This window comes from Anoplopoma fimbria, chromosome 6 (genome assembly GCF_027596085.1).
Source record: "Anoplopoma fimbria isolate UVic2021 breed Golden Eagle Sablefish chromosome 6, Afim_UVic_2022, whole genome shotgun sequence".
Lineage (NCBI taxonomy): Eukaryota > Metazoa > Chordata > Actinopteri > Perciformes > Anoplopomatidae > Anoplopoma > Anoplopoma fimbria.
Genome location: NC_072454.1, coordinates 13066594 through 13209846, shown reverse-complemented (window position 1 = coordinate 13209846; position 143253 = coordinate 13066594). Strand labels below are relative to the sequence as shown.

At 40.5% G+C, this 143253-nt stretch overlaps 9 protein-coding genes and 1 pseudogene across 15 annotated transcripts; 6 read left to right on the top strand and 4 right to left on the bottom strand.

The window, feature by feature from the left end:
• The first annotated feature begins 7469 nt into the window (after nucleotides 1–7469).
• On the top strand, nucleotides 7470–26766 carry stox1 (storkhead box 1). The gene is made up of 4 exons (XM_054600335.1): nucleotides 7470–8080; nucleotides 22219–22371; nucleotides 23072–25766; nucleotides 26438–26766. Exons 1-4 carry the CDS (start codon nucleotides 7750–7752, stop codon nucleotides 26589–26591), a joined length of 3333 nt encoding a protein of 1110 aa, XP_054456310.1. The 5' UTR covers nucleotides 7470–7749; the 3' UTR covers nucleotides 26592–26766.
• Nucleotides 26767–28674: 1908 nt separating this feature from the next.
• si:ch211-198a12.6 (uncharacterized protein LOC563253 homolog) lies at nucleotides 28675–34888 on the bottom strand. 3 transcript variants are annotated; one of them, XM_054600040.1, is made up of 2 exons: nucleotides 34602–34888; nucleotides 28675–32271 (listed from the first exon to the last, which is right to left on the bottom strand). In XM_054600040.1, exon 2 carries the CDS (start codon nucleotides 32145–32147, stop codon nucleotides 30480–30482), a length of 1668 nt encoding a protein of 555 aa, XP_054456015.1. In that variant the 5' UTR covers nucleotides 32148–32271; nucleotides 34602–34888; the 3' UTR covers nucleotides 28675–30479. The 3 variants fall into 3 exon arrangements, with proteins under 3 accessions (XP_054456015.1, XP_054456014.1, XP_054456016.1); XM_054600039.1 differs by having other exon boundaries at nucleotides 34611–34888; XM_054600041.1 differs by lacking the exon at nucleotides 34602–34888 and adding an exon at nucleotides 33466–33979.
• Nucleotides 34889–36943: 2055 nt separating this feature from the next.
• Nucleotides 36944–40252, top strand: LOC129092687 (E3 ubiquitin-protein ligase TRIM16-like). Its single transcript, XM_054600705.1, has 7 exons — nucleotides 36944–37342; nucleotides 37699–37794; nucleotides 37917–38150; nucleotides 38244–38403; nucleotides 38534–38713; nucleotides 39276–39412; nucleotides 39872–40252. Exons 1-7 carry the CDS (start codon nucleotides 36944–36946, stop codon nucleotides 40250–40252), a joined length of 1587 nt encoding a protein of 528 aa, XP_054456680.1.
• A 1228-nt stretch (nucleotides 40253–41480) lies between these two features.
• zgc:154058 (Transmembrane protein 150A-like) lies at nucleotides 41481–63194 on the top strand. Its single transcript, XM_054600023.1, has 8 exons — nucleotides 41481–41722; nucleotides 42417–42666; nucleotides 47301–47348; nucleotides 48072–48158; nucleotides 49296–49363; nucleotides 53992–54119; nucleotides 58551–58728; nucleotides 59342–63194. The coding sequence occupies exons 2-8, from the start codon at nucleotides 42602–42604 to the stop codon at nucleotides 59599–59601; spliced, it is 834 nt and encodes a 277-aa protein (XP_054455998.1). The 5' UTR covers nucleotides 41481–41722; nucleotides 42417–42601; the 3' UTR covers nucleotides 59602–63194.
• Nucleotides 63195–64880: 1686 nt separating this feature from the next.
• Nucleotides 64881–74880, bottom strand: mat1a (methionine adenosyltransferase I, alpha). 2 transcript variants are annotated; one of them, XM_054600073.1, is made up of 10 exons: nucleotides 74624–74880; nucleotides 72276–72353; nucleotides 71758–71880; nucleotides 70520–70632; nucleotides 69506–69649; nucleotides 68776–68901; nucleotides 68596–68688; nucleotides 68315–68497; nucleotides 68077–68210; nucleotides 64881–66884 (listed from the first exon to the last, which is right to left on the bottom strand). In XM_054600073.1, exons 1-10 carry the CDS (start codon nucleotides 74688–74690, stop codon nucleotides 66782–66784), a joined length of 1164 nt encoding a protein of 387 aa, XP_054456048.1. In that variant the 5' UTR covers nucleotides 74691–74880; the 3' UTR covers nucleotides 64881–66781. The 2 variants fall into 2 exon arrangements, with proteins under 2 accessions (XP_054456048.1, XP_054456049.1); XM_054600074.1 differs by lacking the exon at nucleotides 64881–66884 and having other exon boundaries at nucleotides 68073–68210.
• An 8445-nt stretch (nucleotides 74881–83325) lies between these two features.
• Nucleotides 83326–85409, top strand: LOC129092582 (peroxiredoxin-like 2A; annotated as a pseudogene).
• A 452-nt stretch (nucleotides 85410–85861) lies between these two features.
• On the top strand, nucleotides 85862–91905 carry LOC129092263 (peroxiredoxin-like 2A). Of its 4 annotated transcripts, none has more exons than XM_054600139.1 (7): nucleotides 85885–85902; nucleotides 87905–88153; nucleotides 89176–89361; nucleotides 89845–89936; nucleotides 90064–90204; nucleotides 90837–91001; nucleotides 91077–91905. In XM_054600139.1, the coding sequence occupies exons 2-7, from the start codon at nucleotides 87958–87960 to the stop codon at nucleotides 91170–91172; spliced, it is 876 nt and encodes a 291-aa protein (XP_054456114.1). In that variant the 5' UTR covers nucleotides 85885–85902; nucleotides 87905–87957; the 3' UTR covers nucleotides 91173–91905. The 4 variants fall into 4 exon arrangements, with proteins under 4 accessions (XP_054456116.1, XP_054456114.1, XP_054456115.1 ...); XM_054600138.1 differs by lacking the exon at nucleotides 85885–85902 and adding an exon at nucleotides 87367–87416; XM_054600141.1 differs by lacking the exon at nucleotides 87905–88153 and having other exon boundaries at nucleotides 85862–85902.
• A 364-nt stretch (nucleotides 91906–92269) lies between these two features.
• On the bottom strand, nucleotides 92270–101832 carry sfxn3 (sideroflexin 3). The gene is made up of 11 exons (XM_054599888.1): nucleotides 101742–101832; nucleotides 99412–99584; nucleotides 98965–99135; nucleotides 97319–97417; nucleotides 96740–96815; nucleotides 96567–96652; nucleotides 96334–96461; nucleotides 96110–96159; nucleotides 95864–95913; nucleotides 95721–95768; nucleotides 92270–95614 (listed from the first exon to the last, which is right to left on the bottom strand). Exons 2-11 carry the CDS (start codon nucleotides 99573–99575, stop codon nucleotides 95518–95520), a joined length of 969 nt encoding a protein of 322 aa, XP_054455863.1. The 5' UTR covers nucleotides 99576–99584; nucleotides 101742–101832; the 3' UTR covers nucleotides 92270–95517.
• A 2778-nt stretch (nucleotides 101833–104610) lies between these two features.
• LOC129092664 (PDZ domain-containing protein 7-like) lies at nucleotides 104611–118607 on the top strand. The gene is made up of 15 exons (XM_054600679.1): nucleotides 104611–104803; nucleotides 105461–105598; nucleotides 105728–105902; nucleotides 106363–106539; nucleotides 107087–107234; nucleotides 108849–108909; nucleotides 109620–110144; nucleotides 111615–111770; nucleotides 112162–112334; nucleotides 113187–113278; nucleotides 113383–113474; nucleotides 113655–113723; nucleotides 114754–115410; nucleotides 115732–115832; nucleotides 118431–118607. Exons 1-15 carry the CDS (start codon nucleotides 104611–104613, stop codon nucleotides 118605–118607), a joined length of 2934 nt encoding a protein of 977 aa, XP_054456654.1.
• Nucleotides 118608–119687: 1080 nt separating this feature from the next.
• Nucleotides 119688–137104, bottom strand: LOC129092160 (leucine zipper putative tumor suppressor 2 homolog). The gene is made up of 8 exons (XM_054599982.1): nucleotides 136816–137104; nucleotides 126784–127437; nucleotides 124931–125593; nucleotides 124669–124791; nucleotides 124328–124474; nucleotides 123528–124043; nucleotides 122981–123085; nucleotides 119688–122832 (listed from the first exon to the last, which is right to left on the bottom strand). Exons 2-8 carry the CDS (start codon nucleotides 127402–127404, stop codon nucleotides 122650–122652), a joined length of 2358 nt encoding a protein of 785 aa, XP_054455957.1. The 5' UTR covers nucleotides 127405–127437; nucleotides 136816–137104; the 3' UTR covers nucleotides 119688–122649.
• Between the last annotated feature and the right edge of the window lie 6149 nt (nucleotides 137105–143253).

Sequence of the window (143253 nt, the reverse complement as noted above, 5' to 3'; positions counted from 1 at the left end):
CGGTGGGGCTTTTCAGAGCTTGTCAGGAGTCCCATTTTGTAAGCTCTTTGCATTGTTTCTGGACATCCTGCCTGTGATGGTGACACAGTAAGACACAAATGCAGATCTCAGCCCAGACAAAATAATGTATTTCAAATGCATGTTAGTGTTTTTGCGCCAAAAACGGCAGCTTTTAACCTCAGAATCTAAAGTGACTGAACCCTGACCGTGTCCTTTATCGTCACAGCGGCACCAAAGCTCTGTCTTTCTTTCACCTCAGGAGCTGTACAAGATTTACTCTTTGCTCTTTTAATAGTCTGACTGTATTGTGCAGCATAGAGTTGAATTTCCCGGGCGATGAACTGCGGTAGAGATAAGTCATTCAGATGACAAATGACCCAGCTTACCTCACACATCCTGTGGGGTAAATAACTTTATTCTCACTATTTGCACATCTCTTGACTTTTGCCAGAAATCTTTCTGACCACCAAAGTCAAACAAACAAGTCAACCGCCCTCTTACGAGCTGTTTGATATTTTAGGTAACTGATACATGAGAGGCTCTATTGAGCATTTGCTTTTCTCCCCAGCAGGCTGCACGGGCCCCAGTTAGAGTAGAGAGAGAGGGGGGCCCCTGTTCAGCTGGAGCTGCAGGAACTCGGCTTCCTCGGGAGCGGCGCAGCAAAGTGGTGTAGTTGTTGCGGAAACGATCCCCCTCTCAAAGGCCTTTCCCTGGGAATACTGGGTTACAGTGTGAGAAACTTCCACGGTTGTTTGTGACAGCGTGTCTCTGGGGCGTCTGCCGGCGGGAAAGCAGGAACACCTCAGCTCTGTGCGGTGTGGACCGCCGCCCCAAGACCAATAAGACCAGCACAGCATTCCCAGTAAACTGCTACTGTCTACTCCTCAAGTGCAGTGTAAAAATGAACGATAGCTCACTTAGATGGCTACAAAATCAGGTGGCCCTTTAATGCAACTTTACACCGCTTCACATCAATTTGAAGCAAGTTTCATATTTCACCAGTTAACAATAGTAACACAAAGCGCAGCATTCATCCGGCCTTAGCATCTGCACTTTGGGGGAAAAGCAGATCGTCCATAATTGCCAGTGCATGCTGCCCTGAAGGAAAGTATGTCACTCAATAAGATAATCATACAGCGGGAACCCAAGACTTCCAGTGCCAGCTTCCTATTTGGAAAAACTAACATTGCCATTGTAAAATTTGAAAAGCATCTATGGAGCAACACTGTGTGTGTGTGTGTGTGTGTGTGTGTGTGTGTGTGTGTGTGTGTGTGTGTGTGTGTGTGTGTGTGTGTGTGTGTGTGTGTGTGTGTGTGTGTGTGTCTGTGTGTGTGTCTGGTAAACACAGGAAACATTTCCATGCAGGCCAGCTGGTAGGATAACTACCAGTCGGAGGAAAGGCTGCAGGTGTGCATGGTCAGCAGGCCAAGAACTCAAACCAATTTAAATATCAGTAACAAATGTGAAAAAACATATTTTTCTTTATTCCTCTGATCTCTTATATTAATGTTAATTTATCTCGTGACAACATGGTCTGATCTGGTGTTACTTGGCCTGATCCTATCCTAAAATAAGAGGATTATTTGCACCAAAATAATCTCTAAAAAAAGTAGATAATTTGTCTAGTGAACATGTTAACACCTACATATACAGCATGTTATATGAGTGTGTCGAACAGCCACTTTCAAATAATACTTAGTGTTCTCCTTATTTCAACAAATCCCACTAAACTAACAATGAACTGATCCCAACTCACTCATATTATTTGTGTAGTCATGAATTCAGATGAGTTAGCCTGGTCGCTAAATATTTTGTGCTGTTGATTCATAATGGACCGAACTAATGATTAAAAGAGATATTTTGTTTTCAAGTTAATAATTGGCAACAGAAATCAGCTATAAAAAAAAAAAAAAAAGAAAGATTTACACCCGGTTCTAAATAGAAATATTAGCTCTAGTATTGATGGCTTTTGTCACCTGGGTGCTAATAGCATCTGCTTTTATCATTTTGCCACTTGGTGGCACAAAAACATTTGATAAAGTGCTATATTCATTCTCTTTTTAGCTCTGATTTTGGTCTCCATCAACTCCTCTGAAAAATATTTTGCACTTTAAATATCATACATGTTCTTAGTATTGTAAGCAAGTTACTGTCCGTCTGTCTTTGACATACCTCGTTCCTTCCTCCTCTGCTTCCTGAACAACTTCCTCTCTCAAATCTCTAAAGCAGGCCAGGAAGTCACCATGAAGCATTTCCTGCATACTTTACTTTGCCTTGAAGCAGGGGTCACTGAGAACAGTGGTGGCATGCTCTTCCTCCCAGCAGTGTCCTCTGTGTGTTCCTGCATGTTCGTAAATCTCTGTATGATAATAAGAGCATGTGTTACTTCATGTATCCTTCATGGTTCAATAATATAAGGTTTCTTTTTTTCCTCCTCTAATGAAGCTCATATGCTCCACACGTCTTTGATGTTACATTACCAGGGAGGGGTTCAGGCTGTGCTTCTTCAGTTCAAAGCTCTGGCCATTTAGATCCTGGTTTAATATAGTTATAGTGCCGGCCTGGATGTTAATTTGGTGACAGGTGATACATCACAGACCGGAGTAAGCCTTGATGTTGGTGAAGTCTGCCAATCAGCTGATGGCGTCTGATTTAAGCTGCATTTAGAGAAAAGATACGAAGTAACTGGTGAACATAAACAGAGAGCAAAACAATGTTGTTTTATACAGGTACAAAACTAACATTTATTTCAGGAAAAAGACAAATATCTTATACTGATGTTCCTCATTACGTTCATATCAGTCAGTGGTGAAGTTGTCCTTAAAAGTAAACATAAATTATCGATTTGTATTTTTCTTAATTTTAAAATTCTAAAATATTACAAAGTGATGAGATTGTAATTAGTTTGTTCATAAAATGTAAGAAAATAGTGAAAAATGTCCATCACAATTTACCAAATCCAAGGTGACGCATGCTAGCATGATGAACTAGGATAGCGAACATGTTAAACATTACCTGCAAAGAAAATATATATATATATTTTTAAGGGTAAAAACAACGTCTCCTTTTCCTGTTTTTTAACCATTATACCTGCTTTAATCTGCATTTTAACATTGTCACTGCTGACCTTAGCGCAAAGCCATAGAAGGTTGAGATAGATAGAGATAGAAGGTTGATAAACCAACCTTCTATCTCTGTATTATTTAGTCTGTGCACCCACCACTCAACGAAGTGAGAAATCTATCACAAGGAACACAGAAAGCTTCTTGTTAACAAAAAGAGAGTGTTATTGCTTTACGGAGGTCAGTGTTTGATGAGAGTCGGTTGCACCTGTGAACTCAGCCATGTGTACATGGATTGTGAACAAACTGGAATAAAGAGGAGACTAAACCAACCGACCCTCCTTTTCTCTCACACAACCTCAAAGTGCAGCTGTAGACATCTCACACACAGCTGTGATCTTCAGCATGTCCACAGGCTCTATTGTGTGTGTGTGTGTGTGTGTGTGTGTGTGTGTGTGTGTGTGTGTGTGTGTGTGTGTGTGTGTGTGTGTGTGTGTGTGTGTGTGTGTGTGTGTGTGTGGTTCATAAGGATGTGGGTGTAAACCATCACTCACCACCGTAACACACTACACAGCGCTCAAAGTAACTTTAAATCTCTTTCTTTTCTATTTTTCTCTTTGGTTAAAAATGTCTTCTACTCGGAGTATAAAAGCAAACCTAGTAAGTGTAAGTGCTTTGCTGGATTCCCTCTCCGTCCTAGACTTATTAAAACAACATGACCCAATTATAAACCAGACTTAAGTAATCATGTTTTATGGCAAAACCACTATCATTATGTTTGTCTGGCTCCCCACTGACTCTGAAGTGAGTCTCTCCTGCAGGTTTCACTTAAGACGTGAATTGATTTGTGCTCTGAAGCGCTGGAGCATGCATTACTGTCTTGGATGTCAATACTGCAGAGAGTGAACACAAACCAGCCCGGTCTTCCTTTGATGTCGGCGGCGATGGCAGAGTGCTGAAATAATGAAACTTTAATAACAGAGTACCAGGACAGACGCCGGGACATGTTCACTCAGACATAAAGCTTAGAAAAAACTCTGTCATGGATAAAAAAAGATCTTAACAAGCAGGGTTGATGATTGAATTATATTCAGGATCCAAGTATTATACATTTATTTCAGCTTCCTTGACTTAGTTTCACCTGTATGTTTTTTTAAGAGTCTATCCTCTGCATCTAAAAGGAATATTTCCATATTTTGAGAGTTGTGCTTATTTATTTATTAACTCACCTTGTTACTTTGTCTTAAAAAGCTCTTGTATATCTCATTCTTGTATAGTTTGTGTATTGTTTCTTATGCTAGTTGTATATACCTCTTATTTGATTAAGGCTATTCTTATTTTCCATTTTACCTATTTCTGTTTTCATGCTGCTGTCACACCTGAATTTCCCGTCTTGGGACACATACAAATGTATCTCATGTTTTTGCTCTCTTGCAGAGAGTTAAATAAGATTACTACTCTCATGACTGCGTTGAACTTTTACTAACTAACGGGTTTCTTGTTTGTTTCATCTAGAAAAACCAGGCTATCTGTTCCCGTCTGCTTCCAATGTTTATGCTAAGCTAAGCTAATTGCATCCCAGCTCTCTCTCCAGTTAACACAGAGACATGATAAAGGTATTGATCTTTTCATCCCCTCAACTCTCTTTAATGTCCTATTCCATACAAAACTGTAGTAAATATGTAAGGCTACAGCAAGCCATCAGTAAACTTAGCTTAGCATAAAGACTGCAAACAGGGGGAAACAGCGAGCCTGGTTAGCATATAATCTGCTGAGCATGTTTCTTCTTTTTGGATGTACAGATTAAACAAACAAGATGTCATGTATTAGTGATATTTAATAATGGATGTATTAAGGGACTAAGCAAAGCAAATATGTGTTGCATGTCAAGATTAAGACACATATCAATCAAAGCTTTGTAGCCTCGTTTCTCTTAAATGTTTAAACCCTATTGTCCTTTCTGGAAAACCGTTTTGTCAGGTTACTGAACAAACGGCCTACACCTGATCCTCTGATGACCTCTGGCCTCCACCATATAAGGCAGCACTGACCCTCTCTGTTATGACTCAGATTTTTATTTCCTCAGTGCCATCTTAACCCTACCAAAGGTGTGATACACCCTCTAAAACACATATAAGACTTATAAAAATGAAGGTTTGATTGTTTCAGAAGTTATAGCGTATCCCTACTGGCTCATGTGCGGGAATTCTGCTGAGGTTTGTGGATGATTTGGATCATATTTATTCTTGGCATGGAGGTAAGAGGAAGCCTTCTGGGGCTGTTCCAGTCAGAAAATGTCCTGAGGGCCAAGATCCTATGACAGGACCAGATGTTTTAGTTTGCATGTAGAAACTCAAACTTTAGGTTGAGGATTGTGGTTCATTAAAATTATCATATTCAAATATACATTGCGATCACGTCAAGGTCGCTGGCCCTTCAGAGACACCTGATACTACTTTGAAATTGCTTCATGCTCAGCAAGAGGGAGATATATGTATGCTAATTGAAAAATCAGGGGCCGGAGTGCAGGATTTCATATAATTATGCTAACTTGGTGAACTTTGCTTCTTGATAATCAGTCCCACCAGCAGACTAAACATTTGGAAGAAAGAGCCCCTCAGATTTGAAATGTGGGACGGGCCGGTGGGTCAAGTCTCATTGTCCAGGTTCACATTAAACAAAGTGTGTGCCAACATTTTTATCTCGAGGAAGTAAACGGTATCAAACAATGAGAGCATTTCTGAGAACTTCCATCTAATGCAAACAATGCGTTTGTATGTATTTACCACACATTCCGCAATCACTGTATTTTTAGGGAAAGAAATCTGCAAAACAAAGCAAAGTTTAAAGCTTTTATTGTGTCCTATGGGTTTAAGGTGCAGACTATATCATCACAACGTTCACCGCTTGAGTCCGGCTGGGGACTTTTCTTGCATCCCCCATCTCTCTCCACTCATTTCCTGTCAGCTCTCTTTATACTGTCAACTCACCAGTAAAATAAAATGCTCATAAACAGAAACCATCTCTCGTCCATGAGATGGTTCTGTTTTGAAATGACTTCATGTTTTTTATTGTCTGCACTGTTCCATTAAATTGAAATATCGATTCGTACACATTTACCCCAAATCTAGTCTGACAGCTTTAGTATGTTTGGAAACTTTGGGATCACCCCTAGAACTGAAATAAAGTCCTGTGGGTTTGAAAAAAAACAACATGTTGGCTGAACAACATGCGTCTGTAACGATTGTGAAACTGACAATGTTTAAATTTTTTTATCAAAAGCTTTAAAAATCATAAGCCACAAAGAATTTCTACAATCTTTTATCCCACACAGAATCTTTTCTCTATCGCCCTCAAACTACACTCGACTCTGTTCCCCCCCCGGGACGGACTGCACATAAGTCATCCTGTGTAGGCTGAGGTGATGTATTCTTTTCACGTACAGAGGAAGCTCAATATCCTGTTGCTGCACGGGCTTTAATACCACACTGAGGCAGACTGGCCCCCGGCCTCTCAGGGGCCTGAGTGCTCCTGAAACTAAAGCCACAGGCTCTCAGAGAGACTGTGATATATGAGGTGTCTGTGTCTGTGCTTCAGACTCTGCCTGGTACAGTGTCAGTAAAAGCGGGGACTAATGGGGTCCCTCTTTTGAGAGCACAGGGGGGGACTGGTTCTCATTTAAGTGGAAATATGCTCCTGAAGATCAAGAACTTTTATTGAACATTGTTTTCTCTTAAGTCATTGTTGTGAAATGCAATATATCAATTTACTTGTATCCAAAGTAATACATCTTTCTCAAGAGATCCCTTTTTAGAACACAACAAAATTGGCTCTGGCGTCTGTTAGATGATTGATGGATGGCAGCAACTCCCCACGAGGAGCGTAGTGAAGGAAATAAACAAATTAAATGAATTCAATCAAAATCACTCAACAAAAGCTTCTTTCTACTCTTGATGGCATCTTAGTCAGCCAGGGTCTCTTTTGATGGTGATTTATGTATATACATTTTTTTGTCGAGGAAGTATTTTACAAGCCCTCCATGTTTCTGGTCCTAATTTAGACCTTTCCTCTCTTTATGGACAAGATTTGTTGCCGACTTGAAGGCGACTTTCATGTATACTTTTCTCATTAAATTATATTTTTTTAGAAACATCACTTTTAGTTTGGTGAGATTTGTATGGCAAATCATGATAGCTAAGAAAAAATAGGGTGAAAGAAAAAAGCAAAAAAGCAAAAAAAAAAATAAAAAAAAATAAGGACATTCAAGATCAAAACAGCACCTGTCCGGCACGTTCCTGCGTAACAGACGCAACACACACACACACACACACACACACACACACACACACACACACACACACACACACACACACACACACCACACACACACACACACACACCGGTGAGCAGTGGGAGGTCTGGTCTACCTGTGTGACCCTACAGCAGGCTGATAGGCGCTCCTCCTCTCCGCCACCGTCACTGGTTTCCCTGGAAGCCGAGAGAAACCAGTCGGACGTCCACTGCGCCTCCGGTTCACTCCGCTGCAGGATTTCAGACGCTCACTGGAGGAATGCGTGGCAAAACACGGCGTTTATTTGGATTTTGAAATAGAAGAACTCTCTTTTAACGAGTGCATTGTCATTTCTAGCATGATAGCTTCCCCGTGGAGCCGATAAAGGCGTTAGAAATGTCTCACCAGCAGCGGCTCGTCCAGCTCTCCGCCGCTTCGCTCGCAGTAGTCTTCGGCCCGGACGAGGAGAGTTTACGCGCCGGCGGAGGGAAACTCAATGACAATACTACGAGTGGACAGGAGGTCTTCGCGGACTTTAAGGCGCAAAATTTGCGCAGTTCTTGGAATAAGAGACTCGTTAAGGCCATAGCTGAAGTGTACTTTCAGGGATGGATGGAAAACTTGGTGCTTTTCATTCACGGGAATGCGAACAACTTGGAGGTGCTGAGAGAAGCGTGGATGCGCAGAGCTCTGAGGTCACCAAAGGGATTTACCATTAAAGCTGTCGGTATGTAGCATCACTCCTATCAATGAGCTCTCACCAATGATACTGTAATATGAAGCAAACACTGAGGGTAATATAACTGTCCTTAAAGTTACCACAAACTATCCTGTGACAGAATGAAGCGGGTGGCACAGCCAGTGTATGCAAACAGCAGCATTACAGGTGGAAATAAAAACACCAAGGTGAACAGCTACCTCAGTCATGCAGGAGCATAATGTGTTTTTTCTTTTAGGGTACACTGTAGAGTCACACAGCCAGCAGCAGTTGTTTACCACACAGAGAGAAATGTGTGAAAGCCATAAACTTTGAACAACATGGAGCTGGCAGGGCTTAACACCTTTCCTCCCTTTCTCTGGATTTTCAGGCCTTTTTTTTTTTTTAAAGAGATTTCAAACTGGTCTTTAAACTCTGTTCAGTCTGATGTCAAAAGAATAAACCCAAAAGCTGTCCTGTTCATGATATCAACACTAGTTACATTTTAGTGTATCTCTAGCTCAAGGTTTGGACAGTTATGATGTTGATGTTATTTTGTCTCTTGTTTCTTGGATGTTGCAATCTGCAGAGGCATAAGACTCCCTCTCAAAACGAGGAATTATACCTTTTTTCCCCACATATTTACATTGCTGGCATAGCCTACATGATTTATCTCTATTCTTCTCATGCAAAACTCCTTGTGTGCTTAATATGAAAGACCACACGTTGCTGCCATGAGCAGTTAAAAACATTTTCAACAGCACAGGTGTTTATTACCTGAGAGATGATATTCTTTAAATCTCTCATCTCTCTCTCAATGGTCTGGTGGGTTTGAGAGGATTGAGCCATTAATCAGCCTCCCATTGTTGTCGACACAGTGATATATTTACCAACGCTTGTTAACAAAGCTCTATATACCATATAATTACTTTTAATTGCCCCCCTTCTTTGGCTCACCTCCTCGGATGTATTTTAAAGCAGCATATAGCTGCACAGAAACAGTGAATGGAAACCTTTAATGCAGCCTCATGCAGCATGAGCTCATAGGGCTGTAAATGCTTGACAGCACCGGCTGCTGGAGAAAATGACAACCCTGCGTAAGTTTTACAACTAATGACAGTATTTTTAAGGGGTGCACCAGGTTATTCGCATTTTTTCTTTATTGAGAAGGAAGATGCTGAACTCTGGGTTGCAGCAAATAAAGTAGCACAAAGCAACGCCTTCCACTCCAACAATAGTGTTAGAGGGAGGTTTTCCAAATGTTGGGAAGATAGTTGAGCAGGTTCCTTTGGGTTTTTGAAACATGGTGCCAACAGTAAAACCCATTGGCTCCCCATTTGGTCCAGCTGTGTTTGCCTCTGTTTCAGGGTCTCTCTTTCCAATAATGTATATCTGTGTTTGAGTATTCCTTTGTCTGGATGTCGCTGTCTACCTGCTGACTTTGTGTCAATCCGTCTGCTCTGCCAGATTGAGCAGTACACGGACACGTAAAGGGAGGAATGTGATGTGAAGGGGAGGAACAGACCACACAAGGGGAGACCCGGGAGGGCGTGAAACGGCAGAGGAGGGGGGGAGGTAGAGGCCGACATGCCATCCTACTGTGAGACAGTTTCACAAACAAACACCATGTGAGCCAAAGGCGATGCTGAGCTTATTGCTATGCACAGCGTCAGCACAAAGCTGCAAACAGACATGCATGAGCTCACAGTCAGATGCAAAGCGGACGTCGATACCTCAACAGAATCCTCGTGTTTGAGCTTCACACCAGGAACTTGTAAGCAAACACGTCTGTGTGTGGAGATGTTACCTCCTTCTCCTCCCTAACAAACCCATCGCCTCACACCGCAGCAATTTGTATGGAAATCAGTGCTGGCCGGCTGTCAGAGTGTGCTTTACGATCTTCTCCCTGAGAATTGGTCAGCAGTGAATCACTTTGCGACTGGCTGCCGACCACCGCTGCTTCTATGTTACCCGGGATTAATGTTCCCTCGTTTCATGGTCAGTGAGGGACTGTGGAAGTCAGAGTTCCTAGATTGATATCAGACATTGACTTGAGGCCTTGACATTGTCCTGATATAAATATGTCAGGTAGAAAACAGAAATGTCATGAGTTATGGGCTACATTGAATTTCTAACAGCCCTATTTCCTTTCCCAGGTCAGAGCAAGGTTGAGACGTGACTTTACTGACGTGAGAAGGTTTTTTAAAGGGAAGTCAAAGAGCTAGTTTAGAATAAGTTTAGCTAAAATGATCCAGATGTAGTCTAAGTTGGTTTTAAATAGAGAGACAAAGATGTAACGCAAAGCTTCCAGGCAACAGACACAATAAACTTTGATTAATTTGAGCTGCTTCCTCATTGGTCCTGTCTGGTTATCAGTGCTAATAGCCTGAGTGAAGACAGATTGTTCTGTGGGCAGACCGGCCACCTCCGGGCCTCTGCTGAGGGGAGAATATGCAGAAAAAGGAGGTGTTCGGGAGTAGGGGAGGGTTGATGGAGGGATGGGGATGGTGGTGAGGTTAGGCCGAGGTAAACAGACAGGGTGAGGAGTTAGTATGAACAGGCTTCGCTTCCTTGTGGGAAAGGGCCCCACTGGTACTGGTGTTGACCTCTCCGCCTCATCTCATGTGCGTGTTTCTCATTCTTTACTTTAAATTATCTCTTCATCCATTTTGTTCCTTTGAACAGCTGTTGACAGAATAACACCAGCGTTCCACCACAGAGTAATTTCACAATTCAACAACACAGTAGCCTGAATGTTGTGTTTGAGTGTACATGATCTTTCTTTAATCATGACATGTGGTATACTGCAGGAAACATGCAATATGACAAGGAAAATGGGATAAAATTGTGTGAAAATGGGATAAAATTGTGTGATGGTGTTTTGCCTTAATAAATGTACCTAAATTAAGCTTATCACCACGGTTTTATCCATGGACACAATACATTAAATCCAGCTCACTCGCTCCTTTTTTACTGCATGTACAGAATAAAACCACCCATAGAAATCAACATACAATGTCTAGATGCCACATTAATCAGAATGATTGACAAGTAATTCAGTTCTGTCAAATGGATTCAATTTACTACAGCTTTGTTTTACTAAACTTATCCACTTGAAATGATTTACATGTTGCAGTAATCAGCATATATTTCCTTAAAGGAATCGTTCTATGTTCTGGGAATTGTCAAGAGTTAAAATATTTATACCAATCTCATGTCTAAGTGTTAACTAAGGAGCTGAGATGATAAGCTGGTTTAGCATAAAGACTGGAGGCAGGGAGAATCCAGCAAGATGAAACATGGTAATTAGTTAAATTTAGCAGTGCTGGTTGATGTATTCTTTTAGCTTTGTCAAGAGCCATGAAGGCTAGCTGTCCAGTCTTTATGTTAAGCTAAATTAATTGCCTGTTGGCTCTAACTCCATGAGAGCGATATTGATCTTCTTATCTATTTAAACCATTCCTTTAATCAGATTAAACTGAAGTCTTACTGTGTGTGAAAATGCACAAATCATCAGTCTTTAAAAAAACTATCCGGACTCTCCCGTTGAAACCAGAGGCTTCATAATGACTGTTAGCTGGTTCTGCATTATTTAGTCCCGCTATTGTCTCAGCAGATGAGCTGAAACATTTATATGTAGTCAGCCAGTGGTGTAATGAGGTGTCCTGTGTCCTCGCTACATAAAGCTCCGTAAATTGCCGTCGTCCTCTCTGAACATGGACTTGAATGAATCCTCAAGACAGGCCTCTCCCTTTCGCCATTTCTTTGTCCATTGTAGAACATACTGTAGGTCTTCCTCTGTGTATTTTAGCAGAACCAAGGCATGAATATGCTTCACTTTTTCAGCAAGTTTTCTTTTTAAATGGTATGTTTCATTTAACCCACCATACCACAAGGTGGTGAAGCATTCCTGAAATGCTTCATTTACTCTTGAGATCATTTCCTGAGTTCGACGGCTTGAGAGCCTCGTTTCTGCTCTTTACTTCTCAGTTGAAAGTGTTTTTATTTTCACACAGGGGGGTGTCTTCTTTCATGAGGGTATTTTGTCAAAGTCTGAAAGCGCTTTACTAATGGTCATAACTCTTCCAGATGTTACCGTATTAACCATGACACCCCCTTACCAGCTTTAAATGGCCCACCCTGTCCTAACCAAGCAGCAGAGGTCAAAGGTTACAACCTCCTCGCTAACAAGCCACCTTGAGGTCAGCCGGCTTCAGAGGGTTTGTTCGAAGGCAAACAAACATCAATACAGTATCCAGGTGTTCTTCACTCACTGGTCCGTTCAGCTTCTGTTAGTGGTTTCAGTGGTTCTAAACCTTTTTTTGTTTGACTTGCCATTTTTCAATATAACTGAATATAATTGAACACTGTTGATTATATAAAAGTTTATATTGGTAATTTTTTTTATTTCATACTGAATTGAATCGTAAATGTTTAGGTTGCCTTTGGTAAAGTTAGCGTACTACCAATACCAGAGTGGCAAAAGCGGGTATTTTTTCAATATGTTTAACTATTTTAATAGTTTATTAATGACTTTTATTGAACTATTTCCACTCTTTATTCATTATTTATTTTTAATATTGTCCGTCATGTATTATGTACGTTTAGCGAATGTAACTTTGAACTTCTCTGCTCACTTGCCAACTGTTTTCATGCACCTTTCGTACTGGTACTTAAAACAATTACTGAGGAATGGCATACCATTTGTAATACCATTTGGCTGTTTATTTTCCGATCCATTCAAAATCATTTAATGAAGTAAAACATTTTCTATACTTTAGTTGAGATGGTTGAACTTTCCTTGTACCCCCCCCTGAATGAGTGCCCGCTGGGGTACATTACCACCTTTGCTGCTCTCCATAATAATAATAATAATAATGGTTAAAGATATTCACTCTCCAGCTCCCTCGACACTAATAGTATGACATTAAGCTGTTTCACAAAATATATGGTGCTGTTTTTCAGGCTATATTATGACAGGGGCTGGTTCAATCTTTTTCCCGGAACAACAGAGATGACATTTTTCTTGGAAACCATAAACTCAATCTGCTACTATACCCAACACACTGTTGAGGCTCTTATGTCTTGTTGTTGTTGGTTGGTAGATCAAAGAACATCTCATTTCATTTATACTAAATAAACAGTTGACTGGAGACTGGATTAATTAAATTGTCACATGAAAGGTTTTGACTTGATGTAATGGAAAGAATAGCAGCCTCTGTGCCTTTGTTGAAGTTTTAGATTGCTTTTCAAATTCATTGTTGCTATAAGTTAATTAGGCTGCAGTGTTATATTACAAGAATCCCTTGTATTATCTTTTACTGTGCAAGTGCCAAGAGTATGTCCCTGCATTAGTCTAGAAAGTCTTTCTATTTCCTGCACTTGTAATAGATGGTTTAGTAAACGGTTCAGATATGAGGAAACCTTGACCTTTGTTCTCAGACGTCCACGTTGCCCACACATGTGTGAGACGATGCGTGTGCTTGCATGCCTCTCAGCACATCATTTGTTAGCTACATCCTCTCCCATCGAGCAGGAAGCTCACCCCGGTGCGATTCAGGCATATCGGCCTCTTTATCGACCCAGATTTTGGGCTCACCCGAGCGGTGGTGTGGAGCGTTGCCAACAACAACAGTTGAGGAGTTCCTCTGTATCCCTCAGCTTATACACCGTGTCAGCGGCCGCTTTAGTTTCCCTCGTGGGATTTATCATTAATTCACTCTCTGGTCAGAGAAATGGGTCGACACAGACGTACGGCAATATTGCATTAAATTTGGTATTACTATTACTCCTCAGTTTCCTGACACAATGTTTTCTTTGCTTCATTTAGCAGTGATAAATTCAATGGTATGCTAACATAGGGTCTGTGATAGCAAAGTGCTGTGCTATTGTATTTCAGGAGTGAAAGAAACTTTCAACGAGTTGTGTGCTGACCAGTTGCAGGGCATTAAAAAGCGATGGATCATATGGCAGACACTGGACGGGGGCTCTGCTCCAAATACTGGGATAACAAACACAGGAATCTGCTGCACCTTGAGCTCAGTTAAATAAGAGGAAATGGGTTTCATCTGCAACCAATGACTGCCTTCACTCTTGATTCTAACGGGTGTGGAACCGCTGGAAACCCTCTTAGATTGTGTGTGTGTATATTGATGTTTTTGTGGCAGGGTGTCATTGGGGAAAAGCCACATGGATGTTTCTGTGCTTAGTGTAGAGTGAAATACTTGAGCACAGTTTAGTTTTTATCATAACTAAACAGTGCAAGAGTGTGAAATATGCGTACTGTGCAGGTGTTAAAAGTGACTGCAGTGCAGGGAACCAGAGGTGGCATAATATTGAACCTTTGCGAGCAACTTGTGTAAACACATAAGAAAAAGACTAAAAACAGGTACATTTTTTCAAAACCATTATCAGACAGCAAGATAGTTGAAACCGGCAACACATGACTGAATCAGAGCCAAAAACTCAACATCAGGGAATCATTGACTGAATCATCACAGAACAACATTGTGTTGGTGTTTAGGTATTTTGGAGATGGGTAGATAGTTATTGATAGGACTTTTATTCCCTCCTTTGGGCAGTGGGAGAACATGGAAAAATATTATTTTAACAATGTACTTATCTGTCTATTTACATATGGTACGTAAAACATTTTTTTACTTTGAAGGCAATTCAGTCTTTTCTCTTGCCTTGAATAAAACATTATGCATGCACTGGATCGTTTATCTGTTTATCAACCATAGAATTATCATAAATTATGTGATTTAATGTCAGTTCACCGACCCAGCCATACATTCCTTCAATCTGTCACATTTAGCAGAAAAGCTTATACAGTGAATTTTTTCCTAAACAAAAGCCCTTATTTGGACTCTCATTAATTTTTAGTAGGGTCATTTTCATAAAACCAAGGTCAAAACGGTTTTAAGACAGTGTGGTCATGGTCCAATATCATCAGTAGTAAATAAAGATAGGTATGCATTTTGGCAAAAAAGACTGCATTAATCAATAACTAATCAGGATTAGGATCACCCATAATAATGGATTAAGTTTTGAAAGAGGGAACAACCAGAATACCAGGAGCACCGGGCAGCCAAAAGATTCCAACTAATATTAATATTTAGCTTTTGAGCTAAAATTCAAATTTTAATGAAATTCATTCAAAGCTTCTTCACAGTGACAGGCTTTCAGACTAAAAAAATCTATGTTTTTGTTCAACAACAAAAAACACTGAAAAATCTATTTAATGATAATTAAATGTATTCTATCGCTCTGACTGAACTCTTCAGAGTCTTAAAATGTAACCCTTGCTATGTCATGCAATGTAGTTTTTATACAAGGCACTAAAAGTCAGGATATCACAACCTCTGTGGAAATATTTTGGACAATTTTTTTCTTTTTTATCTTTCTGCAAGTCCCATTAATGCAATAGCATTAATGTCTGGAGTATCCCTCAAACTGAACGTCTGGATTAAGATGAAGTGTTAGGCTCAGCCTCAAACTCATTAGATGTGGGCTGGAGTTTGTGACAAATCTGGCATGAGTGGCTGCAGATGACTTTGATATAGTTTCTATACAGAAATGTGAAAAACATGGACATTAAAGAACAAAGGAAAGGTGATGTGGTCCACATTTGAAGGGATTGGACTCTCAAGTCTTCTGGCAGAAACGGCATTGGCAGACTTCGGGGTAATGTTCATGTTCAAGTAAGCAGACGAGAGCCAGAAATGTCGGTCGGTGACCCATCAAGTCTGAAGAGGTATGACGTAAAAAGATGGGAAAATAAAGCGCTGTGCTTTAAATCCTGTCTCCTGGCACTACAATTTGTTGGCATCATGTTACACAGAGTACTTTGGGCTGTGCTTTTAAATACAGGCCTGTTCGTGGTCTTCTGTTTAACACCTGCTCAGGTGTATTTCCTATTTCACAAGAACGTGAGAACCGGGTCTTGTGCACACTAGTACCAGGTCATTTAATTGTTATGGCATGAGCTGCTATTCAAATTGTTCTTACTGTGGATCAGATGGTAAGAACATTATTCAATGACATTACAGCTGCAGGGATTTTCATCCAAGATCTGCGGTGACCAAATATGAGAGAGTTAATGTTTAAAGCTCTCTGAATGTAGGTTTGAGAAGCTTAGTCACAGCCTGGTTTATTCCGTCTTGCCAACATACGCTAAATGTCAAAGGGTAGGTTTGGCAGAGTGAGTCCCAAGGCTCTGGCTGGATTATAGAGACCCATATTACGCTCCTGCTGCTGGTTCTTCCTTTTCTTTGTCTTTGTATTGCATGTGGCAGGTCGCTGCCACAGTAAAGGTTTCTATGGCGATGTGAGTCAACACAAAGCCTGTCTGTGTTTCTCCTCATTGCTTGACGTTTTAGCTCATGAATCCTCTTTAGTTATGGGGTTTTGGCTTTTCATCCTATCTGTTTCTCTGCATTAAAATTACCACGGTTAACTTCAGATGTAGCTTTAAAAAGTTAGTGTTCAGATACTGAAAATTAGGCCTTAATTAAATTAAATAATGCAAAAGGTTCACTAGATTGTAGTTATCTGAGTTAATGTGCCAACAAAGACATTTTCACAAACACTGATTGCAAAGAGGGCACACCACAAATTTTTCCTTTTTCCTCTTACTTCAATGCTTAACTTAATATTTAAACACAAGTACTCTGAACTGTCAGTGTGTCAGATTAAATATTTACCTAATGCCTGCAAGTCTGGGCAGAAATGCTGGTTTTATTGTTGCGAATCAATCAATAAAGCTGTAAAATTATCAGTGGCTCAGTCTTTCTATTTTACTGGTTATTGATGTGATTTAAGTGGGACTGTGCCAGACGTGTTCACAACATTTATAGGAAGTTATGTCCAGTAATTAAATGGAACCAAAGATGTTTATTTGAAACATTTTGATATCATGTTGATGGTCATAAAAAGTGTTTCTAAAGTGCCTTCGGAGCGTAAGGACAGGAAAGGCGGTGTTACGAGACTGGGCTAGGTTTGGTTGTTGGGACATTCGGGCTGTGATTGCTCTCTGAAGGGATCTTTTCACTCCGTTTATTGGGCCATTTAACTGCAACGCCCACATCTGTGTCTGCTATGGGAGTGAAAGACACAACCTCGTAAAGCACGTTTAAAAAGTGTGATGCGCACACACACATTTAGAGGGTGGGGCCGCGGAGGCCTGTTAGACCACGAAACCTGAAACAAAGCAAAGTGGTCGTGGGACTAGGAGGCAGTCACGACATAAATTACAGTTGGCATCTCTTCCCATTACTCTAGATCTGACTGTATGAATGTTTGACATTGTCTCACCAGAGACTTAACTGTAAAATCACTGAAGCGCGTTCCTCACAAGGTCTCAGTCGATGGGAGACGGGGGGGGATTTTGCAGTTTGGGCAGGCCTCAAGTTCATGTTGAATGCCATGCAGTGTGTCCTTAATGAGGGAGAGAGAAGATTAGCCTGTTTGCTCACTGGGGCTTTAAGATTAGACGATACCAGGATGAGATAAGATGCTGTGAGTGTGTGTTGTCGGAAAGCCCATGGAGTTAGATTTTACATGTGATGGCATGAAGTTGAAAGGTCAAGGATGAGATTCATTCACAAGTTGTGCTACCTTCTTTCTTGCTTTTGCTTCTGGTCTCCCATCAAGGCCTGAATATAGTTTAAATCCAGTCTGTAACAATATGTAGATGCCTTGAATGATCTTCCCACTCAGAGCAGCAGGGTTCAGCTCATGGAAGGTCTACAGTATGTTCTGAAGGGCGTGTAAGTACTTTATTCCAAGAGACTGGAGGTAATGCAATCACACATGAAATGGGACTCACGTGGCCGGCTAACAACGGAGCCATGTAAACACATGTGGCGATGATCAGTGACAGCAGCCAAAGGGATCTCAGTGGGGATCGAAGAGAGAAGGTCTCTGTCAATAATCTCCACAATCTGACTACTACTTCAGGCATTTTTCATTTTGATCACGCAATCAGCAATTTATTCTCACAAGTTTATGACATTGGAAGAAATACATGTTTTTCACTCTAAATGGAGCAGAAAGCATAGTGTGGGGTTTTTGTCACTTTATTTCAATATAAATGTGAATTCTATTAGAGAATAATTTCAGAACGTTGCATTTCTCTCTTTTATTCAAGAGGGACTTTGCTTCTCTCTAAAGAGGGGGAGTTGCAATATTGTTTGTATATTGGGGTAAAGGTGCATGTTTTCCTGGTCCCCTCTAGAGCCACATATGACATTATACAACTGTTTTCAGAGGTTGAGTAGGACTAACCATTATAAGTGAACAGACTGTGACATGTTAAATTGGTGGAATGTATCTTTTTAAGTGGTTAAATTGAACTGCTGCCCATTGAAAGTTGGTTTAGAACAAGTCCTGTTTGACTCCAGAGCTTCCCTCCCTCTTCCCTGTTGCACGGGGTTTGGTTGCCATGGCACCCAGCAGGGTATTCATGCTGTGTATGACAATGAGTGCAATGTCGGTGGCCCGGTCTTAGATTACAGCAACACAGAGGTCTGATCCCCCCGGAGAGAAGATAGTAACAACGGTGAACGGTCACGCCTGCTAATGTTAGACTCAATAAACACAAATTATCTGCCGGACCCATCCTTGAATTACACAAATAAACTGCTCTAGGTATATATTTTTCCTTTTGTCTCACACTTACATTGTCTGTCTCACTTTTCTGTTCTCAGTGCTGCTATCGGACCATAATTAATTGAAGGGCATGTGAGAAACATGCTGTTGCTTTAACATATTTCAGGTTTTAACTCCATTTAGCGTATAAATCATGTTAGCAGGTGTCCGACAGGATATCCTGCTCTGGACCAGGACATAGTCAGAGAGGATAACACTCTGTTTACCAAAACTGCATCTGTGCAAGGATATCTAGGTAGTCACTTTAAAGAGGTAGTGATTACTTAATTGATTCCTTGTGATTAATTATCTACCCTTCCTCTGACCCTATCATGTCTGTGCTGACCTTTTGACTGTTGACAGTGGTTATAAGCGGTTGCTATGTGGACAGCCTGCCAGACATTCCTATAGGAAGTTAACAACAATGAATAGCTAAGTCAGCAGCACTAATTCACTGCCCAGGGAGACTGCTATTGAGATATCCGCTCTGAGGTTTAGTCAGATTAACGTCTTCTGTCGGAGCCGGGGTATACCAGATGGCTTTTTTTTTTTTTACCGTCCCAGCGTGAGCCATAGGATCAGTTTTACTAAGAAAGACCCCTGTCTGTGAGACTTATTAGCCTTAAGTGAGCTCACTGTGCCGATAATTGTTTTTTTACTGACTTTGCTTGACAAAGTCCTGACTGAGAATAAGACTTTTTCTACTTAAGTAAAACACTGATGGAGTAGCAGCTTCATTAATAAATTTCCATTCCCTCAAAAAAAAGCCAATTGGATTTTTGATTATTGCAGAATATAAGCTTTGTGGCAAACAAACGTTTATATAACCTATACGTTTTGTTCAGAAAGATAATCTTCACAAATGAACACCACTTTTATGATTGTGAAGTGAAAATGCAATCGGCAGAAGTAAAAAGCTAACGTTTGGCTATTAACAAACTACACCTGGGTTGCATGACGAGTCGGTGTGATGACGTTTAGTAGTCTAATTTAGCCACTTGATAACAACCGTATATTTTAAGGCAGGCAAAAGCTTCCAAATTCATGAGAGGGGTATTTACTGTCTTATTTTATATGGTAAAACAAAATGTTAAAATCCCATAAACTTGTTTAACTACAGACCTTATTTCTGGCATTTTACCAAAAACCCAGCCAAAAAAAACATTGACTTTGAGACAAGGGAAGCCCAAGTGCAAAACTAATTTCTGGGTTTTGGGACTCATTCCTGCATCACTTTATTGGGACTTTTATTTAATTGTGCGGGTAAGAATTCCAGTATATCTGCCCCTCCTCTCCTCTAATTAGTTTTATTGTGATTGTCTGTTGCATGTCAAAGGCTCAGCTTGGCCTGCAATAACTGACAACTGACTGTTGAAAACAAATAAGTGATTTAAGTTTATTACAACTACAATCTTTTATCCAGCTAAAATAATTAGTCTGTCTTTTTTTATGCAGCTCTAATTGGGCTACTTCTTGTGAGTCAAATCTGGAAACACTGTTTGTGCCACACCAAAAAAATGGTGTATGTGTTTGGTATGTATGTGTTCTGTCATGCTTCACCATGGCAGATATTTGATCAGTTGTTTGTTTCCATTGCCTTGGACGTAAGTGGTTCAAGTGTGAGGGTTGTAAATGTTTAGTTTACATCAAGTGTGAGCTTGGCACTGTTTTCGTTGAATACCCTGGGGTTGATGGGAGAATTCCTCGCAGTCACATGCGCCACATGTTTAAGCTAAATTAAATGTATACACAAAGTGCTGTTGTCAGCACAACTGGAAACTTGCACGGGGAAAACAAAAACAAGTTAGAGCCCCAACTGGCTATATAGTGGAGTTCAAGTTACGTGTGTGTTGCATTATTTGACTCGTGCTTGCACTTAAGTTGAATTAGATACTCTTGATGGTAAATAAAATACAGCACTTGAGCACTTTTTGTCACATCTCCCCTTCTTTGAACCCATTATGCTCTTTACATTAATCTGGTGTAGCTGATTAACCAAAACCAATTTTCCAGTCCCGTGGGTAAGGTTATGTCCATGCCCTTGTGTCGGCTCCTCATATGAAGGGAGTTTGTGTTAAGCCAACACAGATGCTAATCATTCATCAGCAGAGGGATCTGGTTTGTTTTGGTGCTTTCATTGAGCTCACTTCTCATTAGTAAACATTACTCTTTGTGTTCTGTATGTAATGTGTTTTTGTAGAGAATTAGTCAAAAAGGCAGACATGTTTGACTGTATTTTGAATCATAATAAACTTTGTAAAAGAAATAACTGTTTCTTAAAGGTTACATTTTCTCATTTCTCTTTTACATTATCGCTCAGGGGTTCGTAATGCGTTCCTTCGGCTCCCACTGTAGATGCTCACCAATGAAAACCCTCATTCACATTCTTATCCAACCATAACATCAACCATATCTAATCTAAGTTAAGTTAAACACAAACATTTAGACTAAAACTAACCACCTAAAGGCTTATATCCAACAATAAACTTTTCTAATGTTATGCCTAAACACAACTTTGAAGGTTTTGCAGGCCAGAGCCTCTGCTCATAAACCAGATGGGATCCAAGGTTTTGCATCAACACCTTTTTATTGGAAGTTTGGCTTATTTTATTTCAGTGATGTAGTTTGAACAGAATAGGTCAGTTTTCCCTTGTAGGATAAGGAACTCTGTTAAATAATGTTTCTCTGAACATAATAAGTACTATAACTGATGATTAGAAACTTTCAAGGTAACCAATTATTTAGATGCAACTGTTTTTAAAGTCCATGTTCAGTTTTGGTGTCCTATCCATCAATACTACTATCTTAACCCTCCTGCTCTCTTCATTTCAGGCTTTGCACACACAAAAAACATTTTCTCAAAGTAACTTAACCACTGCATGTTGTTTCGATTACGTTTCTCCATGTGTGAAACTCTGCTGATTGTTTTTGATACTGAAATAAAAAGTTTCTAAAATGTCTGGTTGTCTTTAAAAGCAGCTTAGTTTTATGATTTGAAAGCCTTGTGGCTTTAATGGGCTCCCACAGTTTGCAGTTCAATATACAGAATGATTCATTTTATTTTTTTATAGCTATAAGACAAATGTTTCAGAGACTGCCCGAGTCATTTTTCCTAGTCTCTCTTACTTTCAGTAACATGTTTGTTTAAGGGCACCTTCTAGACGTGTAGGGCCGTATGATACGGGGGGCAGGATATCTGATCTGCCCAGCAGGCAGACCTGTGGTCATTTCTGTGGGAGTAATGGAATTCCGTGGTCTGTCCCACTCCTGATGGAATTTCAAAAGCAGTCAGGCATGGTTCATATAACGCATAAATAGACCACATCGGTCATGATTTAGAAGGTGGTTAGGAGAGGAATGTCAACTTCAGTGCTTTGAGTTGTTTTCACTGGCAGCATAAGTCAGAGAAACCTCTCAAACCCAGGTGTGTTTGTGTATGTTTACTGCAGTAGAACCACCTGTTTCACTCAATAATCTGCTGATGTGTGTGTGTGTGTGTGTGTGTGTGTGTTTTTCAGGTGATCTGTCCCCGGTGCAGATGTCCCCTGTCCCCCAGTCCCAGTTCATTCCCTTGGCAGAGGTGTTGTGCTCAGTCATCTCAGATATGAACTCCTCTCAAATCACCGTCAACCAGGAAGCACTTATCAATTACATGAGCAAAGCCCACCCAGGTAACCCATAAAATATAGCCTTAGCTTGCTTGTTAAAGGGATGGTTAGTCATTTTGGTAGTTGCGCTGTCAGGATATTTGCTCTTATAACTGTCTGTTAGCTATCGCCATCTGCTGGTTAGCTTAGCATAGCAAAAAACTTCCAACATCGCAGCTTTCAGTTACTCTTCGCTTGTGTCCTAAGCCATATCTCAACAGTTCAACACCAAAGCTATCTTGTTTCTTTCAATCTGCACAAAAACCAAAGTCTAAAAACAATAAGCCGCCATTTTACGAGGGGTTATATGCTCAACCAGTCCTGCACATAACCCTTTGTCAAACTGCATCTTCTCCATTTTTACACCTCGGTTTTTGCTTGTAATAAACAAGCAATCAAGATATATTGTGTTTATTCGTGGTTTTAGAGGTGCTCTTTGGATTTTGTCACTATAGGACAGAGCTATGTTAGCTGTTTCCCCATTACCAGTCTTTGTCTTAAGCTAGGCTAAATAGCTCCCGGCTGTAGCTTCATATTTAATGGAAAGACATGAGAGTGGAATTAATCTTTTTTATCTAACTCTCCGACAGAAAGTGAATTAACATATTTTCCAAAATGCCAAACTTTTGCTTAACCGAATTATTAGATCATTTTAAAGCTAGACACAATTTGTCCCTTTGCTTGTCTTCTGTCCTTAACGCTCTTTTCTCTTTATATGTCTCAGGGATAACCATCCCCACTCAGGAAATCCTCTACAATGCTCTTGGAAATCTGATCAAGGAGCGCAAAATTTACCATACAGGCGAGGGCTACTTCATCGTCACGCCTCAGACCTATTTCATCACCAACCCCATGGTCCGAGAGAAGAGCTGGTGGACTTCTAATTCAGCAGACGACCCTCCCTCACCTCCTCCCATTACTTACCTATTGAGCAACGATGCTTGTGTTGAAAGCACTCAGACGCAGCCAGTGGCGCACTGCAAGTCTTGCAGCTGCTTCAGCCCTCTGCAAACATCCACTAACATCGCCTCCACTGCTGTAACAGCCACCCTCCCTCCCTCCACTGTCCCAGACCAGCATTCTGTCTCTTTCTCCGTAAGTGAATGTACAGGCAAGAGCTTAAAGTGGCCCCGACCGTTAGATCACAAACCCACCGTGCAGCATCAGTCCACCTCCACAGCTGCAGATTGTCATGCAAGTGAGATCAGCAAAACTACAGCCACTACCAACGCCACTGGCCGCAAAGAAAAGGACAACAAACCGGGGAGGAAGTTTGGTCTCAGTTTGTTCCGAAGGAACGGGGGTAAAAAGGAGAAACCGAAGAAGGAGTACACATCCTTTTCTGCCCAGTTTCCTCCAGAGGAGTGGCCAGTAAGAGACGAGGAGGACCTGAACAACTTACCCCGTGACCTGGAGCATGCCATCATCAAACGCATCAACCCTGAACTGACTGTGGACAACTTGACACGTCACACGGTCTTAATGAAGAAGCTGGAGGAGAGAAGGGACAGAGGGGTGGACCGAGTGTTGGACAGGGGTCTGGATAAAGACGATAAGGGAGTAGACAAGGGAATGTCTACTGAGATCCTCGCAAAATCCAGGCATCACCACTCCTCTAAGGCAGCGAAAAGATCTGCTCAGAAGGCCTCTCGCAGCAAAAGGAGGGCCCATTCCTCCAGAGAGAAGCAGAAGGAAAAGGAGAGGGTTAAGAGTAAGGCTCCCATATGTGCGGATGATTATCCAGAGGGGGAGGATTTGATCCCTTCTCGGCTCAGAGTGGAAATCCCTGTTGATGAACAAGATCAAGTGGAAGAAGGTGGAGCTGTTGAGGGGAAATCTCTTTATAAGAAACGCATTGAAAACCCTTTCCAGACTCATCCAATCAAAGAAGCTGAGCCCATTATTCCCGCCATTGTCAACAAAGAGCATAAAAGGCGAGAGGTGAAAGAGGGTAAGGTTTCGGGACCGGGGAGGAAGGATAGGACATCTCACCGCTCCAAATCCTGGGACCCCCATCGGGCCAAAGTGATCGCGGCAGATGGAGAGCTGGCAGGGAAAGCCCCTACATCTGAGGAAAGGTACAACTGTGTCCATGAGAGGGACCCCACTGCTGATCATTCGCTCCAAGCAGACATTAAGATCAACAGAGAGCTGCCCCTGGACTACAGCTCAGCCTACCCACAGAGCAGTACGCTTCGGATAGACGACAAGGTCCGACATCAGAGGGAGGGAAACATTAAGGTGAGCTGGGAGAGAGAAGGCCAAAATGGGCATTTTCATGAGGCAGAATACAACGATGTACCAGACTACAGCCAATCTACAGACAACAGCCTCTCTAATATCCAACAATACTCCAATACTAATGCCATTCTCCCTACCCATTCCTATGAGACTGTCACAAACCACTCTTATGAACCATCTCTGCCCTGGCCCAAGCCCTCTTTACAGCGGAAACACTCCCTAAGACATTCCAACCCACAAAGGGATGATACTCAGAGACCAGAGCTCTCTTCACACCAGCAGGCCTGTGAAACTTTAGCCACCCAGGAACAACGGGAGATAAGACCCGTCACTATCAGTAATAGAGAGCAAAGGACCGTGAGCCAGGGAGATAGGCCAGAACTGATAGCTGACAGCCTTCCCTCAATAACGGACACTGACGGCTTTATAGAAGACGACTACAGGCTCTATCAGAGAGCGGAGATGCAGGTGGATGAGGATGCCTGCAGCTCCTTGTGTCTGAATGAGGAGGAGATCATTGATGCTGCAAATGTGCACCGTAAAGGTGTGGTGGACTACCATGGCCAACAGTTGGGTTACCATGACCATGAATCTGATTTACAATATCAGGGGCCACGCCGTCACTATTATAATTCCATCTTTCACCAATCACAAGCTGCTTTGATTAAGGATTCAAGGGAGAGCACTTTCACAGATCTCATTCCCCCGGCAACCCAGAGGGAAGCTTCCCTCAGCCCCACCAGACCTGGAGAGACCAGCTGGAGACTCCATCATAGCCGTCAGAGAACCAGATCGCCAGAGGCCCGAAGTGAATCCAGCCCCGGAAGAGGCACATTGATCCAGGGGGAGAGACGCCACGAGGTCAACCTTGATGTGGATTGTACCGAACCATCTGAGGTTGCAGACAGTAGCATCTTTGACTACTGCCAGACCAGTGAGATAGATTCAGACACAGAGACCGTCCGTAAATCCGCCGACGAGGGCGAGGGCGAATCTGCTCACTGGGCAGCTGGGGTGGAGGCGGTTCGGGCGGATGAGCTTGCTGAGATGGGCGTTCCTCAGACCCACAGGGCCGTTCTGAGCATGCCCAGTGGAGCCAGAGGGGCAGTGATTGGGGAAGCGAAGGAAATGGGAGAGAACCAGAGCATCACAGGGGACAGTGGTATAGACTCTCCTCGGTGAGTGGCTCTCTTTAAAGTTGTTCACATCAGCTGCAATAAGATACTGTGATATTGTGTTTCCATTTCATTGTAGCTTACTTCAAGACCAGGGTTATATTTTCAAAGGCATTGAACCTCCTGAAAGGTAGACAGCTAAGAAAAACTGAGACTGATGAAAAGGTTTTATGAAGAGAAAAAAGGTCCTAATCCTGCAGCCCAGATCCACATTCTCTTCGGGCCAGTGTTTCTGACCATTTTTCACACCTTAAGCTCTGGTCTTATCTCTCCGACTGTGAGCCAATACCAGACTCCACTACGACCCCGCTACATTCTTGAAGAACTTTAGAGACAGGCAAAATAAACACTGTACTGAGGTGAGTTAACCTCTGGGTTACGTGTCTGTGATTGGCCTTACTCACATTTTGTGTTTTTTCCTTTAAAGTGAGCTGAACAAACACCTTGTGACCAATTACAGCATCCAGTATTTGGACAGGAGGGAGTCATTTTGATAATTATGTGTAATTGCTGTGCAGCACTTAAATTCTCGTGTTATAATCAAAGAGGACATTGAACTCGCTGTGCACCCCGATATGTGTGTGGACAGATGGGTGTATGATCACGTCAACTTATTCAAATAACTTATTTATAAAAGATATCAACCTCATGCCCCTTTTTTCCCCCCCCTACAGGACCCGTGTCAGTCTGGCCTCCAGTAACACCGTTATTCTGGAGGGTCTCAAGAGAAGAGGCTTTTTACAAAACCTGGAGAAACTGCATTCAAAGAGCAGCGCCATCCGGCCGCAGAGCTCACTGCTACAGCTAACTCCTGTGATGAACGTGTAGCGGGCTGATGAAGCTCTGAGTGGCAGCTGACAGATCTCTTCAGGTAGCTCAGCGTGAAAAGCTCAAATCCTTGAGCTGGACTCCCCAGTTCTATGCGGCTGCAAGGTCAGAAACATATCCAATAAGGAAGGTTCGCACTTTGTTGACTACCTTCACATCTTGATACTTATTAAAACAGGGGTCTGTGTACAGATGTACAGATGTACAGTATATATATATAAATTTATATTTCTTTTTGTATATAATTTGAAAGATAATACACTGATTCATCCATTCAAGGACTTCCTTGTGTATGTGTCGTTAAATGTATGTTGTATTTACAGCCTTTTTTTGTGATGTAAATGTACAGTTTACCTTTTCCACATGCCTCATTAGTTAAAATGTTCATAGCAGCAATAGCGTCTCCTAGATTTTCCTTTTTTCTCTTGTCATATAGCAATTATCACAAATAAAATTGTATATGTCAACTAAGGTTCTGTTTTGTGTCGTATTATTGCTCCCCATAAAACATTCAATACCAACAGAAGAAAAATTGAAGATTATACAGGGCCATGAGAGCTCAATGCACTGCGAATTAAGAAAACAGGTGGAAATAGACTCACCTATTTGACAAAACATGTGCAGTATTTAGAAAAAGCGCTAAAGGAAGCTCACAACACAAGTGAAACTGTTTCCACGATGGCTTATGAAGTCACTAAGTCAGTTAACTTAACCTTGTTAGTCTTTTGCTTTTTACAAGAACATTTGAATGCCTTGCAATTTTGTCAAATTGGTGAAGATGTTCTTTCCAATTTCATGTTTTCTTCATTTGGAGTGCTTTTAGCCCTAAGGGCCACCGTAGATTTATTATCAGAATGCAATATTGTTGTTGAAAGAGTCAATAGCATTTAAATGCAGTGTTGTTTTCCCCATCCATCTAAAGATGCACTTTATGGTTCCCTCTGTAGATAAATATGATTGTAATTCAAACCAGATTTCTTTTTAATTTTAGAGGGTATGATCGATGATTACCTGCCAAAGATCTTCCTTTGTTGCCAGTTTTTGGTACATTTTGTAATAAGCAAAACAAAATAAGTTCAATGACATCTTAAGAGGTTCAAATGAGACAGTAAAGTATGGTTTACATGTTGTGCAACCTTGTCCTTTGCAAGTCACTTCCTCATTTAAAGTGTTGATTCTAAAAATAAATATTTTTTCATGCTCATCCAAATTTTGACTCACCAAATATGTCTTAACTTAGTTAAATCATATCACTGAATACAACTGCAGTTTCTTTAAAATAAATATATTTGCAAAGTTAACCATGTTCAGTAACTGTGTGTAGAATAACTACTATCATCAATTTAATATATCTGTTGTTGGGAGAACCCTGGACATTTGCATCAGTTTAAAGAAATCATGTTTAAGTGCTATATAGTGTACATATCAGTGACATAAACCAGACATCGCTCTACACCCAGAGGGGCTGAGAAGCTCTTATTTCTGAAGGTTACAGCGACGGTGAATCCCAACCTTGCGTCTACCTCAACAGGCATCTGAAGTCTGACCTCCAGCTGTGAAAGAATGTTAAAACAAGTGTAGTACGTGAGTGTGGTAAAGTGGGTAGTTTCCTGACATTACTTAGATGTTTTTTTAGTCCACAGGCCTTTCCCAAAAGCTTTCCCCACGTAGATCAAATTACACCTTTAATATGGCTGCTCCGATCAGCATTAGTGAAATTCCTGTTTGAGACTTAAGGAAGAATAAGAGTCCTATAAAATGTGATTTAAAACACTCAAGTGCATTAGTGACTGCCCAACATCTGGAATTTCCCCATTGAATTGAAGTAACTGGTGTTGGTCTTTCAAAACATTTGAGATGGTAGAGTGACACCATGTGGATACATTTAGGAAGTGCACAGATTAAATAATTATTTCATTGCTCAGTTGGTAAAAAATGACTTACTGGTAGAAAGAAAACTAGCTTTCATTTAGTGTCACCATTATTCACCTGCCATGTGCAATAACTTACTTATTTAGCCGTGAGGTTGAATGCTTTTCCCATTTCAAACCTGTACACCATTGATCAAACGCCACAAGAGAGTCAAACAACCTTTATTTATCCATATATGTGCCACTCAGAAATTGGGAAGAGGTGTTACAGGATTTGCCCTTAAGAGAAGCCTATATGGATCATTTACAATTTTTCTCTCTACAATGAGGCCATAGACAAAAAATGAAGGGGAAAAAATAAAGACAATATGGTCGTAACAGTGTAAACACATTGTAATAATATACATAAAAGCAAAGAAGCAATACGTATCAGTGACAAATTAAAATGTAGGGTAAGTTAGTATGAATAAGAACAAAAGACTCCTGAAAACCCTGAAACCTTTTCTCAAATAACAGCTCGGCATACATTTCTACATAGCATGCAATAAGGCACCTATCTAACACAAGGAAGAGACCTATGCTACAGTTTGAAGCACAATTGTTAACAAAAAGGAAAAGAAAAATATTGCTCACTGTAATGTTCACTCCCATAAAAACTGTATATCTCTCAATCCCTTTCATATAACCCAAGCCATATCTAAAAAAATACATCAGTTTGTAAAAGATATTTTACACAGAACAGTAAATAGAGCGCAATCCATTGGAATTCGGAAAAGTCTTTTAAGCCTTGTAAAAGTGAGATTTTCTCGTATAGTCTTTCAGTATACACAAAGGTCATTTTTTAGGTCAGAATTGTGAAGTTTGCAGAACATGAGTAAGAGTCACCTATACTCTGTAAGTAATTGAATTAGTCTTCAAAGATATAAACAAAGTGTGATGTTGGATTTCATGTACATTTGGTGCAAGGGGTACAGAGGAAACTGCACAGTAAATAATTAGGACACAGGTCATGTTGTAATATGCTACCCAGTAGGTTTTTATTTTCTATTATGCATTTCCTAATGGCTAAATTGCATGTCGTAATATAATCAGGGTGTCAGCCAGTATTGCTCTCTGTACAGTCGATGCAGCAGTGTTGCTAACCCATCGTAGACATACAAGAAAACAACCTTATAAATATACAAGATGGCTCATGTCTGATGGAGCCCAAATTCAAGAACAAGCTGCATGAGAACACCTGCAACATGTTTATCTCCAACACTTAAAACAAATTAAAGTCATAAAAGGAAAAAAAAAGGTGGAGACGAAGTGGATCTTACTATCAAAAATGTAATCTTTTGGAACAGCACACTAGTCACCTATACATATATATAAAAGAAAATCAATAATTATTTACATTGGATTTTTGATGTTTGCTTCACATGGGTTATGTGGGTGAAAAAGAAATGATTTAAATTTAGACAAGTTCTTGTTCATGAATTGTGTTGGTAGCCTTGGATAAAGCTGCAGCTGAAAAGCGCACGTGCCCACCTGAAGGTACATAAACTCAATTCTTCTATCAAAAAGACTAACCAGGGAGCGAAGCATTTTTTCCCTAAGTAACAATTTTTAGATCACCAAATCACATTTTTTTTTTTTATTTATTAAAAGTGTTCCAAAGAGGTTCTGGAGCAAGTGAAGCTCAATCACAAACAAGAATAGAAGCTCCTTCACAATCTATCATCATAGCCTCTTTATATTGAGCACCAAGTCCCAGATTCAGCTCTGAATTATAGGTTACACGGTCCATCCTCCTTTGAAGACTTGTGTTACTGTCCATTTTTTTCCTCAACTGCTCCACTTTAACGTGGCAATGTGCTGACCTGACCACAGTTGTCTATAGAAGTTGGCCTGATGTTTCCTGTGATGTGGTGATGTCAATGAAGGGACCATTGTTAGAACAGAAACAGGGGGGGGGGAGCAGTGGTGGTTTTTTTCCGCTTGCGTGGGACAGCATGTGAGGGCGGGAAAAGGGGGCTCACTGGTCTACATGGATCCTATGATGTCTGGAGAGGGATGATGAATGGTTAAAGCCTTTTCCACACTGGGAGCACCTGTATGGTTTTTCAACAGACAGGATGCGCTGTTTTGGGAAGGCGTTGTTGGGGAATCCCTTCCCTGCGGGGATGGGGCTGTACGACTGCGGTGGTGGCTGCGGTGGTTGTGGCTGCTGCTGCTGTTGTTGTTGTTGTTGTTTATTCTCCAAATGGACTCTCTGATGCCGAGCAAGGGAGGAGGAGTGATTGAATCTTTTTCCACAGTGAGCGCAGGTGTAACTCTTTCCCTCCGAGTGGACTCTTTGGTGCCGGGACAGGGAAGAGGAATGATTGAAGCCCTTATCACAGTGGTGGCACATGTAGGGCTTGTCTCCCTGCTGGTGCACCCTCTGCTTTGGAGGAGTGCCGTAGGACAAGGTCTTCCCAGGCTGAGGTGGAGAAAACACTGGATTCTGCAGATGGGTCTTGTGGTGGCGCGAGAGAGAAGAGGAGTGATTGAAGCCCTTGTTGCAATGTCTGCAGGTGTAGGGCTTCCCTCCGGCATGGACTTGCTGATGCTTCTTCAGATGGCGTTTGCGGACAAAACTCTTCCTGCACATGTTGCATTTGTACGGCTTCTCACCCGAGTGGATCCTCTGGTGCTCTCTCAGAGTGGCAGCAGCCGCAAAACACTTTCCACATTGTGCACATCGATGGGGTTTGTCTCCGAGCACGACTGCAGCGTGGGTCTTCTGGTGCTGCTTCAGGTTTGAAGTTGTGGCGAAGCCTTTGCCACACTGGCCACATGTATATGGCTTCTCACGTGCGTGAACTTCCTGGTGCTTTTTCAGATGCCTTCTGCGGACAAAGCTCTTCCTACACTGGGTGCACTTGTAAGGCTTGTCCTCTGAATGCATCTTCATGTGTTCTCTCAGGGTGATCGCAGCAGCAAAGCTCTTGCCGCACTCTGAGCATCTATGGGGCTTGTCTGGCAAATGGATCATCTGATGAGACTTGAGGCTGAAGGCATCAATAACATCTTTGCCCATAATCTCAACTCCAGGGGGGACGTAGGGCTTTTCTTTCATGTGAATCTTCATGTGCTGTTTGAGGCTGGCCTCCACAGCGAAGCTCTCACCACAGTGGACACAGATGTAAGGGTTGAGGTCCTTATGGATCTCAAAGTGTTGGTGAAGATCGGCTATGCTGCCAAAAATCTCCCCACACTCGTTGCACTGCAGGCCATGGGCTTCATGTATGATTACACCATTCTCAGACTCCACTGTCAACTCCCCACCATGGTCAGACTCCACTTTCACCACATGCTCGCTTTCTGCCTTGAGCAGCACCTCTCCCAGCAGAGTCTCACCTCCCGACGTCTTGATTTCGGCCCCTGTGAAACAGTGCATCTCACCGTGCTCAACCTTAATGTAGTCATGGTCTGTCTCGGCTACAATTGCATCCACACAGGCTACAGCTCCGAGGTCTGCCCCCAGTCCCTGGATCTTTAAGTCTGAGCCGTGGATCTCCAGTTCTAATCCACGCTTTTCTTCAGTCATGATCTCCGTTTCTGCTCCATAGTGAAGGTCGACATGGCTGTGGGCTATGACACACTCCGACCCAAGCGTGTCAAGGCCGGGTGTGTCACATTCAGTCTCTGACTCGGCCATGAGAACACACTCCAGCCCCACGACCTCCGTTTTCTTGCCGGGCGGGGACACACAAAAAAGAATCGGGGAGATATAGATCTTTGTTTTGGACGAGCCGCGTTGGTGCTCTAGTCAGTAAGCAGACCTGCAAAGGAGGGAGATAAAGAAAAAAAATTACTACATTGCCTTCATTAACTGGGCCAGTTATGTCTTTACCCATCACAGTCTCCCACTGGTCTTATTTGCATTATAGTGACATCATCCAGTCATTTGTTACTAATAATACATAAAATATGCATGTTGATAAGAACCCAACAATGTTGCATCTACACACTTTTATGAGAAAAATCCACATCAAGTATCATGGCTGTTATATTGTTTTTCTGATACCAAGCAAAAATATAAAGAAAAAGAAAAAAATCGTGATGTTTTTGGTAAAATTGAGACTTCAAATTAAAGTGTTATTGAATTTGACCCAATTGTGACTGAAAGATATCAGGTTTACATTAACTATCCTCCAATGATTACATACAAAGTGAAATAAAGACAATTTTGCTTGTATGCAAAGAAAGTTTGCCATCAACTCCCCTGGAAACGGAGCCGTACCTGTCCAGGACAGACATGCCCTACACCTCCACAAAAACAAAATAGCACTTGGTTGGTGGCAACAACAAAGCAAGGGTAGGTGGTGTGTTGGGTTAACACAACAGGGGACCACAAGTGTGACAAAGGGAAAAGCCATAAATATTAGATGGGTACTCTAATAGTGGTTTATCCATTTGATCAAAAACTTTTATTACATTATGCTAAGAACTTAATTTAGTCAAATGCATGCATAAACTCATGCATGCATTTTGCACGAGGGCAAATCATTGGAAATCTTAATATATAACATTCATTTGCAAGCTAAGTGATATCAGTTTGCTAGCCAAGTAAGTGCTAAAAACAAGCTTCCCTTCTTGCTAACAAGTTGATAAAACCAAAGTGCACCACATCACCATTGAGCTCCCAGTTCTGACTTAATCCTCAACACAAACCAGACCGGCCTGCACGTGTCGTTACATCCCACAGTATTCAATGCTAAACTATGAAACAAAACTAAAACATGTAGGGGCTTTTAAACAGCTTTGTTATTAAACACCGCTGCCTGCTAGCCTCCAATAACAGCTACAAATAGCCTCCATAGCCGCTAGTTAGCTGGCTATGGTGGAGGGGCGACTGGTTAACGACAAAACAGCATTGTGTTAGCTGCTAATGTGTCCCCAGTTTAGCTCGCTAACTAGCTTCATAGCAAAAGCAACATAGCATCAACTGCAGAGAAGAGCAGCCAAATACTTACATTAAAATATTAATCGAGATGCATAGATGTGTGCCTTTTATGACACAACTGCACAGGCGGAACTTCTCCCCGTGTGAGCATTAACAGGCCATCTTGTTGTGTGCCACACCAGCACTCCCAGCTAGCCAAGATGACATGCTCGCCTAAGATGGCTGCCGCTAGCTAGCTAGTTAGCATAGTTAGCTTCCGCCCTTCATAACATACTGAATTAAGAGCTGCACGCGTTAGCCACAACACTACGGCAACAGTAAACATCGAGACAGTGGGGTTGGGTTGTGTAGTTGTTTAATATATAGTGGGATCGAGTAAGGAGGCTGTGAGCTAATGGTAAGTATGTTAGCACGCTAACACCGTAAATCCAAGCAGGAGTCGGCTAGCTGAAACAAAGATGGCTAACGGAGCGGGCGGTGAGCGCTGCGCGGAAAAGCCCGGGAAAGGACGCAGTTTACCCACACAATAATCCGTGCCACACGCAAACCACCACCCCAGAATGATATTTAAAACAGCTACAAATACAGGTGACTAGGCTGCAGAGTGGGTGTGGGATAAAACCCTTAAAAACCCTCTCCAGCTCCCCGGCACACACCACACTCTCTCTCGGCTCCAATGGCGGCCTTGGCTGCGTTAGCGCGCTGGCTACATAGCCGTTCTCCAGAGCTAACGAGCCAGCTAGCGGCTAAACGCTGCTCCCCGGTCCGCTGCGAGTGTCAGCCTGCAGACGGGTGGACGTCGGAGCGGAAGCTTCGCCTTCACCGACCATGTTGAGAGGGGGGGGACTTCAGACACAAACTAGGGCCGACTCTATAAACACAAGTCTCCAAATAACCTGCAGAGGACTCACGAGATGAAGTAGTCTTCTGATACCTCACAGAACAAACTGTATCAACCTAAAGCGAGGCCTGTATTTTTCCATTACAAAGTTGGGTACTATCATAACCGGAGACACAAAACAAACAACCCACACGGTGACTACCATCCTGATTAAAGCACATTATAATCTGTCAAACAGAGCATCCTCCCTGGCTTTACACTGATTATATTCACGATCAGAGTTGGTTGCATTGAAACGAGGAATAATCGCCACGAGTATGGATCATACTGATCATAAATGTATAAGTACTTGCATGCACACCCACCGTACGTACTTTTTCCTTTTGATTGCTGAAGAGAGAGAGAGAAAAAGAGAGAATCGTTGAGATGCTTCAAACTCTGGGTGAGAAGGGCTTTTTTTTTTTTTTTTTTTTTTTTTTTTTTTTTTTTTTTTGCAAGCTGTTGTGAGGCTCGTCAAACTGCTGTGTGCGTCTTCCTCTCTCTGCCTGTGTGTGTTGCTGGCGCCACAGCTCATCTGGCGCCAACGTTGGACGACCGACGCACTTTAGCTAAAGCTGCTATTGTCATTTCAAAAGAGCAGGGAGACCACTATCACCCCCTACAGCCTCGGAGACGGAACAGGAGCTCACACAGAAACATGCATGCTCTTTTTTCTGTTACATGCAGCACTTGGTTCACTGGTGGAAGGAGTACCTATTAGTACCCAATGCCACAAAGCAGAAATACTCTGGTATAGTTAAAAGTCCTGCACTCAAAATTGTAAAAGTTTGAGCATCAACACACACTAAAAGTAAAAGTAGTCTTTATGCAGACACCTATTTGATTTTTTTTTGGACTTCTCATTACAAGTAAAACAAAGCAATACCACAAAGCAGAGATACTCTGTTATAAGTAAAAGTCCTGCACTCAAAATTGTACCAAAGTAAAAGTTTGAGCAACAACACACACTAAAAGTAAAAGTAGTCTTTATGCAGAATGGCTCATTTCAGAATAATGTATATCAATGTGTACATTACCAAAATGTTGAACCTTTTATTATTGCATCAGGTACATGATAGAAGAAGTACTACCCTGAGCCTTCCACTTAGCACTTATCGTTTTCGTATTAGTTTGTTGCACTTATTGTATTCGTATTAGTTTGTTTCTGCACTGTACTTTTGCTCTGGTTTATGCTCTTAGATGCTTGTTTAAGAAAGGAGATGCACTTATGACTTCTGGTGACTAGTAGTTCTCTTGAATACCTATGTTGAATACACTTCCTGTAAGTCACTTTGGATATAAGCGTCTGCTAAATGACTGTAATGTAATATAATGTAATGATATCACTTTGAAACAAAGCAGTGTATTTTGCTGACAATACCTCTTTGATTTTTCTTTGGAATTTGAACACAGTGATTTTACAACTTTCTTCTACCACAGGGCTACTACTGTTAATGTAGACCATTTTTCTAAACCATTTAAATTTATATTTGTGTTTTCATTTAGCTGACCTGTAGAAACACTTGAGACAAAGTAAGGTAGTCATTCACAAATAATAATTTATAATTTCCACAATGATAGGATCTAAACAGCCTAATGTGTTGGGAAAATATAAAATGCAAACTACGGCAAGATATAGGTTTATAAGACCAAGAGCCAAGAAAGGTGAGGCCACTGGCACAAACAAAGAAATGTAAAACATCTTTAAAGATGGACGTGTAGAAGTGATCAGGGGTGCCACCATTCGCACACAGAAGATCCACCAATATATAGATATATTTTTTGATTGATGAAGTGCTCTCTCATGTTTTTTATGGTACACTGATTAACAAGAACATTAATAAAAGTCACTTCTAATAAAAAAGTTTGACAGCCCCTGCTTTAGATGCTTCAAAGTTCTTTATAGAGGCTTCACGGAGAGGTTTATATATCATGTAGTAATTAATTAGTCCCACAAGATGATGCTGTTCACACAATGCCATTGTTTTGGTGAATGCCTTGTTAGTAAGTGCAGAACATATTTACATATCAATGGCAGAAATCTAAAGAGAGACATAACACAAATGTGATCTTTAAACACACAAAACCAAGTGAAGGTCATTCCTTAACAGTTTAGATAAAATCAGAGGGAGCTGATCCTTTTTTTGTAGGTAACAGCAGGTTAAATCAACACTAAAAATAATGTTGCACTCTGTGAAGGTTGTTTGCTATCCTTATCTGCAAATAAATCTGCAAATAAATACAAATAAAAGCGTATAGTTTTAAGTTTGACATTTAATTATGAAGTACTGTACATCAATAAAGGCTCCTTTTTGAATTTGGTGGTTTCAGCTTTTCCTCTCCTTTGTTTCAACTCTGTTTGTTTAAGGCAGCACCTTTGTAGCAACACCCATTCCCTGTCTATTAAATGCCCAACCAGGAATACTGGTTTTGCAGTATTCCATAGCTAACATTCTGTCACAAAGAGCCTCAGTCACACAGTTTCACTGCAGCTGTTAACTTCGGAAACAATTTTTTCTCTGTGGATACCTCGTCCTGCTCGGTTTTTGGAGTCTTTTCTTCAGCTGTTGATCTCAAAAGATTTTCTTAAGAGGTTAACAAGTTGCTCCTGAGCTAAGTCACTTGTGGATTTTAATTTTATTCTCATATCTGCTGGACATTTAAGAAAATGTCCCACTCCAGCACGCTGGATTTAGACAGATACAGCAGCATGGAGAAATCTCGACGCTCTAACAGTCGTAGCCAGACCAGGTCCCCGGCCAAGAACGGGGAAGTGCTGTGCGACTTCTGCACAACGAGGAAGCAGAAGGCAGAGAAGTCCTGCTTGGTGTGCCTGGCATCTTACTGCGAGACCCATGTCCAGACTCACTATGACTACCCTGCCCTGATGAAGCACAAGCTGGTCAAAGCCACAGGTCAGATGAGGGAGAAGATCTGTGCCCAGCATGACAAGTTGCTGGAGGCTTATTGTCGCTCCGATGAGACACTTGTGTGTGTTTTGTGCATGATGGATGAACACAAACACCATGACATCGTCCCGGCAGGAACTGAGAGGACTGAGAAACAAGTGAGTGCTGAAAACAATTTGTTAATATACAGTACCAGCCAAAAGTTTGGACACACCTTCTCATTCAACTACTTTGAAGAATCTAAAATATAAAACATATTCTGGTTTGTTGAGCATTTGTTTGTTTACCACATAATTCCATATGTGTTCCTTCATAGTTTGGATGTCTTCAATATTAATCTACAATGTAGAAAAAAATAAAGAAAAAAAAATAAAGAAAAACCATTGAATGAGAAGATGTGTCCAAACTTTTGACTGGTACTGTATACTTTTGGTGAAGATACTCAATGAATGATTTGAAAGGCTATTTATCGCACAAAGCTGACATAAACACTTTAATGCCATTACCTCTACAGAAACAACTTGGTACCACACTGTACAAATCTCAACATAGGATTGACCAGAGAGTTAAAAAATGGCAGGATCTCCGACAAGCTGTTGAATCAGTTAAAGTGAGTATAAAATTGTCACAACAAAGCAAGACTTTATGGTTTTCTGGTTTCAAAAATAACAGCTTTTCCTCCATATTTGAACAAACTCACTCCTTCTCCATTTTTTTAATGTCTCTCGTCAGCACTCGGCTCAAACTGCCATGGAGGAGAACGAGCGCATCTTCTCTGAGCTTCTGCTTTCCATCGAGAGGAAGTACAATGAAATCAAGGAGATGATCCGCTCCCACGAGAAGACCACCGTGACACGGGCCGATATAGTGCTGAACCGCTTGGAGGAAGAGATCACTCTGCTGAGGAAGAAGCACACTGACCTGGAGAAGCTCTCACACACCGATGATCACATACACTTTCTGCATGTGAGTTTGTACTGAACTGAGGACCTTGTTTTATTTAAGAAAACAGTAGTAGCAATGTTTAGGCTCATCTCTATCTTCCACCCTTTTTACCAGAGCTGGCAGTCTCTGTCAGGCCCCTCAGGATACGAAGACCTCAACAACATTAGTGTTGCTCCCAATTACTCCTTTGATGCCACCAAGAGAGCCATCGCTTCATTGAAATTACAAGTAGAAGAAGTCACCAAGATGGAAATGAGCAAAGTCTCAGGAACAGGTGCACAAATTTGTCTCTCTTGATCTTGAATAGCACCGTCACCTCTCTGCAGTTCTATTCAGGAGGCGTTGTTGTTGTTTTGGTCTGCTGTTGAAGCTTATGCTGTGTTTTTTTATCTGCATCTTCATAGTGAAGGATGTCTACATCACACAAGAAACTGAGACAAGGAGAGAATCCATTTTGAGGGACGAACCAAGGACAAGAGTAGAACCGAAGACAAGAGAAGAGCCGAGGACAAGAGTAGAACCGAAGACAAGAGAAGAGCCGAAGACAAGAGAAGAACCGAAGACAAGAGAGGATTTCCTGAAATGTGAGTTATTGGGTTACTTTTTATAGAGAAGGATTCATTTAACATTTAATGAAACTGTTTGCACCAACATGACGAAGCTACTTGACAGTCATATCAAACCACACTCAGATTCCAGGGTTCCTAAGAAGGTTGTCAGTTGACAGTCATGGTGACAAATAGCAGGAAAGTGTCCATCCCTAACAAAAGCATGATCACACCATGAGGTGAAACAACTGAACAGAGTGTTACGGAAGGTATGCTACTTGCAAAACTGGTTTGGTGAAATGTAAGAAACCAAACTTACAGTATCACTTAAACAAACACAGGCGTTCCTTAGCAACACTCCACCTGTGGAAAGTATTTTAACAAGCTGTTACATGAGAGTTATTAATCAAAAGTTTTAAATGCCATAACTTTGTCGTTGCTAAACATATTAGTGTCCCAAGTATTTAGTTACTGTAGGTGATTTATGTGCTACACGATGCAAAACACAAGAATAAAAAAATGTGACACTACAGTCTTGTAGAAACAACAAGACGGAGAGCGGAGAGGATTAATAATGACTTTGTCCTGTATTGTGAAGACTCCAGCCAGTTGATTCTGGATGTCAATAGTATCCATCGCAACCTTCACCTCTCCGAGGGGAACCGAACAGCTACAATGAAGAATGAGCCAAAGAACTACCCCGACCACCCCGATCGATTCGACCACTGGCAGCAGGTGAGCATTACTGCCCCGCAGGATGTCATTTTGTGTGTGAAAAAAAGAGGGGGGGTTAATATGTTTTGACGCCAAAAGGATGAAGAAGATGGGGGCATACAAAATCCTGAATATAGAGTCAAGGAGACTTTACTTTCCAGGACATTGAAGCTCCGGAAGCTGTTCAAGTTTTTATTATTCGCGAAAATTACTTTTCAAGTATTTTCCTTTTTAAAATTAGTTTTTTCCCTCTCTCTTGTGAAAACTTTTAACATGTCCTTTTTAAACTTTTTGAACATTGCTATCCAAATTAAACTTTAACTATTTTTGAAGTTAGTTTTATGATAAAAGTGCTGTCCATTGTGTACTTGCAGTGAGTGATGTGTAAGTACAAAGTGAGTAAACTCTGATTTTACCAGCAGTTATAAACAATGCACACGTTTTGTCTTCTATTCTCTAATTTCATCCATTCCATTGCAGGTGTTGTGCAGGGAGAGCGTGACTGGTCGCTGTTACTGGGAGGTGGACTGGAGGGGAACAGAGATAGACATGGCCGTTACCTACAGAGGAATCCGCCGTAAAGGAAACAGCAATGATTGCAGCCTGGGCTGGAACGACAAGTCCTGGAGTCTGTTCTGCTCTGACTCCAAATTCTCCTTTGTGCACAATAATAAGAGCAAGGAAATTGCAGTTCCAATCTCATCTCGTGTCGGCATCTACCTGGATTATGCAGCAGGAACACTTGCATTTTATAGTGTTTCTGATGGCATGCAGCTTCTGTACAGAGTCCAGACTATGTTCACACAGCCTCTCTACCCAGCATTCAGTGTGTGGGGCTTTGGCACGACTATAAAGTTGTAGGAGAGTTGCTATAGTGCTAGTTATTAGCATCACATTAACACAATATTCTCAATATTGTTGTAAACATTTGTAACAGGATGTTTGATGAATTCCTTTTGTTCCACAGTAATATTTTTAATTATGTATGAATTATATGATTTTTTTTTGATGATTGTTGTCAAGGGGCCATCGAGGCAAAAAAAATGTGTCACTTGTAAGTAGGAAAAATATGCAGTAATTGATTATGATGATAGTTTCACAATGCCTGATACATTTTCTCTAATATGTTAAAGCATGCTATACTGATACATAATACATTTAAATAAAGTTGAAAGTTTTACTGATTTGTCTGGCACTGTTGATATGGAGCTGGAGTTGCTTTTTTCCCCCACAGAAATGTCAGTCTCTTAGCTATCTTGGCTCTATTTATTCAGAAATAACCTTCCACTTCCTGGGATCCAAAGAGGGGGAAAACCTGAAACCCCCCCAAAAAATGGATATTCCATATGCCACTGCTCTAAGATTAAAGTGACAAATCTAATAGACTTGTTCAAAGCCTGAAAGTCAACAGGAGATCAAACAATATTCAGGGTTTATCTGATCAATAATTGGACATAAGGTCCACACCATCCGGTCCTTATTAGGGGGTCCAGGTATAAAGCGACATTAACAAATTAAAGCTGCAGGGGGCGGCAGAACACATATTGCTGAAGGGATAACACACACAAACAAACAAACACACATTTAGGATAAACATTCAGATTGTGTTATCCTTTCTTTACACACGTGGTTTCATATTACAGTACAGATGTGCTTGGTTATTGTCTGAGACGACCATGAACAACTGGGAGAACAAAGACAGAAAACAGAAGTTGTTGTTCTTGAATAACCATGATAAAGCCTACAACAAGGAACTCAATGAGGAAATGAGACACGTTCCTCCTTCAGATGAATTGCGTTGCTAGGAGACAGCTGGGTTCTCAGTGGCCCAACTTTGACACGTTCAAAATGTCATCTGTGAAATGTTCTGTCAGCAACACACTTATTTAACTTTTCTTGAACTGCTTAATTTTTACTGTAAAAAGATGAAACACAATGTAATTAAACTTTTTTTTTGTTGCGTCTCGTGTCGTTTATTTGACCCCGCCCACTCGGTCTATCACCATACACAAATGCAACGTACACTCCCCACTATAGGGTTTTTTTTTTTTTTTTAGGGGGCGGAGCCAAACACAGCTGGATTGTCTCGTGGCGGAGATGCATCGAGTTCTAATGAGCGTGAGAGCGAGCCTCCCCCTCTCCAATTCAAAGCGAAAACAGGCCGACGGGATTCCAGTGGTTCGGGAAAAACAAGACTGGATACAAACATAAAGACTCCTCCGTGTGCCGAGAGTCCGGTGTGGGATAGTTTTGGGCTACCAGATGTGTGGAGGACCGGTCAACGTACTCAAAGTTACCCCAAAAACTTGCTCGCTAACACGGAGGCAAAAGGTGAGTAACATCTAATGCCCGTGGTTGTGGCTAGCTTCAGAAGGTGAGCAGCTGTTAGCATGTGCCACGAGCCTTCAAAACACTATCTGGTAACACAAATCTGAGTAAAACTACCTGTTTGAATAAGTTATTATAAAGGCAAGTTATTAGCCCTATTAAAGCAACCAGTTAAACAAAGTTAAAGTTGCATTAAAAAAAACATTTGTTCAAAGTTAAAATAACATTAATTGCCAGCTAAGGTCCATTCAGTCCACTAGAACAGTGGTTCTCAAATGGGGGTACATGGACTTAATATATTTAAAATTAGCATCCATTCAAAAAATCCTTTAAAAATAGTTATTTAATAAATATTCAATAAAATATAAGTGTGGCTTGGGGGTACTTGGCTGAAAAAATATTTCACTGAAAAAAGGTTGAGAACCACTGTACTAGAACACCAAAATCATGGGAAATAAACTACAAAATCAACTCTTTGCAAAAGTAGTATGTATGAATTGATGTTGTAGCCTATTGGATTGCATTACAGCAGGTTGTTTGTAACGTTACACCTTCTATGTATACTTATCATCACACAAACACTGACTACAAAGTTTTAGAGCTTAGATTACTTAAACTGTTTGTGCTTGATGATGATTGATCTCTGATGGATGAGCCTGACCTAACTCACTCCCCCCCACCTCCTCTCATCCACCAGCTAAAAGGACACATCAGTCCTTGCCAGTGTCCCATCTACTTATCCTCCATCTTCATGAAAATGAATCAGTTGGTGCCAATGCAGATGTCAGTCACACGCAGTTAAATGTTAGTACTACTCGAGCAGGTATTGCTCGGCTGGCCGAAGAGGAAAAAGAAGAAAGTGGCTGCTCAAGGTGTTGGAAGATGTCTCTCTGGATGATACTGCCTGTCAGCCTCCCAGTCCTGACTATCACTGGGATATGGGTTGTGTAAGTATGACATTTCTTTGGCAGTAAAAAGACTGTAAAATCCACGTGATAAGGTCAAAATCAAACACCACCAAGTACTTCTTCAAGTGATCTGTGACTGAAATGGGTTGTAAAATTGTCTGCTGCTTGTTCCCCAGTGCAAGTTTCTTTTTACATCAATGAAGATGCGTAGCTTATGATGTAAGAGCAGATATGGTGTTGCAAAAGTAATTCTCCCAGCCAATACAGTAACTGTCTTTCTAAAGTGAAAGATACATTATTTTCCATTGAAAACACATACTTTTTTGCATTTAACTGTCACTTTATTTGTTTCAAATGCGACCAGGCACAAAGAAAACTCCTTATCCCCAGCAGAGTTTTTACATTTTGCATGGACAAACAATAGCAATTTTAAATTCCATGTCGACATAACGATCCATGTGCAGTACTGTAACAATAAAGAAAGTTTGACCCATTAGGGTACACCATATGAACCATTACTGCTTAATAGAACCATAAAAACGGATTTCGCACACACTTGTTTTGCCTAAATAGCCGTTGACTAATTTGTTTTCATTTGGAATACAATGAAAAATGGATGTACGTATTTTTGCATCTATATCTTATTATTAGATGTCACAGTGTTCATAGAAGGAAAAAAAATTACGATATTTTGCAAATGGTCCTTCACATAGAATACACATAGTGATAACCAGGCCATATTCTTACAAATTTAAAATCTGTTCTGTCGACAATCCCTTTGATACCCGAGCCTTTGTTGCCTCCAGGAGAGCAACACTGCATATTTACCCTGAATTCCTCGGAGCCATGGCGATTGCATGAGGATTAACTCTCTCCGGGAAGGATACGTGGTTATCACCCCTCTTTTAAAAGAGAGATGTGCAGGTTCACAGTATGTCTTAATTATCTGCAGTATGTTATCTGAGCAGATGTACCGGAGAGAAAAGAGTAATTACCTCCTGGTTATGTTTGGGCTGACAGCTCTCTTCTCTGCTCTGTTATTACTGAGGGAGGAGGAATGCTAACCCCAAGGGGAGATAAATAGACAGACAGATGGCCCGATTCCAGATTGTTGTAGTCTACATCTGTGATCAGTAGCGCGGGGAGCCCGCTGTCTAATCGGATGCCCAAACTGAGACTATGCACACCAATTAGTGTTTGTCAACATGGCTGCTTCACACACCGATCAGGAATAAGTGTTCAGTTGTGCAGGGATTTGCAGAAAAGTTGGACATTTTTAGCTTTTAATGTTGCTTCAGACCTATATTGTGTTGGAGAATGTGCAGGTGAAAATTTGTGCCAATTTTGCACATTTCTCTCTTGCTTTGACATTTGTATCTAAGGTAGAAATTTGATCTGAGTTAAGATGCCAAATGCAGCTGACTCTCAGTCCCTTTAAACAGGTTTCCTTCCTGTTACCTTGACAAGGGCGCCTTGTTTCTAAGAGCAGTCAAGGGTCTTTTTCCAGACTCGTGGAATGTCAAAGGATGTGACATGTTGCGTAACTCCCTCTTTCACTGTGGGGCAGTGGGTGGGAGTAAGGTAAATATTGGAAGGTGAAATAGAGAGCGTAAGCAGAACTTTCACACAGCATCTGGTGGCCATGCTGCACAGTGTACGAAAGGTCTGTGTGGAGGCAAAGGGAGGCAAAGGGTTTTTTTTTAGCATATATTTTGCTTACAGTTTTTTTATACTGTACATTGTAGACACTACAGTAACCATCCAGTGAAGCAAATGGATGCAAGCCTAAACTGCTAAATCCATTCATAGTCTATGCATCACACCCTTTCCTGTGGCTTCTTCTAGGTTATTTTTGCACAGGTTTTGTGAATTCGCACAGGTCATACCAGATCCTTGTGTCAAAGTCCTTGTTTAATCCTAAATACAAAAACATGGTCTGTTCCACCTCTATATTGCTCACAGGCATGCAATTATAGTTTACAACCACTGCTGAGCTTTGATAGACGTCTAATTATGTAAACAAACCTGTTATTACTTAGAGCACAGAATGCACTAGTTTAGTTTCACATACAGCTAAAAAAGACCTCTTTATTTAGAAATGTCCCAGAGCTGCACTGCTGCTATTTTAGATATGGAGGCTGACTAAATATTAAAAAATGGGCCTCAGAGTTGTAGGAAAAAATTTCACAACTTCAGCTGGCTACAGTTTATTTTCCTATATTTTGTCTAATGATGTCCCTTGGTTATTCTCTACAGTTGTTATAAGCTTTTATTTTGTTTTTGTCCAGCTGGTATCATTGTATTGGCGCTCTGGCAGCTTTTTACCTGACGGCCATATTCCACTCACCCCAGTGGGTTTCCTCACTGCATTATGCAAGAGCAGTGCTCTTTACATGACTGCCATCTGGTTTATATGACTTTCACATGGTGATTCACATACCAGAATGGCAAACAATTACCAGTCAACCAAAAGTCTACTGCAGTCAGTCAATCGACATGCATTTTACCAGTCACATGTAGCATTTGGCAAGAAACCAATTGCAAAAATAGTGACATCTTACTTGACTCCACTTTTGAAGCATGATTAGCCACAAATAGGCCCCCCAGATTATTTTCTAACAGCATTAGGGCTCTTGGTTTGGCATAAAATCTATCAGAACAACATGACGAGATTGACTGTCATATTAATGATTATTTGATTTTGGGGTAGATCCCTGGTAGTGTACAATACAATGCAGGCAGATGACATTTTATGGTTCCGCAAAGTAGAATATTAAGCATAAACCATGACTGATGGCAAGCATCTATGCATTTGATGGATGAGAAAATGTGCATTTTCAGTGGACCTGACTGGTTCAGTGGATGTTGTTTGAGCTAGCATTTTGATCCGACCTTCAACCAGGGGTGAATGTGTGTCTGGAACTGTGCTGCTTTGGTATGAAACAGTTAACGCATATCTGTAATATTTATCGGAATATTATTATATTATTATTATTATTATTGACAGTGACTTCCTGCCCTGATTTTTTTCAGTTGGTATGAATTACACAAATATAATATAACTGTAACTATACAACTGTGTTATACTGTATGTGTATCACACTGACGTCTACGTTCTTTTGAAGCGCAAAACCTTGAACTTTAATTGGATATTAAGCTTTTAATTTGGACCGATTTTGGTGTTATGTCGTGCTTCAAATACATATTTTCATGAATCATTTATTTGTGCATTGTCACGTGTGTCTGTGCTTGTAAGTGTTGTTGTCTTTATTATGTGAGTAGGATACCATTGGCCCTGGAAACATTCATTATTGATACTTAACCTCCCGCTGAACTACGACTGCTTTCCCAAAGACCGATGCTCTCTGTGTCTGTTTCTGTGTCTTTGTCTGACTTCCTCCTTCCATCTTTTTTCTTGCAGTTAAAAAATGATGACTTTGATCAGTCTTTATTGCTTGTGTGAACAACGAGGGGGAAACATGAGAGTGTCTTTACCCTACAGTGTTCCTCTTTGCCCCCCCCCCCCCCCCGAGATGTCCAACCAGAAATAATGCTAAAAACTAGCATTCATACTTGTATATCTTGTTCTTCTCTTCACAATTTTAAAGCACAGTGTGGCATATTTCATTCCCTGAGACTAATATCAACCTTGCACTTTATACTGATCAGTGCAACCAGCCTTTTCATATGCAGAGACTTACAGTTTTACAGCTGCTGTTGCATATGTCTTGGACATGTATGAACAGATGAGACACAACTGAACTGTACATGTTTCTAGTGGGGAAATAATCAAAAGCCTGATACTAAAGGCACAAAGCAGCAATATCTAAATGTGAGCCATTGGCTGGTATTTCATCTGGCCCTTCAGTGCAACCCCAATATCATTTATTTGCTGGAAATGGCCCATTGGTTGAGAATTCTACATGTTTCTGTACAGGTTATAATCATGGTCCCAACTTCTGTGATTATTGGAACCTTATTTAATATTTTATTTATTGTTACTGAAAAGTTGACACTGTCTCAGATATACACAAATGTTTTGAATATATATTTGTCCAGCTCAAGTTTTATTGTAATTGATGACTGACCCAAATTTGTGACGCCTTGAACTTCCATTTATATTCAGAGCTAAAATGTTTTATTCAGTTGTGTACTGTGGAGCATGTTGACTTCATCTCTGTGGATGAAGCTGGTCAGTGACCTGACCAAATAAACACTGCTGTTGGATTGTTTGACTGACACAAGCCAGTCTTTTCTGTCCTGAGTATTAAGGTGATAAGAAACACTCAAATGTCAGGTCACCTGATCCTACAGGTTGAACAAACAGGTACAACTCAGTGGTAGGTCAGACTGGCAGGATATGAACACATGACATTTTGGTAGTAAAAAGATAGTCCAGTTGTAGATGGCCAACTCAAAACATAGTTAACTGCACCACACTGATACTATGCCCTCTTGCTGTCTCTGTCTGTCTCTGTTGTGTGGCACCTCGGGGGTCACAGATTTATTTGGATTTTGCATTGGCTATGTTAGTCGCTTGAATTTTGTAAATTTAAAAATCAGTTATTATTCTGAATAATTAATCATGAAGTCTTTTTGAATGACACTGTAATCATAAAATCACATATACCATGATTGTTTTGTTTTGGCTTATCATTCTTTCTCTCTTTTAGGTACGCCATGGCCCTGTACAATCAACACGTCTGCCCTGTTGATAACTGGTATGTTTCTTAATCTATCCTGCATTTTTCCCTTTTAATACCTCTGTTGATTCCTACACACTCACAAAATCTGCACTTGCATTGCGGTCTGATGATATGTCATTGTCTTTCCCAGTCTTTTTCTCTATGGAATGCAATTAGCTCTGTTGTTACATTAAGTAACACAAATGTTCAAAAGAACCTAAATCCACTCACACGAACCGAACAATACACTGCTGTGCATTAACATGGATATAAACTGCAATTTTAAAATTCATCATTGTTCTTAAATCATGCCCCGTCAGTGAGTAAACGACTATTCCTCTGGACCCTTGGTTGTTTCGGACAAGCAGAGGTTAACGTCTACCAGCAGAGCTACTATTTGATGACATAGTGGTTTTCTGACATTTTGACTTTGCAACCCTAAAGACAAAAGAAAGCCTGTTTGTGACCTGGCAAAAATGCACTCAAGCATAACAATGATACATTATGTTAAAGACTGAAAAAGTCCAATGTATTCCAAATTAATTCTTTTTTTCCAGACATTCTGAGAATACATGTGATAATAATAATCAGAAATATGTCGGTGTTTTGGGGTTTTGTACTAAATTTGGGCAATTGGTGATTTCCCAGCAGGATTGAAGTTGTACCGATTTTGACAACATAGAAAAAAATTGATTTTGCTCCACATGTGTGTCTTTTAAAAGTCACTTAACTTTTGTTTGTGTGTGTTTCATGTTCCAGGTTGTACAACCAGTCATGTGAAGAGGATCTATATTTGCAGAGTGGGCCAACCTTGTGCTGCACACTAGAAAATGTACCTCTCATCAGGTCAGTGAGAGACTTCCACCCTAAACCCAACCCTACCTCTCCTTTCTGTCTCTTTGTGTCTAGTTGTGTCTGTCTGGTGATTAAAAACAGGAACACTGCCCCATTGTTTTACATGGCCCCTGTCGGCACATTGTTGATAAAAAGCGAGTGAGCTTGAAGGAGACGGTCCTCCAGAGAGTGTGTGTGCGTGAGTGTGTGTGCATTCTGAAAATAACTTGGGGCTGAAATATCCTGCCTGCCACCGTGGCAGTTCAGAGGCAGAGCATGGGTCTGCACTTTACCATGTAAACACACACAGAGAGAGGCGTCGGCTTACATTTGGGAGGAAATCAAGACACTCCCGCTCTTTTGTTAAGCTTTTTCTCCCACTGAGCACTGAGCATCAAAGGGCAGTTTCATATTGTTATTCCTGGGGTTTGTATGAAAAATCTGAAGACAAATTTTAGGAAATGAAAATAAATCACTGCTTGTGTTTTTCTTTTATGTAAATGCAATGAGAATGATTATGTAACCACAAATATTAAGTCGCCCTCAAACTATATGTGCAACTTCAACAGAGAAACAGAAATGTCTGAATGTTGCAAAAGTAATATTTACTAATAAAGTGCTGTGGAGAAGCACATTTTTACTGTTATATTACTATATATATCATATGCCATTGAAGTCTATGAGTAATTGATTTAAATCAAACTATGTCAAATGAAAACTAAAATCTAACAAAATGTAGTTATTTAAAAGTAATCTGCTAATTTACACATTTTTGTCAATGTTCTGAAGAGAGTGTGTGAGAGTGTGTGTGTGTGTGTGTGTCTGCAGTCAGCTGAGACGGCTTTGGCTTTGTCGGCAGCAGGAGCTCAGGCACAGACATCTTGTGTTGACTGTCTCCTGCCTTCCTCTCCTACAAACATTTCCCATTCCTAGAGAAGAGTGAGCAGTGGGTGAAAAGTCAAAGTCTTGATGATGGGATGTTAGGAAACGTGGCTCACCCCCCACTTCCTTACTGAATGAGCAGAAACTCATCTCTAACAACATGCTGTATTGCTTAACGTGGGAGGGGAATTAGTGGAACTGTTGCTGTGTTGTGAGCGTAGGTTGATTCACAGTATTTATCTGATTTATGTCTTCTCTTTCTTGCAGTAAATGTGGGACTCTTCCCCCTGAGAGCTGCTTCTTCAGCCTTATCTGCAGCACAGGCTCATTCATGGGTAAGGCATCATGTGTACAGGAACAACAGACACACACACACACACACACACACACACTGTCGCAATTTTGATTTCTGCTATGTCACCATCTTACTTTCTTTCTTAGCACTTCAACTAACAATTATTTCCATTTTCCATAAATCTGCTGATTATTTTCTCCCTTGATCATTTTGTCTAAAAAATATGTAAGAAAAACAGCAATTATTTGTTGTTTTTTCTTTGGAAGAAAATATATTAATATTTGCTGATAAATCTTCTCAGTATCAACCAGTAGTTTTAGTTCTTTATCATTTTTTAACTAATGTTATAAAATGAATGTGTTAATTGAATACATAAGCATAGGATTTCTGAATTAAAAAATGAAGTCACTTTTAATATCTTTCATAAGGTATCAATTATAACAAGACTTGCCTCTCAAACTACATAAGTAGGAGCTATTAGTTTCATTTGTAGTTGGTACTAAATGTAGTTGTTTTGAACAACTCTCTTGCTTATATTAAAACTTAAGAGAAGTGTTAGTTTTGTTGTCCTTAGAAAAATGCTGGTCCCTTGCAAAACCTACAACCACACCGTCCAAGAGCCAGTGAAAACCTTGCATGTGGTCATTTTGAATAAAAGGGGAGATAGAATTGATCCACAAGCTTTGCTTCAAAATGTTTTCGTATAGAATTATACACAAATGTTCAAGCACACGGTGAGTGTGTATTTTCATAGGCACAAGGAAAACACGCATGATATAAAAAAGAGGGGAATGAGCTCCCATGTGCTGCTCACTATGTTTTTTGTGAGTCTACACGTGCTGGTCCCTGCATTAACTGTTGGGTCTGACTGCTCTGATCTAGTTAATGTTTACCAGCTGTGGCTTAGACATGTTCTTGTGTGTGTGCGTGTGCAGGGGAGAGGTCCCTTTGCCTTGTTTGTCTTCTCATAAGGAGTCTCCAGGCCTCTAGCAGCTTTTTAAGGCCTGCAGTCTCTCTTTCTGATTGGTTGATTCCGAGAAGGAGGCAGGGAAAAGTCCATGATGGGACAATGATCCTTGTAGATTTAAAATAAGCGGTTTGCTGTGTCTTGTTGACATCCAAATTACAGCTCTGGTCTTTGCCTGTGGCAAGAATGGGGCAGCCTTTCTATGTGTTTGTGTGTATTTTATGAATATGGAGTCAGACTACTACTATACTGTCATTGAGAAATCCTCGTAGGGACCAGACTGTTGCAGCTCAGTGTGAAAGTGTCTTCAGGCGGCAGTGAAAGTCGAGTATCTGAGCAGCACTGTTAGCCAACCATGACCCCTGAACCACAGTAGGTCAGTCTGTCGACCTTGCGTACATATAAGTATTTGTCCAAGAGAAAGATATGTCGGCTAACCACCGCACTGTGATTGTACATTTAAGTATACACAATGGCAGACAAATCAATTCAGAAAAAGTTATGTGGCAACCAAACAATGTAGCTGTCAAACAATGTTGCATAGTTATTTATTACTAATCCAACAAAAGACAAATCTGCCATTCGCTAATATCAGCCAATATATCGTCCTGGCTCAGTGTAGCTCTAAACTGAAATACATAACTCAAGTACAAGTACACATGATAGACATCAAACTGCATTGGTTGTTTATATAAAGAAATCCAATCTGATCTTTGCTTGCAAAACACTATAGATTGCAACACATCCTGTAAAATTGCACACGTTCCTCATCCAACAGTTTTCTGAAAGTAAAAGCAGGTAACATCACAGTAACCTGTTTTTAACTGCATTTCTTAGTTTAATCTTCCTGCATTGTATATTAGTACATATGCCTAAATAGTGGTTTAAGTTTATTTCATGGCAACTGGAAAATGAAATAACACTATGTTGAGATTTGAATCAAACTGCAATCACACCTGGGTGAAAATATATTTGACCACCACTGCAGGTGGTTTGAGTGCTTTAATCTTCTTCTTCAATTGCTGCATCCTTGTCTGTTTATTTTTTTCTTTTTCACTCTCCAACCTATGATCATGGCGCATTTTAATACCTGTAGTAAAGGAAGTTATTATGGCTCTCCAAAAGTAGGTTAAGTAGATAAGGCATGTAGCTAAACAACGGGCCATTGTAAATAGTCAGTGCTTAGCTTCTTAGCCTACTGATTTATATCTTACTTTGTGCCTGCTACAGTTGGCTCAGGGGTTCACGCCTATCGGGGATAACATGGACTCAATGAACTGTATATTGCCTCGTAATTGTACTTCTCGTTTCTATCCCAGTTCCCACCTCACTGCCAGTGTACACACAAAATGTTTCAAAGACAAAGCTTGTATTCTTTCTCAGCATACCTCCTGTGGGAGAGAATGCAGCCGGGTGTTTGGGTTGAAAAGTATCTCCTTGTGGGGACAGAAGGGTTTATTTAACCGTGAGGTGTGGTGTGGCTGATGGGACTTTTTGTGGGAAAATACAGTGTTCGCTCACGTCTACGTGTGAATGCAAAAAAGCAAGTCTGTGCTTGTGACTGCAGGATTGTACGTCCGTTACAGTTCGTCCATGTTGTTGCAAGGTAACTTCCATCGATGAGCAACATTGGTGTGTATGCACCTGTGTGTTTGAACCAGGACTCTGGTATAAGGTCCGACTGTCACAGTGTGGAAGGTGGGACACTGGCATTATGTAAACTTATTCCTATTGATGAGCTGTCAGGCAGCAGCTTCTCCAGTCAGTTTGAAGCCAGGTGGAGGTCAGCTATGCTGCTTACTCATCAGACATGTAACCTTTATGTTGTAGGAACCTGTGACCCGTCAGCATGACATGCATCCTCAAAGAAATATGCCCTAAAACAGCACAAACAGATGTGCCTTTAGAGTGCACAACATAAAAGCTAACTCATGGAGATAAATGGTGAAAATGTTGCTACATGTCTTTAACCTTGAGGCCTAGCTTACATCATGTCAGTGTCACTGCTAAATGCCAGCAAGTTCAGTGCTCTTTTGTAATGATGAAAAAGTCATTTTATTGAAATAGGGAAAATCCACAGCCAGCCAGTCTGCTGCAGGGAGACCGAGAAGCCATAATCTAAAGTAATAGGATGTCTTTCTTTTCCTGACGGTGTGTTTTCCCATTTTAAAAAAAGGAGCAGGGGAAAATAAAGACAAGTTGTTTCCGAGCCTGCAGACACTGCTGTTTGTTTTTCCATGGTTGTAACTGAAATCACTTTGCCAAGAAGATTTTAGTGATGAGGGAACATAGAGAAACAAAAATGAGCACATTCAGTTTGGGCTTGAGGATCTGAACAAAAGTAATATTGATATGCATATTTATAACATGACATAAGTATAGCTAATACATTAGCTTCAGAGGGATGTACTGTATACACTACTTATGTTGCATTGCTTATCTGCATGTTACAATGTTTGTATGGTCCCTGTTAAATTTTGGGTTGTCATTTTAAAAATCTTGATCAACTGCCAAATGTAAGTGATTTATTAACATGCTATGTTTTGTGAAATATCCACATAATTGAGCAAATTGTACTCGGATCACAATTAATCCTACTTTCCAAAAACCCATGCTAAAATATAATCTAGCAGCAAAATAAAAGACTAATGTTTTTCACAGTAAGATGTATTATAATCAAGTTTACGTAATACTAATAATATAAAATATACTCGGTGCACTTTTTTTGCACTCATAAACTTTAACATTTTGTACTAATAGGAAATTACTCAAAACATCTTAACATTTAACCATGTGACAGAAGTGTCCACATTGAGACACTGGCTCAGAGCCAGACAGGCCACAGCAGATCCAAACCCGACTAGTGGAGACAAAGCCTGACATTGTTAAATTCTGCGCTGATGTTTTTCTTTCCTCTCTCCGTGGCCACGGTTTCCATTTTTATTCTCTTTTGGCAGCACAGACTGTCTTAAAGCCTCTCTAAAGTCTCTTACGCAGATGGTGACAGATTTAAGACAACAGTTTAGTCTATGAGACAATGTATGTGCTTCAGGTCAAGACATGAGGGGCTCCTTGTCCCCTCTAATTCTCTCAGTCTCCTCTTTTCCACTCACCCCCTGTGCTTGGCTTTCACCAAGCCCAGTCAGCCATCGCCAAGCACCAGCAGTGAGGAGCTAACAAAGAGAAACCAAGCGGGGGTCAGCTCCGCGGTGCACCAACAATACCCCTAGTCACAGCCCATTAGCACATCAGCAGTCATCTGTCCCATATACTGTACTTCGTTTCCCTTGGCCTTTGACTCTAATGCAAGACTTAGACCAACCCCCACCCATTTAGCGTTCTCACTTTCCCGCCATTTCCTGTGTCTCATATTCCCACTTGTGAGGCAGAGAAATTCAACTTTGTGGGATTTTTAATCACCTTACAAGGAAGTCTTGTGTGTGTTTTGGCTAAGTGAGGTGTGTGAGCATTTGAATTAAATTGCAGCCAGGCACTGTGAAATAATAAAGTACAATTCCAACAGTGTGCATGGTACTTTTCCAGAATAAGTGTTGTTCTACCTTTTCTTCCTTTAATGCAGCATTTTACTGTTGAATTTTTTTGCAGTGATTTTAGTGTGTTACTGATCTGCTGAACAATCATAATAACACACTCTTCTTCTCTGTCTCTTTGTGTGTCTTTATGTCTCTCTCGTGCCTTAGTTACGGTGATTGTGCTGCTCCGCTATGCCCATGTCATTGAGAAACACCAAAATTGTGTTCTCAACACGGCGAGTCTCTCCACAGGCTGGATCTGTGCTGCTGGACTCATCATGGTGGGCAACTTTCAGGTACGGTGATCAAGTTTACTAGTTTTTTTTTTTTTTTTAAATAAGTAAAAGTATCCCGAGTGACGGTTTGCGTGTGCTGGATGCATATGAGGGAATGAGAGATCCTGGACTGTCACTATATCTGTTTAATTGTCTACGCTATTTATTATATTATTGAGTTTTGCAGCGTTGGTCAACAAAAACAAGACATACAATGACATCAACTTGGGTTCAAGAATATTTCTTATTCACAGTTTTCTGATGTTTTATTGAGCAAACAATGGTGAATATAAATCATGAATATAATCTGCAGCATTATTGATGGTGAAAGTAACCAGTAGTTGCAGCCCAACACAGAACTGCATGTCATTGAAATGTCTCAATGTTTCTCAATGACGTTCATCACTGTGTTCATGACTTTTCTCGTTTTTGCGTAAATCTTCCCTTTATGCCTTCAGAGACACAATCCTGTACTGCTCTGTCTGGTAGTTAAAGTAAGGAAACCTCATCTAAATTCCTTCCCTGTAGATATTTGTACTTTGGAAAAAAAAATTCTTCAAGTTTAAATATTTGGATCCCTGGCTGGATGCCTAGTGTGTGTTTTTCTTTTTTGGGGAGTTTGGGAGGGTGGGTTTGGTTTGTGATGAAAAGGCTGGATACATCTCTGAAATGTTTGTTACCATTCTGGTTTTGTCCTTCAACTTTTAAAAGATTGTTAAACAGTTGACAGGAAATAATGGGAGCGAGACAAGGAGGGAAAAAACACGTGACTAAATTGGTATGCACCTCTTTCCTTCTGACCACCAATAGCAAATTCAGTTTTTTTATAATAATTCTAAAATATAAGCAGTGGTAAAAGCTTCTACTTTTTATGAAAACATGTTTCATTTTGAAGACGACACATGTTTCCTTGACTGTAAGCGTTGTCATTTCAAAGCTTTCAGTTCCATTGGATAAATTAGATTATTTGAAGTTAAAAACACATGGCCCTAGTTCCTCTCCCCTTTTAATAGTCTTGCTTTTATTTGCTTATGATCCATTAGTTTATTTTTGTCATTGTCCTATTTGATTACCATGTTGTCTGTTGTTGAAACATGAGGAAGAGGATGAGTCTTTACTGCAGGTGACATGACATCTTAGTTTAACTATTCATGTCTGAAGTTCACTGTGTGTGATGAGGTCGATGAAGAAGAATCGTCTTACAGGAGTTTGTCGAAAAGGGGTGCCTGGCAGTTTGTCTGAGAATACTCAAAGGTCGTCTTCACCTTCTTCCCGCTTCTCATTCGAGGCATCTGTTCTGCAGAGCTGGGAGGAATTATACGGGAAGAGCCGAGGGGGATGTGAGTCATCAAGTCTGGCCATGCATGGAGAGGAGCTGGGCCGACAGGGTGTGTGTAGCAGAGGGCCAGTCTATAACCAATCACAGGCCTGAACGTAGACGCTCGGTCACGGACATTGCATCTCTTATAGTCTGGGACATTCCAGTGGGATGGAAATAGAGATGTCATTGATGGTGGATAAACTGTTAAAGCCACATGACAGAATATTGTGCCGGCAAAACGAAGCACAAAATGAACACAACATCCACACGCAAACACCACAAACAATTTGGATTCAGAGGAAAAAACAACAGCCAAAAATCTGGTGTAACCCAACATATCAAAGAGGGTGAAAGCACCAGTTACACAACACACATGGCAACATACTGAGCGATGTAGATGGCTTCAGTTTGTAGCTGTGTGTTCAGTGAGGTTTTGGCAGTGCAGCTGTGGTGTGGCTACTGGCGCCTTTCCTGTCAGGTGGTCTGATGGTTTGGGCCAAGAATCACATAAATAGATGATGGAAAAGTACATCGCTGCCACACAGAGGTCTGGAAGTGTGACATGGCTAACTAGAAACCTGCTTTTAGGAGAGAGTCTGGACTTCTAATCCTGCATGCTCCCTTACAGATGATGCCCGCTGTCAGCGTGGCCTTGTATACTTGTTGATGCTGTTCAACTGCATCCAAAGGGAGTCCTGCCAGTTTCTTTCTGTTGACTTTTATGTTGGGTGGGGATGAATGGTATGTATGATAAAGATGAAGCCACAGCTGAGCTGGTTAGCTTAGTTTGGCTCAAAGACTGAATGCAGGGGGAAACGGTTATAGATAATGGGATCGTCCTTCCATCATCTCTTAAAGTCCTTAGTTGAAACGTCATCTTGTCTGTTCAATCCATACAAAAAACAAAGTGTAAAAACAACTGTGGTTGTGTTGTTTTTTTCTAATATTATGATTGTGATATGATAATGGGTGTTTTGTCTCAGAGAAGAGCTGAAAGTAGGAAAAGGTTATTAAATTGATGTATTCTGTATGACAGAAGAAAAAAGTTGACCGAGGCACTTCAGAAAAAAATTGGATTAAAAAACCAAAAGCTCCTAAACTATTGTGGAAATTCTTTCCCTTCTTTGCATAACACTGCATATTTTAAAATGATAAATGATTGGACAAATTGAGTCCTGTGCAATGTTTCTATTTAGAGGCCTTTTAAGTATTCATGGGAAACAGTTGTAAGCATGTGTAACACGGGCAGGATGATAACTCGGGTGATTATTAATGTTTATGGGGTTTTTTTCCCCCATAAGTAAATAAAGAAAAGAGTAAATAAAACTGACTTTGGCAGAAGGTGTGTTTTAAACGGTTGCAAGTGAATACAAGTTCACGTAATTTCATTTGTTTCTGTTTCCAGAAAGTGAAAGTTTAAGCTGTGTGTCAGTTGGTTTGTTACCACATCCTCACAACCGCTATGACCCTGCACTCTTTCCGTATCGAAGTGTAGCCACAATGAGGACTTCTCCCATATGGCTCCTCTGTTTCTTCATTGTTTCTCACTGCTTCTGCTGCCACCTTTCAGTCCACCTCACTGCTCTCACCATCCATCAGTTTTTCCATTATCCTTACCTTTTGTCTCTAACCCACATTGTTGCAACAGCAACTGTATAAAGTGTGAAAACATACTTAAAGTAGAACAGCAAAGGTTTACTTAACACATCATTAAGCCATCAGGTAATGGCTGCAATTACTGATAGAATCCAGGTAACCAGGCGTCACACAAGCAGAACACACAACTGTGGAGTGTATGGATTATTTCCATTACTGATTAATCTGCCAGTCTTTAGTCTATATAATATCTGAATCACAATTTCCTGAAGCCAAAGGTGACATTTTAAGATTGCCTGTTTTAATCCGAACATCATTCAAAAACTCAAAGACAGTTACTTACCCATCACATCAGACAAAGACGAGCAACATCACATTGTCACAATGGAAAAGCTGGATCTGGGTATGTTTAAAACATCAGTTGGAATAAGAAGGTACCAGGAGAACAAGACATATGGTTGTTGTTTGCACAAGTGTGTGTGTGTGTGTGTGTTTTTCCATTACTAAGTATAGTGAGAAACAGATTGGCATAACTACAACACTCAGACCCCCACAGTGCCAGTTTGATGCAGGAGAAGAAATAGGATTTTGTAACAGCCACTTCACTATCAAATGTACTAAAATACTAAAATAGAACACTGCTTTTTGATCAAAAAATTTGAAAAATGTGTGAGGCCTTGCTGTGATTTATCTCCCGTCTTCACTCCCAGCTCTGGAGATTGTCACAGACAGATCTAAGAAAAGAATGTTATTGCTGCGTGTGCTTTTTCATATTGAATTGTCTGGAAGTCTTATAATGTCACGTTATGGATTAGCCTACTGCACAAGAATGTTCAGCATGTACTAGCAGGTTCAATGGACAAATGGCTTCAAAGCCAGAACTACATAACTTCTAGGCTATTGCTCTATTGATCCCTAAGAGCTACGTGGAGCAGAGGAACATTGTTATTGCAAACAAAAGGCTTAAACCATTCGGCACCAGCCAAGGAAAGCAGTTCTCTGTCATCGACCTAAATGAGTCCAGTCCTTGGAGATGTGTTTCTGGCTTTGGTTAATGCTCCATTGAATCTCTTATCTGTTCTGATCAGAACATCTGAAGTGTGTGTTTGTGTGTGTATGAATCCTGCAGTGGGAGCTATAGTCACATGCTCCTGAGCAGCTCTTTTGTGTATTGTTTCTTATTGTTCTTGTGACCAGCAGGGATAAGGAGGCGTTCTGTGGTGTTGCTTGCTGCTGTCGTTTACTTCCCATCACCCTCTCGTTTTTTCACTTATTTTTCTTGGCGCTTTACTAAAAGAAGTTTTTAGAGGCTTCGACAAAGTATTACACAACAATGAATAATCAGACCCAACAGCTTGGCGCAGAAGCTGTCTGATGTTCCCCCCTTTTGATTGTTCACACATGGTGTTTTTTCTTTCTCCAATAGCGTCAGCTGCTAAACTGCCAATTGTGTGTATTCTCTTTATCTTTACCTTTTTAATGTACCATCTGTTTCTCCCCACCCTCTCCTTCTGTATCCCTTCTTTACATGACAGGTGGATAATTCCAAAGTTCTCCACTATGTCGGAGCAGGCATCGCCTTCCCCACCAGTATGCTGTTTGTGTGCCTGCAGTCAGCACTGACTTACCGACTCTCCAAGACCCAGGGGGAGTACAACGTGGCCCACCTCCGGCTCTGCATGACCCTGCTGGCCTTCGTAGCCTTGGTGCTCAGTATCCTATTCAGCCACTAACAGATGTCAGCCTTCGAGGCTGGCAAGTGCTTTAGAATACAGCATAGTGCTGCCAGCCAGAATAAGGACAGAGACGTCTCCTTCACATTATATCACAATTGCAGATCCCTCCAGTATTCAATGTCAAATCCTGTCTTTCATCTTATGGGCAATATTTTACAGCTATACATTCAAAGATGTATAGTGGACACGGTAGATGACATGTCAGTCAATGCAGTGAGAACTAAACCACTTAGAAATCTGCTTATAGGCTTTCCTGCTTAACATTAAAATTGCAAACAGTTAACCTGGTTCTATCTGAAGGTAATTCTACCTGCACCTCCTAATCTCACAAATGCAGGATTTTCTCCTTTTTGAAGCAGCGCTTTTCATGTCTGAGCACAAACCTTCTTCTTTTCATAATCGAAACATATTCAGTTTCTTATTTTGAGTATTGCATTGAGTTGATATTTTAAATTTTGCAGTACATGTAAGAGCAGTCAAAGAGAGTTTATACTGAGGTGAATCTTATCAATGTAAGGCTGTCTACAGATGGACAGCTGCTGCATACTGAGCACACACTGCTTTGCTGTTATCCTTAACCATGCTTTCAGGTGGTGTGTTTTTCTGTCAAGAGAGCTTCGCCCTCCAACACGCATCAGCCATCTTCGAATGGGTGTTCTGCGTCGTCATCATGCTGTTTTATGGGACATTTGCCTTTGAGTTTGGCGGCATGTCATCGGATACCATGGTGGTGCTGGCTAGAGGGTGCCTAGGACCTGCTGGGAGAGAGCACAAGGTGGACTCACTGGGAGGGCCCATGCCACACTCACAGCCGCATCCACACCAACCTGAAAACATGTCCATGCTCTAGACTGCTGGCTCATCTTGGCTACACAGTTGGCTTGTTTAGTCCTTTCAGACTCTAGTTGTCAAAAGAGTTTATCATTTCCATCCACATTCGTCTGAAGCTTGGAAACGAACCAGGCCGGTGCAGTCGACGCTCATGGCAGAGTGGATTCTACGATTTCAACCTTGGGTGTAGACCTGCTGCCACAGTGGAGAGTTAAGCTATTGTGCTCACATCAGAGCTCAGTGTCTCTAAAGAACCTTGTATGTATTTTGCACATTGCACAAGTGTGAAACCAAATTTTTTTTTATCCCAACTCAGTCCTGTGACCAGCAGAGGAGTACTTTGTCAATCAGATCAAGAAATGTACTGCCCCCCTGAGATCCTGTAACGTGTCTTAATAAGTGGCCTTGGACCATTTCCCCTTGAGGTGACTGCCATGATGCTTTCAATATATGTAAAGAGGTCAAGGCTGCTGGACGGCCACGCTGACAGTATTAAGACAGAGAAAAGCAGAGAGAGAGAGAGAGAGAGGGAGAGACATGATGAGTGCTACAGTGGGAGTGAGGTCATGCTTATTTTCTCACAGGAGAATGGATGAATGCAATAAATTGAAAGAAAAGGTGTCAATTTCAGAGTATATAAATGTTTAAGTCAATCCTGGAGATGGAACAGGGCAGCGCTCTGCATTTTGTAATCATTCAAACCTGCTTTTAAGCATTCTTTTTTTCTATTAACAAATCAAATAATGAATGAAAAATAATTCTTCATAGTACTGAACCCCTGAGAATGATCACTCTACTCTACATGGATAGTAGCTGCTTTTAGCAGATTTTAGTTATTCAGCCTGCATATTCAGTCAAGCGGACTGTAAGCTACTTTCTAGCTAAAGTTAAGAGTGGATTGGTGACAATTTGGCAAGCTGGAGACAGATATTTTTTTTTTCTCAGGAGTTGGTTAACCAAGGCTAAAAGGAAAGTGAATATTGGACTCATATTTATCAGGTGACCATGAGGATAATAATGTTGCTCTGTGTCTGCTGGATGTGCATGTAGGCATAGACCTGTGCCCCAAACAATTTATGTCAGTTTGGGTTTTTGGTAAAGAAATTGCTTAATGCAGCGATTTAACAAAAAACAAAATCACACTATAAACTTTTTGGGGATAAGAAACTCCACATATTAAATTCTAAAAAAAATTTTTGTAAGTATCCATAGGACCCACACCTAGCACACCTTGTCTTTTTGTTGCTTTGGGTGGTGTGCCACATCATTATTTGAACTGCATACAGAACAAACCATAGACCTGGTGCCTCATTAAGTCCCACCTTTTATGACTTGTTGTCTTTCTACTTGGAAAAATACACTAGATTGACCTTAAACCTCAAAAATGATTCAACTTCCTCTCTGGAGAGTTCTACCAAAGGATATGAAAGAGAGATGATGGTGTCCAGAGGCCAAATGCTTACCAGCTAATTCAAGCCAGAGCACTGGGGTTTATTGAGTTTAGTGATGAGGCATCACACGTGTTTTCAGGTCCTATGGACGCAGATCTGCATCTCATTACTCCCCAACAAGGAGGAGCAGATCATGTTGTCATTGCTTTGCCGCCTTACTCTATCTTTGAACTCTCCATAGTTAGATTTTCTTTTTTTCATCATGTCTAACTGATGTAGCGGGACAAAGGGAAAAGGAAGGATTTGTTATGTAAGACATAACTGAGTTGCACTGTTCTGCCGATGTGTTACAGGAAAAAGCAGGATACACCAAATATCAGTTTGCCTGTGGCATCGGTGCTAAAAGACACGAGGCCTCTTTCCTGACATTTTCCCCTGAGTTTTGCTGTGGTAATGATAATGATTAATGAAAGCATTAAGATGGAGACGTAGGATGAATCCCAGCGTCAGTGACTGCTAATAGTGGAGGAGCAGGGACAGAAGGTTGCATGCACACCTGTGAGTGCCAGGAATACCAAAGCGGAAATTTGTCACTACCATTTTGTTTACATTGTCTTTGGGGAAAAAAAAAAAAAAAAAAAAAAAATGCTCCCTGATCATATCTACACTGACTTGCTGTCTTATCAGTGTCGTTTTTATTTTACTTTAACCTCATTGTTTTTTGTTCTCTGTGCTTTTGTAGACCTTTCCTAACATTCTGTGCTGTGTTGTATACAGAGTTGTGCCAGAATTACTGTTTGTATTTTTTGGTAATGTTCAACATCTCGGTGTAATATTACCACACTCTGAGCTCTCTGTGGGGGGAAAAAACTGAGCAAGAAGAGGGTTAACAGTCATGTACGTGTTAATACAGTGGAAACATCACTCCCTCTTACCACAACTGGCCACATGCTGGGTTTTACGATCAGTTACAGAAGACTGAAGTGGAGTAGCTTGTGCTCACGGCTCTGTGGAATGAGCTGAATGGTCGAAACGGCAGTAGACACAGCTCTGATCCAATGCTTCTCCCTGCTGGTCAAACTGCTTATTGCATGTGCGTTAGCTGGAATCAGAGCTGTAATGCTGTCGCCCAGGTCACGGGAAGACTTTTTTTTTTTCTATCAAAACATTTTTGTATCCACACTGGAGAATATTCCCTCATCTCCAGGTTCAGATTTAAAACTGCTTTAGTTTTACTGCTAAATTTACAAAGAAGGTTGAGCAAAGTCCCGAAGAGCACTTGACCTCTTACCGGTGCTTCTGGATTTAGTTCAGCAGTGATCTTCAGAGTTTTCTCCCTGGCATCACTTTTAAGTAGAACTTGGCCTTGTGACCATCCAGTACTTATACAAGATGCATTCTTCTAACAAATATCAGTAACCATTTGATGCATTTTAAGTGTTAAGCTAAATGGTGGTGCTGCCCCTGCTGCTCTAGCAAGACACATTTTGTCGTTACACATTTACCAAAAGTTTGTAATTGTATGCATTATGTGCCTGTTTCCAGTTGAATGTTACAAAAATGTCTTTTGAACCATTTTCTCATTGTCAGATTCACGTTTTGCAATGTCTGTTAAGCGTCCTTCTCATCATTTCATATCAACTTCTCTACTTTCTGTCCTTTTTTTCCACATTTACTGATCTGTCTGACCTTTGCACTCAGGAAAATGTTACGACACCAGCAGCATTGTTTGATTTAAAGCAGGATTAACTCTGCTTGCCTCTGCCTTCTGTTGTCTTTGTTTCCATGGCATTTGTTTTGTTTATGATGTTTTGTTAATATGTTTTGCGAAATATAGGTGGTTAGCCATGATATAATAGATTATTTTTGTTAATCAAGACTCTATAAAGCTTAAAAATAAACATTCCTGTATAGTAAGCTTGACAGAATACTAATGCTGCTCGCGCCAACATGGTTAAATATCTGCAAGAATCTCACTCATGCAATCAGTAAATGATTGGTCAAAGCATTCTGTCAAACTAGCAGCTGTTTCTCAATACTTCTCTGTTGAAATGCAAAATGCTCCCTATGTGCCTTATATATTATTTTGATAATGAAAACCAAAGAGGTTTAGGTTGTAAATCAATTTTGATAAAAAGTTATATGATTGTGTGAGTGTGCGTGTGTGTATATATATTACATATTATATATATATATATATATATATATACGCTGTTGAATAAAAACTGTTAAAATAATAATTTGCTCCATGTATTGCAATTTTGTCTTCACCACATAACTTCAACTGTGCATGTTGTGGACTGGGCCTGACAAATAGTTTATTTCTTTAATTTCTTTATTGTTAATTTTAAACATTGTCCAGTTTCCCTGCCAATAGATTTGACTGAAGATCAACACAGTAAATAGTGGAAAACCTCTCTTACAAAAACAATATTATTCGTAGATGAAAGTTTGGGTTGTTAAACGCACCACCAAGTCTTAAACCTCTACAGACATGAAGTTTTAACGTTAGTACTGTTCACACTCCTAAATCCCATCAGAAGGTAAGAATTTGATTATATGCTTTTTGATCAAGACATGTTGAAATCTGACAAAAAATCTTCTGAATGCCCTGTTTAGAAATATGTTTTAATAAACCTTCCCTTTTGTCCTCTAAATCCAAGGGGGGACATTTTTATGACATACTATAGTATCATTTTTCATGACTTTTTTATGACATACTATAGTATCATTTTTCATGACTTTCTTATGACATACTATAGTATCATTTTTCCATTACTTTTTTATGACATACAATACTATGACTTTTATTTTTACATTTTGTATAATATTCTATACTAGGACTTTTTAGTGACGTATTTTATGACATACTGTAGAATGACTTTTTCAAGACATTTTTAATGACTTACTATACTATGACTTTTTACTGACATTTTGATGACATACTATAGTATGACTTTTTTAATTACTTTTTTTTGACATACTATACAATGACCTTTATTCTTTACATTTTTTATGACGTACTATAGTATGACTTTTTCATGACATTTATTTGACATAGTATGACTTTTTCATGACATTTATTTGACTTTTTTTAAAAGACTTTTCATGACGTACTATAGTATGAATTTTTTTATGACTTTCCTGTCACATACTATAGTATGAGGTTTTCATGACTTTTTATGACATACTATAGTGTGACTTTTTTCATGACATTTTTTATGACATACTATAGTATGACTTTTATGTCTTTTTTATCACATACTATAGTATACTTTTTTTAATGGCTTTTTATGACGTACTATAGTATGATGTTTTCTATGACATACTATGCAATGTTTTTTTTCATGAATTTTTTTGATATAGACTGTAGTTGTGACTGGCAAAAAGCCATAAACCAACCTCGACAATGCCAAAGAGGGGTTGTAATTATCTGTTGACTCTTATCTCATATTCATGGCCTACTTCCTATGTATGATCCCTAGACATGTAAATAGTGCTTTTATCAGTGAACTATTTATGACAGTCAGATGATCGCGTGTGCAAAGTAACAACAATTCTGAGGTGCACGACCAGGCGCCGCTACCACGCTCGATTTTCTGGAACGCACACCTCGCACCAGCCTCACTACGGTGAGTATAAACTAAACTTTTCGCTGCTCACTTCAATATGGTTAAATATCTGCAAGAAAAACTAGCTGAGTCATGCAATCAGTAAATCAATGGTGAGAACATTCTGACAAACTAGCAGCTGTAAACCTCACAGAAATCTGTGTTGAAATGCAAAATGCTCACTATGTGCCTTTATATATTATTTGATAAAAACATAATCATTTACTTGATGTAATGCAATTTATCTTCCCAACATAAATCTAATCTTGCATGTTATGGATTGAGCCAGACAACAGTTCATCTTTAATTTTCTTTATTGTTTAATTATTTACATTGTTTAGTTTCTCTGCCAACAGAGTTGACTGAAGATCAACACATTAAATAGACTAAAACCTCTCTTACAAAAACAATGTTGGTTGTAGATGAAAGTTTGGGTTGTTAAACGCACCACAAAGTCCTAAACCTCTAAAGACATGAAGTTTAAAGGTGAGTACTGTTCACACTCCTAAATCCCATCAGAAGGGAAGAATTCGATTAAATACTTTGTGATTAAGACATGGTGAAAGCTAAGTTAAATTTCAATTTTCTAAATGCCCTGTTAAGAAAAATGTTTTAACAAACACCCTTTTTTCCTCTAAATCCAAGTGGAATGATCTCAAAGCTGCAGATCAAACTTAGCACTTCACATTAAGTAACAATTTAGCTAAATATCTCAAAGATATAGAAGGAGATCTGCATTTACACCAAGATATTCGGTCAGAAATTGAATTGGATCAGCAAAGACTTATAGCATTGTTAAAATGCAGCAATTTTAAGACATCAGTGGTATTCTAGATGCTTTAGTCTCAACAGCATGCAGTTTTGGTTATTCACTGCAGAGAGAAGAGACTTCAAGTTATTTGTTAAAATGAGCCACATCTGCTGACTCACAGCAGCAGGCCTGCAGGTTAAAAAAAAGACATAAAGATACAAATCAGCCACCAGTTGAGCTGTGTGACCATATAAGCAGCTTGATGTTAAAACAAAAAACTTCAAGGATGACAGAAAATAAGACTTCATGGCAACACAAGATTTCATGGCTATTTTACATTTGATTGATTGTAACATTTGCTAAGGGGTCATAGCTACTCCGACGTTTTAATGACCTGTCTTGTTGTAAGATGTGATTGTAACAGTGCAAACAGCTTCCCGTAGCACTAATTACAAAAAGAAACATAGTAAAGGAAATTTTAAGCCATGATCACTGTTGGGCAGTACTGTAATATAATTATTTCCCCCAGTTAGGGCATCACTGGTCTAATGGTTTGAAAAGAGTCTATGTTGGCTCTTGTAACCGGAAGTCTCCTCTATAAAAAAGTATTGAGTTATAACCGAGCAGTCTGATGTGTGTTGATGTCTTGATCGTTATACTGTAGCAGCCTGGTTTCCTTTTCATGTGACTTCATGGAGGTAAACACGGATTAATTAACATCTGTGTCCTGCTACCTTCAGACGCTTGCAGGGATTTCATAAACTAAAGTAGTGTTATTACATTTAAAAGGAGTAATAGGTAAAAAGTAACTTATTACACTTCCTGAGTAACTTGCCCAACACTGGTCATGACAAAAAGATTACCATTTCTTCTAAAGCTGAGCCTTTGGTTGACTAAAAATGACATTGACATTGATGGTCACTGATGAAATACTTGCTGTTGTCAATAGCAACCATAGTAAATTAAGCACTGAGGTTGTTTCTGTACATGATACTGGTCAATTAAAGGAATATTCACAGCTTTGAGGTAAAATCCTGCTTCTAGTGGGGAAGAAGTATTTATCTTAAGTGAATAGTTTTCAGTGTTAAAGTGTTCCTTTAAGTTACCAGGGAAGATCTCTGTTTAATGATTGTACGTATATTTCTTAAGCACCAATAACTGGATGTTTAAGAAGGAAGGAGGTGGACTGGTTACTGAGATGTCCTCTGCAATGTCTCTGCTCTCGTTGGGAGAGAGTCCCATTAGACTATACGTCCGTTGGCTACAACCACTCCTGCATATAATTATCTTCTCACCTCTTTAAAGCTGACTCATGCCTAAAGCTTTGGCTTTACTTCTTCCTATTAAAAAATGTCTTATCAGTTAACGGAGCTGGCAGTTGTAGCCCACAGAGAAGCCTCTTGTTCAGCCTCCAGATGAGTCGATCAGGCCGCGCAGGTGGAGTAATTAATAGACAAGCTTTTTGGGCATCTCCCAAGTAAACTCTGGTCGACCAAAGTGGCCATAAGAGGCTGTCTGCTGGTAGATGGGCCTCTTCAGGTTCAGTTCCCTAAGGAGGATACAAAAGAAATGCACCATCAGAGGCCAGATAGGGCAGTAATCACATCATAGGATAATACCTATGTTGTTTGAGTATGTGTTTTTGTAATGTTATAAATGTAGTTCTGGTTGTTTTGACATCTCCTCCAAAACCGTTTGCAGGCCTTTATACTTGAAAGTGTAGAGAAAAATATGTTACTAGAGAAAATTTAAACCCTTAAATAATATATATATATATATATATATATATTTTTTTTTTTTTAAATGGCGTTGCCTTAACAAAATTTTGTCCTTCAAAACCTTTCGGTCACATCAACGCCTTCTCATTTAGAGGATCATCTTCGATAGACCGGATGACGTTTAAATCAGTAATGTGGAGGAAAATTTGGAACTCCTTACACAGAACAAAAAAACTAAATTTTAACGATCACAAAGGCTTCAGTCCCTGTGAAAATCATATATCAGCAATTAAAAAAGAAAACATCTTCAAAACCACAAAATTCTACCATTAGCATATTTTCAAAGGTTCCCCTGGGGGGAGGCCCGAGATATGACTTTTAGGAGAGCGGGACGGATGTGAAGTCACAGTGACCTTGACCTTTGACCTCAAAAAAGTAATCAATTCATCCATGAGCCCAAGTTTGTTCCAAATAATAATGTAATTGAGTTTTACGATAAGTGTATTCCATCATTGTTTGCGTTATGTGTTACTCTGTTTGTATTTTATTCTTGAGTTTTGTGTATTCTAAAGGCCCATGTAGGGATGGGTATGCAAACTAGCTTTGGCTATAAATGCTTTAGTATGTGGCATTGGTTCATGCTGTGTACCTTTACAAATGAGGCTTGAAAAAAAATACATTTTATGTTTGACAACTGAATGTTTATGTAATATTTCTAACCATTACTGCATATAGCCTTCAATGTAAAAGTATTGAAGGATATGTAAATGTGGACAAAGCCCTCATCTTAAAGCCACAATGTGTTCAATTTGAAAATGTCAAACTTTGTTACCTCCTAGTGGTAATAAAAACAAAGGAAATCTGACAGAGATCGTCTAATTTTGCAAGAATAAAACATATGCCATCAGACTAAGGTAAAAGATGCCATAATAACCTAAACAAAAACACACAGTGGCTCAAAATGAAGCAGCCTTGAAATTCTCTTGCGTAAGGAGGATACAGAGGTCGTGTTGTCATGTTTACCTGACGATGACTCCTGGCCGCAGATCAAAGTTCTTGTTGACAATCTGGAGAAGGTCTGACTCTGATTTCTGGGATGAACCGTAGGTGAACAAGGAGATAGACAGAGGTTGGGCCACTCCGATTGCATAAGACACCTGTAACACACAGACACAGACAGGTAGAGGGAAATGTTTTTATCTGCACGTTTATGCCTCAAACACAGATCATCTACGCAAAGCCTTAAACTCTGAATGCTCACCTGAACCAGAACTCTCCTGCACAGATTGGCTTTGACCAGAGACTTGGCCACCCAGCGAGCAGCGTAGGCAGCGGAGCGGTCCACCTTTGAGAAGTCTTTGCCAGAGAAAGCTCCGCCACCGTGGGCTCCCCACCCTCCGTATGTGTCTACGATGATCTTCCTGCCTGTCACACCAGCATCACCCTGTTGGGCAAAGAAGAGGAGAAGATGAGCAAAAAAAAAAAATCAGTGGCGACTTTTTAATATCTAGATGAAATAAACATCTTGTATGTGATGGTCACCTGAGGTCCTCCAATGACGAAGCGACCGCTGGGCTGGAGGTGGTAGATGGTCTTGTCATCCAAATATTTAGCAGGAACCACGGCTTTGATCACCTGATTAAATCAATGCAATATTAAAACCTTCATATTTTAAGCAATGAATTAGTCAGAGTCCAGTTAGGTGTGTTTATGAGGCTCTACCTTCTCCTTGAGGACTCTCTTCTGCTCCTCCAGAGAGATGCAGTCATCATGCTGGACAGAGATCACAATGGTATGAACTCTCTTGGGGATCACAGCTCCGTCCTTTTGGTCGTAATGCACTGTCACCTGTGAGACACAAACAGGTCAAAAAGCTGATACACCATGTTGGAATTTGTTTAATCTACAGTTCTTTCCACATTGATTAAAGTTTCCTATGATTGTATCAGTTTTTGCTGTGCAGACCCTCACTTGAAACTACTGATATCGTCTAACATCCCCACAAAAGTGGCTGTATTTGCAAAAGACAGTTAAGTACATAGACACATCCTGAATACTTCTTTGTCGTATTGAAAATGTGGGATCAGTCCAATCTGTGATCAATCTAAAACTCTGTGTTTGAATACTCTTGCCTGACATTCTAACAACCTATATTTGACCTGGGAAACAAAGGCATTAGACACTTAATGTCACAAAGCTGCAGTCAGCGGCAAAACACCTCAAAATCATTCAAAGGCCTATTCTTTCTTCACACAAAGCTTTTGTTAAATACTTGCAGTAGCCATTTCTGATCCGATTTTGTCTGCTGGCACCAAAATAAATCTCTTGGAAGACATCCAGAGTAGAAAAAATGTACTAATTCAAACAAAGACTAATGTGGTTTTGTTTGTGTTTTGGGAAGGAAAAAAAAAGAAAAATCTTGCATTTATTGTATTATATCACATAACCCCACCTGTGTTTTAGAGTCCGGACGCAACCAGGGGATGGATCCACTGCGTCTGAGTTCAGCCATCTTTGAGTTTAGTCTGTGGGCTAAGACGATGGTGAGAGGCATGCACTCCTCCGTCTCATCTGTGGCGTAGCCGAACATCAGACCCTGCAGAGACACAGAGAGTCAGAGCAGAAACAGAAACATGTAAACTGTATAATGACACAGATCATCATCAGCAGGAAAAAGTCAAGTTTGGCTGAATCTGTGAAAAAGAATGTAGACAATGATAAAATATTGATATGCAATGCATTGCACTATACTGCAGCCTGCGAGGAGTCAGTTAGAGATAGTTATATTGATATAAAATTATATAAGATATGATGAATAAAAAGAGCATTTTTTATAACAAAAATGTTGGTAGATAAAGTTATGCTTAAGCTTTATTTGACATTTTAAGATATGGTATTATAGATATCGCAAAACTTAATTAAATTGTTGACACTTTCTTGATCTCTCAGATTGATTTATACTTAACATTAATTTCAGTGGTGACATGTAACTAAATACATTTACTAAAGTACTGTAGGCCTTCGTAAGTATAATTCTGCTACTCTCATATTGTACGTATCAGTAGTTATACATACAATAGTCCATTTATCATCTCATGACTTGTTAGATTTATCTTGTGACCCAGTGGAGGGGGCCTGACCACATAGTTTGGAATCACAAGACTAAACTACCTGAGTCTAAATACAGTCAAATGTGAGCATTGATGCACAAGTATTAATGTGTTAGTCACGGGAGCCATTTTTCTGCAGAATGTATACATTTACGTTTTCAGTAGTTTTATTTGTAATGGAGTATTTACTTAAGTAAAGGATCTGAGTACTTCTTCCATCTCTGCTGAATTGTCTCAATTCTTCTACACTGTAGTATTTAGTCAAACAAACTATGATACTCGACTTATGTCACTATCACCCGGTCCTTCGTGCGACATGAGCCAAAGGACACATTTTCCTGTTGCAACAGTCGTACCTGGTCTCCGGCTCCAATGTCCTCCTCCGCTCTGTCAACGTGCACCCCCTGAGCAATGTCAGGACTCTGCTGCTCCAGAGCCACCAGCACATTACACGTCTTATAGTCAAAACCTACAGAGGGACAGTGAATGTTGCAATATACATTACAGCTCGGAAATAACATGATAATAGCGGGGCAAATGTGTGATAATTAAAGTAATAAATAAGTAAAACCATGAAATGACCAAAGCAATAACCAGGTAAAAGCTTGGTATTAACAATGGGTATATCTAGGTAATATTAGACTGAAATGTAGGTAGCAGAGTAATAAGGGGTCAAAAACCAAGTGTTATATGGGGAAACACATTTAAAGATACAAGGCAAAACAATTTAGTACTACTATAGTCATATTTTGGTAACAGTATGGTAACCTGCAACAATAAAATGGTTATTAAAGTGAAATATTTGCATCAAAATGTTTAATTTTGGTAACATTAACGGAGTAATAACCTGATAATAATTTTTAAAGTTTTAGGCTTCTGTTAGCGTAATTTTTGAAAGTCAAAATTGGTATACAAAAATAAATTCCTTCTTATGTTACAAACATTCCCCTTTGTTTCAAGGTATCACTTTACAAATTATATATTAAATGCTACGACTTCTTGCCTAGAAACACTTGAATGAATCAGGGCTGCAAAATGCTAAACAAGCTGCTTCCAATTAGTTCCATGATAATATCAGATTAAACTAAAGATCAACTGTTGTGATTGCATCTGACAGTGAGGAGAAACTTAGGGTTTCACCCTTTACTGGCTCTAGGTTCCTGTTGTCTTCCTCCATTGGAAAATCTTTTAACTACAGAGCAAGTATATGTTTACAATTCTCATAGAAACATTGGCTAATTTCTTGTTTTTGACTTTTGGTATTCTTTTGTTAAATAAACATGTCAGCCAGGCTCCAAAGTACAGAGTCCATACAGTTATGTCACTGTTCTGTTGTGACTGGTCTAGAATCAGGGGCATTTTTTTGTTTGCTAGTCTTATCTCTTTCAGAGAATTATTATAATTTAAATGCTGCACCAAAACTCAGATGTCTGTTTTGTGAGAAGCAAATTTGTATTAGTTATTTTCATGAGAGGCTGAGGTTGCGGGGATTTCTGTATTTGTTTATATTCAATTCATCCATTCATGTTCTTTCATAATTATGAATTTCCACCTACAAAACGGTAAATCTCTGATTTCCAAGTTATTTTCTCACCTTTGTCAGAGTTGTCGTAGCCGATGTGTTTGATGGCTTCCCTCACCACCTTCTGGTAGTCCACGTTGGCCCGAGATGTGATCTCTCCGCAGAGCAGCACCATGCCAGTCTTACAGACGGTCTCTGTCAAAACAATCAACACATTACATATGTTTTAAACACCTTGGGTTATTAGAACATTTTGGACACACGTCTACTTTTGACTTCAATCGCTTGGAAATAGCTGTTGTAAACACATGACAAGCCCGATTGCCGTTTTCAGCAAATTCAGAGGTTTGCTCCTCCAGGTGGTCATGTTGTGACACTCAGAGGTCAATATCAAAAAACATTAAATAAATGTAACAATCCAGACAACTTAAATTAAGGCCACCGGGTTTGTTTACACTATATGTCAAAACTGACCACATGTTGCCCTTTGTCTCACTTGCAGATGGTAAAAAACAAGTTAAGATGTTGAGATGAAGCTTACATAAAGTCTCTTTCTTTCTCTGTCTCCATCTGAATTCTAGTTTACTCACCACAGGCCACTTTGGCATCTGGGTCCTGCTTCAGGTGAGCGTCTAGGACAGCATCACTGATCTGGTCACAAATCTTGTCTGTGGAGAGGCAACAAGCGTAAAACAAAAAGTTTAGATTCAGGATAGAGACAGTGTGATTTGAATTTATTTGCAATGAGATCTATGCACTTTGGAGGTAGCAATCCGAGCATTTGAACGAGGGAAAAAATAAATGGATTGTCACATTGTTACTGTAGGTTTTATAAAAATGTCTCCGAAAGGTTACACATAAATATTCCAAAAAGGAAATGTGTTGGATTTGAATTGTGTCAGTCGGATTGGAGTGCAGCAGCATAACAATGCCTCACTGCCGTTATCTCTCTCTGTGATCCTGCTGAAGTAATGCAACACACAGGTCATCGGTAACAACATCAACATCTGGTTGCATTGGCTCAACGTTACGTGGAGAACCTATAAATATAGTTTCAGCATTCATTTTCAGATATGGGGACATACAATTAATTCAATTTAATGTTGCATATCTTCACTTAGATTGACTTTGCAGTTGGTTTACAGTCTGCAGCTGAATGACTATGCACATTTGATCGTCAAAAATGGCCGCTATCTGTGAGAACACCCCAGATGTGTTCATCAAATAAAAAGGTTTGTGCAGCAGTCTTCTCCCAAGGCCACTCACATCAGTGTGTGAATGTACAAACAGTGTATGGAAAGCCTTAAGCCTATCAATTATATTATTATATTATAAGAGTAGGCTTAACTGTTTGTTATTGCTTTATTTACCTTCTGCTATTATAAGAAATATTTAATTAATAAAATATAACAAATATTATTCTTACTGTTGACCATTTTCTCTGGTAAATTTTGCCATCTGCGTTTCTTCACAGCACTGCTGTTATAACCTGAACTTAAGATGAAACAAAAACTATGATATCTTATCTTGGAAACTGCTTAAGTGCCTTTTTTAGATGATGATAAACATGTGTGTTTGTTTTTCTCTTCATTGCTTTTTACTGTTAACTAGGTCATCAACTTTTATCAAATTCTTCCATTTAAGACCTAAAAGACTTGATATGCAATACAATATTTACTTCATGATCAAGTGAGGGAGATATGGTATCTCTCTATAATAAATAGGTACTTTTATTCAATAAAAAGTTAAATGTAAAAACACAACCAACATGAATTTCTCCGATTCAAAATCAGTGAAATTTATTTATTTTTAATGTGGTTAAACATAATCTTGGGGACTAAGTCACATTCTGTCGTTATCAGATGAAGCTGCCCAACTGGTTTACTGATTTTCACAACAGGGGACTTCGTAACATATTTACAACACATTTAACACACGGTGGTGGGGGGGAGGTGGGTGGTCTTAAAGGATTGTAACGGGTAGAGTACATTTTAGCTTTTAGCATTAGGTTTTAAGGCTGTACATCTGCGTAACACAACATTTTTTTTTTTAGTCCTATTGAACATTTACAAGCAGTATATAAACATTCAATAAATGGTTTATAACACATTATAAAGTAGTTGTAAGTAGCCATAAATACCGTTTCATGGGTTTGTTAATTATACCGTATTTGTAAGTGATTATAACTTCTAATAATAAAGTAAAATAAAGTTGTAATAATTTTCAATTATTTTCAATTATTACAACTGTATTGAATGTATTGCCAATAATCAAACACCAGCCTTCACTTATGGGTGCCCACAAGAAAAAAAGTTGTTGACAAATACATTAATAAGCACTTATATCTACTGATAACTAGCATGTTATAAACCATTTATTAAATATTTATATAATGCTTACTCAAAGTAAAGTATCTTCAACATGGGATTGTTAATTTTTGGACTTGAATGAGTTTACAGCCAGGTCAACAGTAAGAGGTCATTTTAATCAATTTCAGGCAGTAGGTTTGCATACATTTCATCTTGTGACATCGACACTTTTTTCCTCAGTGTGCAACCCTACACCAGTGTGTCACACACATTCACCTCCTGCTGCCCATAAGTGAGAGTGAGCGGCAGTAAACACATGTTGCTGTGAATGGAATACCAACCATGCTTGGAGAGTAAATGCTCAGCACTGAGGAGCTATTTTGGACACTTTGTCCAGCTTGCATAAAGTTTATTCATATGCATGTTTCTACAGTTTTGGTAGAAATGTTAAATCATTATTTCTCTGTGTTTGGATAAGAAAAAGGTAAAGATATATGAAAATGTATGTTTTTTACAAGTTGTAGAGAAATTTGACAAGCAGTTAAATATCTTACAGTAAACACTTAAATAACTGTTACTTAAAATACTTAATTCTGCACACAAGTAGCTCAAGTTGATTGAAGACTCACCTGGATGTCCCTCTCCTACGGACTCCGAAGTGAACATGAAAGAGCCCTCCTCCAGCAGGTCACTCATTTTTTATTTTTTACAGTGCCACTTGCCGTATTTATGGTGTGGGAGAAAAGTTTGCTCAGTTCCCTCCAACAAGCGGTCTAGAGGGCTGCTTTATATTCCTGCTGGTTCTCTTTAAGAGAGAAATGAAGAAAGAGAGGCCAACAGCCCTGCAGTCAATACAAAGTCTATGCTACAAAACTCCACGTCTGTGTCCACATGGCCCAATATATATGGCTAAGAGAACGCACGTGCACACTCTATGTCACTCACTCACGCACACACACACACACACCCCCACACACACACACACACCCCCCACACAAGCATACACACACACACACACACACACACACACACACACACACACACACACACACACACACACACACACACACACACACACACACACACACACACACACACACACACACACACACACACACACACACACACACACACACACATTTGTCATGTGAATCTGTGGGACAGTCCATTCCAGGGGGGAGTGTATGATGGGAGGGCATTTACAGCTTGTGAAAACAGCCTGTTAACCCCTTGTGTACAGTATGATGCCTGAGTGTACTTTTATTGTCCTCACCATCACTGCTTTAAGGTGAGAGGCTTGTGAGTGGGAGCAGGGACATCTTATTTAGGGGGTTCCCCTCTCCCCCTCAAACCAGTGGGACATCTCTGTCTGCTGGGACTCGGCCAGTTCCAATCAGCCTATGGACAGAGGGAGAGAGAGAAAGGTGGTTGTTGTCAACTGCAAAAAAGTGATGCAACTACTGCTGTTTACATCATATTGAGAGTTGTTCATTTATAAATGAAAATAGTAAAGAACGCAAAGTAAATTACATATGAGCTTTAACAATTAGTCGATTAATCAATTAGTCTATTTATATATTAATCTGGAACTATTCCTTAATGGTATAATTACTTAAATCATTTCTTAAACACTGTACTTGAATTAAGTACAATTTTGAGGTACTTGCACTGTACTTTAGTGCCTCTTTTTAATACTTCTTTATACTAATATCTGACTACATTTCAGGGAATAATTTACACTTTACTCCACTACATTTATGTGACTACTATTGTTACTTATTCATTTGCAGATTGAGATTTTACATGAAAGCCTGATGAGTGGCTGATAAAAATATACTAAATTGTTATTGTAATTGTAATTGTTATATATATATATTTCAAACTACCAATTAGTGCAAAATACTTCAAATCAGCTCCACTCTGACCAGCTTCAACATTTAAATGATGCGTGTACATTATCGATCAGTGTGATGATGATGATGATGATGATGATGATGATGATGATGATGATGATGAAAACAGTGGTCTGCTGCCGCCTTAAAAATGTGTAACATTTTATTTAGGTTAATGTACAGAAGGACATTAATCAAAATGCAGTTAATATTAAAAACTAAGGGACTCTAGTAGGATAGATACATTATATTGTTTGATGCAGAGGAAGTCCTGAGACGTTTTACTTAAATAAGAATAGAAATACCTTTCAAATAAAAGTCCTGCATTTGAAATTGGAGTTTAGTAAACAAAATGTACATTGAGTGTCAACTATAGGTCAAATAAATGTAGTTAAGTAAGTAAGTGGAATATTTCCTTCTGAAATGTACTGGAGTGGAAGTTTAAAGTATCATAGAAAAGAACTTCAAATTTGTACTACAGTACAGCACCATGTAAATAGTTACTTTGCATCACTGTCGACAATTAAATTTGGAGCAGACAGTCACGTGTTGTCTAAATGCTCTTGTCCATCAAAGTTCTAGCCTGAGGCTCTTGTCTCCGTACACAACTGCAGAAAATATCGAGCCATTTCCTGAGAGAAGATCAAATAATGAAGATGTGTCTCTCAGATATCTCGTGGTCTTTAAGGTGACTCTCTGTGCCTGTGTTTCAGTAGAATATCAGGGACTGCAGAGGACTATTTGTGCAAGTGATGCTCACATACAGGAGAAACAATGGGACTGTAAACCGAACACAGACACTGACTCTGTACCTGTTCATGTGGTATACAAGCTCTGCAGACTGTGAGAGATAAACAAATATATTTTGTAGCGTAAACAGCGCAGATGGACAAACCGTTTCTCTCTAATTCTCTCTCATCTGGCTCTAATTTCAGCTGGTGTTGAGTTGGCTCCATGAAATGAGACAGGGATGTTAACAAGCTCTCTGTAGTGTATAAAATACCACCCTTCCTTATAGCTTTAAGACTCTTTAAAGCAGATTAAACCAGAGAAGCAAAAATCCCAATCTACATTAACCATAGAAATTGCTTCTATGGTTAATGTAGATTGGGATTTTTGCTTCTCAAGCAGTAATTGCATGACCATTTTTTCTTCACAATAGCTTCACACACAATGTGCAGATATATAGTGCGTGTGTGTTGTTAGGAAGAATGTGCGAGAATTAGAAACAGCTGTGTTAACATAAAAAGTAAATGCCACTTAAGTAAGTAGCACGCTGACCTAATCTTACCCCAGGCCAGCAAAACCAAATCAAACCTAGTACCATCCTGTAGCTGCATGCTGAGTATGATATAATAGGTGCTCAGGGACTCAAACCATTAATTTTTCCCTACTGACAAAAAAAGATTTAATCCCAAAGACTATACAAGTTCAGAACTCTTATGGGAGGAAATCCCCACATACACTACCCCAGATAAATAGATAGATATGTCATATTGCAAGAAAGCTAGTTAGAAAGGAAGCAGAGAAATGATAATAGTAAGCTAAAAGTAATGGATGCACATTTTGATTACAACATCATATGTTGAAATAATCAAATCAATGGATAAACGGATGAGAAGCTGAACTTGTGAATTGTTTGCTAGTTTAAAAGAAGGATGAACAAACACAATTGTGACAGAAACAGTTCACTAAAAAAAAAAAAAGAGGTTTTGTTAGTATGCTTAATGTGTTACACTTTATTTTGTAGCTTCTCCAATGCGCTAACACTCTACATGTTTAAAACCGGCTTAGATTTGGCATGTAGTATGAAACTGGGACACAGATACGGTCTACAAGGAGACAGAGGTCAGAGGTCAGGGACAGTAAAATGCGACAAACATGAACTAGATTGACAAGAGAAGACATGAGCCAGTCTGACGGGACAGTGTGTGACCTTTGGTCGATACACCTCTGTTTATGTTGGCCTGACTACAGTCCGTGTTTGCGGATAAAAACACTCAAGACTCAACACTTGTTCCGTGAAGCCCCGTGAAGCTGACTCCTCTCTGAGTTTGTGTGGATTGCCTCTAAACATTTGTTAATGACTGACCAGGAGAACTCTAACAAGATTGTTCTGGTTACTGTGAAAGATAACTGCTATCAGAGCTTTGATAACATGTTAGCTTGAAGGGGGTGAATATGTGCTGGAGAATTAGGAAAATAATATAGATGATACTGTGACCCTCGAAGTGTAACTTATTGACTTTTCTATGTTCTAAATGAGACTAAACTGTGAAACGGAGACTTCCAAGGGCTTCAAAGACGGCAATAGTTATCATGCACATGAAGGTCAGTCCGTCAGGAAAAACAGTGCAATCATGATACACAAGGTCAGGCCATATTTCCTTCAACTACAGTTATTTGAAGTGTTGAATCATTCTGTAACTCCATAGAACAAATCTACTTCATATCTAACACAGTTTTTCCTCTTTAGCCGAAGACCCTAATCAAACCCTTTAAATAAGTTAGGCTTTGTTGATGTCTGTTTCCAGTATCCTTATATTTCAAGTGATGTGCACACAATAAAACCATCCAATAAAATAATAAAGGATAAAATTACTGGAGTGAGGGACCACGTTTACTTTCTCTCAGCCGTGGAAGAAGTACTCTTATCCTTTAATAAAGTAGCAATACCACAGTGTAGAAATACTATGAATGGCCCATTTCACAACAATGTATATTATATTACTAGATTATAATTATTGATGGATTAATATGAAAATTGCTTTAATGTTGCCACTGGTAAAGCAGGACTCATTTGAATTACTGTATATACTACCAGGTAGTTTGGGATTCCCTTAATCTATAATGGTAGCAAAATGTATTTGTTGATTATATTATGAATTATTAATCTGAATCGGCTAAATGACTTGTAATTTAAATTATCAAATAAATGTAGTGGAGTAAAAAGGGTATTTCCCTCTGAAATGTACTTAAATTGAAGAGCAGAAAATGGAAATACTCATGTTAAAGTACTTTAGTTAATGTACTTAGTTACTTTCCCCTACTGGTTTCTCTGTGTGTCAAGACTGATTCTGAAGAAGACGCACTTCTCGATGAAATTTCTTATAATAAATAATATATTAAATAAACTACACTTACAGTGTGCTGTGTGGCCACTGTGCATCATTCAGCATTGAATTCACATAATCCTATAGGTAAAACATTTTTTTAGATATACTAAAAAATGAGGTTATTGCTTCAATAGGTCAATGTAAAGAGGTGTTTTTAAGAAACCTACTGAAGACACACTATAAATAAAGTTTAAAGTTCAAATCCTCCTGAACCTTCATCCACAGAGCCGTTGGGCCCCTCAGAAGATGAAGAGCAAAATGATAAATGCCTGATAACCTTTGTGTTGCTGTTGTTTGACAACTAGAGCTCAGTTGATGGCTGTCCAGTAAGTATTTCAGAGGTTTGGAATGTTCGCTTGATTTTAACATTCAATTCATGCTGACACTTTTAATTACAGTGGGGCAAAAAAGTATTTAGTCAGCCACCAATTGTGCAAGTTCTCCCACTTAAAAAGATGAGAGACGCCTGTAATTTTCATCATAGGTACACTTCAACTATGAGAGACAGAATGGGGGGAAAGAATCCAGGAAATCACATTGTAGGATTTTTAATGAATTAATTGGTAAATTCCTCGGTAAAATAAGTATTTGGTCACCTACAAACAAGCAAGATTTCTGGCTCTCACAGACCTGTAACTTCTTCTTTAAGAGGCTCCTCTGTCCTCCACTCGTTACCTGTATTAATGGCACCTGTTTGAACTTGTTATCAGTATAAAAGACACCTGTCCACAACCTCAAACAGTCACACTCCAAACTCCACTATGGCCAAGACCAAAGAGCTGTCAAAGGACACCAGGAACAAAATTGTAGACCTGCACCAGGCTGGGAAGACTGAATCTGCAATAGGTAAGCAGCTTGGTGTGAAGAAATCAACTGTGGGAGCAACTATTAGAAAATGGAAGACATACAAGACCACTGATAATCTCCCTCGATCTGGGGCTCCACGCAAGATCTCACCCCGTGGGGCCAAAATGATCACAAGAACGGTGAACAAAAATCCCAGAACCACACGGGGGACCTAGTGAATGACCTGCAGAGAGCTGGGACCAAAGTAACAAAGGCTACCATCAGTAACACACTATGCCGCCAGGGACTCAAAAACCCTGCAGTGCCAGACGTGTCCCCCTGCTTAAGCCAGTACATGTCCAGGCCCGTCTGAAGTTTGCTAGAGAGCATTTGGATGATCCAGAAGAGGATTGGGAGAATGTCATATGGTCAGATGAAACCAAAATAGAACTTTTTGGTAAAAACTCAACTCGTCGTGTTTGGAGGAGAAAGGATGCCGAGTTGCATCCAAAGAACACCATACCTACTGTGAAGCATGGGGGTGGAAACATCATGCTTTGGGGCTGTTTTTCTGCAAGGGGACCAGGACGACTGATCCGTGTAAAGGAAAGAATGAATGGGGCCATGTATCGTGAGATTTTGAGTGAAAACCTCCTTCCATCAGCAAGGGCATTGAAGATGAAACGTGGCTGGGTCTTTCAGCATGACACTGATCCCAAACACACCGCCTGGGCAACGAAGGAGTGGCTTCGTAAGAAGCATTTCAAGGTCCTGGAGTGGCCTAGCCAGTCTCCAGATCTCAACCCCATAGAAAATCTGTGGAGGGAGTTGAAAGTCCGTGTTGCCCAGCGACAGCCCCAAAACATCACTGCTCTAGAGGAGATCTGCATGGAGGAATGGGCCAAAATACCAGCAACAGTGTGTGAAAAGCTTGTGAAGACTTACAGAAAACGTTTGACCTCTGTCATTGCCAACAAAGGGTATATAACAAAGTATTGAGATGAACTTTTGTTATTGACCAAATACTTATTTTCCACCATAATTTGCAAATATATTCTTTAAAAATCAGACAATGTGATTTTCAGGATTTTCTTTTCTCATTTTGTCTCTCATAGTTTAGGTATACCTATGATGAAAATTACAGGCCTCTCTCATCTTTTTAAGTGGGAGAACTTGCACAATTGGTGGCTGACTAAATACTTTTTTGCCCCACTGTATGTGCAGCTGAATTAAGTGATAAAACAAACACAGTATGCATTAATAATTGAGATTCTACAACTCCAGTGTCTAACATTAAGAAGACAAAAACACTACGTGACTGATCTAATCCCAAATCCCACATGCCAGGGACTCCACCTTCACTCTGATTGGCTACATGAAGCGTGTGTGTCATATGGACCCCAACCTTTGCATTTCAATTTTAAAGTAAGGGTCAGGGGTTTGGGGGGTTTGAGAGTCGGTCAAACTCAAACTTGCCAGAACAGGATGAGATAAATGAACTCTGGCAGCGTCAGGGAGATGTTAACACCTGTTTGTCTTTCCCCAGGTACAAGGACACGCAGTTTGCCTCTGCAGCTCTGAGCTCGTCTGGTTACCAACCAGTTTCATCTGGATGGCAGTCACAGCAGCCAGGATACGTTGGATTCTTCCTGTCATGAACTGTTATTTCACAATTGAGAGATTGTGGAGTGTGTACAACTTGTTAGATAAGGAATCACATATCAATGCACATCAGATTATCCACACTGTCTGTCACCATAATTAATATGTTTATGCTGACTCTCCGGGGGGTAAGGGTCATTACTGTTTTGTCGATACTAAAGTTATGTCAGAAACAGATGGAAATCTATTTCTGACGAAAAAAAGCGGATTTCTCTTCTCAAATGAAATCAGACAGCGATCCTTCCTTTACTGGTGCCCAATCTGCTCTGAATGGCTTCAAATTTTTTAACAAGTAAACCAATGCGAGAACACCACACAGGAGTTGGGGTGCAAATCTTCAGCTGTGATTGGCTGTTGGTCCCACACACTCCCCACCAGAGACTGTTCTGTATTTGTGTGTATGTTTGCATGTGTGTTAGGATAAAACCACAGCCAAATGGTCTAATCAGACCAACCGTAGACCTCACTTGAACCCTACAGATGTTTAGTTTGTTGTCATGTGTGACATGTTTCACTGTACACTGACTAGTCTTATAGCATATTGCTATCACAAACGGCTGATTATCTGATGAATTACAATAGCTGGTCTAATTTTGTCAAGCAATTTGGGTTAAAAAAATCCAGTAGCTTTCCATTATGTATTATAGTAGATCACGTGAAATGGTTTACAACAACAAAAACATGCATACAGACAGACAGACAGACAGACACACACACACACTCTCTCTAAGCCCAGCATATGGCCAAGCAGAGCAGCCAGAGGGAGTGCAGCAGCTGGGCTCGTAGAGTGTCATCCTATCCCGTTTCTATTCCAGCCCATTTTGGACCCTCAGCACATTCCTCTGAGAAGCTGCCACCAATGAGTGAAATATTACCACAATAGCATTCAAGCAATTCACGTTTATCACTGACATTTTGCAGGAGCGAGAAAATTGGTTCACTTCAATTGACTGAATTTAAAAAGCAATAAAACTCTTGACACTGGGTCGGGATATAATGTAAGTTTAACCCCCTCACACACACATTACACTCACCTTGAACCACTTCTACAAAAAACAATTCATGACCCAGCCTCTGTGAGGATTGAATGCTGAACTTTGTCATGTATGATAGTAAACTGAATATCTTTGGGTTTGATGGTTGGATAAGACCACCAATTTCACCTTGGAATGTCAGTTGCCATTTTTTTCAAAATGTTCTGACAATCTATAGACAAAATATTTAATCGATTAATTCAGAAAACTATACTCTTAGATTAAGCTGTAATGAAAATAGCTTGTAGCGTGAATTGAGCCACTGAGCAGACTTGGTGTGTCCTGTCTGTAATGTCACTAACCTCCTGCAGGGGTCGGTCTTGCTCTGAGCCATGACAGCTGCATTGTGATCTCAGGACCTCTGCAGCTACTTTGGGACTGACCTAAAAGAGATGGAGATAATAAAAAGACACAGTTTACAAAGATATTTTTATGCCCTCCATTGACAAGTGTGTGTATGTGTGTGTGTGTGCGTGTGTGTGTGTGTGTGTGTATATATATATCAGCAGTTAAATTCAGGTGATGATCATTAATTTAGCTAAAAGGATCAGGAGACTAAAGGGATGTTTATATTGAATATATCGTTTGCAAATACTGAATTACAGATGCTGGTCATCATGTTTATGGATGGTAACAGCTCAGACATAATCAAGGAAACATAACATTAAAAACATTAGAAAATGCTGTTACATTGCTCTTTGACCTAAGCTCCACTCTGCACCATGCTGAACCTGGTACTGAGGATTGAGCTCAACATGAGCCTTGTTTCACAGCAGTCTTTGAGAAATTCCTATCATGTAATGCTCACATAAGCAAGGCTTTCACTGTGATTGGACTGAGCTGAGACAGCTTAAGGGGCAGGTTGCAAACATCAGATTCCTCCACATTAGCAGCAAGGCACAGGCTGGTGAGTATCACCTTTTTACACTTTTGGTTGACATATTGCACGTTAAGAAATGCTAAGTTACATGTTAAGCTATTAAAAATAGCCTTTTTGATTATATTGCTATATTTCTTTTGTTAAAATATGTTATTCATGCATGTTGTTAATCCAATCAAATGCTGAATGAGTGTGAAGCGATCACATGGAACAGTGATCGCTTCCTGCTTTCTGTCCAATGACACAAAATGTCTATGCAGTCTTTGTGTTTTGTGTTCTAAAGAAACCTAAGATAAATATGTTGACCATCTAGAACAACGATTAGATTTTGTTTTTCAACAAAGCATGCATGAGAGCATGTGTAAAGATATATAAATAGCCATCCTAAAGTTATCTGACTGATGAGGTAAAACTTTTACAACCTGGAAATAAATCCTGAACCAGAAGCACACTTGAAAGTGAATCTTTTTACGTGTACATGCTATCTCTGTAGGTGGTCTGCAGAGCGAGTTAAGGGTCATGGTGAGTGTGACCACGTTCCTGAAGGCGGTGAGCCTGTTTGTTGCAGAGTTCATCAGCTCCACCACAGACTGGTTCCAGTCCAAACCAGCATGGGCCAACCTAGAAGTGCTGGAGGACACAGAACTGAAGACCACTGGAGGGGGTGAGCCCAAAAACAGAAACAAGCTAAATCTATAATCGTGCAGACATGCTGCACATTTGCGCTAGGGAATTATGATATATAATGAAAACTTAAGACTGGTCAAAATCTTATTTTTTGGTTTTCAAAGATTAGAGTATGACAGCACACAAATCAATGTCAGTGACTGCATCATTTATTAGGTTCAAGGTATTTCATGGACTTCTTCTGTTATCCCTAATGAAGAACAGTCAGTGACATTAGATTCAATACTGCTCCTTTTTCTCTTTCAGTCCATGAGCGGCACAGGGCCAAAACTCTGTGGGAAAAGACCGGAGCTGTGGTCATGGTTGTACGTCGACCTGGATGATTATTGTGCAGAGAGGTACGGAATCACATGCCTACACGTGTATCAGTAATAAGAACTCTGAAGTCACCTAACTGGTTAACTTTCATCCATGCTATTTGATTCTCTCCGTTCGTCCCTCTCTAGGAGGCTGCTGAGCTGTCCTCTCTGAAGTCCCAGCTGCAGGACCTTGAAGTCCCTCTGTTTGCCGTGGTAAAAGAAAACCTTGGCAAGGAGCTGGACAGCTTCAAGAAGTACTTCTCTGGGAAGGTCTATGTGGATCAGAAGGTCTGCTCTTACACATGGCTTTAAGATATTAAGTGAAACATGTAGGGTTAGATAGTAAAGTTTTAATTCCTTTTGTGTATTTTTATCTTGTATATTGTTGTTATTATGTTTGTTGTTCGCTGCTGCTGGCTGGCTGAGGGCTACCAAACGGAATTTCGTTGTATCACTACAATGACAATAAAAACCTCTTTATCTTTAAGACAATAAACTTCCTTTATGTTATTCTCTTAGAGAAATTTCTATGGCCCTCAACAGAGGTGGATGTGTCTCTCCATGTTTCTGCGTATTGGCGTGTGGAGGAACCTTTGGCGGGCCTACAGGAGGGGCTTCGGGGGAAACATAAGAGGTGAAGGACTTGTCCTGGGTGGAGTCTTCGTCATTGGGCCTGGAGATCAGGTAGGCAGTAACTTACAGAATAAATATTTTCTGAAAAGTGTATCTGGATGTTGTAAGATTGTGTTTTCTGCCCCCCCCAGGGTATTCTACTGGAGCACCGCGAGAAGGAGTTCGGGGATAAAGTGAATATGCTGGCTGTACTCAGAACAGCCCGCAAAATGCAAGATGACATGGCCAGATAAGACCTCAAATATGTGAATGAACTGTTAGTGAGGCATTACATAATACTGGTTGCAGCATGCTTCCATTTGTATGTCTGTTTACTTTAAGCATAACCTAGAAGTTCTTCTCTGCACCACAGCATGGCCTGTTCATAACTCATATTGCATTTTGTAAGTTTAAATGGTTTCTGGATGCATTTCCCTTTTGCTGATATGTTATGCAGTCTCAAAGCTCTCTGGTTAAACATGTGTTACTTTAACTATTTCCTGACCCCACTGTCTGCTGTTCTGGTCCTGGTTGTGTGATGATCTTTTGTGTGTTTTAATGAAGATTTGTTTCTAAACTCTGCTGAGAGAACAGCTCTGATGCTCGCACACAGATCACACATTTAACAAAGACACAGTCCTGGCATGACATGAGGTTGGATTGAAGTGTTGGGAGTGATTAAACGCACATGAGTTGTCCATGTAATAAACCACTAAACCAGTGATGCTCACGGAGACATTAACTGCATATTTACCCGTCAGTGTATCGTGTTTTGTCTTGTTTTGCTCCTGAAACATTCATGCCAAAATTCAAATGTTCTTGCCCGGCCATCTTACTCGATTACTTTTCCTGTTCCACGGATCGTTTAGTGCGCATGCGCATAAATCTGTTTACAAAACGTTCGCTCGCAGAGACGCTGCTTGTGGCTTCAGTGGTTTTGGTGAGTGTGCGTTTATTACACAACTATCCACGATGTTCTGCAGGACACTGAAAGAATGCATCGATTTATGTAACCATAACATCTCAAATACGCCAAAATACTCTTGTCCTATTCAATGACAACATGTGTGTTGTGTTGAGCCACTAGGTAATGACCTTCATTACACGTATACCCGTATAATGAAGGTCATTATTTGTATGCTTTGTTGTCTTAATGACGGTTAAAAGGGCGGCTACTGGTTCAGCTATTTCAGTGACCTCATCTTTAAATGTTTGGTTAGGTCAGTAGTGAAAGAAATACTCAGATACTTGATTAGTTAAAAGTAGTAAATATAATGACAAGTAAAGTCCCAGCAATTAATGTTACTTCTTCTTTTTTAATAATAATTTTGTCATATAATAAATAAAGTAGGAACAAACAGGAAATACGATATCACACAACCACACACAGCAGCTGGACTAATAATGAAAATACCTGCACATTAATGACAATAATTATTAAGCCTGCTTAAGAAGGCAGATTTGTTCAGCATAAAGTACAGAAAAAACTGGATCAGGACTGATGGATTGTAAGTCCCATATCCTTTGAACAAGTGTGACAAATTGGGGTTTTAAAAGCTGGTAAAATTGATATATTATCATACATCTAGGATATTATTGGGTTATTATAAAAGATGTGTTAACATGTATGTAGCATGTTAATATTGTTTGAGCTAGTTTATATACTGTTGATGGATAGTTAAATCTGTTTTGAAGTTAATCGTGAATGAAAAAAAATCTGAAACTGTGTACAGTAAAAGTACTCATTGTGCAGTGTATAGTTATATAATCGGATGTTATTACTGATGAATGAAGATGTAAGCTGCATGTGAATTGGTTTCTGTTTGAGGTGGATATAATTAAGTACTGTTCGGTAATTTAATATAATATAAATTATATTTGAGAAGCTGATCATGTTATGTATGAAAAGTCTCCAAAGTAACAAGTAGTGAAGAAGAAACTAAAGGAAATACTCAAGTAAAGTGCAGCAGTAGTTACTTTAGAACAACAGAACGTGATCCTTCATCCCAGCATCGTCCAGGCATCTCATTATATATATATATATATATATATATATATATATATATATATATATATATATATATATATATATATATATATATATATATATACATATATATAATACGACTCTTTATTTATTAGATTTTTATCATTTTGTACAAAGTGTTAGGTAACACGATATCATGTTCGTAACTGGCAGTACCAGAGCTGACAGCTCCTCTCACTGCTTTCTCTTTAGACGCACGCATTCAGGGAATCTAGACTCTTCCTTGAGTTGCAGGCGTGGTCGTCTGTCTCTATTGGCTGCTGCTGTTATCGTTTTTTTTCAGCCCTTTGTCCTCCCTGTCCTTAAGTGTCAGAACACAAATTTATTTAGTTGATTTACTGTTTGAAACAGGATGAGCTTAATCCCAGGAGAATAACTATTTCTTCGCATTTCGGAAATGGAGACAAGTTAGTATATGACATTATTTCTTTTCAATCTGTTTACACTTCTGGAATATCTGCATTAATGTGTTAACTTTTGATTCTCAGTGTATAATACTGTGAACTTAATTTAATTTGTGCGTTTTCACTGTAATTTACCGCATGTGTTGTTGTCTTAACCACACACGAGAGCTTTGGGTGCATGTAGGAAGTTTGTTTGCAAAAGGAGAACTGTCATACTACAGTAAGATTATTAAGATAAGAATCACACCCTTTTATATTGCACACTCTTTAGGGTCTTATACATTAATATATTCCTATTTTATATTCCTATTTCAAGCACAGATAAAACTTGTCTAACTGATTAAACTGTAAGTATAACATTTTATCTGGGCCGTCTAACAATGATTAAAGATCCCAAGGTAATTTTCTCTCTTAAATCTGTAAAATAAAATGCAGTATGGCACAAGTGGGTTTAACTTTTACAGAAAATACTTTCTGTTTCTTTCTTTCAGTGAAATCTTGAGGGTGTTTGTAGTCAGAGGGTTAGTCTTTCTCCACGGTCCCGATGCTGGCTCTGTCCAGGTGTTCGACAGCTTTGAGGGGGAGACTGTCCCTGCGGTGCTCTGCCGTCTCTCTGGGGAGCACGACCATGAGCAGCCAGCCCTCCACCGCAGCCAGGCCCCAGTATCTAAGAACCCAGACTGCTCTGTTTCACCAAAGTGAAGCCAAAGCCAGTCCTGACCCAAACAAGCCCGCTTCAGGCAAGGACATAAGTGACTGCCTACACAGCTAGCTGTTCCTGGCCATAACCCAAACTTTAACCAAGTTGTAGACAGTGTTAGCAGCCGTGACCTGTGCACAGTGTTTCTCTGCTCTCCCCCCACTTTGTGCTCGAGTGACTCTAGACCTTCATGAAACTGAAGAGGGTTATGAAAGTGTACTAGTAGACAAAATAAATGAGTCATTCTATGATGTAATGATTTTATCTTTCTAGTGATGTATTTTCGTTGGATAAGAGCTATGAATAATCTTTGTGAATTTCACAGTTTGATCCACTGTTCATAGATGAATTGCTTCACTAATTGAAAAAAGCAGTATATTATACCGTAGCTGAAACGATAAGTCAATTAATCGATAAATTGATTGACGGAAAAAAAATCTGGATATCTTTGTACTTTGAAGTTAGTGAACAAAAAATATGTCACTTTTTCTTCCAGTAGGTTCTGACATTTTATAGACAAAACAGTCAAGAAAATAATCGACAGACACATTCGAAAATGAAAAACTGTTAGTTGCAGCTTACAATGACACTGCAAGATTTCTAATGAAATTCAAAGAAAAGCACAGTGACACAAGGTTAGTGGTCCCACAGGGACTCATTAAGAAAAAACAAGCTGCAGTCAAATATAGCATCTACATAGTTCTTGTCATGTTGAGCAGAAGCCCATCTCTTTTCAGAAAAAATGTAAGTTATTTAATGTCACGGATGAGCTTTAGATGAGAGTAAAGTGATAAGAGGCTGTGTTGATATACAGAAAACTACACAAGACAAAATATGCAAGCTGGGTCTTGTTGGTCTCTCGGTCTTGTTGGTGTCTCGGTCTGCTTGTGTTAGAGATAAGAGTGAAAGAAAGAGCAAATATCACCTAGTCTATTGGCAATGTTAAAGAAAACTGCAAAGTCTGTATTGTCAAAGCTAAGAATGTTTATTTTTCATTAAGAGCATGTGTGATATATATATGAGACATTTCTCTCCTCATGTTGTTGCCTGTTTGTGCTGCAGTGTTGTCCTCTGTGTCCGGGCTGGAGGGGGGTCTGTTCGGGATGGGGATGTGGTCGTTGGGTCTGGGTGCTGTCGGAGCTGCGCTGGCCGGGATCTTCCTGGCCAACACTGATCTGTGTCTTCCTAAAGCTGCTCAGGCGTCACTGGAGAACCTTGAAGGGGCTGACCTGCGCTCCACCATACAAGGTAGGAAGACTTTCTGATTGGCTGTTTAAAATGTCCCCCACTACTAAGCTTGTTAGTCTCAACAACGGCTGTTGTTAAACCCTTATGAGGAGAATTAACATTACATCAGCACAGAATCAGCCATTTCCAGTTTTCTTTCTCGGTGCATGTTTGTATGCATTGTACATGCACTCAATGAGGTTTTGTGTGGCATTTAAGGCAAAGCTGCTTTCTCAAATCTGCTGTTATTATAGATTAGATCACTGTAAAGTTCTTTGTCCAAAGCTAAAGGTAGAGTTCCTGTGGTATTTTAATACATGTAGATGTTTCATGTGACCATGAACATTTAGCTTTTTCTCTGTTTAAAGGCTGCATCTTTTATCTTCCACACAATAGGTAGATTTCATTTATGTATCAGTAAAACCCATAACATTCTTGTGCTTTCTTTTATCAGAGACATGTCAGCCTTGTTTTAGAAACCATGTCTTCTTGTTTTGTCTGCAGATGACAACGTCATCAAAGCAAAGAGCCTGTGGGAAAAGAACGGGGCTGTGGTCATGGCCGTTCGACGACCTGGATGATTTTTGTGCAGAGAGGTGATACAAAATGTTTCTGAATGATAGAGGAGAAGGTGTAACACATGACTCAGAGTTGAAATGAATACAGTGTATGTGATTAATATTTACCCTGCTGGTATTTCTGTCTCTCTCTTTCTTTCTGTAGGAGGCCTCTGAGCTGTCCTCTCTGCAGCCCCAGCTGGAAGAGCTTGGGGTCCCTCTGGTTGCTGTGGTGAAGGAAGACGTCGGCACAGAGATACAGGACTTCAGACCGCACTTCGCTGGGGACATCTACATAGATGAAAAGGTTAGGAGTGGTAGATAACATCAGATCTTCCAGAGCCACTGTTACTCTCCCTCCTCTCAGTCCATCTAAACTACAATCAAAATAGTCTAATTCTTTTTTTCAAATACCTTTTAAAGACTAAGGGCCCCTGCAGCACATACTGACACTCACAACCTGTCCCAACCTGTTTCTTTGCACTTTTGATGGTCTTCTACGACAGAGATAGTCAGAAAAACAGAAATTATTCACAGTCCGGAGACACAAGCTATTAAACAATTGATTAACAATCAAATTGTGGTGAATTCATTTTCTGTTTATTGACTAATTGTTTCAGCTCTTGTGAGATAAATAGTTTAGGTGTGGATCTACTAGTCAATTAGTTGAGTTTATATGGCTATTAGGGTGTTGGTTGAATGAGCAATTATCATATTTTTTATTGATCCTATTATGGGAACAGGCCATTAATCATTAGTTATTTCTGGGAAACAAAAATGAGTCAGATAGCTTGAGAACTAGATTTTAAGTTTTCATCTGCCAAGGGGCAACTTGAGAGTTGACAAATAAGGTGATTATGTTATTTGGGCTGTTAAATAAATCCACGAAGACATTTTATATAAGATAAGGCTGACTGAAACTTACCTGTGTGATTCTAGAAACTCTTCTACGGCCCGCTGCAGAGAAAGATGGGGGGTCTGGGTTTCATTCGCCTCGGGGTGTGGCAGAACTTCATGCGGGCCTGGAGGTCAGGTTACCAGGGCAACATGAACGGCGAGGGCTTCATCCTGGGTGGAGTGTTTGTCATCGGAGCAGAAGACCAGGTAAGTCTAACTCAAAGAGTTTTCACTCAATAAAGTTTTATAAAACTCTATTTTAACTGTATGTTGTATTTTTAGGGGATTCTACTGGAACACCGCGAGAAGGAGTTTGGCAATAAAGTCCAGATTGCTGATGTTTTAGAGGCTGTTAAGAAAATTGTACCAGTGAAATAAGTTGTTTTTTTCCTAAAACAAGTGTCATTTGAAATAGGTACACTGTATTTAGATCAAAACATAACTGCAGTTTTGACTTGACACGCTGAGATGCAGTCAAAGTCTGTCCATCACTGAAATATTATGACAATTATGTTCGTATTGACTAATATCACAACATACCTCTTTCTTTTGCACATTAATTTTCTGTTGGTTCGGTACAGAGCTAATATTATTTCAGGGTTTGTCACTGATTATACCTCTGCGGACACCTAGAAGCCAGTGTTTTTGAGACGGGTATTAAAAACAGGTAGTAAGGGACTTAAATGCCATTTAATTTAAGGTAATTTGAAGTCTGCCTTTTAGAAAAACACTTAATTAATCCAAAGGCTCGATTACACAATTGATGAATTATTCTTTAAGCTGTCTTTTAGTGGTACATTTGTAATAACGTTCCTATGTGTTGTCCTTGTTTGCCTCTCCTGGTCAGGCACCTGAATGGGCCTCCAACATGGCGGACCAGTGTGCGTGCAGTCTGTGTGTGTGATAATGACAACTTGAATCCAAACTCAACATTGAGAGGAGCAGGTTTGATGCTCAAACACATACAGGTTGAGCCGCTGTCGCCATGTTAAGGAGCGTTGGTGCTGCCTGAATGAAGCATGTGTGTGCTTGTGTGGAAGAGAGATTGTGTGCATCTGTGCATGTGAATAATAGCTTCAGAAATTTGAAGTAATAAATAAAGAAGACCTCATCAACACTTTGCTCCTGTGTGTAATTTGTTTTTAAGATTTCATCTGTATGTATATGATTCTACCAACCACTAAAAATGACAAATTCTGATTGGCTGGCAGATGTAGATCATTTTTTAGTATCTGGCATGTATAACGAGACACATTTGACAGGTTTTTGTTTGCCATTCTAAAATAGTAAGCAAATTTTGCTCATTTCATTTGTTTTACTGCATATTTAGTGCTGCTGGAAAGCTGACAAGCATCGATAATTAGCCATTAAATAAAACAGGAAAAAGTAGTATATGTAATATGGAAGTTCATGTTAGGAGGAAAAAGCAGGAGGACATTTGTTAAATATTGTTGAATTAAGCAGACAGGTTTGGACTTAAACGTTACATATTTTATTCTATTGCTCAGAGTAAAATACATTCCACATCAAGGAAATATATTTCAACACAATACAAAATAGAGGGAGAACACACTGTGCACCAACACTGACAGATCTTTGTGTAAGTTTTATGTACATGAGAACAAAAACGTTCATGGAGTGTTAAACATAATGGATTGTCTTTTCATATGATCTTCAACTAAACTAAACTGTTGGTATTTTATTCATATTTCCAATCTTTTAACTGTGTGTTAAAGATGTTGCTTTGCTATGTTTTTGGTGTGCTGATGAGTAACAGAGACCAAGTTGGGGACCTTTTCTGTAAACAAACATAATTAACAACAACATGTTTTTGCATGACAAAAGCCTGGAAAAAGGTCCACATGTTAAAGCTGGAACAAAAACTTTAAAAGCTACACACTTCTTCTCATACCCGTCTCATCTTTGGCTGGATCGTTTCGTGCAACATGTTAGAGGGTTGCAGCAAAGTCACAATCTGAGATACACGTTTACAAATGTACTTAATTGCTGACGAAAAACCTCCAGTTTTGTTCTTGATACTTGTGCGGCATAATTCCAAGAGCAGAAAAACAAAAAGGAAAAAAAGCATAAGCTAAAGCTAAAGCAACGTTGTTATGAGCAATGACATTTTTGAATAGATTAGATATAAATTCAGTCAACATCATCCAGCACCATAAACAAATACAATCGTCAATATACACAATCTTCAGGAGCTCCCTTTAAATAGCAACACAAAAACATCTAGTTCCTACAGCAGCACAGCAAGGGTTATATAGTGCAGTTTCATCCTCCGCAGGAAAACACCCCAAACGCAACGCGATAACTATGTGCTAATGATGCAGCCGTGGCTTATGTCAAATATTGGAATACATTAGTGATGCTAACTCTGAAACACCGTCCTGCAGTGCATGTGATCATGTCTCAGTGTTACAGAAGGGGGCAAGGGACTCTAACAGTAGCGATTGTCTCTGGGTTAAGTGTTGAAATGAAAATATGAATGATGGTGGAAAGTTAAACTTGAAGAAGAGTTTCATTCCAAAATGAAATATCCATCATTTAAAAATAATACAAAGACATCCATATTCTCATACAGAAGTGAGGAGTCGTATCAAGACGGTATTTGAGGATAGGGTTGTATCTGTTAACAAAATGTTCTGGATAGCTGTTTGTAATTAAACCCTTCAATTTCAGGATCATATATAAACATAATCAGAGTCAATTTCTGTTAAGAAGTTGATAATTGTGCTGTTGCTACAGTCCCGTAACCCCCACAATCAGTATACTTTTAATAAATGTTCAACTTCAAATTTTACAAACATGAACTCAAGTGACTTCAGATGCTTGAACAGTCTCACTGTTAGGTGTACTTTTCTTTGTCTAACAAACAGAAAACATCACTTTACACAAACATTGAAACATAGTTGGTAATCTGTGACTGTGTCCACTGTGTCAAGTTAAATCCCACTGGAAGACCGCTCCTCTAATCTGAGAACTCATTAGCCCTGGGGGTGCACCTGCTCATTAGCAGCAAACTCTGTGCTCTGGTAGAACGAGCGGCCGACATTGTCTTCCGATGCATATATGGGGCTATCTGGTGGATTCACTAACAGAGGCACACCTTGAATTTAAAATCCCCTCAAACTTCTCATGCATTTGTGTTCAATAAAATATTGTATATCATATATATATGTATATTTATAAATATATCCAAGAAAAATATATACTTATTGTTGCATAATCCAGACAGACAACCAAGGGATAAATTCTGCTGATATTTCTTCACTTACACAATCATCACTATCTAACCACACGTCATGTGTTCGGGCGACAATGTGAATGAATTTATTTCATCAACGAAGCTCAAACTCAGCCAAACTGACCACTTTTACAAAGCCACAACAAAGACTGGGCAGACACCAACTGCTGCACCTAGAGATAAACATTTAGTATTTTGACTTTGTCACGCAACATTAGCCACTTTCATTTGGTACAATGGGACATCAACGGCTGCAGTGGTAAAGGCAGTTTTGCAGATGGCTAGCTTGCTGCTGCACATAGAAACCCTGCATGTCCGACTTTAAGGAAGTGAAATTAGACAGCTTTGACTTCTTTCATTGTGCTAAAGCAATCCTTCAGTTCGAGTGTGGACATTTGAACCAACACAATCTGAGAAACAAAGTTTTCACAACGGAGATACATTGCTGCCCGTCTTCTGCACACGACTGAATTTAAAACACACAAATTGCAAAATTCAGATAATTTCGTCTCACTAACAACAGACACTACCAACTATATTCCTCCACCTGACAACCACCAAACAAGCACCAAACAAGCAACTACAACAATCTAATATTTCATTAATATGTCAATAAAGATAGCGGCTGCACTAGTTCCTAAAGTGATCTCAAATGATAAAAGGCCTTGAAAAACAGACTGACACTGCCATGGCAACAGTACATATTTATGTTGATAAAAAGCACACTCTGTTCACTGATTCACTTTATGGCTGTGCTTTTTGAGCTTTTGGAGTATCATTTCTATTTTCTTTGCCACATTGTACCAAGAACCTAATTACTTGTTCTATGAATATGGAGGGAAATAAGTACACTTCAGGAGAGTTGAAGAGAGAAAGAAAGCTGCACTGGTTCACAAACAGTACAACAAAGGATTGGTATTTCCAGTAAAACTACATGGTGGAACTACAAGGAGGAACTTAATTGGTGGCAATCATTTCAACACACTTAACTCAGTGTGTAAAAGCTCAAAAATAGAATATGCAAAGCTGACTAGCCAGGAATTGGAAAGAGGAAATCTAAATGAAATGAGGGGGGCACAAGGAAAATAAGTGACAATCAGAAGCAATTACATACACACCCTAACCTGAATGCAATATGAAATATTGGTGAGTGACACACAAGTCAGTAACTTCATTAATAGCTTTCACCTCGACACAAAAAAACACTAAAAAACATGGGTCAGCTTTACTTTTCTAAGGAGTGTCATCTAGGTACAGAGAGAACTGTCAGTGATCTTCCTTCAACAATCAACACCCTAACCTTCTACTGTTACATTTGGAGCAGCTCCACGCAGTTAAATTCAAAAAACAAATGCAGCAACACAACAACGAAAAACATAAATAAATTCAGTTTTGCCCTCCCACTTGTGCCCTCAGGACAACAGACGTGTATATGCGTGCGTGTGCGTGTTGATGTGTTGGCTGGTCCTACAGGCCCTTGTTGAAGTAGACGGTGTTGGTGTTGGGACTGGTCTGTCGTATCCTCTCCTGCAGATCTGCTTCCAGCCCGCTCACACTCATAGAGCTACAAAGAGATTGTTAAACACGATTAAAACGCTGCTAACATGTGAGATGACACTGTGTGTACAAGTTTGACAGCTCCTCCAAGGTGAGTGTGTGGCTGTTGGTACCTTTTCTGTGGGAAGAGGGCGCAGCACAAAGGAGTTGCAAACACCAGGCTGAAAACAAGATTATAAAAAGGGTGGTTTTAGACAGTGTCACTCTTTCTTTTCAAAGTACAGATAATAGAGTCCATTATGTGTAATTTACTTACCACAAACCGACGAGCCCCACCTGGACCGGAGCGTTTAGAATTGGGAATCGCTGCAGGGAGACAATGTAAAGTTCAATATTTGACCACATGTCTGTCTGCATGGACATAAGAATTCAATGTATGTGTAACACGTGGAATGCAAAAGGTCTCTTTTCAGCCTCACAAAACACAGAGCAGGCTGACCCAGTAAATCCACTGAGTAAAAAAACAAAAAGAGTATGACAGTCATGCATGCAGTCTGCTTACCTTCATGAAAGCCCTCTTCTCCAGGGCATTCATTATAACAGGGGGAATGGCTGTAAAAAAATAAAAATCAACCAGGTTTAGTGTCCCGTTTAATGAAAGATCATTTCAAACATAATTATGCTTTAGTGTGCGTCTAACAGGGTGAGAGTATTCTCTCTCATGCCATTAACTACGTTATGTTTTAGATCAACAAGCAAAAACAGTAGATATAATGGCGACTTTACCCATTGCTGGCACTGCCATGCCGATCCTCGACACCACCACCTGCATAATGGCCTGCTTGGCAGCATTGGCAGACTCTCCTAACCTGTTTCCATTCTCATCCATCACAGGGATACCGTACTTCAACTCCCTAGAAGAAACAAAAACTAAAGTCATGTAGAGCAGCAGCCGTCAGAGTTCATAAAAGCTCTTGAGTGAACAAAGCAGAGGGGTTCGGCTTTTTATGAGACCTCACCTCTGTCTCATGAAGGGAATGTTGATACAGTTAGCAGCAGCGACAGCAGCGAAGGGGACGAACCGGCTCGCGATGGGGGGGAGACGCTGCAAAGATGCAGAATCAAAAACACATTCAGACAGCCTGTTTCTGTTTTACTCCACCTGTTTATTCACTTGAAACACAGGCATTACCGTAGCTAGAGACTTGAAACCCAGGGCAGTGACCACAGCTCCGGTAGTAGCACTGATGTAGGCTGCACCAAGTTGACTGCGAAGAGACAGATTGGATGCGTATCGCACATTAATAACCAACTTATTTTTCAACATTTTCACACATCATAAAAATACAGCATGTGAAGTCTGTGGCTGACAATCAGTGACACTAAAGTAGAACATTTCAAAATAGAGTTGCTTCAGTAAGGATGCAGATTCATGCGTTGTTTGGGTGTGCAAAGGTAATAAACAAATGCTTCCTCACAAATTATCATAACTTTGAGGAAGCCACTAGAACATTTATCCTCAATGACATGCTTAATACATGAATATGAATTTGATGCAGTTCAGTTGGCATGACATCAACCGGGAGCATAAAACCTATATGTCAGCATGAGTGCATGGTTACGTGGGGCTGAACGTGCTTAACTGTGGGACGTTATACCGCTGTGAGGGAAGGGGAGAGGACAGCAGCTCCCACAGCCTCCTTACAGACACTAGATTAGAGGGAGGACAGGAAAGATCTAGGGTGGGAGTGAAGTGAGAAGTCCTCCCTACTTCACGGTCATGGCGGCATCTCCACTGCGGTTGGTGTAGTTGACGACGGCGTTGAAGGACTGGTTAACCCACTGCCAGAACACCACAGCCGGAGTAGTCCTGTAAACAAGAGGGGACAACAACAGTGTGTTTGAGGAAGTTAGATTCCACAGAGTGTACAGCAACAATTACAATGTTTAGCACGGCAGCAAAAGAGTTTTGTCATGTTAGAGCATACAAGCAAAAAGACCATACTGTCTCCAGTCCACTCAATAGAAAGAGTTTGGAATATTTATCATAATAACTTCCATGCATGTACCCTCAATCATTGCTTGTTTCACTCTGTTACTACAAATTATTTACAACCCAGCAGTTAAGTTTTGATTAAAGCTGGTAGATAAAGATTAAGAACCATCTGTTAGTGGAGCATAGTGAACCACAAAACCACAGCGCTAGAGCTAGAGATGTTTTTTCTTATTTCCTTCTGCTAAGAAATCGTCTATCATCAATGTTAATCAAGCCAGTGGTTTATTTTTTTAGCCCCAAATAACAGGTTTGTTATCTCAGATAGCTTAACCCTTTATACATACAACACCCTCAATCCATGTTGCTGTTAAACAGTGAAACATACTGCATTTATACTTGTCCCTTTAGGACTAAATAAGATATGGATGTCTGTTTTGGTTTAAATCGATCAGTACAGGTTAACTTACAAGTGTTTTGTCTTTCATTTGATTAATAATCAGATGTTTTGCCTTTATTTTATTTATTGTGCCAATTATTACTGTTTAAAGCCACCATGTGCAGAATAAGAAATGTCATACTTTGGCTCCATCCAGTGGCAGTATGCACAAATGACACTGTGATATCTCATTAATCACTTGTCTCATCACCAGACAAAACTCCCAAATTAATAAAATTCTAATTATGTTAAATATAAATGTTAAATAAATTAACAAGACATCATGAAATAATCAAGAAATATGGACAAAATATAAGATACAGTCATGAAATTTCCATGAAATATTAAGCAACACTTTTCAATTCTGCTTATATTTGTGATAACTTGGTTTATTGCAGATCATTTTTTAAATCTAATTACAGGAGTTTTTATTTGAAAATGTCTCTTTTCCAAAGCCTGTTTTGCAAATTTATTTTCATGTTGTGAAGCTTTTATTTCAAATCGCCATTTTTTTCCAGTGACTATTTTATTTCTAAAAAACTTGCACCTTTTGCTTTAATCTAAATGAGACTGAATAATTTCTTATTTATTCATTTGATATTAACCACTTCCTAAAATCTCCGTACCTGTCATTTTCACTTGATAAATATCTCAAACTATTAGTCTGATTACTTTTTGTTGTTTATCAATTTGTTGTTTCAGCTCAACATTATCACATGACCTCACTGTCCAATGATTCATCAGCATTCAGCAGTGAGTGACATTTTTATTCTTTAAGAGGATTTTCACTCTGTACAGGGATTAAAATTTCTATTTCTATGCAGTGTTGTAAGCTGTGATACATTCATATCTCCTGGATACTGTATCATACTCAGCACATTTCTGTTTTCCTATATCTTCGACTTTCTGTTTTCTATTTTGATGAAGCCATTTTCAGGTTAGTGTTTAGGAGACATTGAACCATGTGTTGAAACCTCTGCTGTACCTGTAGAAGGTGAGCATGGAGCCTGTGATGGACATGTTCATCGGCACCTGAGCGGACATCCGGCCAATCACAACCATCTTCTCTCCCGTGTCAGGGTGGAAGGCGGAGTCGTAGATGTACTTGGCTCTCCAGAGCTCATCCTCCGTCAAACCAGGCTTCGCGATCCCGGCTCTGAAGAAGTCAAAACAGTGGATTGATGTAATATTTTCCACAAATTTAAAAGCAGCAGACACTCAAACACAAAACATGCATTTCCCACAACCTAGTTATGCCTCTTCACATTTATCTACATGAAATATGATAAAAACAGATTTTCATCTCCAAGTAGCATCTCCATTTCAGTGAAAATGACACAACTAGCCACACCAATTCTCATTTCCATTCATGCCGCACACAACTTCTCTAACATGATAATTGATACTCCTATTCTATCCTCTTGTTGCCTACCTGTAGTCCTCCATGATCACTCTGGCCTCCTCCAAAGTCTCAGAGGACAGCAGGACGTTCCTGGGATCTGTGACCATGAAGAAGTGCTTGGCGCGCCCCATAAATGTGCCTTGGTCCCATCTTGGCTCCTTGATGTTTATGTTGAGGGACAGCTCTTCAGACATCCTGGCTTTCTGTAATCAATAGCAGACATGTTTATTAGTATTCAAACTATGTTACAAATCCACGCTGGATTGACATGTGAATAAAAGTGTAGCATTTTGAGAGTATTTCAGAGGCAGTTTTACATTTTGTCATATCAGATGGATAAACAAACAAGGAGGTCCAGTTATGTACTGTAATGTACTTCACAGGCTGGGCCTGTAACGATAACATAACCATACTGTTAAAATACTTTACTTTGACAAATATGTAAAGCACATGCATTTCAACAAGATATTTTGAAGCCAAAATTCTCTGATGAATGATTTCTCAAGACAAGAACTTTGTCTAAAAAAATTAAGTTTAGTCTAATTTGTCACGCATACATGCTCCTTACTATATTGCACATCATACATATATATATATATATTTATAAATAGATCCACATTTTTTTTTACTTATTCTTGCATATTTCAGACAGACAACACAGGGATAAATTCAGCTCATATTTCCTCACTTATATAATCATCACTATCTAACCACAGTAGACAGTCATGTGTTTGGAAGACAATGTGAATGAATTTAATCACAGAAGTTCAAATAATTATTTTTTTTTAGACTAGACTTATGTTATTTAGACAAAGTTCTTGTGTTGAGAAATCATTCATCTGAGAAGTTGGCTTCATAAATATTTTGTTGAAATGCATGTGCTGTCCATATTTGTCAAAGTAAAGTATTTTAACAGTATGGTTATGGTATCGCTAGAGGCCCATCCTGTGAAGTACATTAGAGTACATAACTGGTTATTAATTAGATGTTTGAAATAACAATAAAAACATTCAGAGACCTTCATGAGGTTCAAAGGTATACTGTAGATATAAATGTTAAATAAAAGTTTATGCAAGAAAAATCTTGCAAATTTATTCGGCGACCCTCGAAAAATCCCCTGCAACCCACCTTTGGGTCCCGACCCAGTCTTTGGGAATGACTGCTTTATACAGTACCATCAATAAGGGTTGAAAAACTAATAATTTACATTACCGATTAATGTCAGAAAGTTGTGAAAAGGGTTCGATATGATTTCTTAAAGCCAACAGTGACTACTTGAATTTGTGTTTTGTCAGACCAACAGTCCGAAACCAAAAGGTATTCAGTTTACTGTCACTTAAGACAACAAAAAGCACGCATCATCACATTTGAGGAGTTGGGACAAGTGAATATGAGACATTTTTACTTGGAAATGAGGAACCGTTGCCCATTACTTTTCTGTTAATCTGTTGTTTGGGCTCTTTACGTTTGTACATAGTCAGTAAGTGTAAAGGTCACGTCTGTGTGTGAGCACAAACACTAAACTATTACAGGAATGTTTTACATGTCATTGTTTAAGCAGCAGCCCTGCAGTGTTCAGGCCTTGACAAGAACGGATTCCTGGTTATATCTGCAAACTGCAAATGCAAGAACATAACGTTCCCTCCGGGGCGAGATAAAGACTGATATGGTGGACTCCAAGGAGACACAAACACTGAATATTTTAGTTTGATTGTTTTGCTCCTCTCAAGTACACTTTCACCTTAAAGTCAAAACATCTAGGGTTAAGCTGATTACTGAGTGTCACATTGCAGGCAGCTGATCAATGTCATCTCTCTGCCTTGTTTACATTGTTATGCATGTTATTGTTTCTGTCTTTACCATGTAAAGTGCCTTTGAGTACCTTTTAAATAAAATATCTTACTATTATTATTATAATATAAACCACGTGACACACACAGTGTCAGGTGGGGACGGTGACGTCACGACTCGCTGCCCGGTGTTTCAGTTCTGCTGGTCCCTCTCACTGAGAGGCTCTCAGCTAGCTTGCTAGCTAGGCAGCTGGTAGTACCATTGAAACACCCCCCACACACTGGAGACAGAAATACTGGAAAAAGGGGACATTTAGATCTAATACAAAGTCATATGTTAAGCTAGACTGAGACAATATAACAGCCTTTTCCACGCCACCAAAACAAGCCATTTCAGTGCTCTCTTGGTAAGCTAGCTAAGTGGTTTACAAGCTAGCTAATATGCTAGCTATTAATTTAGTTAACGTTGAAAGGGCACACATTGAGGCGGAGTAAACACTGGCTTAGTGGAATAGTGCTTTATCGTTTTAATTCATTAAATAAGTGAATGCAGTCAGCAATGACACGTACCTGCTTGGCTTTCTTTTTCCAAAATGTAGTTATGACCTCTCAATATCACAGCGCCACTGTGGACCTATGCTGCCTTCCGGTGCATTTACAAGTATCGTAAAACACAGAGTCGCCGCAAATGACTATACTTACCTTATATTATCCTTCTATAACGTAACATATTAGTTTGGTGTACACTGTTTACATGTCTCTGCTGCAATTAATCACAACACTTCCTTGTATATTTGTATTTAATAGGTGTTGCATATTTTCTATTTTTAATTCAGTTTTTAAATTTAGTTTTATATACCTTTTTTTTAGCTTTAACTATTCTTTGTCCCTGTCCTTTTTTTTCCTGCTGCAAGGACCGAATTTCAACTCTGGAGTTAAATTATAGGCGTTTCTTATATTGTGATTTTCTTCACTCTGTTGGTTGCAGCATTATTACTTTTTTTGTGGGAGAAATCAACTCAAAAATCGATCAAACACTGTCGCACAAGGTAGGATTGGAAAATCGGAGCTTCGTGGAGGCCTTTGAAGGCAGCACAGTGCAGTGACATAGTAGGGGCGTTGTTCGTCATGGAGGATGTGAGTTGTTGGAAACCTCTGGGCGTTGAAGGTAGAAAACACATGATTGGCTAAGAAACAGCTGACTGGCTCAAGCATTTGCTATTACACTTAAATTAATTTAGGCCCAGGTAAGCGTAGCATGCTGTTTTCTTTCTTTTTTTGTTTATCTTAGTTGTATTTATAGTATCTCTTTTAAAAACAATTATGATTTATATTCACGTATATTAATATAATCTTCTTGCTCCTTTTGTTCAATATATGGGGGCTTATTGATTCATTTTGTCAATAAAGTTGAATAAAATAATAATGAATAAGTCAAACTAAAACAGCCTTTAGGATTCCTATGACTCTGTAATAATTTAGACTAATCAACCACACCAAAACATGTAAATGATGTAGCAGTACTCACAAAAAACACAGTTCCAAGGTCAAGGTTTTCTGTCTGGCTACAGTATGTTTAGTGATATCATTGATGGATTACTGAATGGGCACATGGGGGCCCAAAGTGTTACAGCTTGTCCTGGCCTTCCCCTACAAAATATCAATCAAAGAGACAAGTACCAACCAGCGAGAGGCTCAAAATCAGCATAAAGAAACATAAAACAACTAGAAAGGCAAACAAAACAACTACAAAAAGACACAGAATGACTACAAAGAGATGCAAAGGGACAAAGAGGACAATGACAAGGGATGAAACAATCACAAATAAACTCAACACGACTGCAAAGAGACATAAAACCACAACAACAGGCCAAACAACTATAAAGTGTGTGTTTTACTGGTATGTAGGAGAGGTACGACCTGTAATGCATGTGTAAACCCAGGCCCATATTGTCTCATAACCCATCCATGAGTGTAATTAATATGACTGACTCAGTCTGATCTACAGAGATTGGGATCTGATCTGCATAGAGGTTGTGATGTGACACATATGACCACCGGGTGGGGTTGTTCACCCACCTCACTGGCACAGTGAAGACATTCAGGAAGATCCACAGATCACTTTCTCCACATCCACCTCTCTGCAGTTTAACGAGGGAAATATGGACTTAATTAACATATTAACAACAAGGTTTACCTGAGGACAAACTGACAGAGTTTTGAGGTAGTGTTACTGTAATGTGAGTGCAATTAGGGTGCTTAATCATCATTAGTCCATCGCTAATGGATGCACAGCTGCAGGGTCTTATGTAAAAGGCTTAAACCTCTTAAGATAATAATTGTCACCGGGAGAACAAATGAGGTGGCACTAATACTCCGGAGGTGTCTGATTATGCGTCAGCGAGGCGGACCGGTGAGCGTCTGTCCAAGCTCGTCCGGCGCAACATGGACACAGCAGGTAACGATCTCATACTTTCTTTAATTGACTTTAAACGCAATGTCCCGATGCTGTTTCACATGCGTAATGATATCAACTGGATCAAAACGCGTTTAAATGTAACCGGAACAATGTCAACAAGTGGTCAAGAAGTTCAGTAAACTAGTTATATATGATAATTAACCATCAGAGCTAGGTCAATTGATTATGTACCATGTCGTGTCGCTGTCTATGGTGCTTATTGATAGAAGTGAAGTTCAATGACAACGTCTCTTTCGTTGACACAAGATTTTTTACTCTATTTGTTATTCTATTGAAGGTTATAGGTCATTACTGTATAAGAATAAGGTTGAGTTGCTATTATCCCATCTGGAACTTCTGACACATCATTACTCATCACAGCATATTGTCCTCACAACAGATATCCTTTTAATTAAACATGACCCGAGGGGAATCACCATGCACCGCCGACTTCTGTGCAGACAAGCCGGCAGCCTCTCAGCTGAAGCAGGGGGAACCAGGCACCATGGGCTCTATGGAGGTGGATTCAGGGGCTTCAAAGGAAACTAGTGGATTATACCAACTTCTTTAACCTACAAATAAAGGTCCACATTTCAATCATGGAGCACTACCTTCTGCCATCGTTTTTAGATGATTGTAAAGTTTGTTCATTCAGCTGTTTTGAGTTTAACTTTGAGTTTTTCTACGTCACATTTTTTTATTTGGATCTTGGATTATTTTGTTAAGCTTCATTGATGGTCTGAAACTGGTTTAAAAATAATGATCAGGGAGGTTACGTAGAGATGCTGCTGTAGGGAACAACTGCAGTATTTTATTATCCCCTTTGGACCAGCAAGAGCAAAAACAAAGTCCAGTTCCCCATCACATTTGTTCCCGACCTTCGTTCCCTAAATCCCAGGCTGCTCCTCTTGAGATCCTGACAGTGGACCAAAGATATCCACCTGTCTGGATGACTAAGGGAAGAATTGCCGGACACATAGCATGGATCGCTCCTTTCACCCCTCTGGCCGGAGTGAGATGACAAATGGAGGGGGGCACCCCCAGTTCAACCACGGAGGCCAGGCCGGGGGGTCCCACAGCACCACACGCTACATGCTGAAGAAACAGCACCGCCACAGACACAGGTCCTCCTCACCGATGGGCAGGGTCATCCTCATCAACACACCTGTTGATGGTGAGCTCACAGTCCTCCGTTACCACGGTAACACACACAGTGCCACTGGCTGCAGAGGCACATTCAGGACTGATGTTGAGTCAGTCATAAGCAAAAATTTAGATAAGAGTTTAAAGCAAGTCAAGGTATTATTAATGATGCAATATACTGTAGATAATAGAGGTGAAATGATTAGTTGATTAATTTAGTCAATCAAATGTGATCGTCCCAAAAAAAAGCAGTAGTTCTGGTTCCTTAAAATGTAAATGTAAATGTTGTCTCCTATAAAAGTAAACTGAATATTTTATAGTTTTGTGACAAAACAAGCAAATTGCTGATTTACCTTTTGGCACCACAAACTATTTTCTGACATTTTATTGACGAACCAATTCATGAATAAATAAAAAATTTTGGCAAAATGATCAATGATGAAAATGATTGTTTATTGAATCCCTATTAGATACCACACAGGAAAAACACTATCTAGGTTTGAGGATTTGGCATGAAGTTGGTCAAATTTATATGTCTTATATATAAAGTATTGACAAAATATTGATGTTTCAGTTCTCTTTACCCCAAAGAAATTGCTCATCAAGAATTTCTGCAAATGATTTGGTTATCATTCAGTTTCGAATGACTTTTGAACGATGTTCTGACTTTGTTTTTTGTGTGTTGCAGGAGGTGATGACTGTGAAGACATTCACACAGTGACAGTCGACAAGAGTCCAGATGGGCGTCTGGGTTTCAGTGTCCGCGGGGGCTCTGAACATGGACTCGGTATATTTGTCAGCAAGGTGGAAGACGACAGCTCTGCAGGTTAGTAGGAAGTGTGTGTGTGTGATGGCAAGCTTATTTTTCAGTGAGCGTACATCTGGGCATGTGGTCTTCCGTTTCCATGTGACATTTACTCCAGTGTATCATGCTGAGTTCCACCTGTCTCTGCAGCGCAGGCCGGGCTGACTGTGGGCGATAAGCTGGTGGAGGTGAATGGGGTCAGCCTGGAGAGCATCACCATGAGCAGTGCTGTGAAGGTTCTGACGGGCAACAACAGGCTGCGGATGGTGGTGAGACGCGTGGGCAAGATCCCCGGCATCCGCTTCTCCAAGGAGAAGACCACATGGTGAGGCCAAACAGCTGAGAGGGGCTGCTCAGTTGTGACAATTTGAATAAGGCTGCCAAAAATGATATCTTAACTTGAATCTACAATTAAATATTTACACTTCATAGGTAATTCAACATCTGTAACTGAATATTATCACTGTACTTTGCTCTATTGTTATGTAAAGTGCTGACTACAACCTTGTTGTTACCACCACTGACCTTTGCCTGGCCCTTGTTTTGTGAAGTCTTGTCACTTGACTGTAGCTCAAACTGGTTATCTTTCTTTTGGGATATACTGTATCTTGGTTTCATGTGGCGGCAGTGGATGGATTACCGCTGTGACCTTTATGGCTATTTGATTAACCGATACTGACAGGCCTGACTGCAGCAGCGGAAGAGAAAGCAGTGTATGTGGAAGTTTTCAGGAGTGCATATGTGTCATATTTTGCATGTGTTTGTGTGTGCGTGTGTGTGTGTAGGGTGGATTTGATTCACCGGCGGATGGTGGTGGAGGAGAGCGGTCGAACACCGTCAGAGGCCAGTTCAGACAGCGCTCTCCGCAGGATCGTACATCTCTTCACCACGTCAGACGACTACTGTTTGGGCTTCAACATTAGAGGAGGCAAAGAGTTCGGACTGGGAATTTATGTTTCTAAGTATGAACCAAATGTAGTTTGACACATGTTCAGCAAATGTTTTTTTTAACACCTGAAGAGGCCATCAGCATTAGAAAAACAAAATATTCAGGCTGGTGCAGTGTATGTATTCACTGGAGCTCAGTCTGTTGAAGTGTCCTTGAGCCAGATAGAGAAAGTGGGCGGCAGATGAAAACACAATTGTCCCAGAGGAATTAAATCACGTAATCTCATTTGCAAGTTTTTGTTGTGTTTTTGCATTAAATCAAAGCAGACCAGGCCTCAATTAGAAGGTTGTGGCAGGTGAATTGTGTTGACTTAATCACCATTACAACAAAGTCAAGAAACTGCTTTGATGAGTTTGAAGTTTGAAAAAGACACATACATTAAGTATATGTGTCAAATATTCTAAATACTTGAGAGTAGATGGAAAAACTAAATAAAAGTGTTAATGGATATAATTCAAGTATAACCTAATACTATAAGAGCTAACAGTTTAAGCTCAGATTTAATAGACGTCTATATCTGTGTTTGTGTGTCCGCATGCCTTAATGCATTTTCTCTTCAGGTTGGACCCGGGCGGGCTCGCAGAACGGCATGGCATCAAGATGGGCGATCAAATCCTCGCAGCCAACGGGATCAGCTTTGATGACATCACCCACAGTAATGCAGTCGAGGTCCTGAAGAGCCACACTCATGTCATGTTGACCATCAGGGTGAGACACATTTTATAGATAAACTTGAGGTTTACATTCATCTGGTGGACAAAAACCCAACTCAAAATGAATACTGATGTTTCTCTGCTGCACGTCTGCTGGATGTGTAAATAAGAAACAAACACTTTAACCACATCAACTTTATAAGATAATAATATATAAATGTTGTGTTTACAGCTTGTTACCCTCAAGTGTCCAAAAGAACAGTTAATGCAGGTTTAAGTCTGATCTCAGAACTCCCTCCCACTTGGTCCTTTATACATCTGTGGTTCAGCGTTGTATTGCAGTGTTAATCATTTGCTCCGGTTTAAACGTAACAATTGATTGGGTGCTTTAAAGTGCTGTGACATAATAAATGTTACAGCATGTTAAACAACACCGACTCCTCTCAGGAGGGGACACACTGAGCCTGAGCAGCAGAGCAGGCCGCTGGCTTACTGCCTCGACTTTATGCATGTCTGTGTATGCATGTATGTGTGCAAGGCTGCGCCACTTAACCTGTGTCATTTTTAGATAAAGGATTGTGTGTGTGTGTGTTCGTGTGTGTATGAATGGGCACATGTGTACTGTGCAGTGTGTTTTAGCGCTCTCTTAGCTCGCTAACATCGCTGCATGCTCATTTTACTCCTCTGATCTCAGGTTCCACGTGTGAAAAACAGCCAGGGACCACGTTCATTATTCAAAGGCAGTCAGGGATCAGGTTATAATCAACAGAAAGCTGAAATTTATGTCTTCCCTCTGTCGTATATTAGACCCATTAGTGGGTACAGAGTTAAGTGGTGTGTAAGGTTCATTTTAATTACTTAACAGGGCATTCAAGGCTGTATTGGACGATTGTAGATGTAACATTGATAAATTTGCAGGTCTTCTCTTTGACCCGACGGTGTGTTGGTGAGACAGTCTCTTAAAATAGACTTGAGAGCTATCAGGAAACAATTCTTAATGCAAGATGGCTCCTTCCTCTAAAGCTTTGTAAACTAAATATTAAGTGAAATAATAGAGATTATGTGTATATGTCCTGTAGGTCTGATTCCAACAGACTATTGCTTGGCTCATTTTAATGGATGTAAATGTCGGTTTTGTCGGTTGGACCAACACTCTGGTGATTCACATTATTATTTAAACAACTATTCATGGTGCCCAGAGGATGAACCCCAATGACTTTGGTGACCCCTGACTTTTATTCTAGCACCACCATCAGGTTAACATTTGTGATTTTGCATGAAATGTCTCAACAATTAGCAGATGGATTAGCATGCAATTTGGTACAGACATTCTCGTTCCACTCAGGATGAATTGTATTAACATTGGTGATCAACTAAATGTGTTCAATACTTTAGTTCATGACTTACCTGCAAAACTTATCACATCAGACCAATAAGCCTTGGCTGTACTTTGTGTTTTGTGCAAAGGAGCAAATGACAGCATGTTAAACTAAGACGGTGAACATGGTAAACATTACACTTGCTTAACATCTGCATGTTAACTTTGTTATTGTGAGCATGTTAGCATCCTGACATGAGTTTTGATTTGTAACAATTTGTAGGTTTCTCATATGATTATGTAAACAGTTAATGTTCTTGCTGAACATTTAATGCTTTTGCATTTCTACAGGAAGCTGGCAGATACCCTGCATACAAGGAGATGGTGGCAGAATATGGCTGGCTCGACAAATGTATGTTGACTATTCCAGAATACGATTTTACAAGAGAGAGATAGTTAAAGATTAGTTTTAAGAGAGATGACTTGAACAGTAGTGTGAAAAGAATTACCTACTAATCTAAATATTATAGAACAAAATAATGAAGATGTGACCTTTTGATTTAGAGTTTTTTAGTCATTATTTTCGTTTGCAAAGTTACTTTGATTCTTCTTGGAAATCGTATTTCAAAAAGTGGAACAGTGGCTACATGTAGCCTGCTTATAGAAAAACCTTGTCTTTCAATTTCTTCATAGGACTCAAATTCCTTGTTTTTCAGTTTGATATTTCTGAACACAGCCAGGGATTAATTCAGTGTACTCAAAGGCAGCTCAGTTGTCTGGAACAGAGCACGACCTGACATCTGGGTCAAGATGCCGAGTCATTTTGGAGTTTCATTAAAAAAAGAAAAGAAACAGAATAACTCCGGGTTCATGTTCTGTCTCTCAAAAGTTCAGAGGATTAACAGGACATGAGGGCAGACAGACTTTGATCCAAACAAAGCAGATTGTGTAAAATGAGTAAATGCAGCTTTGCAGATCTTATTCACTGTGTAACCCTGCAGCGTGTGTCTGTTTTGTGCTCAGATATAAAAATTGGACAGTTTCATTTATATTGCACTTACATAATAATATTTTAAAACAACCACTTATTTAATTGTTTTAATTATGGATATGTTTCTACAGTGGGCAATGGGGGCCTCGCACCATCCTCCCAGGGTTCAGACTCCAACTCCTCTGCCTCCTCGATGTCCAGCACCCCACTCAGCTCCCTCAGTGGTCTCTCCCAGGTTCTTTTCCCTCCTCTCTTTGGCACCGAGATGGTAGACGTCGCCATCTCCACAGAGGATCGCTCCCGACGCCAAAGCAGAGCAGAGCGAACTGCTGACAGCTCCATGCAGACCGACCCCCAACCCCCAAATCAGCCAGACCAACCCTTGACTAATGGGTCGTACCCCGACAGGCTGGTCGCCACAGAAACTAGCCGGACTGTAGGTGCCACAGTGCTGCTGAAGGACACAGTCGTACGAGGGAAAGGGGAAGGCCCGAGGGAAAAGGGAGGACCTGGAGAAGGAGGGCGAGGACGTACAAGGACGCTGTCATCTGGGGACCGAGAAGTAGAGAAACACTCACCTAAGACAGCAGCGCTGATGGCCCTGAGCAGACCACGGAAGCCAATCAGACGTTCCCAGAGCCACATCACTGTGTCAGGTGAGACCTGCAGGCCCAATGGGAACGTTTAACAGACTAGGTTTCCATTAGTGTATAATCACCAGAATCTGAGAATTGTTGTGTTTTTGTTAGTGCAGAATGAGCCCTTCATATCTACATGAGGAGCAGGTCCTCCTAACAGAGTCCACCATGTTGTACCGCCATTTTTTTTACAGTAGCCCAGATGGGATGAACCAAAGCTACCGTAGTTCTCCGACAGGCTTAGAAAAGGAGGGGTGAGCAGAGGGATATTTAGTTAAATCTGCAACTACACCAACAGATGCCACTAAACCCTGCACACAGCTCCATTAAATCTCATTTTAATAAAAAAAAAGATTTTACTGATGAATTGGTTGGTCTGATAAAACAGCCGATATAATCATACTGCAGATAGATCAGTATTGGTGCATATTTTGGCTGCAAAGTAACAAGAATTTGCTGTACAAAACTGTGCAAAACCTGTTTGGGGGAGGCAACTTCAGTCCGGTTGTATTCTATATTGTGGTTGTTGATCATAGAGGTAGTATCATCGATCTCAGTTTTCCAGAAACACGTCATGGTGAGTACACAATCAGGTTCAGTTCTCTAGCTGATTTTTGTGGCAGAACCTACGTTCATCGTGTAATGAGATCCATTCCCAAATCCTCACAGATCTTTCTGCAGGCTATCAATCAGTTTAATGACCCCCTCATCTTTCTATCACTCCAGGAAGAAAACAAGAACATCCAGACTCCACATGGCTGATTTAAGCTCCAGACACAATTTGTCCAAGAGCACAAAGTTCAATGCAAGCTCATGATTAATCACCGGCCTTTACTCTCAGTTGTTATACCTCTGTGAGAAATGAATAAGAACAAGCATATGGAGAAATATCTCATCCAAGCCTTGGCAGGGCTGTTGAGTTATTAGCCTTTCCTTTTCAATTTATCCAGCTCATTCATGCCTCCTGGACCTGGTAGGTGCTTGGGGTGAAGCTCAGGGCTGATTCGCCATTTGTTATGTAAGCTGGAGCACTTCGCTGTAGTGCCTTCAAAAGATAGGGGTGTGTTCAGGTTAGCGTGGCTGCAATTCATCAGTATTACTGTGTTACTTTCCACAGTGGCAGATTTACTGCAGTGAACAGAGCAGTTGACTGGAAGAGAAATGAACAGTCTGTACTCATAGTGGAGAGAGTGTATCACCCAACAGTTAAGAACGGTGCAGTACAAAGCCTAATGAATAATGTTTTCAACACCAAACACAGAGATGCAGAATGTCCTGTACTTGCTATGGTTCAATACCACCACATTTTCGTATGATTTAGTTGTTTCGTTAAATGTATTCTTTGTATTCATATACATAATTTTATAGGTGTAAAAATCTGTTAAAATAATCATGTTTCACAGCATTTGGTTGGTAATCATTTTCTATCTGTATTGTTTATAAAGAGGGACTTGAAGGCTATTTCGTCTTCTTCTTTTCCAGCTTTAGAGGACAAACAGAAAAAGAAGAGACAACAGAAGGAGAAGAGCTCTGGAGAGGGTAAAACCAGCCTGCAGCGATCTAAAACCTTTGTCAACCTGTTCTTCAAGAAAGAGCGTAAAGATAAAAGCCGCTCCAAGTCACCATCTCACCATGCCGACAAAGGTGAGAGTACAGCCACAGGCCTTTTTTTCTTTCCAGGCACATATCCTGCTTTCCAGCAAATAAAATACAGCCTAAGGTTTTTACTGAAGAGCCATTTTGTTTCACTTCACTAATTATATTTGAATCACTGAACAAATCAGATGTATGGGCAGCAATTCAGAGGTCTGGAAACAGGGAAAATACATTTCTGGCATTTGGGGAGTTTGAGTCTATTGCAACTATTTTCTCATTTCTAGGAGTTCATAAGTTAACATCAGTTTTAGACATCATTGGTAATATAGACATTTTGCATGGACATCCCTCAGTTTGTGACGTGAAATCTTTATTTTGTATTGAAATCTCACGCCATCTGCAGATCTTGTTTATTTCCATTTTCACTTTAATCCCTCAGATAAGGAGCGGGGTCGTCCCTTCCAGCTCTTGACCTCCCCTAGGGAATCCCGTGCTGGGGTTAAAGACAGCAGCCTGCTGCCCCGACCAGAGACCCTGCAGCACGTGGAGGACATGGCAAGGAAGCTGCTCAGCCAGGATGAGGTGGCTGCTGTGATGAGACACTGTCGGCGGGTGAGTTCACCGATCTGAAATTACTTCCTCCAACACCTCAGTGACAAACTTGTCGAACTACTTTCAGGCTTAAGTGTGCGGTATTGTTCCCTGTGTTGCTGAGTGTCCGTAGGTGATAGATGTGTCTGGCAGCGGCCGTGAAAAAATACTGATTTGGCCTGTCCTTTATGATTAGGATCAAATATCAGCCATCATTTGATCCCCTTGTCTCATTTGGCCCCATCTCACACTCAGCGGCCAATTTAAGGGGATCAGCTTCTTGCAGAAGATATCGAGTCTATTTAGCACAGTATGACTCACCTGTTAATACAATAATCAAACACCAAAGACTGAATACAGCAGAGTGAAGTTGTGCTCTTGGAGAAGCTAATATTTAATGTACATTTAACAAATGAGTTCCATCATGCAACATATCATATCAACCATGAACATGTACAGTTGATGAATTTTAAACCTTAAGTTAAAGGGAATTTTGAATGAATGAATGAATGACTTCAGTAAAGGTGGGGGACTCACAATGAACTGACACTTCCTTCCTCCTTAATGCTCTTTTCTTTCAATCTCAACACCTTCAGTCTGCAACACACACTTTCTGTCCCGAGTCAACTCTGATGACATCACTATGACATCATTAGGGTTATTTTTTCCAAGCTTTGGAAAACTCCCTTCAGAGCCAGAGAGGACATTACACAATTGTTTCACATGCTGAGTATTAATCCTGGTGACAAGTAAACCGAACTTAACCCATTTAGAAAATAACCTGATGGAAATCCTTCTATATACACAACCACACTAGTTGGTTCTTCTTATTCTTCTCCTCTAATTTGTGTACCAATCACACCTTTTCCTCAGTTTTTGTCCGACATTGTAATCGAGGAATTAGTGCGCCCCCTTTTGGCAATCTTGGACAGGCCGGAGAAACTGTTACTTCTCAGAGAAATAAGGTGAGATACATAGAGTATATGAACAGTATGATTCTGTTTTTATGTATACACATACTGTGTGTTTTAATATGCATGTAACTGATGCTGATCAATATCCTCTGCAGGATGCTGATACCTACTACTGAGCTGGGTCAGTTTGACAGCATGGTCATGCCCTTTGAGCTGGAGGCGTACGAAATCCTCAAGAGTCGCTCTGGTAAGCAGAGGAATGTTCTTTATGTCACTTTTCTGATCTTTTTTTATTCATACAGCAATTCCTGTGTACATGAAAGATACAAAAGTAATATATATAAGTTAGAAAACGCAGGTAAAATTATGCAGAGCAAAGGAATTTATGGAAAAGCAGTGATATATCTGGTTGTTTATTTCTTCTTAGTTCGTTCTCCAGCTCTGCGGTCGCCTCGCAGTGGAACCCCTCGACGTCACCTCATCACCCCAATCCCAGGTACATTCACTGTATCTTTTCTTCCTCTCACCCTGCCTCTTTGTAGACCTAACCTCTTTCTTCTGACACCCTCTCTGTCTGCCTGATGTACTCTAAGCCAAAAGCAACACGAGATACACTAGGGGCTTAAACCTCTCACCTTTTGTCTCCTTTCCCTCCCGCTCTTATTTTTCCTCCCTCACCTCACCTCTCTCCTGACTCATCTCAAACCTATAGTGTCAAACACACACACACACACACACACACACACACACACACACACACACACACACACACACACACACACACACACACACACACACACACACACACACACACACACACACACAGCCACCTCCCGACCTCATATATAACAGACTTACACACACACATTGCTGTGCACAAAATATCTCAGGTTTCCTGTGCCTGCGCTGAAGCAGAGGCTTGTGTTACATCTCTGTGGCCAACAGAAAGGACTGAGACGAGCCTGGTTGGCCGCTGTGACACTTCAACAATACAGAGATGCTTTCATCCTTTTCTTCATTCAAGAGTCATTGAGACACAATCAATACAGTCTTACTTTAGACTGACTGCAGCCGTCTCACTTTCCAAAATCACAGGTTAGGGGGTCATAGGGTCAACGTTATCATTTCAGTTTGGTGCTCTGCCTCACAAAGAATTTTTTTGCAAAGAAATTATAAATATAAGAGTTTTTAGTGAGTGCTTTTTTAGAGAGTGCTGACTTTGTCCATTTTGTCACAACAGTTTATCCATAATTTACTGTAATTTTTTTTTGTTTTTTCCGGTTGCTGTTATCCTTTGTTGTCTCTTATTTCACATCAACTATTCTCTGTCCAAATATTGAAATAAAATGTAATTTATATTTTGTCATTCAGGCAGTGTAGTGTTAAATCGTCACCCCCTATTTGAGATTCAAAGGTCACGGTTTGACTCGGAATAATTTTCAAATGACTGTCTTTGTATGCAGAAGTTCAACAGAAGTTATTTTGCAGGGTTAAAGCTGAATTACAGCTTTGTAATGTTTATCCAGACTACAGGGGTGGGTTCCACCTCCAGCCGGTCCAGGACAAACTGCGGGAGTGTCAGCTGGTTGAGGAGTTCGAGAGATTACGTTTGTCCAGCCAACAGTCAGGCCATCTGCCTCCATCTCGTACCTTCACCCCTCTTCTGGATGTACCAGTGGACAACTATGTCTCTTCCAATGGGCGCTCCCGTTCCCTGAGCCCCTCACCCACCCACAGCTTCCTCCTCAGGGAATCACCTCACAGCTCTCAACATGTGCGCCAAACCCATCGCTCCACAAACAGAAGGGAAAACGGGACATCGCAGTATGATGAGGTCTCCTTGTTGTCAGTGTCCGACCGAGGAGATGCAGCTCCTGAACGGGGGAGGTCGCCTGTGAGGAACGGTCATGGGAGAGCGATGAGGGAGTGGAGTCCTGACAGCGTAGATGGCATACGGTGCAGGCAGGAGGGCTACACAGAGGTCAGCGTACGCGTGCCTCCACAGCGTCGAGGAAGAACCCCTCTGGATGATGTGTTTGAGGCCCAGAGAGACAAGAGTCCATCCACAGGCAGAGAGAGCAGTCAGCAGCTAAATGGACATTCACAAAATGGTGTGAAAAGAAGAGCATCTGAGGAGTATGAATTCAAAACTTTGACCATCTCTAAGGCCAAGCAGTCACTGGGTGCGTTCAAAACAGAAACTGTGTTTTTCACTTTGATTTAAGTGTAATCGATTGATTTTTGCATGCTCAATATGCTTGCAAGTAGAGTAAAAACAGCTAAATGACTATTGTAAACTGTCCATTTTAATGTTTTCATCCTCCCATACCCATTACCTCACCAGTAGAGGTCAGGGTATCACTAAACTGAAGGGAAGCGTTAATGTTTTAATGATAACTGAAAAAGACCAAAAAGACTATATATACATTATTAGACTAGTTTGAATAAAATACTGTCAAGCAACCACTCAGTTCATGGATGTAGTATTTCTCTGTGTTTTACAGGTATTAGTATCTCTGGAGGTATGGAGTCTAGAGTCCAGCCCATGATAAAGATTGAGAAAATCTTTCCAGGAGGAGCTGCATCTATGAATGAGACTCTCAAGGTGAGTTAAATATGACAGGGACACACCTCAATATATCACAAAAATGGGTTTCAACTGAATGACAAAAGACAAAAAAAAAACATGAACATAATAATGCAACTTTTCACCATAAGAATTAAACAAGTCTTTATGTTCCCTCTTAGCACCATGATTTCAAACCATTAATGTCAATCCAAGTTGTGGTGTATTGTAAGAACCTGTCAGCCCTTTGTCCTCTGGTTATGAGTTATTGTCGCTATAAGTACGCACGTCGTTGACGGATAGTTTAAGGGTGTGCAATGAGGAGTGGAGAGGCATCTCAAGTAGCCAATCACCTCCATTATTGATGAGGTACACAGGTGCTGGTCTGCTAATGTATTGGTAATATACTGCCTGCACAGTAACTTAACAGTCATTCGTGATCTTTGGCCTGGTTCAATTAAACACACATGATATAAACACACTCATTCACTACAGTTGACCACAGACTCATTTTTGAGTAGAGACAAACAACACTTGCATTAAGATACTTGAAAAGAGGTGTGTTTCCTAACAGCTAGCTAGCAATACCCCAGGTCTAATGCCTGAATAGAGTGTCAAACATAGGGGGGGAGCATTTAGCATGTAAGCCAAACCAAGCTAGATTTTATTGTACAGGTCAAGTACATAGTGGGTGGGTCATTTAGTGTGCATGCCAGGTGGTTCGTTAATTAAGATCAATGCAACCTGTTTTTTTTAACAATGACGGGGTACAATAATTCTTGATCCTTGATCATTTCCAGAGTGCGGAGTGTTTCCTCTCTGGAGCTCTGCCCTCTGGAGGCAGCAAACACAGCTGCAGCTTCTTCTTTGCTGCAACAGATGATTTATCTTTTCTCTTCTGTTCAATTCTGACAGTTTATCAGGACTTTTTCATGTGACTTATTTTTTACTTTGTAACGGATGAGCCTTGAAATGTATTGAAGTACAATACTTGTCATAAATAGTCCTTAAGTAAAAGTAAAAAGGACTCAAAAAATTGATAAAGTAACAAGAGTGATTGTAATGCGTTACTTCCACCTTACATGATAATAAATAGTGAACAGTATTGTTTTTTCTTAGTGGATATATGTGCACATATTTTTCTGTACATACTTTGCGTTTATCAGTGGAGATTTGGCCGAGAGTTTGTCATGTGCCTGCATTTAACTGGCAGTGTAAGAGGGAGTAGTAAATAGTACAACATGTGAAAGCTATATAAACCGGCCTTTTCCATTTCTGGAAGGCTAGGTTTATCCGCATTTTAAAATTGGTTTCAGGAACAGACAAGAGAAAAGGTTTGGCTAGATGCCATTAGATATTATTTAGAGAATATGGATTTTTGTAGATTTAGTAATAATTTGTCTAATCTATAATGAGATGCAGCACTTTTGTTTGTGTGTATGGATAGATGTCTACTTATCTTTAGAGATTTCAATTACAATAGATAATACACAGAGCCAATACTTCTCCTCTCCTTTGATAAATTATCTAGTTGAATGTATTTGCACTGGCCTGGTAAACCACATTATGAACGATTCACTGATCCTTTCATGCAAGCTGTAGTAATTTTTACAGGACGTGTTATTTTTGGATCGTGACGTCCATTGGCTAGAAAAGAGGAACCTCATAAATGCACTCCATAAATGGCTGTAAAGAGGATGGGGCAGATTAGGTTGTGATCTATTTAATTCAAATAAATTACTTTTCAAAAATGAAAAAAAAAGCTTTTTTAATCTCCTCTTTGGTTAAATGGATCTAAATCTTTTGATACTGTCCTCACGGAAGGCTATGAGGTTACTGGTGAACACCAGACTGTGTGATGAGCTGTAGGAAAACCCTAAAGTCTGGGCAGCACAACTCTAACCTCCTCCAATACAAATATGTTTGACCTATAATAGATCAAATGCAGATGTGGGGAATAAAGGGAAAATAAACTCTTTGTGTCTCATCACTGGAAAGGAAAAGGGAGAGGGAAAAGATGTGATTGGGGGAAATACAACAATGGCCATTGGGTCTTCTGTGTTTTTGTTATGTGTTGCTAACCTTCACTGACGTTGAGCACACGAGGCAGGTGCATCCTCGTCAAACGCTGATGACATCAGAGGAAGTTCCTTTCCTCAGGCCTCCAAAGTTTTGCCACTCTCTGCTTGCATCCTGCAGGAAACAGCGAGAAAGCGGTCCCAGCTGTGTGTGTGTGTGTGTGTGTGTGTGTGTGTGTGTGTGTGTGTGTGTGTGTGTGTGTGTGTGTGTGTGTGTGTGTGTGTGTGTCTCAGTGTATGTTCTTTTTTCAACAACCTTGTGCTGAAGGGGAAACTTTATATGTGCACTACTGACGGCCTTCAGTGTGAATATATTAAACTAACGGGAGAGCCCCAATTCTCTCTGGCATAAATCAGGTTCCCGCTGAGGGACACAATCACTGCAGATTTATGGGAGCTGTGCATAGGGGGCACATCGGTTCAGAAAATAAGACACAGAAGGGGAGGGGAAACTTACAAAGATATACGTAATCATGACATATGAATAATAATCAATCCTATTATTTGATTAGAGAGAGTTTTGCACGTTAAACTGTTTACCCTGTGTTTGCACTTGCAGGCAGGGTATGAGCTGTTGTCTGTGGACGGCGAGAGTCTGCAGGGAGTGACTCATCAGCACGCGGTGGACGTGATTCGCAGAGCGTTCAGCAACAAGGCCAAAGACCCCATGGTTTTTGTGGTCAAGGTCTCCAAGGTCCCTACCACCCCCACAAGCCCCAGGAGACCAGCAGACTAACCTTTGTGTGCCTCACAGTCAGACTGCAGTTCAGGCATGAAGGACACCAAAACCTGCAACTCCTGCAGGAGTGAATAAACTACAGGATTCACTCTGGAAGAGAGGATATGGGACGGGTAAATCTCCGGTCATAGTGGAGAGGAATGGATGCGCAGAAGCATTTGTCCTATGTAAGGCAGAGTGATGACAGTAAATATGTCAAAGAGAAAGGTGGACATGTTGAAACTGTTATTTATCAAAATGTACATTGTTATAAGTCCCTTTTGCTACTTTTTTGCTGTTTTTTTCTAAACCCATATATTGCACATTAACTAGACAAAAAGTAAGTAAAATGTGTTTTATGATAAGATCATGTGGTTCGTGAACTCCTCCTTGGTTGAAGTTTTGCCACTGTTTGACACGATGCAACCTTGACATGACCTCTGCTGATTGTGGAGCCAGTGGTCTACACTTTTCAGTTTGAGCATCTCAGTCCTGCAGCCTTGCAGGCCTGCCAGAGGGAGATTACCCCAGCTTGTGTTATGAGATTTAGAGATTTATACCCAGATTAAACCCCTGTATTATGTCAAAACTGATAGTTTGGGTTTAGTGGATGTCTGGGGGGATTATTACAAATTGCTGCTCAGTATTTTTGTGCTGCATTTTTCTGGCAGAAGTGCTTGTGCTCTGGAGCAATCCGCCACTTTAGAGGCTTAATTACACCACGCTGTGGCCTGAGCTTATGCAGACATGTGGAGGAGTTGGAAAAACATGTCAATGAGAAATGCAGGACATGAAGGCCAGTGGCACAGTTTAAATCAAAGTAGGGTAGAGGAGATATGGGCTGCAAGGTAACTGGAATACGTGTGAATAGTGCCTTACTTCTTCAGATGACCAGCGGGGAAAAAAACATTGCTTAAAGAAAGGAGCTCGGAAAGCTCAAGGTGAAATGTTTCAATTCAGACATGGAATTAAATTTAAAGATGAAATTGAACATGTCTATGTCTTTGAGTTATTACAAAGTCCACATTCAGTTTACTTTGCTCACCCTTGATATGTTTCACGTAAAAAAACAGTTAAATCAACAGTAACTTTAAGGTGTGACAACTTGTTCTTTAATTAAAAACAGTCATTTGTACAAGAAATGTACACATAAAAATATACATGGACAACTACATACTTTATGTATTACTGAAGACACAACGTAAGTAAACATTTAAAAAAAATGCACACAAAAGGATGAGAAAAATGCCACAACAAAAAAAGAGGAAAATGTGTTACGTTGCTTTGGTCTAGTCACAGTGGCTACATTTGAAATAGATATTTTGTCTAAATAAAAGACAATGTCACTCTGTTATACTATTTAGTGTTTTACATATTTACACAGAAAGTTATGACACGATGAAGAGAACTGCGATGTGAGGAAAAAGCGGAAGTCCGGGATGCACACAGTACATTTCAGTTTGGTTTGCATCACCTGTGTTTATCTGAACCTGCACTGCATCTGTGGAGAGTGAATAACAGTCTAGGTCTGGTTGAGATATTAAATATGGTGGGACAAACCCTACTTGCTCTTTTCAAAGTCACTTCCCATGGCTTTATGTTAATGTATGCAGTCTTGTAATAATCTACAAAATCTCTCAAACCACAGTGAATGTGGTAAGGTCATGCAAAATATAGACTGATCAAATATGCTGATCACATTTTCTGAAAGGGGTTCGATTGAATTTTCAAGTATAAGAAACATAACACTTTCTTGGTTTGCATCAGCTCTGACCTCAGTTTAAACGAAGAAGTCACTCAAAAATGACCCGTCTAATGCTTTTATAAACAAACGACGAGCACGAGACCCAAAGATGAAGACATGAATCAGTGCGATATTATGATACTGACGATCAAATGAAAGATCAATCAAAATGGAGAGACAACAGGTCAAAACTGAGCCTAAAATAAAAGCCCCACATCCCAACTGTGTTTATCAGCTGCAAAGTTTGGTCATTAGAGAGTTTTTGTCACACAGATTACATAATGTAAACATATTTCCATGCAGTACAGTATCAGGTGCACTAAATCTATGCTGCCGTCTCCATTTATAACTGATGCATCATTTGAAATATTGGTATGTGATATATATATATATTCATCTACATATAGAAGTTTCTTTATACTTTGTATATTAAACCCACACTTATATCAGTACTACAACAAAATATCTTCAGGTGCTATATATAAAAAAATATACAACATCTCCTCCATTATATAGATTTCCATTTAACTGTTATTCCTTGATATAGACTCTTTGTAAAATAAAAGTTCTCAGCCCACTACTTTTTTTTCCCGTGCTCAGTGTTACACACAGCCCTGCATAACCTGTGAGAAAGCAGCTTCAAATGTTAACATGCTCCCCACAGGTTTATATTCAGGGCTTTAACAGCCATCTTGCCTTGAGGACACTCTGGAGCTACTGCATCTGCAAATCCTCACCTCACCGCTATCTGAACCACCTTCTTCTAAAATCTGATATAACAAAGACATGCAGGCATGCCAGTCTTGCTACGCGTATAGCAGTCAGTGAAGATTATAGTCTGGGGGAAACTAGGAAGACTTTAAAAAGTTTTTTTTTGCTTTTGGCTGGCAAAAGCTAAATAAAGAGCACTAATGGGAATGAAGGAGAATAAACGGAAACTCTGAATAAGCATTCCTTAAATCTCTCAGTGACGTCACGAATGAATTGAAAGAATATGCTCCATTTTTAGCTTCCTTATACCGACTGCCGACTGTTATAAAAATAGTTGTGTAAGAAGCAGAGATAGAGTTGGAAAGAGAGAGCAGACATAGAGACAAAGGCAGAAATAGAAGTAGAGAGAGGAGAATCAGCTGCATCCTGGTGATATCTCCCATGCTACGGTCCGCTTCCTATAGTGCTACATAGTTGTAAAATGTAAATCTTTATGTCAGAGCTTGGTGTGTTGACAGAGTTGAGACATTGGTCGGGTGGGACAGCATGAACGTTGGTTGTCTAGAAAACATGAGCAGTGTCCTTTAAACTTTTGGTTTCTTTGTCCTCGTGGTTTGGGAAAAGACAGATTAGGATGTCCACATGTGAATGTCAAAACTTTTATATTGAAGTTTGATGATTTCTCCACAAGAACGGGTTGTAGCCGGAACAAAATTGCACAGAAAAGTTGTGCAAAGCGGTGCCATGCTTCCCTGGGTGAGCAGATTCTTTAATTGGCTGTGATGACCATTTATACTGCATTTCTCTGGAGTGATAACAGTCACAATACATTCTTTGTTAAATACACTCTGTTGAGGAAATCGAGCACAAAACAACAATAATCTTATCCTTTTTTTCATTTGTAAAATTAAATGATCTGCTGATCCTCTTAACACCATACAATACAAAGCGCAGATGTTTGGTGTAAGTTTCCCTTCAGTTACTTGAAGGACTAGTGCAGTTGCTATTGTTGTTTGGACGGGTGATGAGATCATCATAAATAGCCAGCAGCAGTGGTGTTGATGTGACTGCTGTCATGATGCATCATTACATGCAAGCTCGTGGCCGGGTGTTTAACTTGTGTGCTATCGCAAAAAGGGGTGACTGCACTTTGACCACACTGCTGTGCCTGTAGTAACATTTTTTGCTTCAAGTTCACGACTATTTTTTCTACCCTGATTTGAACGTGGTCTGAGGGAGAAATACTTTCTTCACCGCTTTTGTTCCCACAGAAGGAAATAAGTCTTTGTGCTGGTTTTGTAGTGGAGTAAAACCTTTTAAAAGTGCCAGAAGGGGACACTTCATAAGGATTTATTGGAGTACTTGTCTGTAAGCAGGAAGTAAGAATGCACCTTTGGGAGATTTCCCTTCTTACAGTGACGAGTGGTGAGTGCTTGCTCAGTGGTCCAGGTAAAGCCATGTTGAAGATAGTGCAGTATTTGGCCTGGACTTCAATGTTTGGTTTACATCCTCAGAGTCTTTTGTGTGTTGTGTTTCCATGTTTTTGTGCACATATAACTATAAGAGTGTGTATGTGTGTGGGAGTGTGTGTGTGTGTGTGAGAGTTTAGATCTCAGTGGCGGTGATTTCCTCAAAGTGGATGTCGTTGCTGCCACTGTGAACCTCATAGTCCTCCATGTCCCTGCTCTCAAGCTCCAGACTCAGCTCCCGCATCACTCGCTCAAGGTCCCGGTTTCTGCGGTACATCTGGATGTAGTTCTGCTGCAGCTGTTTCTGGTAGCGGATTACCTGTGTGGAGGTAAGTAAGGTAAGTAAGTAAATCAGTAGGGAGGATCAGAGTAAGCTATTTTGTCCTGTATGACTTTGAATGAAAATGACAGACATTGAAAGCAATCACTAAGGAATTTGAAATAATCTTCTCCTTCCTCCTTTTTACCTTTTCTTTCTCCTCCTGCCACACCCTCCTCTCATCCTCAAACCGTGACAGATGCTCTTCACCCGTCCTCCTCTCGTACATGAGTTCAGCCTTCAGCCTGTCCACCTTAGAGAAAGAGAAGAAATGTTAGAAGAAGTAGAAGTATTTAGTTCCTTTACTTGATTGAAAGTAAATACCACAATGTAAAAATACTCCACCGCAAGGAAATCTTATATTTTACTTTATATAGTACTTTTGTGTTTCAAATTTAAAATGTCCTCATTATGCAGAAAAATTGGGATTGTTATATTATCATACATCATAATATTCAATCATTAACACTGATGCATTAATATGTAAGCAGCATTTTGATGTCATTAATAGTTGCGGTGGAGCCACTTTTTAATACTGTTTTGTAGTTGAATGTATAACCATGGATAATATCTAATGGAGCTAATCACATTCTTTTAGTTCTGCAAAGTTATAACTGAAAGCATAAAATAAATGTAGTGGAGTAAAAAGTACAATATTTTCTTCTGACATTCATTACTTAATAAAAACCTTGTACCTGTTGTCTGAGTCCCAACACTGCTTCTGCATTCTGCCTCTGAGCCTTGGCTTCATCACTCTCCCCTCCCCAGACCAGATGAGTCTCCTCTGCATCTCGGTACAAAGACGGACTGGGACCGCCCCTCCCTGTCATTACTCTACCCTGCTGGAGGGAGAGGCTCATGCATTGCCCCTTCATGGTCAGATTTCCAGGTAGAGAGTGTCCGCTGTGATTGGACAGAGTGTCACGGAGGCGGGCTGACTCTTCTTCCAAGCGGCCCACTTTCTCCCGGAGCAGCTCAGCTTCGCTCTTGCGCCTCTGGAGTTCGTTCTCACAGACTTCTAGCTCCAGAGATCGCGTCCGCAGGGCCGCCCCGGCCTCGTGGGCTCGAGCCTGGCTGGATTGTAGCTCAGAACGGGCTTCCCTCAGCTGGGCCTTCAGCACCACGATGTCTCCGGCCTTCTGGCTGAGCTCCGACTGGAGCTCCTTCAGCTGCTGCTTCAGGAGGGAGATCTCTCCTGACTTCTGACACACCTGAAGGGACAATATCAAGAAAGTTGAAAATACCGAACAAATGGTCTCTTGCTCCTTCAAGGTAAACCTCAATTTCTTTAAAGCTTAGTTGCTAATGAGGTTAATCAAACCCTACTAGGTGTCAACTCTGACACATTTGTTTTGGGGGCATTTTCTGCTTTTATCAGTAAGTTAAGCATAGATCCCCGGCAAGACTCAAATAGAGACCTTGCACCTCACAGGGCACCTTTAATCGCTTTAATCACCCTCACCCAACACCTCTCCAGTGTCTGACTCTCACTCACCTCCCACTTTGTCTCTTCCAGACGTGGCCCCAGCTGGGTCTGCTCCCTCTGGATGGTGGCACACCTCCTTTCCAGCGTCTCTCTGTCCTGCAGCAGCGAGGAGAAGTCCTCCTGCAGCTTCTTTTTCTCCTGCTGTAGTTGAAATACCTGACCACACACAGAGATCCTTAAATACTTAAACAGATATGGTGATCTAAAATAAGACATGCATCCTTAAAGAAGGAATCTCTAGACTCACAAATAAAGCACAAGACTAGCAAAATAACAAGTTGAACATCTTTCTCTCTGGTTAAATGTTTTAAAAGGGTTTTAAATACTTTTTTTTATTTTTTTTAGCATACCTGTAACTGTAGCACCTGCTGTGCTCTCTGGGCCTTCTGAGAAGCCTGCTTCATCTTTGATGCACAGCTCTGTCTCAGCTCCTCCATCTCTCTTTCACAGCGACGCTGCTTCTCCTCATACACCTTTTAGAGCAGAGGACATGAATGAGAGGTCAGGGGTCAGTGTTTTATCTGTACTGTACGTCATATCAAGTTATTCATGTGGTGTTTTCAAGGTTATAGGTTGGGTCAGTGTGTTTTGGTGAGTGCCTTTATGTCTCACCTGGCAGATGGCAGCTTCATTCTCATCCAGATTTTCCCGGAGCTGCTGGAGCTCCAGGTCTCGTTCCCTCAGCTTCTCCTCCAGCTCCCTCACCACCGCCTCGTAGCCCTCCACGGGTGGCGGCGAGTGGCCACAGGAGCCGCTGTCTGACAGCGGCTGCCCGCGCCCACTTAGCGACCCCGAGCCTGTGCTCTTGCTTGATGAGGAACGTCCACTGTCTGAGTTAGTGTGGCCGTGGCTCCCACTTGCACCTGAAATGTTTCGACCCAGTCCTGCCACGGGCTCCAGCTGGACCCCGGAGCCAGACCCGGAGCTGGAGCCCTCACTGGGGGCCAGACTGTAGCCTGTGCTGCTGTGAGTGGGGAGGCTGGAGAGGGAGTTCCTCCCTGAATCTGACATGGAGTAGGACTGGCTTCCCCGGGCATTACGACCTCCGCTGTAGGAGTTGCGCTTCCCTTCGGAGCTGGAACTGCTGCTCCCTACGATGCCGTTCGGGCCGCCGGCGCTGTTGGACCCTCCAAGGGGCAGCAGGAGGTTGAGGCTGGCCTGGCTCTCTGACAAACTGCTGCCCGCTGGCCGTGGTGACAAGTACTGCACAGAGTGACGGTTCTTGGGAACGACAGGTTTGAACGCTGTAGGACGGATCAGCACTTTCTCCATGTTCTGAAAGTGCATAATTATAAAAAAACAACATTAGTGGTTGATAAAAGCTCAGCAGCATTAATTAGCAATGGCTGAATAAAACTCATTAGAGAGAGGTGAGTGATATGCTGGCAGGTCACCCCCCCAGGCTCTGATTTTTTAAATTTGGTTTAATTGATATTCATGAGCTTCATTAAGCAATTTTCTTAATGATTTATCATCTAAGATAAAGAGAGACAGGCAAGAGAGGGAGAGGATTAAAAGGGACAGAAACAAAGAGGAGAGAGAAGAGTGGAGGAAGATGTGAGACAAAGACAGAGGGGGTGTAAGATCCTCATATGTTCTGTAAGCATTTTCTTAACGTTCTTCCTCAGGGTTCACTAAATATGTCAGTGAATGTAAGTAAGCTCTGACATTGATCATGACGTGTCTGCAAGGTGTGTAGCTGTTAAATGATCCATCAGAGCTGTAAGGACAGTTATTAAGCTTCCCTCAGGATCGATGGGAATAAATAGCCAATTAAACAGCTGAGGTAATCTGCTGTTAAACATGCCAGCTGCAGTGCTGCAGAAATGCTCACATTGCTGTGTATTTTAGGAAGAGCAGAGAAAAAGTCCTCGCTAAGAAATTTTATGTCTTGAGCTGTAATTAAAGAAGACACTTTCCTATAAATATCTTCAGGTCAGAGGTCACTTTTATCGACACAACAGTACTAATGGAGCTGGTAAGGATTCAGTGTCTTGTTTTAAAGGAGCTTAAACACTTCAAGAGACACTTCTATTTCAGCCTATTTCCATAAAAGTATGTCACATTCAACATAATATTAGGTGAAACAAATAGATTTTTTAGTGCACATTCTATAAAGGAGTTTTAAGAGGGTTTTTTTTTTCTTACACTTTTAAAGCTTTTTCAAGAGCTTTTAGCTGCATCTCACAGATTTTATCAAAGAAACGTGTACATGTAGCACAATCTTTTGTAGCTCGACTGATACTGGATTTTTTAAGGCAGATACTGATATTTACATTTAAACTTTGTCAACTTTGTCATGGAGAATCTGTTTTTAAATGGACTTAAACTTAATTTTGCTTTGTATTCGGTGCTGCATGTTCTTGTTACTCATCGACCAACATTTACAACAAAATAGCTGCGATAAGCGGAGTATATCCACCTGATCAATCTATCGATCTAGCTATACAGTCTGCTCCTCTTACCTTCTCTAACTGCCCGGACACTGGGATGAGTTTGGGAGGAGGCCCGCCAATGTTGCCATTCAGAGTCCTGTGATCCCTTTGGTCCTCTGAGTCACTGCAGGGGCTTGCAGCTGCCACTACCAGGTTATCGTTCCAGTCTCCAACCACCACCTCATCGCTCACAAACCCCAAGTTTCCATTAGTGCCAGAATCTACTGCTCCAGCAACCGTTCCACTGCCTGCCCCAGCAGAGTTACCGGGCCGGGGCTGCTTCTTGGTGGGCAGCGGTGGAGGAATGACCTGAGCCTGGGGAAGCGTTTGGTTGCTGATAACCAGCAGCTGCTCCAGGGAGCTCCCACTGCGGAGGGTGTTATCCTGGAGGCGGAAGCAGCTGGTGGCTGGCGTGGAGCGGCGTGACTTTGTGGTGAATTCGCTGGCGGCCCGGCAGTGTCTCTCCTGATACGTCCGGCCAGATATGAGGCTGCTGACAGAACCCATGGCGATCCCGGAACTGCAGGGCCCACAGGGGCCGGGGCAGGGGCCTGAGGGGGAATGGGATGATAGCGGCCGGCACTGCTGCACGTCGAGACCTGGATTTGGGTGGTCAGTCACGGTCACAGGTAATGCCTGAACCAAAGCCATGGCACCCCGACGGCGTCAGACACACCACACACTCTGGGAGAGAAAACAAGAAAATGTATTCAGACTCTAGATGCAGCAGATGAGGATATTCAATATTTATAACAAATAATAATTAATTCTAACTGCCAATGACGTCTCAACCAAGTGTATGGCCCTTTAGCCAACTAAAATGTAAAGGAAGTTCTCCCAAATAATTTATTCTGCCTTTTCTGAGTGATTCATAAAGTTAAGAATTATTACCATGTAAACCATGTTAACCAGAGTACATATACAAGGATTATCCCTCATTAAATACACACCATTTCTGGTGATGCCACTAACAAATGTCAATGTCATTGAAGAGAAAGGAAGAGGAAAAAGCCGATGGATTTAGAGGAGACTAAATGAGTCACGGTCATCACCATCTGCAGCTGCTCTGTGATTTTCCTGAAAGTCCCTATCTGAACCTGGTGAGCGGTCGTTCATGTATTACTTCTAAAAGGATTTGAAACTAGTCGCTTCACTGTTTCATGATCACAGTGCTCATACGTCAATCAAATTAACTTTGAAGAAAGGAATAATCGCCGCACTTGGTCACTGCACTATTTTTAGGATGAGAAATATGGTTACATATTATAAACAACACAATAATAAGTGGCAGCAAATTAAGTCTTCCATTTGCAGATAGTATTATCAGTGTTAGTTTCCTGGGGGGGACAGAGAGGGGACACGTATCCTCAGTCTCAGGAGCCAAGACCAAATCTGTCTGGCCAAGTGAAATAATCCATGTCAGCTATGTCTGCACACTGCCAGGACTAACCCCATCATACTGACACACACATACACCTACACACACACAAACACAGAGCGACGTGCATGTGCATGAACATCCACACAACCCCCCTGGCGCATCAACAGCGCCCACATCATTCATTCAACTCATGAATAGATAATAGTCTGATAATATAAAGTTTTGTAAATAACATTACATTTTTTTTTGTTTATCGAAAATTTTACAAAACAATTCAACTTTATCAAAATGGTCATGTACATACATGTGACTTTTGCATTTAACCCACTATCAGCTTTAGGGGTAGTGGGCTGCTGTAAAGCACCCAGGGAGCAACTTGGGGTTATGGCTACTTCCACACTAATACATTTTCGTTTTAAAACATGGAAAATGATCTCCATTAACAACAGCGTTTCAGCACCGTTTTAGAAATGATTTGATTTGATTAGATTGGTTGCTTGGTTACAGAAAAATTCAACGGAATATTATTGTACTAATTAATAACTAAAGGTTGTGCTTGATACTTAAGATCTTCCTCTTTAATCTTTTTCTATGTACTAATAGAAAAGGCTGCAGGTCTTTCTCTATTTCTCTCTCACACACACATCAAGTTTACTTACAAAACTTACAAATCAAAGTTTATTACATTATGGGTCAAGAATTTTGGTCAGCACACGTATCTCACTCATTTCCTCGGTTTTGTTTTTTTCTCATTCGTAGCTCTGCCACGTGGCAAAAAGTCCCTGTCACACTGGAGAGCATTTATGCTTTTGTTCGTTTACAGGTTTTTTTTGTCAACTTCATAAGTTGGGCAGAACAAAAAAAGCAATGCCGTTGGAAGCGTTTTCAAACGCTTGTTTGGGGGGTTTAAAACTCCAGGGTAGTTTTGCGTTTTAAAAAGTAAACGTAGTAGTGCGGATGTAACCTCAGTGTCTCGCTCAAGGACACTTTGACATGTGGACAGTAGGAGCAAACAGCCAACCTTGTGGTTAAGGACAACCTGTCCTTAGATTAGATTGTAGTTTATTGCCAGAATCCTCTGATATAATATGTGTGCTGCAGACTTTTTCACATTCAAACTATTTTGTGTTGATATTGATTGTATTGATTTTGGCGTTAAGTTGTAGTGTTTCTGAGCACCAGAAGTCCTTTAGAAAACCTTGCATTTTACTGCACTATCGTCAGACAGTCTAGTAAGTTCAGTCCTTGTTCTGGTTCTCCCGAACACCCCTTCCCTCCAAGCAAGCATTAAGAATAGCTATATAGAAACCAGCAAATTGTCTTGCTGATGATCTCGTTTACTTCTGTAGGTCATATAGAGTATCACATTGAGTCTGTTTCATTACCAGTTATAAGGTCCTCACAGTAACTTTAAGTACAGCACAATATTGTGAAACAATAGCTTGAATTCTGGCAGCCCCGGGGCCTGAGTATGCTTCAAATGATGCGGCTGACGGATCAAAAAGCGTCTCATCCAGCAGTACATGGGAATTGAGGCTAAAAAACTGGTCTAATTATTTGTGAATGATCACGCAGCAGGGTGGTTCAACTCCTTCCGGCTGACTATATATTGACTAAACTGTGAGCATGTCTGTGAGAATGTGACAGGGAGTGAGGGGGAGTGAAGGAAAGGAGACAGACTTCATGAGCACACATGGGTCAAGGAGATTAAGATATGTGTGGTATGTGATCTCTTCCCATGCCAAAATAATCACACCTCACAAACTCCTTTCTCCTTTTATCCAACCGTGCCCACCTCTTCTTCCCTCCCAGCCCTGACAAGGACCTCTCAGGCAGGGATAATAGAATTAACAACCCCGTGAGACCGTCAACCGTGACCCCCCTCAGCGCTAACCCTGTGACCCCCTGATGAGTGGAGGGGAGCTGGTCTGTCTCTGCCCTCCCACCCCTTTGACCTCCAAGGGTCTGTTTTTGTTCTGGCTACTCGGGCAACAAATCCCAAAAGCTAATTTCCCCCTCTGATGTTGCTCACTGGTTGTTTCTTAAAGTCATTAAATCCCTCCTCTCCTCCACTTCTTGGCTACATTCCTCCGACAAAGTGAAAATACTTTTACAATCCCTCCACTCCTTCCTCCACCTTCCTCATCACACACATCCCCTTCTGCTGTCAGCAGCAGAAGACAGGCAGAGAGAAAACATTGTGACTAAAAATAGAAAACATCTCAAGCGCCTGAAATCATTCTGATAGTCTTTCATGAGGCGTTTCTGTCAGCTAGGCATTTGATTCGACGTTCAAAAATAAACTCCAATAGTTGTGCAGCCAGCTATTACAGGGTCAACCCAGGGCCACTTTACTCCACTTCCTGACACTATAAAACTATCAAATGATGCTGAATGGCTTTAAAGTGTGCTTCTGAGAGGAACTGGAAATACACCAAGTAGTTGTGAGAGTTTATCCTCCACATGCAACCAATTGGCACAGGATGAGTAAGAGCAAAACTGACTAAAGAAAGGGGTTCAGAGGTAGCTAACAAGATCCAGAAGTGGGGTCTCTGATGGGGAAATAATCCCGGTATAGTAAGGCTGTTCATAACGCCAGGAGAGGACGCCCATTATTCGGCATCAGCAGATCGCCATTCACAATTCCATGCAACCTCCAAGCTTTTCTGGAGACTCTGCTGGTCTCAGGACGGAGTTAGAAAACTGAGAGTAAATCAGAAGAAAAAGAAGTGGGTTTAGCGGCGAGAACACAAAGGAAGTCTAAGTGGGGGCGATTTTCAGGGGGGTTGAGGGAATTTCAATACCAGGTAGCAAAAAGAGCGGCTCCAAAGAGGCCTGAGCTCTTGGGAACACCAGGCATCTATAATCCTGTTTAGACATTATTTGTCACAAAGAAACCAAGGTCTGAGCACCTTAAGATCTCATGAAAGGAAAATCCAAAGGGAAGACAGACATCATTTCATATCCAACCATCTCCTCTTCTGCTGAACACCGAACACATTACTTTTCTGTTTTTTATCATCTTACTTCCACATTGCTGCCTCTTATATAGATATTGTAACAATAACAGACTCTCCTTTTCACTCTGTTTTGGTCTCTACCAGCTCCTGAGGGAAATATCTGGCTCTTTAGCTGATTAATGCTCCACTGTGTTCTGAGCAGGTAGTGTACAGTTTTTAGCCCCTTTTACTTTGAGCCATTAGGTTCATTATTAAAATCTAAACATTGGTTAGTGCAGCTTTAACCATTGGTTAAGGTGACATCCTCCTGCCATCTGCCATGATTTTCTTTAGGTCCATATCCTTCCTCCACTTTAATCACTTTTTCCTGTTCCTGACTATTTTCACCCATATCCCTTTCCTCTCGTCTTTTGCTCTCCTGTCAATCTTTCCCTTTTCCATCCCCCCTCTCCTACAACTCCCTGCTCACTGGTCTGTGCAGCTAGATTTTCATCTGCCCCTTCTTTAACAGCAACACGACAGCGTGACTAACCGAAGGCAAAGCCAGTGTGAAGACAAAAGCAACAGGTGGAAAGCATAGAATTGTTAGATTAGAGCGGGAACTGCATGGGCGAAAGTATCAGTACAGGAGTGATAATAAGAATCATTCATAACCATTTGTATAACTTCTTTTTTTTTTTAATGGGTGGTAGATGCCTGGTAGAGTTTCACTGAAAACAGTAGTCAGTGGAACCATAACACTTAAAAACAAGAAGGATATTGAAAGAATGTGGTGTGAAGTTGAGAGCTTGTTCAGACCAGCAGAAATATTCAACTTTGGTAAACATAGCCCGGGTGGCCTAGATTAATCCTGAGACCAGTGATCCCAGTGGATGGAGAGAGTGAGAAAGACAGACAGAGAGACAGAGAGACTGAGGTAGAGAGGAAATCAACAGACTAGGTGAGTCGCTATAGTTCTCCACAGCTGCCAACAAAAGAAAATCCACATGTACAGGCAAGGCAGCAACACACTGACACACACACACACACACAATACCTCAGCGAGGCAATCACTCAACACCTAATCTACTCTCCCATTTATTTGTCACGCATCTACTCACTGAAAGTCCACCATTAAACTTCAAACAGGCAAGAAAATGGTATTGGAGTGAAGTCAGTCGACTCCACTGTAAAACGAGAGGAAGTCTTTTAATGTTTTGCCAGAAGACCTGAGGTTATAATATGCCTCCATTCCAACACAATGACTGTCTGTCTGAGTCGTCGCTCACTGTCACCTTCCCCCACATGGCTTGGCTTTAAGTTCTTGCAGTGTGTGTGTGTGTGTGTGTGTGTGTGTGTCTGTGTCTGTGTGTGTGTGTGTGTGTGTGTGTGTGTGTGTGTGTGTGTGTGTGTGTGTGTGTGTGTGTGTGTGTGTGTGTGTGTTCCGGATTGCTGAATGCGTGCAAACCTACTCAGTCCTCATTAACCCACCACCTCACTGCCAAGTCTCTTTTCACTCAGACCAGAGAGACATTGTCCTCTTTGGCAAAGCAACATGGTCGACATTGTAGCTTAACAAAAGTTGTGAGTTCAGGTTTTCTATAAAAAAAACACAGAAATAAGGTTTCTAAAAAGTTTGCAGGAGTAATTGGCAACAGGTCCTCCCGAAGTCCTGTTTTTTTCCCCTTCTCTTCTTTTACAACCGGCTTGTTGCTGTTACGGACTTTAGCTTCTCCCTCTGTTTGGGAGCGTTGCTATGGCAGCGGAGGCCCACATTTTTTCATGCACAGGGTAAAATGAGATAGAGAGGCAGGATAAGGGAAAGAGGGAAAAGGAAGTAAGAAAGAAGGAGAAAAAGTGGGTGAAAAGGTGAATGAGCGAGTGAGTTTTGTGTATGTGTGACAGTCTGACAGCAGACAGTTTGGCTCTTTAGCATCTCAAAGCATCTGGCCTCAATTCCAACACGAGAGGCTGCAGGAGAAGTGGGGTGACTGAAGCCTCGATTCTGTTTCTCTATCACACACACAAATACATGCACGCACACACACACACATATATAAATGCAGAGAAACTCACACAGTCCCTGTGGGGGTTGACAGAGAGAGCAGCCAGCAATCTATTGAAATGGGATGCTGTAGACGTCAATGACATGAAAGTAGGGGCACAGCTTTGTGAAAACACTATGGTCATTTAGGGACAAAAACTGCCAATCACATGCTCATTTAAAATACCTGTTTGAAATGAATTGTTAGCTGACTAAAGAAATAGAGGATGCATGAGTATTTTGTCAAGGTAAAATCTTTATCATACTGCAAAGCATATGTTTGTGCCTACGTCAAGCTTCGCCATGCTGTGCTTAATTACTGTATGCATTAAAAGTAAAGTCTGTATTTTATTCTTTTGTTTTAGCAACACTAAGGTCTGACATTTCTTTTGATACCAGTGCTAATAACATACTAGATTTTCAATAAGGTATCAATGCCTTGTTTTGTGAAATGCAGTTTAAAAAACAAAAATACCTCTTTTTCAAACTAAAGAAGCCAGAGGCCAAAGTTCAAGATAAATACTTGTTTACTTTCTTGCCAAGAGTTAGATGAGAGGATTGATACCACTGTCATGTCTGTCCCTTAAATATCAAGCTAGAGCCAAAGTCAAAAGATAACTTATTAACATGCAATATTTTGTTTGTATAAAAAACAACACATTTCAGTTAGAGTTTCCATCCCCAGCCCGTCTCAGCACTTGAGAGCTGAAGAGTGCTGGTTTACAGTCAGCTGGCATAGGTGGAAATTGAGGTATCAGTAAAAAAGGGGACATTCCAGGTCCGCGCCAACAATTTTCCAGGAGGTTTTCCAGTCACTGACAGTTATCCAGCGGCGGTCAGTGGTCAGACCCGCAGACACTGGAAATACCAAGAATGCCGTTGGTAGAGACACAGAGATTAGTCTGGCCAGCAGACTACTGTTTGTCAGGATCAGTGGCCAGTTCAGCCTTCACTCTTTGTCTCTGACTTAATACAATAATTGGGGGCAGCTCTGATCTCTAATCAGTGCAGGTAATTTTGACTTTGGCATGGCGTTTACTGGAGTATATATTTGGAAAAGCAAGGTCTGTTCTGATTTATCATTGTCCCAAATGTGGAGAGAAGAGTAAAGTTTTCCCTCCTAAACTTCCCTTCCTCAGCCCCCCTGCTGCTTTGGCTGTATGAACAGTGGAAGGCCATTGTTTCAGTTTAACAGAGGGCAGAGAAGAAGGGGCCTGTTATCTCACACTGAAAGCAACAACACTTTGACTGACAATGTGACCCAGAATGTGAAGCAGGAAGAGAAGGAGGGAAGTGACGGGAGCTTTGATTGTAGGAGAGCAGTTGACTTACTAACCAGGCTTCAGTTTGGAAAAGTAGGCCACAGTATCTGCTCAGCAAAGGTGTCACAGCTTTAGATTGAAATCACAGTATTTAACACACACAATGATATCGACACACACACACACACACACACACATAGTGCTACTTAATACTGCCAGGCCAATGAGTTCCACAGCAGCTATATTACATAAGCAGCAACGCCTCACTTAGAACTGTGCCAGATTTGATGTATAATTCACTTCCACTCATCTGAGAAAATATCTGACAAGGCAAAATAGCACATGTGCAGACGTATTCAGACGCACTGTCCGTGCCGATGTAAACTGGATAAAAGATGGAGGGGAGGGGGGGAGGGGGGCAGACTGGCGTGGAAAACACTCATTCAGCAAACTGAACAGAGGCCAGGCCGACGTCTAATCCCTCGCTGTCTCTCGGTTTTCCTGTGTTTCTGTCTCCCTCTCAGTCTCGGAGTTTCAACATGCTTCTCAACTCAAAAGCTTTACATAAATACCTGGCATGACATTTAGCTCGACGGGATTACTGGAAAACAACGAAGCCGAGGATAGGGAGTCGAATCGAAGCTGAATCAAGTTAAAAATCCTTTAACGAATCTTTTTGTTTCCTACGAGGTACAAGAGACAGTCTGAGACAGAGAGAGAGGGATACATGATGAGTTGTTTGTTTGTCCAGCTTAATAAATCAGAGTATTTTACCAACTTGGACCTGGCTATCCAAACCGGAGGAGAGAAGTGGAAAGGGAGGGGAAACCAAAGGAGAACGAGGTCTCACTACCTTTTTATTTGGAGCTTGGTAATGCTGTACATATACACACACATACAACCACACAGGAACCATGAGTCAACACGGCTGGAAAGCGTTACGTATGTAACCTGCAACACATGACACACATTTACCTCATTTGTTTTGTTCAGGGCAGATGAAGTAGCACGTCTTCTCGGCCTCTGTCACTCCCCTCGAGTTAAACTTAACATCAACGTTTGCGTTCTCGACACCTGCTTATTTACAGCCGCGTTTATAGATTGGGACGTCACTGCTTCTAAACGCTAAAACCAAGTCTGCATAATTACAGTCTTCTCTAAAATGAAACCTCAACATGACACGGTCAAACAGACAGCTACTACAGAGGGTTGAGTGAATGGATGGACCTCTAACCATCCTGACTATAAACATATCCTGCTGACACGTCACTCTTGGGCCATAACAAAACATGATGAGAAACTACAATATGTGGCCCAGGGCACACGAGAGGAGTCTTGTAATTACACGTGTAGGGAAGACAGAAGAGAAACAACTGCAGCCTGTGTTCCCCAAAGTGCTTCATCATCAAAAGAAACAAAGATTCCCTTTGAGTCTTCTGGATAAAAACATGTTTTGTATCAGTCACAACTCTGAGATGCAGCCTAATTGTCTGCTGTGGTAGAAATCTATCTGCTGCCTCATGCTCTTTCTTATCTTGAATGTGTGTGCAGACAGATTGAATAACACCTTCCTCCTCCTCCTCTTTCCTCTTCCTCCTCAAGGCCAACAGTCCAGAGGGTGGGACCGCCTTTTCGAAAAAGGCTGAAATTCAAATCAATACCCTAACAGTCCGTAATGAGCAAATTACCCTGGGTTCGGGATTAGAAAACCTGGGCTCACACCAAGAACTCATCATCCAACCTCAACAAATCCAAGCTGGCGGGTCTGTCTGTCCTGGCTTGCAGAGGTTAAAAGTCTACAGGGTCACTTAGAGCAGCTAACAACTTTAGAAAACTAACTTCAAGCTCACGACAGTCAGCTGACTCTGAATCATCCAACAGCCTTCAATCTCTGGCAAAAAGACAGGAAAGCAAGTTTTCCAGGGATCGTTATTTGACCAGTTAGATCTCAGTTCAAGCAGATTTTAAAAGACAACAACTACTTTTTGGCCTTCACTGAAATTCCTTAACTAGTTTCCAGTCCTGTTAAAAATCAGTGTTGGCGCGTGAAGGGGCCTGCCAAGCAACTTTTGTTTCAAACTCTTTCCATTACACACCTCCCATTATTTCCCGCAATTGACACCCTCTTAAGTGGCTTCACACTGACTCAAGCTGCTCATGAATACAAAGTTTTCCTCAGGGCAAATTTAACTTAAAATGTAAACAGAGCCAAACTGGGATAAAGGGCAGAGTAAAGAGAATTTAGGACGCACACACTCATTATGCAGACACATGCAGCACACACACACACACACACACACACACACACACACACACACACACACACACACACACACACACACACACACACACACACACACACACACACACACACACACACACACACACACACACACACACACACACACACACACTCTTTCTTAGCTCCACACTCACCCCAGTGAGAGCTCTGCATCGCTGCCTCCACTTGTCTCCGTCTCTCTTGGACAAAAAAAATGAAATAAAGTAAAAATCACTCCAGTCTCTATTGGCTCAGATTCTCCCCGTCTCTTCTTCGTCTCCCCCGTCGTCTACCTCTTCTTTACAACACTTGCCAGGAGCTCATATCCTGACGCGAGGACTTTCAAATGGAAGCCCCTTTATTTTCCTGTCCTGTCCTCCTCCTCCTCCTCTCTCTTCTCACTTCACTCCACTGTTCCTCTTCTCAGCTTTCCTTCCCTGCTGTCTGCCTTAGCACCGCCTCCCCCTCCTCCTTCTCCTCATTCCTCCCTCCCTTCCCTCACTTTTGTCCGCCAGCCCCCCTGCCTCTAGTTCCCCTCTTTTAACGCACACACTACTCTCCTCTGCCTCTCTCTCCTCCCCTTTCCCTTTTCAGCCTGAGCTTCATCCATCCCCTTCTCTTTCACAGATTCTGCATCGACACAATCCTGCGTCAGATTGAACTTTTTTCTTTAATTTGATCCACTCTTTCTGTTTGGTGGGGGTGTGTGCGAGCTGAATAACCCGCAGGGGCATTCAGGGTATCACATTCTCTCACCCATCTATCCTTTGGCTACATAGCTGTGCAATTATCAAACAACATCGACTACATTAAGAGCTTCAGCCGCTACAGAGGGAGGGAGGGAGGGAGGGAGGGAGGAAGGGGGTCAATTCACTCAAATGGGGTAAATTACATAACATGTTTCTGCTCATCTTTGTGCCTGTACACACCACAAGCTCTCTCGTGGAGAGTGTTAATCAGCAGGTAACAGCAGGTAACAGAATGAGTGGAGAGGGATTGAAAAGGTTTTGCTATGTATTTTGATGTGTTGATGCTGTGATTATTTTCATTACTGATTAATCTGCTGATTAAACATTATTCTACCTTTATGGAATGTGACATTATCAGAGGAAGCCACGTTGTGACCTCTCATCATTATGGCCTCAGTTCAAACAAAGAGATTTTTTCTTCTCAAAGAGATTTTTTTCCAAAACTCAAGGGCATTCAATTTAAAATGAAATAAAACTAAGAAAATAAGCAAATCCTTGCATTTGAGAAGCTTGAAACTGTATATATCTTTGGCATTTTTCGCAACACTTATGGTGTGGCTCGGAACTGAAAACTCTAAACTAAAGCATCTCAACAACTAGAGGGTAGATCTCCATGAAAGTTTGTAAAGATATCCCTGGTTCCCAGAGGATGATTGCTAATGTCTCTGGTGAATTTAGGAATTAAACTTTCACCTCAGTAAACATTATAAACAAAAATGTATGGTCTCAAACACTAGTTTCAAGTCTTCTTCAATACATCATGATGATCATTTAGTAAATTATAGTCCAATTGAAAGTATAGCAGATGATAAAGCAGAATATGCTTTAGGGCGTGTCTACCTTGTGGTTAACAGGTTGCTACTATGGTGGTGTACAGCGTTTGGTTGAACTAAAAGGCTGTTCATTTTTTCTTACAAGTACATTTTTGTTTAAGTATGTTTTTCACAAACAAAAATTAGCATCCCATTAATATCACAGTTAACATGAGGTATGGAGATACCTTGCTAACCAAATTGCTAGCATTAACTGGTAACTTCATGTTTGCTATGGCGAAGGCAAAAATGCCAAACTCCAGGCTCTAAAGCAGTAGTCCACAAACCCACTTCTTATGAACAGTCTATGGAGGATCCTTTGACCTATCTGTAGCCGAATCATCAGACCAATATTTTGATTTGACCAATACTACCTCGAAAACTACTAACATTCCAATCAGCCTCAGTAGTACTTTGTGTTTAGTGCCAATAAGCAAATATTAACATGATGACAAACAAACTAAGGTGGTGAACTCTGTAAACATATTCTTCTATCCAGCTACTTAATAATCACATTGACTGCTCTGCTATCTTCTACACAAAATTAACCACTTTAGGTTTTTATCTGTGTATTTCCAGGAAAAACTAGGAGGACTGAGTAATGATGTAGAGTGTGTGTGTGTGTGTGTGTGTGTGTGTGTGTGTGTGTGTGTGTGTGTGTGTGTGTGTGTGTGTGTGTGTGTGTGTGTGTGTGTGTGTGTGTGTGTGTGTGTGTGTTTGTGTGTGTGTGTCTCTTCTCCTTCTCTTTACTGGAACTGCCCTGTACCTCCCTCTGGGTCCCACGGTAACAAGTCAGAAGAAAGTTCACTTCTGTTCTCTGACTTGGCACTTTACTGCCATTAACACAGCCCACGTATCAATGCTGAAAATACAACACAAGAAAGCTTTTGAGTCTTTTATGTATATGTGTATATGTGTGTGTGTGTGTGTGTGTGTGTTTGTGTGCGAGAGTCAGCAAGAGTTTCTATTTTAGCTTAAAACTATGACAAAGACCTGAAAAATGCTAAAATGCATCTTTGCAGGCTTTTGTTATGATTGTTATGATATGTAATATACTACTGACTGTAAGTCGCTTTGGATAAAAAGCGTCTGCTAAATGACTGTAATGTAATGTAATGTAATGTTAACATAAAGATATTGCTTTCAGCTTTAAATTGTATCAAATTAGTATCATATGAATATAAGGTACTAAGTAGTCCTTTGTATTTTGAAAGTGACCTTGCCTAAGCAGGCAGTGGGTATCGCTGTGAGACGACTAATGAGGGAAGGGGACAGCTGGGCTGGGACAGGCTGAGCTCGACTGGAGGAGAGACGGAGAGCAGAGGAGACAGGAGATCTGTAATGGAGACGGGGGAAAGAAGAGAGGAAGACAGCTGCTGCTGTGTGGACCACACATTATTCTCACCCTACATATCTCACAAACTGAACACTGCCCTTTACTGTGAGGCCGTGAGCTGATGGAAATGATACGGAGCTAAAGTCAGGACTCATCGTTGTGGTACTGCTCGTCACCCAAACACAAACAAAAAACTGTTTTGTAGCTAATCAACACCGATTGAAACAAATGAGTTTACAGGGAGGCTTTGCGGAGGAGGGAGTGTAGAGAAGATTAGACGTGTGGCAGCAGTAAACGGACCAATACACCTTCTCTGACTTCTTTGAGGTATTGCTGTCACCCGGCTGCCGTATGGAACAACACAGGCTCAGCCACAAATTCCTGACCCTTTGACCCCTCACCTCCTCCTCCCCTTAACCTTCCTCCCCCCTTGTGTCACACACTCCAACTGTCATCCATCTCCGAACCCAATCCCTAACCGGACACTTCAAAGACGGAGGCCAAGACCCCGATTTCCATAAATGTGTGTGCATGTATGTGTGTGTGTGTGTGTGTGTGTGCGTGTGTGACAAAGTGACCACAGCGGCTCACTCCAAACTGAGGCCACACAAAGAAGTAAGACCATTGATCAATGTCCCCAGTGCCTCGAAAGACAGGAGAGAAAAAGAACAACACAGAAAGAGCGGTAGAGAGAGAGAGAACAAGAGGCGTTGGGTGGAGTGGGGGACGCGTGAGTCAGCAAATATTGAAGGTCAACGTCGTCAGAGAAGGGTTTTGTCTGCAGAGGGCGTTTTATTTTTTGGTGTGATTCTTTACCTCAGAGTGTCTCCCAGCGTACTCGGCCTGAAGGTCCGGGGGAAACAGGGAGATGGCAGAGAGCTCTCATCCCAGGACCTCGCTCCTCTCTGAGCCTCTCCTACTGCACTGTGGCCTGAGGGAAAAAACACTCAGCGTTAATACTGACCTGTTGACTCCAATCACACTAATGTTTGCAGCATTTACATTATAATAAACCTACAATACCTTTTTTGGCCACTTGGGCGCAACAAGTGCACCTTAAGAATGTAAGTCCAATATTCATTCAACAATATGAGAGCTGCGAGAGTCAACAGAAACAGTAAAGTTGCGGCCCCGAAAACAGCTAAATGATGAGGCGAAACCTCCGGGTCTGAAAAGTGAAGCCAATGCTGAAGTGCCTAAACTTGCATTATTTCTAAAGCCAGCAGAGGGCGACTCCTCTGGTGGCAAAACAAAGTCTGATTGTATAGAAGTCTCACTTGATTTTTGGCCTCAGTAAACATAACATAGTAAAACAGACCATATATCAGGGTAGCCTTTAGGGCGTGGCTACCTTGTGATTGACAGGTCGCTACCACAGCGTTATCCCGTAAGTTTTGTTTTACAGCTTCAACCCTTGTTCAGTGTGTTTTCAGTTCTTGAAAGTTAATTGTAACCTTTTTGGTAACGTACTAATGTTTAAGTTAGAGTTCTGGTTGCAAAAAAACAAGATGACAATGGCCAACTCGAGGCTTCAAAACGCATATTCCCCCCTCTTATATTCAGTCTATCTCTCCTCATCTATCTTCTGCCAAATGCAGGCATCTACTTTAAATAGTCAGACTAGGCAGATTTGTCTAAGTAATGAATGTAGATATCTGAAGTGTGAGTATTAGTTAGAGCCATAGTTCAAGTTTATCTTTGTGGATTGGACCCTGAACACGCTATGACAAATACAACCCATAATACCAAGCATCTAATGATGACCCCAACTCAAATGAAATTACTGGGCATTTTTTGATTCAAACTCTGACCTAACATAATAAACACATGAATATGAGATTATGTTGTTGAATGTGATTCCTGCTTCAAAGTGTGGAGACTTCACTGACTCATAAAAAGGGAAGAAGAGAAAAACGAGGGACAAAATTAGAAAAGGAAATGAGGTAAAAAGGCAGTAGAGCTCGTTGATGTATTGATTTAGGTTATAATGTAATATCCTGAATTAGTGTTTCCTGGCTTTATTGGCTGCATAAGAGTTAATCAAAACAAATCTCTGAGCTTATCTGAGTTCAGATGAGCAATGAGTGCATTTACTTGTAATTTCCACAGAACTACTTTTTCTTTTTTTGTGTTTAAATATCAGTATAGACTGTAGTGCCAAGGCATTTGGTAAACCTTTAAGAAGTTTGATTCCATCAGTATTACCACCCCCTGGTGTCTAACGAAAAGAAAAACCTTTTCTTTGATTTGTGCACGTATGATTTTATCTTCTTATACAAAGATGCTGATTTGCCCTTTTTTCATTTTTGATTTTTTTTTAATCTTCTCATCTCACCCCGTCTCTCTCTTTGCGTCCTCCCTACCACCTCTCCACTCTCCACACAAGCAGCCAATGAGGAAATCAGTGAGCTTATTACAGTCTTATAAGTGATCCGATATGTCTATTGATTTTGGCTCTTGTGTCCCGGTGCAGGGGTCAGCCCTGAGCCTCAGAGCTGCTTTTAGGAGCCACGAACAGATGCCGACTGGGCTCTTTCAAAGCTATTGTCAAGAACAGATGAACTGTAGGAATATGGACCGTCACACAGAAGTATTGTCAAAACAACTGCTGGAGTTTGATGCTGTCTTTCGGCTGCATAGAAAATCAGCTATTCAGGTCAAACTTTGATCAACAATGGATGAAAACATCATTCAGCTTCGGCATCATGACATTACCCCAGATTATAAAGTAGAGAAGCCTGCAGAGGAGTGCATTGTTTACCCGTCACCACAATACAGGCAAAAGCAGAAAATAAGAGAAGTTCAAATAACATTATTATTGCGCAAACATGACATGAAATCATATTTTGGTCTGTCAACAGAAAATCTCACAAACCTATGAATGGATTTTTATGAAATCTGGAGGTCAGTTAGAGTTTAGAAGGTGCAACTGATTAAAGTGGCAATCTGGGATTCTTGCCATTAGATGATTATTGTGTTTCAGCCATTTGAGGCTTGATTTAATGGCCACATGCCCTGCAGTGGTTATAGTGAACACCGGTGTGACACGGCCTGATCATCTGCAGCTGATGGGGGTAAAGAAATCAGTCTGTCCTAACAGGGAGCCCCAGGAGGACAGATGGTCCAGGTCTTCCCTGGGGGACACAAGGGAGTGTTGGGGCTGATATTGTTAAATAACAGGGTGGGGGTTTATTCAGATGTCCCACCCCCCTTTAAGAAGATTATTTTCTTTGAAATGTATATATAAACTTCACAGTTATAAGAGATACAGATGGCTAAGTAGGGATTCAGACCCAAAGCAGATCTGTGTTGAATAAATGCAGAATACATGTTTGACAATGAAATTCAATCCAGGGTGAAAGACAGTTATCACATTAGTAACATTCGACAATTGTATGCCATTTATTTAGCAGGTATTTAGCATACACTGTAAATAGGAAGTGGATGTAGTCATCCATTGGTTTGTAAACTGACGTTTTGAAGCCTCCAGTTCGTCATTTTTAAGTAACCAAAATACACTTGAAACTAGAGATTGAGACCATTCCCAAAAGTTTATAATGTTTACTGAGGTAATAAATCAAGTGAGAAGTAGAGTCATTTTGTTATAGACTTCTATACAATCAGACTTTTTTGCAACCAGAGGAGTTGACCCCTGCTGGCTATCAGAAATAATGCACGTTTAACACACACACACAC

Bases quoted from the DNA above. Each gene is read 5' to 3' on its own strand.
- stox1 (XM_054600335.1), top strand. From the start codon at position 7,750: ATGTCTCACCAGCAGCGGCTCGTCCAGCTCTCCGCCGCTTCGCTCGCA. The intron at 8,081-22,218 runs GTATGTAGCATC...TGTGTTTTTCAG, and splicing joins ATTTACCATTAAAGCTGTCG to GTGATCTGTCCCCGGTGCAG. The intron at 25,767-26,437 runs GTGAGTGGCTCT...CCCCCCCTACAG, and splicing joins AGTGGTATAGACTCTCCTCG to GACCCGTGTCAGTCTGGCCT.
- si:ch211-198a12.6 (XM_054600040.1), bottom strand. From the start codon at position 32,147: ATGGCCGAGTCAGAGACTGAATGTGACACACCCGGCCTTGACACGCTT.
- LOC129092687 (XM_054600705.1), top strand. From the start codon at position 36,944: ATGTCCCACTCCAGCACGCTGGATTTAGACAGATACAGCAGCATGGAG. The intron at 38,404-38,533 runs GTGCACAAATTT...GCATCTTCATAG, and splicing joins GAGCAAAGTCTCAGGAACAG to TGAAGGATGTCTACATCACA. The intron at 38,714-39,275 runs GTGAGTTATTGG...TGTATTGTGAAG, and splicing joins AAGAGAGGATTTCCTGAAAT to ACTCCAGCCAGTTGATTCTG.
- zgc:154058 (XM_054600023.1), top strand. From the start codon at position 42,602: ATGTCTCTCTGGATGATACTGCCTGTCAGCCTCCCAGTCCTGACTATC. The intron at 42,667-47,300 runs GTAAGTATGACA...TCTCTCTTTTAG, and splicing joins ATCACTGGGATATGGGTTGT to GTACGCCATGGCCCTGTACA. The intron at 54,120-58,550 runs GTACGGTGATCA...TTTACATGACAG, and splicing joins TCATGGTGGGCAACTTTCAG to GTGGATAATTCCAAAGTTCT.
- mat1a (XM_054600073.1), bottom strand. From the start codon at position 74,690: ATGAGTGACCTGCTGGAGGAGGGCTCTTTCATGTTCACTTCGGAGTCC. The intron at 72,354-74,623 runs GTGAGTCTTCAA...GCCTCTCCACAG, and splicing joins CGTAGGAGAGGGACATCCAG to ACAAGATTTGTGACCAGATC. The intron at 69,650-70,519 runs GTACGACTGTTG...GTGTCTCTGCAG, and splicing joins ACATTGGAGCCGGAGACCAG to GGTCTGATGTTCGGCTACGC.
- sfxn3 (XM_054599888.1), bottom strand. From the start codon at position 99,575: ATGTCTGAAGAGCTGTCCCTCAACATAAACATCAAGGAGCCAAGATGG. The intron at 96,653-96,739 runs GTAATGCCTGTG...GCATCTTTGCAG, and splicing joins GTTTCAAGTCTCTAGCTACG to CGTCTCCCCCCCATCGCGAG. The intron at 95,615-95,720 runs GTACCAACAGCC...ATCTCTTTGTAG, and splicing joins GCCCTCTTCCCACAGAAAAG to CTCTATGAGTGTGAGCGGGC.
- LOC129092664 (XM_054600679.1), top strand. From the start codon at position 104,611: ATGGATCGCTCCTTTCACCCCTCTGGCCGGAGTGAGATGACAAATGGA. The intron at 113,475-113,654 runs GTAAGCAGAGGA...ATTTCTTCTTAG, and splicing joins AATCCTCAAGAGTCGCTCTG to TTCGTTCTCCAGCTCTGCGG. The intron at 113,724-114,753 runs GTACATTCACTG...ATGTTTATCCAG, and splicing joins CCTCATCACCCCAATCCCAG to ACTACAGGGGTGGGTTCCAC.
- LOC129092160 (XM_054599982.1), bottom strand. From the start codon at position 127,404: ATGGCTTTGGTTCAGGCATTACCTGTGACCGTGACTGACCACCCAAAT. The intron at 125,594-126,783 runs GTAAGAGGAGCA...ATGCACTTTCAG, and splicing joins TGTCCGGGCAGTTAGAGAAG to AACATGGAGAAAGTGCTGAT. The intron at 124,792-124,930 runs GTGAGACATAAA...CTGCTCTAAAAG, and splicing joins ATGAAGCTGCCATCTGCCAG to GTGTATGAGGAGAAGCAGCG.